The sequence below is a fragment of the Hylobates moloch genome, unplaced genomic scaffold, assembly GCF_009828535.3.
Source record: "Hylobates moloch isolate HMO894 unplaced genomic scaffold, HMol_V3 SCAFFOLD_4, whole genome shotgun sequence".
In the NCBI taxonomy this organism is placed as follows: Eukaryota; Metazoa; Chordata; class Mammalia; order Primates; family Hylobatidae; genus Hylobates; species Hylobates moloch.
In genome coordinates, this window is record NW_026652279.1 from 151,564,025 (window position 1) to 151,708,203 (window position 144,179).

The 144,179-nt window shown below is 36.5% G+C and overlaps 2 protein-coding genes and 1 non-coding gene across 5 annotated transcripts; all 3 read right to left on the reverse strand.

Annotated features, from left to right (window-relative positions):
* Positions 1 to 14,494: 14,494 nt before the first annotated feature.
* Positions 14,495 to 98,617, reverse strand: LOC131383416 (putative uncharacterized protein encoded by LINC00596). Of its 3 annotated transcripts, none has more exons than XM_058438205.1 (7): positions 98,553 to 98,617; positions 95,902 to 95,947; positions 90,204 to 90,301; positions 88,977 to 89,038; positions 87,277 to 87,372; positions 80,726 to 80,861; positions 14,495 to 14,606 (listed from the first exon to the last, which is right to left on the reverse strand). In XM_058438205.1, the coding sequence occupies exons 1-6, from the start codon at positions 98,555 to 98,557 to the stop codon at positions 80,800 to 80,802; spliced, it is 369 nt and encodes a 122-aa protein (XP_058294188.1). In that variant the 5' UTR covers positions 98,558 to 98,617; the 3' UTR covers positions 14,495 to 14,606; positions 80,726 to 80,799. The 3 variants fall into 3 exon arrangements, with proteins under 3 accessions (XP_058294188.1, XP_058294189.1, XP_058294190.1); XM_058438206.1 differs by having other exon boundaries at positions 80,726 to 80,890; XM_058438207.1 differs by lacking the exon at positions 87,277 to 87,372.
* On the reverse strand, positions 72,186 to 72,289 carry LOC116467670 (U6 spliceosomal RNA). Its single transcript, XR_004247878.1, has one exon. It is a non-coding gene; the product is annotated as a U6 spliceosomal RNA (small nuclear RNA).
* Positions 90,406 to 91,111, reverse strand: LOC116466471 (low molecular weight phosphotyrosine protein phosphatase-like). The gene has a single exon (XM_032754947.2). The coding sequence runs from the start codon at positions 91,077 to 91,079 to the stop codon at positions 90,603 to 90,605; it is 477 nt and encodes a 158-aa protein (XP_032610838.1). The 5' UTR covers positions 91,080 to 91,111; the 3' UTR covers positions 90,406 to 90,602.
* Positions 98,618 to 144,179: the final 45,562 nt, after the last annotated feature.

The window sequence follows — 144,179 nt, forward strand, 5'->3', positions numbered from 1 at the left end:
AATGATGATGATAACGAAGAATAATTGAAGTCCTGCATGTTGTGAGGTAGGTAAACTACAGTGGTGGAGCCAAGTCAAGAGTGGAGAAGCTTCTGGGAGGACACGCTCTTTATGAAGGACCAAATCTTCACTTCCCCTACGCAGGAAAGGAGAAAACCTAAGTTCACTAAAACTATAAATATTCTTCCTTATATGTGGATAATTCTGAAATTACCTGACCGTATTAGGGTTTGCCTAAGAACCAGAACCAATAGAATGTGTATAGCTAGATACATGTCTTTATCTATCTATCTATCTATCTATCTATCTATCTATCTATCTATCTATCTATCCATCCATCTGGAAATTTTAAGGAATTGGTATACATTATAATGGAAGCTGGCAATTCCAGATTCTGCAGGGTCGGTGGCAGACTGGAGACCCAGGGAAGAGCTGATTTTGTTGCAGTTCAAGTATGAAGTTAATCTTCCAACAGAATCCTCTTTTCCTAGGAGTATAGTCTTTTTTTCTCTTAAGGCCTTCAACTGATTGGATGAGGCCTACCCACATTATGGAGTGCAATTTGCTTGACTCAAAGTCTACTGATTTCAATATTAATCTCCTCTAACAACCTATTCACAGAAACATCTAGAATAATATTTGACCAAATATCTGGGTGCCACAGCCTAGCCAAGGTGCACATAAAATTATACACCACACTGATATTTTTCCAAAATTTGTGAATTTATGTCTCAGTTTAATAAACTGGCCTTTGATATTGGGCACAAGAGGCGAATGGCCAAGGAAAAGCAAATATGCTTTGCCACACTTTCTTCTAGACTCCTACTGATATATGGAGCAAATCTAATAGATAATAGTGCCAAATGGGGCCAGCAGAAGAGAGGGAGGGAGGGAAAGATAATGCAGGCTGCCCACATGCCAGAGATTAGGAAAACAAGTTTTCTAATTTCCCTATGAGTTATGAGGCAGCAGGAGTCTGTCATCTTCTAGCTAATACTGAAAAAAAGGCCTTTTGCCTCTAACAGTACTCGAAATATATCTAAGATTCCAACTCTCTCCCTGTCTTTAGGATAGTAATAAAGACTAAATAAGTAGTGTCTGGATCTATGGTAGATATCAATGAAATATAAAAAATCTTTGCATGCCCATGTAACCCAGATTTGTGACTTCTAAGAAAATGTTATGAATGCTAATCTCATTCATATCTGGTCTTCAAGAATATAACCTTGGAAGTTGACCTTTGGATTTATAAACATAGTATTCTGTTATGTCTAGAAATGCTGTCCCTACAGTTCGTTCTAAAGCCATCCAAATGTGGCTTATGTGAAACCAATCTCAGGGAGTGTAGTTTTAAGATAATGTACTCAGTCAGTCAGAGAAAATATGACTTACTATATTTTGAAAGAGCTCAAATATTGTATAGTCCAAGGATCGTTTCTCAGTCAGATGTTACATGAATCGTAAGGTATATCTGAGTAATTATCTTCCCATCTTCAAATCTACTTTTTGTGAAACTATCTCTTTTCCTCCAGCGAACCACCCCCAGCCTATATGAGATCATAGGCTACGAATCCTGAGCTAGCAGCTATCCCCAAAAGTTAGCAATTTGGACCATGATTATCTTAGCACAGGTAAGGTCTCTGTTCTTATATTTTCCAGGGCATGGCAGATGGGCTTGGCCATGAAAACCCCTTACCAGAGAACATGAGTCTGTGGCTCCAAAAACAACTACATCACAAGTACAGACACAAAGAGTGTAGCATGAAGTCAGTTGCACAGTCGCAGCCCTGGTATACAGTGGACTCACAGCCTCTTGTTTCTAATAATTTCCCACAACACCCATGTGGTAAACTTTTAGGTGTAACTGGTTATTATAATCTGGAGTGAAGTTTAGAGTTTGAGTAAGAAATGAAGTAGTGAATGAGCAATGGCAGCAGCAGCAAATTCTGTGCTTTCCTCAGCTGATTTCCATTCAAGGGACCTGTTACTTTAGGTAGACCCACTCAGGGGCTGCTTTCCATCATTCATGCCCTGCCACGTAGGCTGACACCAGATACTTTGATATGGTGAAGAAGGACCTATTTAGGTAAATGAAATTCCCAAAGGTTTATGAATGGACTCTAGAAGGGGAGGAGATCTTGTCCCCAAATCTTTCATTTGCATATTCTGCTAGACTTACCTGTCATTAACAGTATTCTATCAATCCTGTTAATGTTGTAAATGTTTAGTGTTCTAAGGTATATATAGGTAAGTTCTGACAATACTGCTGTTCCACAGTAAATATAACTGATTTAAAAGCAGGAGTCAGATAATGGAAACAGATCTGGAGGCAGGGTTTGAGGCCCTGCAAGTACATAAAACAAACAATTAGGTATGTTTCTTGGCCTGATTTTCTAGGGACCAAGTAGGATAAAGTAACCATCGGGGGGGATGTACAGAATATCAAACTTCTTATCATTAAAATATTGACTTACCAGCTACAGTAAGGTGAAGGTTTCTTAGACGTGGAATTCTTAGAACAGCCATATCTGGTCTCTTAAGCAGTTTTATTAATATCACCTATGAGCCATGTATCATTCAGCACATTTATAACACCATATGGCTAAGAACAAGGTCTGGGAACATGGTGCAGTATCAAATACGGACACATCATTTACTAAAAGTTAATTCTACTGTGCTGAGAAAACATATTTAATGGGCAATATCTATGTCCAAAAACAACTACTGAATGACAGGCAAGCTTGATTGGAAAGACATAAAGCAGTACACAAAAGAAAAATTGTAAGGACACAAGCAAGAGACCTACACTGGATGTGGTGTGGCTGTGGAATGCTTGGGGGAAAAAAAACGAACACATAATCAGTTTGAAGCAGTTGCAGTAAGAGGAATGACTCATTTTGAGCAAGGACAGCCTTTGCAAGAAAAGGAGTCATAAACAGAGTTGGCAATGATTATTAACTTCCATTTGTATGCTGCACAACACATTCCAAAACACATCCACATGTTTCATCTTAGTTGAGTTAGAAAACAATCCTGAAAGTTAGAAAAGGCAGGTATTGTTCTCCCTGTTTTGTATGCAAGGAAAGGAATGCAGAGAGGTTAATTGACTGGCCGAGGTCACATTGCTAGTTAGAGAACCAGCAAGGAAGAGAACCTAGGTTTCCAGAATCTCAGTGTAATGTATTTTAACCACCCCCGGTTGCACACGGCAGTTTTGCTGAACAAATAAATTTTTCACTTATGTACAGCTTAGAGAACCCTGGCCTTTTTAGCCAGCCTCTTCCTATTAATAACAATGATGTCAATTTCACCCCTCTCCAGCTATGAAATCATATGACCCCAGAAGTCACTGGGTTCATCCACCACCACACAACGTTCACCAGCCCAAGATCAAATTAACCTTTTTGCATCACTACCAAAATGTTTACTTCCATTCATCTTAAGGCCAAACATACACTTCATAGACATGTATGATGCATAGAATTACTTAGCTTTACTTAGAAAAATGGAATCCTTGCTAAAGAACATATTCCAACTGCTTTACCTTGGCGGAGAGGAGGCATGAGAAGAATATGAGCTAATTACAATGTCTATTATGACCTCAGGCTATAGGCCGTAAAACACCACCTTAAAAATACAAAAGGATGGTTGATGTTTATTTTCCGACCTAACTTATAATTTGCTATATTCCAAATATCTAAATCAAATTCCATTGCAATCAGAGCTAGAATTCCACAGCAATCAATGCCTGCAGTCAGGCTGGAGAAAAACAGTTGCAGTTGGGTGTCTAATCACAACCTGTCAATACCTGCTGTTGAACAGGAGTGGGCTCCACTTTTAATTGTCAAACAATTGATTTTTCCAGGCGATGTGGATGAAGTGGACAAGAAAAGCTCCGGTGTTTTCACCCAGGACCCTCCTGCTTGGAACAACTGAACCCCGAATCAAAATAATTTCACTCCACATCCTAATTATATCAGTTCTCAACATCTCTAGCATCAAAAATATCCCGTTTCTTCCAGTTCAGTATGTCAAGCACAAGAAAATATAATCACAAGTGGGAGTGAAAAGAAACACGATATGAATCGAGAGAGCTGTTTTGCATGAGGCAAAACTGCACTGTAGTTTGCATTTGAATCTATTTCAGCGTTTGAAGATATGCAATTCTTATCCTACAAGGGTATTATCATTGATTGTGTGATTTGTATAAATAAATGAGGCTTAAAAGACAACCGCATGACTTACAGTTCTTTCACTAGTAAGAATATGTGTAATTTGTTCTCCAGTTGGAGACTTAGAATACTGCTGGAAAAACCTAAATTTGTTTAATGTTCTGCCTCTTTCCTCATTGCCTGCCTAATGTTTTTAATCTATTCAATTCAGACCATTTCTGATTGATGGGCACCATCAGAATCTAGCTGCCGATACAGCTTCCCTGCAATCAATAGCAGTGGGACAATTCTTCATATTATATACAAGAATATTCACATAGTTCCTTTGCCATACTTTAGCAAGGCACATTTTCTTTTCCTTTATTAAGCAAAATCAATTCCATACACTTGTGTTTCAAAGTAAATGGCAAGACACTAATATAAGTACTGCAGAGAAAAAAGCAATGCAAGATATGGCCTCTCATTTAAAAAAAAAAAAAGTGAGACTGACAAATTTTGAGCCCTTACCATCTGGGCTATGCCAAGTCTTTTAAATGTAAAGATGGATGTCCAACTCATTCTTGTAAATAAAAGGACTGGGACTTACAGAGATTGAATCACTTGCTAAAGGTCACTCAGAGAATGCATAGCACATCTCTGGTTCCAAAAATTTTCCAGTGTTTTGTACAACACATTACAGAGTCTCCCAAAACAGATCCTATTGTCTCATGGAGAAATGAGACACAGAAGTGATATGTCACACAATTACAATGCAAATGAGATATAGAAGGCCATTTCTTAGTAGTCATAAAGATACTAGTTACTGTGGTAACAATACTCTAGGAGCATAGTGATCCTGGAAATTATTTCAGGTGAAGATATTTAAGAAGGCCTTTGAGGGAGTTAAGAGAATTAAACTACTTCTTAAAGAATGAGAGAATTTGAATGAGATGAGAATAATGAGCTCGGTATTGTGCCATAGGGGAACAGTATGAGCAAAAAACTCAACGGATGTTTAAAGCAATGTGCCCAAGTATTTCAATAGGATGCAGGGCTTGATTTAAAGGCCCTCTTCAGTCTCAAAAATTTAACTAGCTAAAATATGGTAGACACTGGATAGGTACAGTGTAAGTCAGGCTCAGTGGCTTGCCTATTGAAAAATCTCTGCCTTAATGGCTACATGATTACTTGAAATTCTCATGAATATCAGCTTTCTTTCAATTTAATGTTTTAGCTTTACATAGTCACTCTGGCATCTCTTGATGAAAGTCAACATTTTCTTGAAGTTCTTCATACATTAATCCTTATGCTGTCACCAACATGTTTGTTTCCAGATTGTCATGGAGGTAAGACCCCAAATAGTTATTTTTTTTTAGGTATTCTTTTTTTTAATTTAATTTTTTTTATTATTATTATACTTTAAGTTTTAGGATACATGTGCACAACGTGCAGGTTTGTTACATATGTATACATGTGCCATGTTGGTGTGCTGCACCCACTAACTCGTCATTTACATTAGGTATATCTCCTAATGCTATCCCTCCCCCCTCCCCCTACCCCACAACAGGCCCCGGTGTGTGATGTTCCCTTTCATGTGTCCATGTGTTCTTATTGTTCAATTCCCACCTATGAGTGAGAACATGCGATGTCTGGTTTTTTGTCCTTGCAATAGTTTGCTGAGAATGATGGTTTCCAGCTACACCCATGTCCCTACAAAGGACATGAACTTATCATTTTTTATGGCTGCATAGTATTCAATCATGGTGTATATGTGCCACATGTTCTTAATCCAGTCTATGATTGTTGGACATTTGGGTTGGTTCCAAACAATGATATTCACTATTGTGAATAGTGCCGCAATAAACATATGTGTGTATGTGTCTTTATAGCCCAAATAGTTATTTTAATTCTGAGGCTTGTGAAAGGGTCAATAAGCATGAGATATTGCCTATGGAAAATGAATCAGGGGTAGGTGGGCAGTGAAGGGAGAAAAGATGGAGAAGTCCCCTAAAATGATATATACTGATAACACACAAGGTGGTTTTAGTTAGGGCTGGCTGAATGGAAATATTTCACATACTCTATAGCATGAAGGTCAGCAAGTATGGTTGTTACTGATTCCTTGGAGTTCTCCAGATTCATCTTAGTAGTTCCTACATTTGGAAAAAGACTATTACTTGGGAACAAATCTATTCTTCACAATATTAAAAATTAAACAGTATCTTCATGTTGTGTGATAGAAAATTGCTGAAATTATTTACTAAATGCCAATATTTTCCATTGTGTGATATCTCAGACCATCATAAAGTACCCATGTAGTTTTATCTCATGGGAATCTTAACTGTAGACATAATGGATAAATTGTTATGAGAAAGAATGAAACGAGATGCAGAAACAGCTAATAATATATTGTCAAAGTCATTGTTACCTTAATAAAAACACTCCAGCACTCTGTTGCTTTTGCCCCCTAAACCTCTTTTTCTGCATTTGGTGTGAGACATATATATATATATATATAATATGATAAATAACACTGTTTTCTCTTTGGCAGCAACACACCTTGAACATCTTTGCCTTTCACGATCACTTAATTTTTTTTATACAAAATAGTTAGCAAATAGTAGTTACTTCTGGAATCTATACTGTCCTCAAGTAATGCATCTGAGATTCTTGTAATATCTGAAATGATTAGGAATTATTAAGTACCTATCAGTATATATCAGATGCTTGATAACTATTTGTTGAATAAATAAAATACATGGATGATTAAAGAAAGACTAAGGGCACACATTTATATAATCCATATTATATGCTACTTTACATGATTTACAAATTTTACATATTATTTAATATTTATAACAATCTTATTATTAAAGGTAAATTATTATTCCCCTATTACAGATTTTAAAAATTGAGTACTACATTGTTAGTAAATTATCAACCAAATATTTAAATCCAGGCACCCCGACACAAGTCATTTCTATTAACTATTCTGCTGTGAATGAATTAAGTTCAATAAATGAATAATTGGAACTACCTAGTTTCTTAAGATGTCTCTCACTCATTTTTTAATAAAATCTTTAGCTATAATCAATTTTATTGTTATATGTCACATTGTGATTCCTTAATGGAATTTTGATAAAATACACATTTATAATAATTGTTGAAATTTCTCATTGAGTCCTGATATGGTTTGGCTGTTTCCCCACCCAAATCTCATCTTGAGTTGTAATAATCCCGACAGTTCAAGGGCAGGACCAGGTGGAGATAATTGAATGAGTAGTGTGGTTTCCCCATACTGTTCTCATGATAGTGAGTGAGTTCTCAAGAGATCTGATGGTTTTATAAGGGGCTTTCCCCTTCCTTTTGCTCTGTACTTCTCCTTCCTGTTGCCTTGTAAAGAAGGACGTGATTGCTGCCATGACTGTAAGTTTTCTGACGCCTCCCCAGCCCTGCCAAACTGTGAGCCAATTAAACCTCCTTCCTTTATAAATTGCCCCGTCTCAAGTATTTCTTCATAGGAGTGTGAGAATGGACTAATACAAGTATTATATCAGTTTATGAAAACAACACAGTGTATGTGATTTCCTCAGTTTTAGGGATCTTATGATATACTGCCTAGACAATGCAAATTAAAGTCGGCTTGGTGATGTCAATACTAGTAGCACCACAGGGAAGATCAAAACCAGCAATTGGGAGATTACATCATTACAGATGTAATTTCCTCAACATCTTCAAGTGTACCTAACCAAAGATTGATAGCAAATTTAATGAGCAAGCTGTTCTTATGCTGAATGCACATGATGCTATTATATAAAATGGAAACAACTGGAAATGTGTCAGAAATGCACTTTACAACATTAGTTGAAAATGCCATTGATTGATCAGTATCATACTGTGTTTGGCCCCAGCAACTACTTCTGTAGTGTTCAGGACAAATGACATGTAAAATAAAGTTTCAGGTAAAATCCATGTTTAAGAAAAAAAAATCATTTTTTCATAAAGAAAATGTCAGTGTCTTTTTGAAGCAATATGCCAATGAAATGTCTCCTGTCACATAAAGGAAATTAACCCTTTTGGCAAATTACGTTGTCTTATCTTTTGCCAGGCACTCATTTGGTAAACTGCTGCATATATTGTTTTACTCTCTTAGCTATAAATTATATCTGGTTTCTTCTAAATTGCACCTTATTTAATAGACAATTATTGACAAATTATTTCTGCATGACTTGACTGGTGAAATGTAAGGGAGAAATGGAGGTCATTTAATCTTTTAGGGAATGTAGTCCCAGACTGGAAGGAGAATGCAGCATAATGAATAGAAGTTTACTTCTAGTGTGTTCCACATATTCCCCTTTAGCTTTCCTTTTTCACATTGACTAGGTTAATTAATAAGACTCATTGATTAAATAATGGTAGAAAGGGCCATCACAGCAGCCAGAAGCAGAAATCATAAAAATTTGGTTGCAACAAGACCTAGCAAACTCACAGGTTCTTGATTTTGACTTTGCTTAATTCTCTTCCCCACCTTTTGGGAATGAGTGAGGAGAGAGGCACTAATTGACCCAAAAGAGTGTCAATACTACCAGGGCAAAGTATGGCAAAATTTTTCTAAAGCATGAAGAAGAACAACCAACTAATATGGAAAGGTAATTTAAGAAGTTTATCTTGTTATGGTCAGGTAGGAAAATGACCTTGTTACTACTCTGAAGGTTGGTCATTTCAATGACAAAACACAGAAAAAGGAGGATCTGAAGAAGTATTATTAAATGTTTCATATTAAAGGGAAAGCAGATAATTCAAAATTATAAACTCCTATTATTTTTAAACACAGAAGAAAAGTAATACCCCAGAATTTATACTCAAAATCAGTAGTTCCCATTCCCTTCATAACCTTTTCAAGTTTTCATTTAATCATATCAGTTACTGGTTATCTGATAGTAATGGCTATAATTTTTAAAATATGCATATAGAACACTTTCACAATATACGAGCTTTTCTATTATCTTTGCCTCTTGCAATGAAAGATGGGGGCACAATAAATTTAACTTAGTTGCCACTTCCTCTATCATTCCTCATACCCACTATATCAAAATTTTAAATTTTTTTAGTGTTTCAAATGATAATTTTGTAACTGTAAGTGATACATGTTCTCTATTTCTTATTGAGTCTCATTTAGACATTCTCTCTTATTTTCCTTACTAGGTATGAATATTAGCACTTTTCTACCACCCACTCCATTTTTCAATAGTCACAGCTCCCTATACCCTTATCTTATCAGGGTTAGTAATTAGTCCTTTAAAAATAATTAGGCACTTAGCCTTTTGTCCACAGATTATTTCTGAAGGTTAAAAACCAATAAACATTTACATAAATCTGTGTATATAAATATTTCTCATTGCAAAACCCACAGGAAAGCTAAGAAGCATTTCCTCCTTCAATTTACTAGCCTCTATAAGGTCCAAGGTCAGAACAAGAGGGTTGCTCACAGTGGAATGTTCCTAATACCAAGGACAAACAAAATTTTATTTTCTTATGTTTCATTAATTGTTCCCAAGAATAACACATTTTGCCTTGCCTCATTATGTAGACCTGGACTTTCTATTACTCATGTTTTGTTGTCGTTTAGTTTTGTGTTTTTTTTTTCTTGACTTTTCTAATTTTCAACTATTTTATCTTGTGAGAAAAAGAAACATTTATGTATATATATTATAATATATACATCACTAGTATATTCCAGCTTTTTATATAATTACTTGACTGTTCACTAGCCAATGTCTCTTTTAGACATGCATTTTAGAGCCACTGACGTTCAGTCTTACAACTACTTTCAATGCCTGTTCAGAATTGCCCTTTTAGGATTTCATTTTCTTGAGCTCTTCTGTCAGGGTCACTGTTTCTGCAATTCCACAGCCTCCGTTCTCTCTTTATTTACCTCTAGATTGAGTAACTGCTTCTGAAATAGTACATGGAGGAGAGTTGTTTAAAATGCTATCATTTAAGAAAATGCATTTATTTTCATTTATAATTGATGGACAGTTTGTCTCAGAGATGAATACCAGGTTGAACAGCACTTCTCTTAAAAATCTGAGGTTGTTTTATCTTTATCTTCCATGACCCAAAGCTTTTGATAAATATATAGGTCTTAGCCTTGCTTCTTTGGTGCTAACCTGCTTTTTTTTTTTAACAGTCTTGAAGTTTTTAATAATTCTCCTTATTCCTATAACATTGAAAACTCAGGAAGTAAACTTACATGTAGGGCTTTTAAAATTTCTTCTGCATGCCAATTTGTGAATATCTTTGATTTAAATTCTTGTATCATTTATTAAGCTTGGCAAATTTTCTTTTTTTCCTTTAGTGTCTTCCTTGTGTTTTTTCTCTTTTAATTTTTTTCCTAATTAATTGGAGTATAACAACATGGAGAAGTATATAAATCAATAGCTAGAGCGTTCATGAATGGTCTCAAAGTGAACAAGTCTCTGATATCTTGACTATCCAAGTCAAAATAAAAAAGATTACCAAAAAAAAAGGGTAATTCCCTTATGTTGATTCCCAATTCCTATACTTTTTCATCCTACACAATATAACCTTTAACCCAGTTTCTAAAACTATAGACTAGTTTTGCCTGTTTTGTTTTTTAACTTTTGTAAAAGGAGTCATGCAGTATTTATACTTACATGTCTGACTTCTTACACCCAACATTGGTTTTATGAGATTATTATTGAGTGTAGTCATAGTTCTTTTGTTGATTGTTTCATTTATGTTATACTGATAGGTATTAGAATATCTCATTGTCATATTAATTTGCATTTTACTATTATTAATGCTTGATAGCTTTTCATGCTCATTGAATATTTGGATGTCCGCTTTTGGTAAGTCCTTGCTCTGCTTTTTCTATTCTGATATGTAGGATTTTCTTACATATTCTGGATATGGGCCATTTGTAAATTATATAAGTTGAAAATATTTTCTTCTCTGTAGCTTTTTATTCTTTTAATGCTTACAGTTCATAAACAAAATTCTTAATTTTAATATTACCCAACTTATTTTTATCTTCCTTTAATTCAGTGCTTTTGTGTCCCATTTACCTACCCCAAATTCATGAAGATATTTTAAAATATATTCTAAAAGTTTTAACGTTATGCCTTTCATATTTTGGATCTACAATCAACATGAAATTGATCTTTATGTATGATGTGAGATAAAGGTCAAGTTTTATTTCTTTTCATGACAGGATCCAATTCATCCAGAAACTTTTATTGAAAAGAATATCTTCCCCCCAATATTATTTAATATAATTCTTTTTTTTTGACCGAGTCTCGCTCTGTTGCCCAGGCTGGAGTGCAGCGGCGCTATCTCGGCTCACTGCAAGCTCCGCCTCCCAGGTTAACGCCATTCTCCTGCCTCAGCCTCCCGAATAGCTGGGACTACAGGCGCCCACCACCACACTCGGCTAATTTTTTATATTTTTTAGTAGAGACGGGGTTTCACCGTGCTAGCTAGGATGGTCTCTATCTCCTGACCTTGTGATCCACCCGCCTCGGCCTCCCAAAGTGCTGGGATTACAGGTGTGAGCCACCGTGCCTGGCCTATTTAATATAATTCTTACTATAAGTCAAGTGTTCACATATGTGTGGGTCTATTTTGTTCTATTAATCTCTTTAGTATCCTTTGTGCTAATTTTATTTTGTATTAATTCAAGTACTTTTAATTCAAGGACTGTGATACCTTAGAAAAAGAATGCAGAGGGGTGAACCCTACAACTGCCTCAGCTTATTACTTAGAGGCAATTGCTCTATTGAGAGGTGCGGGGAGACAGTACCCTGCCAGAGTCGTGAGATGTAGCTTAGTGGAGGGAGGGCAAGATAGCTAGAGTCTGTAGGGCAGAATACCAGAGAGAAAGTGGTGGTACAGAGAGAGAATTAGAGACTTGTAGAGGGAACCCCTGGAAGTCGTGGTTAAATACTTACCTGTGTGTGCATAAGAAGAAATTGCCTGGGACTACAGAAAGCATGATGTAAACAATTTGTGTCCTATGAGCCAGAGCAGAAAGATCTTACAAACACAGAATATTGGATAGAATCCTAAAAAGGGATATCATCTCAGTAGAGCTAAATTAGCCATATACTAAAGAATTCCATAACACCCACATAACTGAGAATTAAGTTAGAATGCAAAAAGACCCATCTAATTTCAGGTAACTTAATTGAGCAAAATCCAACACCAAGCAATATAAAATTCAGAGTATACAATAGCAAACAAAATTTACCAGGCATGCAAAGAGTAGGAAAAATAGGGCCCATAACTACAGAGAAAAAAATTAATCAATATAAACAAAGCCAGACATGACACAGATGATGGAATTAGTAGCTGTTGTAAAAATACACCATATGTTCAAGAAGATAGAGGAGATAATTAACAGGGTTAGAAAGAAAAAGATACACATTTTATTTTTAGTAGCTTACTGTTGATATATAAAAGCAAAATTAAATTTTATGTATTGATGTTGAATGAAGATATGCAGGTCAGATAACCCTTCAAGAAAGGCCTTGCTTCCCAGCTGCAAAAATTGATTGGCTGATATTTTCTATTTTCGTTCTCTCTGGATATGCCTCAGTATTTGGTCTGAGGTCACACTTTTCAGAATGACCCCTGGATAATGACTAAGCAAGAAGATAGTAACGGAAGTCATTCTTCTTCATATGACCCTAAACAATAGCTAATGCAATATTTTCCTTAAAGAGGAGGGTTCCCTTTGTGGAGAAGATGGAGGAAAACAGCCCATCTTGGTTCAAATGCAAATTGAAACAAATATGATTTGGCTCCATATATCAGAGTAAACTGGAATAAAATGTAGCTGTCATACACGCCCACTCAGGGACAGCCTTGAAAAACAGCACAAATGGAAAATCTTCCCAATGGGCAGAACTTTTCAGCAGAACTTTTTTTACCTGATCTCTCATTTTGTGTGGAAATAGAAGCTACCTAAGGTGAGAATTTACACAAACTAAGAGGGAGAAACCAAAGGCTTTGTCAGGGCCCTGGAAGATTAGAAGATTGGAGATGTAGGCTTGGGTAGAAGAGTCTGGATGGACCTATGGGAGGTAGAACGTAAAGTGAAGATCACTGTATTTCATGCCAATGCCTACCAGATGGCATTTATTCTGAAAGAGGCACTGAATAACAAGTAGACACATTGACTTGGCCCACTGTTATCAGACAGTCTCTGTCTCTGTGTGACCCAGTTGTGAACGGAAGCATCAAGGTGGCTCCCACTCATCAAGTTTGATCTGTCTACTGCTTCTACTAAACATCCAACCTGCCAGGAAGAGGCACAGGCACTGAGCCCTTATTACAGCATCATCCTTTGAATAGGTCAACGGGCCACATGGTGGCAAATCAACACAGTGGACTTCTTTTGACCAAGAATTACTTTTGATTATAAACATTTCTATCATTTTTACATTTTGCTTTTCTCACCCACAAACCCTCAATAAGTGTCACTATTAAAGGGCTTATAGATTGATTCATAGCCGACACATCACATATAATATCGAATCATGCCAAAGAAACCACTTGACAAGAACAGAAACATAAATCGCCCCATGACCAAGGCATTCACTGGTCCTATCCTAAACCACACCCATCAGAAGCTGCTGGCCTGTGGGAATGATGGAGCCATTGATGGCACAGCTGGGGTGCCACCTTGGAGAGAATTCCCTTTGAAGAGATTCACTTTCCGCCAGGAAACAGTACACTTCCCATATCTGCAATTATTATATGGAGTTGTACCCAGTAGATAGACTACATAGGTCTAGGAACTCAGGAGTCAAAGTAGGGAATTCTTCATCTACCATCACTTCTACTTACCTTCTTGGAGAATATGTTTCTTTTTCCCATAACTCTGTACTCTAAAGTGTTAGAGATCCTGATCTCTCAAAGGGAAGCACCTCCACTGGGAGACTCAGCAATTCCCTTAAACTTTATCCTGCACCCGGCTACTCTAAGCTGTTTTGTCTAAGATCAGGGTCCTTCTCAGGCAGCCCACGCCAATGACTCGTTGATATTTATAAAAGCCCATCCTCTAGCCCTAAAACGAGACAAATCTGAAGGTCCATGACAGCTTCAGACTTTTGTCTGGGGCCAGCTGAAGCTTTTGCTGAGTTTGTATTGCAGCTCGAGTTTCTCTGTGTGCCCAAACTTGCTTTCTTTTCTTCCCCTCTCAGATGTCAATGCTAAGCACATTCTCTAATAAACTTCCAGCATGCCTAATCTTGGTCTGTCTACTTCCTGGAAAATTCAGACCATAACTGCTCATCACTACAGTCAATTTCATCCCTCACCTGGTGCAGTGGCTGACATGTGTAATCCCAGCACTTCGGGAGGCTGAGGCAGGAGGATCGCTTGAGTCCAGGAGTTTGAAACTAGCCCGGGCAGCAAAGTGAGGGCCCATCACTACAAAAAAGATTAAAATGAAATAAAAAATTAGCTGGGTGTGGTGGTACACTCCTGTAGTCCCAGTTACTTGGGAGGCTGAGGCAGGAAGATCATTTAAGCCTAAATGGTAGAGGCTACAGTGAGCCATGTTAATACCATTGCACTCCAGCCTGGGAGAGAGCGAGACCCTGTCTCAAAAAAAACTAACAAAACACTTCATCTTTCAAATACTCCCAGACACTTTGTGTTCCAGAAATTTTTCAAGGTCTCTTGTCACTGGAAATTGCCTCCTTTTTTATTTCATGATGTGTTTATTTCCTTTTATGCTCTTTTATAATTTTATTTTAATAATTTTGGAAGAAGAGAGACATGCATAATTCTTGACTCAGATCTTTCAGTTTATAATATTAAGCTTAGTACATACATAATATTTTTATAAGTCAAAAATGCTAAATAACAATTTTATGTGAATTTAAATTTGTCATCAAAATTGTAGCCAAATAATATTGTCAAATCTTTATAAGGATGCAATTTTGCAATATGAAATTACCAATGGCTTTTACGAATGACAGGACTTTTGAGGATATATGATACCAATAACAGAAATGCTATTGTTTATAGTTGTGTTTGAAGTAACACAATTACGTTATCATAAATGGACAATACAAGCAATGTATAACAAAAAGCTTTATGGCACATTGTGTTTGAATTTTTCTGACAAAATATTTTTGAAACTAAAAATACTAAATTTGTGAATCTCCTCAATGTACTATACTGATACAAGGAAATAATATTTACACTTAATTTTGATAATTTTACAATATTTTGTAAGTATTCTAGATACAGAATAGAAACTAAAATTCCCATATTTCTCTATACATATATATATCTTGAAATATATTTCTACAAACTTGAAAATAAAATAAAATTTGATTTACATATAGACAGGTCAGTAGCTCAGAAACTCTCTCCAGAATAGTAAATTACCCTGAAATAATTCCTTTGGCATATTTCTGTTTCCTAGGCAATGAGATCAGCTTCACTACACCATATCTTCTATGCTTTCAAAGACCCAGAACTCTTAAATTTTTCAATAAAGCTCCCCTGTAGGTTCAAAATAGAAGAGATAATGATGATGCTGAAACAATCAGCAATGTATGTGAGATGGAAATTTCTTAACACTCTCAAAAATGTTTTGTAAAGACCACTGGATCTACACATGATCATTTAAAAAACTATAATGATACATGCAAAGTGAAAAATTTTGAAAATAGAAGAAAAATACACATTTACAAAACCCAAGACTTTGAAAATGTATGCTTGAGAACAAAATGGTAATTGTTTTCTTTTGCAAGTAAAACATTTAAGGCAGGATCAGTAGTGAAGCTTTCTTAGGTATACATTTTTGTTTCCTGATCTCACAGGGTTCATTGTACAGATGTGTTAATCTAATCTGTCTTTCTACACTGTGAGTAATTCACAAGAGTTACGCCTCTATCTTGCTTATAGCAAAGGTTTCTTTTAAAATTTGTTAATCACGCAATTTCTGAATTAGTAAATTCTCCCTGTACCAGTCAGAAGCTACACAATGACTCCAAGTACTCCCCACTTCTTAATGTAATCTAGAGTAGAACTGTTGCATAGTACATGTTCAATAAATTCATATGGCTTACATAAGTCAAGATCTGTTTAACATTCTCTTCACCTGTAAAATAGTCAATGTAAAAGCATTTACTTTGCTGCTCATTTACTTTGACTGTATGTACTTCGCTGCTCAAATAAAATATGTGTGGTTATATGGTTTGGCTCTGTAGCCCCATCCAAATCTCATCTTGAATTGTAGCTCCCATAATTCCCATGTGTTGTGGGAGGGACCCAGTGGGAGCTAATTTGAATCATGAGGGCAGTATCACCAATACTTCCCCCAACTCATTACCATTCTGATGGTAGTAAATAAGTCTCACAAGATCTGATGGTTTTATCGGGGGTTTCTGCTTTTGCATCTTCCTCAATTTTCTCTTGCCGATGCCATGTAAGAAGTGCCTTTCACCTCCTGCCATAATTCTGAGGCCTCCCCAGCCGTGTGGACCTGTAAGTCCAATTAAACCTCTCTTTCTTCCCAGTCTCGGGTATGTCTTTATCAGCAGCATGAAAACAAACTAATACATTAAATTAGTACCACTAGAGTGGGGCATTGCTGAAAACATACCCGAAAATGTGAAAGTAACTTTGGAACTGGGTAACAGGCAGAGGTTGGAACAGTTTGGAGGGCTCAAAAGAAGACAGGAAAATGTATGAAAGTTTGGAACTTATTAGAGACTTGTTGAGTGGCTTTGCCCAAAATGCTGATAGTGACATGGACAATAAGGTCCAGGCTGAGGTGGTCTCAGATAGAAATGAGGAAATAGTTGGGAACTGGAGGAAAGGTGACTCCTGTTATGTTTCAGCAAGGAAACTGGTGGCATTTTGCCCCTGCCCTAGAGATTTGTAGAACTTTGAACTTGAGAGAAATGATTTATGGTACCTGGAGGAAGAAGTTTCTAAGCAGCAAAGCACTCAAGGGGTGACTTCTGGTGCTGTTAAAGGCATTCAGTTTTATGAGAGAAGCAGAGCATATAAGTTTCGAAAATTTGCAGCCTGACTGCGATAGAAAAGAAAAACCCAGGGCTGGGCGCTTTGGCTCATGCCTGTAATCCCAGCACTTTGGGAGGCTGAGGCCGGTGGATCACGAGGTCAGGAGATGGAGACCATCCTGGCTAACACGGTGAAACCCTGTCTGTACTAAAAATACAAAAAATTAGCCGGGCGTGGTGGCAGGCGCCTGTAGTCCCAGCTACTTGGAGAGGCTGAGGCAGGAGAATGGCGTGAACCCGGGAGGTGGAGCTTGCAGTGAGCCCAGATCGCGCCATTGCACTCCAGCCTGGGTGACAGAGCGAGACTCTGTCTCAAAAAAAAGAAAAGAAAAGAAAAGCCCATTTTCTGAGGAGAAATTCAAGCCTGCTGCAGAAATTGGCATAAGTAACAAACAGCCTAATGTTAGTCCCCCAGACAATGGGGAAAATGTCTCCAGGGCATGTCAGAGGTCTTTAAGGCAGCCCTTCCCATCATAAGCCCGGAGACCTAGGAGAAAATGGTTTCATGGACCGGGCCTAGGGTCCACGTACTGTGTGTAGCATAGGGACTTGGTGCCCTGGGTCCCAGCCGCTCCAGTTGTGGCTGAAAGGGGCCAACGTAGAGGTCGGGCTGTGGCTTCAGAGGGTGTAAGCTCCAAGCTTTGGCAGATTCGACATGGTGTTGAGCCTGCGGGTGCACAGAAGTCAAGAATTGGGGTTTAGGAACCACTGCCTAAATTTCAGAACATGTATGGAAATGCCTGGATGCCCAGGCAGAAGTTTGCTGCAAGGGTAGGGTGCTCATGGATAACCTTTGCTAGGGCAGTGCTGAAGGGAAATGTGGGGTTGGAGGCCCCACACAGAGACCCTACTGGGGCCCTGCCTAGTGGAGCTGTGAGAAGAGGGCCACCGTTCTCCACACCCCAGAATGGTAGATCCACAGACAGCTTGCACTCTTTACCTGGAACAGCCACAGACACTCAATGCCAGCCTGTGAAAGAAGCCAGAAGGGAGGCTGTACCCTGCAAAGCCACAGGGTGGAGCTGCCCAAGACCATGGGAAACAACCTCTTGCATCAGTGTGACCTGGATGTGAGACCTGGAGTCAAAGGAGATAATTTTGGAGATTTAAAATTTTGGATTTGCATGAGCCCCGTAACCACTTTGTTTTGCCAATTTCTCCCATTTAGAATGGCTGTATTTATCCAATACCTGTGCCCCCGTTGTATCTAGAAAGAAATTAGCTTGCTTTTGATTTTATAGGCTCATAGGTGGAAGGCAATTGCCTTGTCTGAGGTGAGACTTTACACTATGGACTTTTGGGTTAATGCTAAAATGAGGTAATACTTTGGGGTACTGTTGGGAAGGAATGATTGGTTTTGAAATATGAGGACATGAGATTTGGGGGGGCAGGGGTGGGATGATATGGTTTCGCTCTGTGTCCCCACTCAAATCTCATCTTAAATTGTAGTTCCTATAATTTCCACATGTTGTGGGAGGGACCTGGTGTGAGATAATTTGAATCATGGGAGCGGTTCCCACATGTTGTTCTCCTGGTAGTAAGTCTCAAGAGATCTGATGATTTTATCAGGGGTTTCAGCTTTTGCATCTTCCTCATTTTCTCTTGCCACCGCCTTGTAAGAGGTGCCTTTTGCCTCCCACCATGATTCTGGGCCTTCCCCAGCCATGTGGAACTGTAAGTCCAATTAAACCTCTTTTTCTTCCCAGTCTCAGTTATGTCTTTATCAGCAGTGTGAAAGCAGACTAATACATGTTGAATGAATATAAAATGATCAAATAATAGTGCAGTGTTTGCAGATGAATATTTTTGAGCTCCTCCAAAATATATTCCCAGTCGAAAAACTGAAGTGTTCATGACTATGTTTTACCCTATGTATATTACTTTATGTTTTGTCTGTAACAAAATATCAAAACTGTCATATTAAAACTAAGCCCTTTTCCTATTATTTATAACTTAATCATAAATGATAGGTTTGGAATATACAGGTATATGGAATGAACAGATGTATTCCAAACTCAGGCTCTGATTACAATGCCTAAATAATTTATTACAGTATAATGATTATAAATATTATGCCTATTTTATCTAAAGCAATGTTTTAATTGGTAACAAATTTTATTTTACTAATAAATATATTATTTTATCAATGAAATTAAATCTCAAGAATATTTGACTAATGTGTACTCCAATGCAAATTTTCTTATCTAATATGAGTAATTTTTAAGTTACAAAATTACATGTGTAAGAACAAGGAATGTTATAACCAAAAAGGAACCTCCAAAGATTATGTGTTACACCTGCTTTACTTTATTCTGAACACCAAAGTCTTGAAGCAAATATTTACAATTGACCAAGCAACCCAGGAATGTATAAATATGTATAACTCTTGTTATTTAACTTGATACTTAACAAAAATGCAGATGGTCCTTGACTTAACAATTTTTCAACTTCACAATGGTACAAAAACAGTATGCATTCTTCAAAAACTATATTTCAAATACCCATACAACCACTGTTTTTCACTTTCAGCATATTATTCTATAAATTACATGAAATATTAACACTTTGTTATAAAATAGACTGTCTTAGATGATCTTGCTCAACTGTAGGCTAATATATTAATAAGTACTCTGAACACATTTAACATAGGCTAGGCTAAGCTATGATGTTCTATAGCTTAGGTGTATTAAGTGAATTTTTGATTTACAGTATTTTGATTTTCTTGTGGGTTTATTGGGAAGTAGCCCAGTTGCAAGTAAAGAAGCATCTTTAAAATAACATAAGGACCTAATTTTATTCTTCTGCATGTGGATATCTAGTTTTCCTAAAACCATTATTTGAAGAAACAGTCCTTTCCCATTGTGTGTTCTTGGCACCTTTCTCAAAAATCAACTGGGCATAAATGTGTGAATCTATTTCTGGGTTCCCTATTCTGTTCAACTGGTCTATGTGTCTGTTTTATCCCAGTACCATGCTTTTTTAAAATCAATTTATTAAAATATTTTTAATTTGCCCATTTCAACTTTTTTTTTTTTAATTATACTTTAAGTTCTGGGATACATGTACAGAACATGCAGTTTGTTACATAGGTATACAAGTGCCATGGTAGTTTGCTGCACCCATCAATCCATCATCTACATTAGGTATTTCTCCTAATGCTATCCCTCTCCTTGCCCTCTACCCCCAACAGGCCTGGTGCGTGATATTCCCCTCCCTGTGTACATGTGTTATCATTGTTCAACTCCCACTTATGAGTGAGGAAATTTGGTGTTTGGTTTTCTGTTCCTGTGTTAGTTTGCTGAGAATGATGGTTTCCAGCTACATCTATGTCCCTGCAAAGGACATGAACTCATCCTTTTTTATGGCTGCATAGTATTCCATGGTATATATGTGTCACATTTTCTTTATCTAGTCTATCATTGATGGGCATTTGGGTTGGTTCCAAGTCTTTACTATTGTGAACAGTGCTGCGGTAAGCATAGATGTGCATGTGTCTTTATAGCAGAATGATTTATAATCCTTTGGATATATACCTGGTAATGGGATTGCTGGGTCAAATGGTATTTCTAGTTCTAGATCACTGAGGAATTGCCACACCATCTTCCACAAAGGTAGAACTAATTTACACTCCCACAAACAATGTAAAAGCATGTGTATTTCTCCACATCCTCTCCAGCATCTGTTGTTTCCTGACGTCTTAATGATCTCCATTTTAACTGGCATGAGATGGTTTCCAATTGTGGTTTTGATTTGCATTTCTCTAATGACCAGTGATGATGAGCTTTTTATCATATGTTTGTTGCTGCATAAATGTCTTCTATTGAGAAGTGTTTGTTCATATACTTTGCCCACTTTGTGATGGTTTTTTTTTTTTGTAAATTTGTTTAAGTTCTTTTGTAGATTCTGGATATTAGCCCTTTGTCAGATGGATAGATTGCAAAAATTTTCTCCCATTCTGTAGGTTGCCTGTTCACTCTGATGATAGTTTCTTTTGCTGTGCACAAGCTCATTAGTTTAATTAGATCCCATTTGTCAATTTTGGCTTTTGTTACCATTGCTTTTGGTGTTTTAGTCATGAAGTCTTTGTCCATGCCTACGTCCTGAATGGTATTGCCTAGGTTTTTGTCTAGGGTTTCTATAATTTTCAATCTTATGTTTAAATCTCTAATCCGTCTTGAGTTAATTTTTGTATAAGGTGTAAGGAAGGGGTCCAGTTTTAGTTTTCTGCATATGGCTAGCCAGGTTTCCCAACACCATTTATTAAATAAGGAATCCTTTCCCCATTACTTGTTTTTGTCAGGTTTGTCAAACATCAGATGGTTGTAGATGTGTGGTGTCATTTCTGAGGCTTCTGTTCTGATCCATTGGTCTATACATCTGTTTTGGCACCAGTACCATGCTGTTTTTGTTACTGTAGGCTTGAAGTATAGTTTGAAATCAGGTAGCGTGATTGATGTCTCCAGATTTGTTCTTTTTCTTAGGATTGTCTTGGCTATATAGGCTCTTTTTTGATTCTATATGAAATTTAAAGTAGTTTTCTCTACCTCTGTGAAGAAAGTCAATGGTAGCTTGATGGGAATAGCATTGAATCTATAAATTACTTTGGGCAGTATGGCCATTTTCACGATATTGATTCTTCCTATCTATGTGCATGGAATGTTTTTCCATTTGTTTGTGTCCTCTCTTATTTTTTTTAGCAGTGGCTTGTAGTTCTTGAAGAGGTCCTTCACATCCCTTGTAAGTTCTTTGTAGCAATTGTGAATGGGAGTTCACTCATAATTTTGCTCTTTGTTTGTCTATTATTGATGTATAGGAATGCTTGTGATTTTCGCACACTGATTTTGTATCCTGACACTTTGCTGAAGTTTCTTATCAGTTTATAGAGATTTGGGGCTGAGACAATGAGCTTTTTTAAATATACAATCATGTTATCTGGAAACAGACAATTTGACTTCCTCTCTTCCTATGTGAATACCCTTTATTTCTTTCTCTTGCCTGATTGCCCTGGTCAGAACTTCCAATACTATGTTGAATAGGAGTGGTGAGAGATTGAAGCAGTAATTAATAGCCTACCAACCAAAAAAGGCCCAGGACCAGCTGGATGCACAGCCAAATTCCACCAGAGGTACAAAGAGGAGCTGGTACCATTCCCTTTAAAACTATTTCAAACAATAGAAAAAGAGGGACTTCTCCCTAATTCATTTTATGAGGCCAGCATCATCCTGATACCAAAACCTAGCAGATTCACAACAAAAAAAGAAAATTTCAGGCCAATATCCCTGATGAACATCGATGAGAAAATCCTCAGTAAAATACTGGCAAACTGAATCCAGCAGCACATCAAAAAACTTATCCACCACCATCAAGTTGGCTTCATCCTGGGATGCAAGGCTTGTTCAAAATACACAAATCAATAAACATAATCCACCATGTAAACAGAACCAATGACAAAAACCACATAATTATCTCAATAGATCCAGAAAAGGCCTTTGATAAAATTCAACACCCCTTCGTGATAAAAATTCTCAATAAACTAGGTATTGATGAAACATATCTCAAAATGAGAGGTATTTATGACAAACCCACAGGCAATATCATACTGAATGGGCAAAAGCTGGAAGAATTCTCTTTGAAAACCAGCACAAGACAAGATTGCCCTCCCTAACCACTTATTTTCAACATTGTATTGGAAGTTCTGGCCAGGGCAATTAGGCAAGAGAAAGAAATAAAGGGCATTCAAATAGGAAGAGAGGAAGTCAAATTGTCTCTGTTTGCAGATAACATGATTGTATATCTAGAAAAGCCGATTGTCTCAGCCCAAAATCTCCTTAAGCTGATAAGCAAATTCAGTAAACTCTCAAGATACAAAATCCATGTGTAAAAATCACAAGCATTCCTATACACCAATAATAGACAAACAGAGAGCCAAATCATGAGTGAACTCCTATTCACAATTGCTAGAAAGAAAATAAAATACCTAGGAACACAAGTTACAAGGGATGTGAAGGACCTCTTCAAGGAGAACTACAAACCACTGCTTAAGGAAATAAGAGAGGACACAAACAAATGGAAAAACATTCCATGCTCATGGATAGGAAGATTCAATATTGTGAAAATGGCCATACTGCCCAAAGTAATTTATAGATTCAATGCTATTCCCATCAAGCTACCATTGGCTTTCTTCAGAGTTAGAAAAAACTACTTTAAATTTCATATGGAACCAAAAAAAGAGCCTGGATAGGTAAGACAATCCTAAGAAAAAGAACAAAGCTGGAGGCTTCAATCATGGTACCTGATTTCAAACTATACTGCAAGGCTGCAGTAACCAAAACAGCATGGTCCTGGTACCAAAACAGATTTATAGACCAGTGGAACAGAACAGAGGCCTCAGAAATAACACCACACATCTAAAACTATCTGATGTTTGACAAACCTGACAAAAACAGGCAATGGGGAAAGGATTCCCTATTTAATAAATGGTGTTGGGAAACCTGGCAGCCATATGCAGAAAACTGAAACTAGACCCCTTCGTTACACCTTATACAAAAATTAACTAGAGATAAATTAAAGACTTAAACATAAGACCTAAAACCATAAGAACCAGAGAAGAAAACCTAGGCAATACCATTCAGGACATTGACATGGGCAAAGACTTCATGACTGAAACACCGAAAGCAATTTCAACAAAAGCCAAAATTGACAAATGGAATCTAATTTAACTAAAGAGCTTCTGTACCATGCTTTTTTGATTGCCAAATAGTTGTATGAGGTTTTGAGGTCAGGTAGTATGATGCCTTCAGCTCTGTTATTTTTTATTGTCATTGCTTTGGCTATGAAGATCTTTGGTGACTCCATATAAATTTTAGCATATATTTTTTTTCTGTGAAAACAATGTCATTGAAATTTTGGTAGGAATTGTACGGAATCTATAGATAGCATTGGATAGTACGGACATTTTAACAATGTAAGTTCTCCCAATGTGTGAACATAGTGTATCTTTTTATTTATTTGTGTCTTCTCCAATTTCTTTCATCAATGTTTTGTAGTTTTCAGTGTACTGATCTTTCACCTCCTTGGTTAAATTTATTTCTAAGTGTTTTTTGGTGGCTATTATAAATAAAATTGATTTTAAATTTCAGATCAATAGGAGGAATAAATTCATGAGATCTGTTGTACAGCATGGTGACTACAGATAATAACAATGTGTTATATATTTGAAAACCACTAAGAGAATAAATTTTAAATTCTCTTAGAGCCAAAAATCATAAGGATGTAAGGTGATAGATAAGTAAACTAGTTCAATTTAGCCATTTCACAATGTACGCATATTTCAAAACATTATGGTGTACACCATAAATATTTTATTTGTCAAATAATTAAAATGATGTTTTAAAACTAAATGTTTAAATTCTAGTTTTAAAATTTGAAAAATTTGATTTTTTAAAAATATGGAAACCTACATGTTTTAAGGGAAAGTATCTTTAGTAAGCCAGTGCAGTTGAGTACAATGTGTCTTAAAGCATTTCATTCTTGAGCCATGTCTCTGGCAATTTGCTCTCACCAAACAACTAATAATAACTGTACTAGCCTACTTAGGCTGCCATAACAAACTATCACAAATTGAGTGGCTTAAACAATAGATAATTATTTTTTTCACTTCTGGAGGCTAGAAGCCTGAGATCCAGGTGTTGGCAGGTTTTATTTCATCTAAAGCCTCTCCTTGTTTTGCAGATTGTGCCTTCTCACTGTGTCTTCACATGGCCTTTTCTATGTGTATCCACATATCTGCATCCTAAAAACTGTTCTTTACCCTCTTCACTGGAGCCCACATTGCTCTTGTCTCACTCCTCTGGTCTGCCCTGGAATGATCACTTCTGTTTTCCCACATTCTCTAAATTGTTTGGAGAGACTTCATCTTTTTTGCTAGATGCAGGGACGGTGAGGTAGCCCATTCTTCCCCTCGATTGTGCAATGTGGTTTTGCTGCCTGCCTTCCTTCCTTCTTCTTTCCTTTCTTTTTTTTTTTTTCTTTTGAGATGGAGTCTCGCTTGGTTGCCCAGGCTGGAGTGAAATGGCAATCTCGGCTCACTGCAACGGCCTCCCAGGTTCAAACAATTTTCCTGTCTCAACCTCCCCAGTAGCTGGGATTACAGGCACTCCCCACCAGGCCCGCCTAATTTTTTTTATATTTTTAGAAGAGATGGGGTTTCACCATGTTCACCAGGCTGGTCTTGAACTCCTGACCTCAAGTGATCCGCCCGCTTCAGCCTCCCAAAGTGCTGGGATTATAGGTGTGAGCCACCATTTTCTTCATCAGCATCAGTGTTTTCTGCAGCCTGAATTGTCGGGAGCAATTTTAAAGTTCATTCCTGTTTTAGCTTCATTTAAACTAGATCTGGAAACTGGAATCTGCTCTCCCATATAATTGGAGCAAAGCCATTTTCTACCACACCTGTAGCCTCAGTAACTACTTAGCACAGTGACTGTGTGTTAGATGCAATGCGTGATTATACAAGCCCACAGAGTTAGCATGTGAATAGAGTATAATGTGAAATTCCAACCTGAAAAAATAAATCACTTTTTATAATTTCTAGAGCTAAATACTTAAACAATATTTTCTTCAAAATGTTTTTCTTTTCTTTAACAAACTAATCATATTTCTATGTGTCAGGAGGGTGTGAAGGCATTTCTTTTGAAATGCTATTATATCAAATTGAATTTCAGTTATCAAGGGGCTATCTAGCCACAAAATTAATCATGCAAATTACTAGTGTTTACTACCTTAAAATATGGGACTAATCTTGTGCCTAGTAATTCTAGGTTATATAAGAAGGATAATAAAAGTAAATAAAAATGCATTTTTCAATGTTTGGTTTATATTATCATTTACAGTTGTTAATCATTTTATAATGTTAAAAGGCAAAATTATATCAATTCCAGTTTTGCAGATCTTACTGGCTTTTATTTGTGATTCTAGAAGCGAGCAGCAGTCCGGACCAAAAATGGTTCAGAATGCTCCACCCCACCACATGTGCAGGCTATATTTATAGCCAGAGAAAATAGAGCAATGTACAGAAAATGGAAGTGAGGTACAGAGACAGCTTGATTGGTTAAACCTGGGCTTTTGCCTTAATTGAACCTGTTTTGAACAGTTGGCCTCCTGCTGTGGACAGAAGCTCGACTTCTGTGATTGGCTGAGACAGCTATTTGTGACATAGGCAAACTTCTAAGATAGGTTTTCGGTTTTAAGCTAGATTGCAATTCCTCAGGCTGCATTTAGTTTGATTTAAAAATAATGAAATGTAATGAAAAAATAGGTGACAATTTCATATATTTCAACAAATATTCTCTGTGATATGGGAATCTGTAAGTTATTCTATCATAAATTTTATATCACACTACCATTCTAAAATATTATTGTGATGAGTTAGTAACCTGGATCTTCATAACTCCATGAATCTCAAAAGTCAGAAAACATTAACCCCTTATCTTTTTTTTTTTTTTGAGACAAGTCTCCCTTTGTTGCCCAGGCTGGAGAGCAGTGGTCCAATCTCAGCTCACTGCAACCTCCACCTCCCATGTTCAATCAATTCTCCAGCCTCAGCCTCCAGAGTAGCCGGGATTACAGACACGCGTGCCATCAGACCCAGCTAATTTTTGTATTTTTAGTAGAGATGGGGTTTTGCCATGCTGCCCAGGCTGGTTTCAAACTTCTGACCTCAGTGATCCACCCGCCTCAGCTTCCCAAAGTGCTGGGATTACAGGCATGAGCGACTGCTCCCGTCTGTCCCCTTATCTTTATGTTACTTTTAAACATATCTGATAGTCATCACCTGAAAGTGAATAGTGGGGTTCCTTCTCATATGTTTTGGTGTCTCACCTCCTACAAAGTGAGTTCAGGGTTGTTGAAGTTCACTGAAAAACATCGCAAGTTAGCGTGTGATAGTTAATTTTATACGTCAACTTGACTGGGCCATGGTGCCTAGATATGTGGTCAAACATTGTTCTGGATGTTCCTATGAGGATGTTTTTCTGGATTTTTTGTTTGTTTGTTTTCTGAGACGGAGTCTCCCTCTGCTGACCAGGCAGGAGTGCAATGGTGCAATCTTGGCTCACTGCAACCTCTGCCTCCCAGGTCCAACCGATTCTCCTGCCTCAGCCTCCCAAGTAGTTGGGATTACAGGCGTCTGCCACCACACGTGGCTAATTTTTGTATTTTTAGTAGAGACGGGGTTTCACCACATTGGTGAGGCTGGTCTTGAACTCCTGACCTCAGGTGATCCACCTGCCTCAGCCTTCCAAAGTGTTGGGATTACAGATGTGAGCCACTGCGCCCAGCCATGAGGATGTTGTTAGGTGAGATTAACATTTAAATCTGTGGACTTTAATTAAGCATATTGTCCTCTATAATATAGATGGGTCTCATCCAATCAGTTTGAATAGAGCAAAAGACTGACCTCCCCTCAGCAAGAGGGAAAATTCTGCCCATATTTACCATACCTCGTTGCTGATATGTAGCCATAAAAAACTAATACCTGACCATCAGTTAGAAGCTCATCATCGAGCCTGAGTTATTACCTAATTTTTTAAACATTACCTGGCAAAACCTGAATTTATCATGAACTGGAAAATATCTAATCTTTGCTATTCCTAAATTTCAAAAGTTTGAGAAAGATTAGAAATACTCATGAAAATAATAAGAATTCTCTTTGACAATGAAAAGGTTTCTATTGTGTAATCTGATGTGCACCTTTTCCAAATGAGAAATTGAAATCTCTGAGATGAAAAGTGACTTGCTGTGGTCACAATGTGCACATAAAAAATAAATACCAAGGGAGATTGAAAGGCATATTTAAAAGTAAAACTCCTTATTTTAGTCAGTATTTGTCAAAGTCACATTGAATTGTAGCTAGAATGTTAAAAAGAAACAATTAGGAATGTTCAGCAGCTAATTGAAACAAAACAACATATAGAATGAAATATTCAAATGCAGTCATAAAGGAGAATTTAAACTTTAAAAAGCAAATCATTTCTAAATACATGTGGGTCATGATCCTGCCAAAATAGAAAATAGTGATAAAATGTTTGCAGAGCAACGCATATTACAAAGAATAAAGAATAAACACTTTAAAAACATTCTTTTTAACTTAAACTACATTTCAACTATTTTAAAAAGTAATTGTTCTGACTTATAAAATACTCTTGATTCCAATTCACTATAGTTATAAAACAATTTTCTCATATGAACTACATCTTTCAAGTTATGAAATTATTTTAAACTTTCAAAAACACTCATGTACTTAGTTTCTGGACAAGTCATGAACTCAATTAGGAATTGTAAAGATTTACTAAAGACCATTAAATAGGAGCTCTCTAGATCATTGTGAATAATCACCAGACTGCAGCTGTTTTTCAGCATACGTAATAAAATAAATATCCATGAAGTCTAGAGTTGAGTATTCTAGTTTGTAACAACCAACACAACAGTCAATACAAAGCTATGTAAGGAAAAAATAATATCTGTCCTCCCTTTAAAGTTTTTCCCCTATAATACCTCACTCCCAAACTCTATATTAAAGACAGCATAAAGGTAAATAAGCATAGATACACCTCTTTGGGCTCCTCCAAGCATCTCCTAACATTGCCTCTAAATTTATGTCTGGTGTGCTCCAGTTTGGCATATATCCTACCTTTGATTTGCACCTTAATCAATCCTGTATTTGAGGTTCACAGTGTCCTTTGCTTTCTTCAGCTTTAACTCTTGGTCAAAGACAACACAAGATACTTTCTGCTGTTAAAATTTTAGTGTTCATCCTCAAAAATTTTTATATGCAGAAAATGCAGTTAGATCCTACATACCATTTGTAACCATATTTTAAAATTACTAATATGTTATGAATACTTTCTGTGCCAATAGGTTTATTACTACAATAAGTATTAGGAACTGTTCTATGAGCTTTACACATATACCCTAATACAATTCTCACAGCAATACCCTTGCTTCCCACTTCACTGAGAAAACTGAAGCCCTTAGCAGAGAATGCCACCGACTCCACCAACAGAACAGCCCCATCCACCAGCATATCTGTTTCTCATTCTCTTCTTCCCACCTGTTATCAGATATGATTTTAGCCAACTTCTGTGGAAACGCAGCACCTTGACAGGAGCACCAGGAGCCATCATGTGTTACCCACTCAAAAATGCATCACTTTATCAATGCCCTTGTCTCTCTCTCATATATCATATCATATATATACACACACATACACACACATCTATATAATACGTATATCATATATCTTATAAATATGCATATTTACTCTCTACTGGATCATTCTCATTGGATGGGCTGTTATTTGACCCATCTCAAATGAGCTTTGAGCTTTATGCGGACCCCACTTTCCCTGCCTCCTCATTTCTTTGCTTCTCTTTGCAGAAAAACTCTTTAAAAGATTTCTAATCCTGGGCCGGGCGCGGTGGCTCACGCTTGTAATCCCAGCACTTTGGGAGGCCGAGGCGGGCGGATCACGAGGTCAGGAGATCGAGACCACGGTGAAACCCCGTCTCCACTAAAAATACAAAAAATTAGCCAGGCGTGGTGGCGGGCGCCTGTAGTCCCAGCTACTCGGAGGCTGAGGCAGGAGAATGGCGTGAACCCGGTAGGCGGAGCTTGCAGTGAGCGGAGATTGCGCCACTGCACTCCAGCCTGGGCGACAGAGCGAGACTCCGTCTCAAAAAAAAAAAAAAAAAAAAAAAAGATTTCTAAATTTCTAATCCTTATTCTCTCTGATTCATCTCTCAGGCTCTCCTGCCTTATTCTAATTAGGCCAAGAAGCCGCTAAGATTGCTCCCATCAAAATTGCCAGTGACCCCCTATTGCTCACCTAATAGTCCATTTTCAATCCTTATCTCATTTGATACATAATAATTACAGAATTACCCCCAGTTGATTCTCTCTTTCTCTCCCCTCTCTCTTCCTTTCCCCTTCTCTCCATTTTCTTAATTTATCCTGTAAGACACCACAATTTCCTGGTGGTGTTTTTTCTGTCTCAGTGGTTGTTCCTTCACAGTCTTCTTTGCTGGTTCCATAATCTTCTAGCTCTTAATTTTATAATGTTTCAAAAGCCCCGTCCATGTTTTCCTGTCTGATATTTACTCTGTCTTTTGGGGGGATCATACTTATTTTTAGAGTTTTAAATACCATCTATATCTTGTCTTGCAAATTTTTACCTCTAACTTTCCCCTAATGTCTGGATTAAATACAGGATTGCCTACTTCACATTTCCAAATGCCCAGTGAACATCTCAAATTTAGCACATCTGAAACTGATCCTTGCGACATACTCCTTCCCTCCACACCCACTCACCTCTTTTTCGTTCCACATTTCTATTGATGGCGAATACACATTTCCAGCTGCATAGGTCAAAAATCTTAGAATCATCTTTTACTCCTGGTTTTCTCTCTTATCTAAATTCAATATGTCATCAAATCCTATTGTCATTACCTCCAAAACATATCTAGAATTAAAAACGGTCTATCACCATTGTTATGTGCCTGGTTCAAATTAAGTATCCGTTTGTCACTTGAATTGCTGCAATACTATAGTCTCCTTAAAAGTATGCCTGCTTCTGTCCTTGTACTATACAGTTTATTTCCATGCCAGTAGCTAAGTAATTCTTTAAAAACACACATTGGATAATATCTCTCAGAGCCAAAAACCTGTTGAATGTTTCAGTCACAGTAAAAGCTACAGTCCTCTACAAGGCCTCCAATACCCATCATTATCTGACCCACTTACTACTCTGGTGCTTCTCTCCAAGGACTCTCTCTCCACCATGATGCTCCAGGCACATAGGCCACATTTCTTTATCTAGAGACTTCACACATGACCTATCACAGGACTTTTGCTCTGCTATTCCCTCTACCTAGAACGCCTCTCCAAGTGTCTGCCTGACTACATCTCTATTTCAATATCTGCTTATACTTAGCCTTTTCTATGAGGTTTATCTTCACCACTCTTTTTAATACTGCAAGCAAGTCCCTATCCCCACCTTAGCATTCATGATTCCTGTATACTTAATGTCTAAAATAGTAAGTATTTTACTTGATCGTAATTATGCTTCTTCTCTTATGGCATCTCTTGAGAAATAAACTTGACACTTGGTCTATTTTGTGGTCTACTATATTAACTAATATATCCTAAGTGCAACATAAGAAACACAAAATAAATATTTGATGAATGATTGAACATTAACAATGGGCATCTATCTCTCTATATTTTTTAATTTGTGAACCATATGTTCTATTTTCTTGGTATTTTTTTTCATTCTAATATGTATTGCTTTTAAAATGTTCTTGATTTTTAAGGGTATTCTTTTACATATTAAATGTTCTATAATTTATGTTGATATAAGAAATTGTGCAAGATATTTTGTAATAGTTGACCACCTGTTTGTTTTATTTGTTTTTGTTTCTTGTTTTCATTTTTGTTTTTGTTTTTTGTTTTTTTTTGAGATGGAGTCTCGCTCTGTCGCCCAGGCTGGAGTGCAGTGGCACAATCTCGGCTCACTGCAAGCTCTGCCTCCTGTGTTCACGCCATTCTCCTGCCTGAGCCTCCTGAGTAGTTGGGACTACAGGCGCCCGCCACCGCGCAGCTAATTTTTTGTATTTTTAGTAGAGACGGGGTTTCACCGTGGTCTTGATCTCCTGACCTCATGATCCGCCCGCCTCAGCCTCCCAAAGTGCTGGGATTACAAGTTTGAGCTACAGCGCCTGGCCTGACCACCTGTTTTTATATTGTTTGTTAAATAATCCATTCTTTTCTCCTTCTGGAAACCAAGTAAAAAAATATATAAGGAAAAAGCAAAGACTAGCTGAGACTAAAGCTGATAGAGTAAGAAAGTAGGAACTGATAATTAATAGCTGGGCTTAGTAATTTATTACATATGGGCTGCATATATGCACTTGACTCTGTTTCTGAACTTTTGATATTGTTTCTTCATCCTATACAGTTTATTTCTATCCCAGAAGCTTGAGTGATACTCTTATGACATCATGTCATTCCTTTGCTCAAACCGTTGCTCTTATATTTTACTCCCAATAAAAGCCATGTATCTATCTGCCTACTCTTTTGTGAATATCTTATCTCTAAAATATTTAATTTTATAATAAATGTTTAAATTTATAGATCCCATCTCCTTTATGTCTTATTGCTTTTGTATCTATTTTCAAGGATTATTTTCTCAACCTACTTTTAAATTTTAATTAGATCTTCGTCAAATAGATCAATTAAACTTATATGGGGACTGAGAGAAACCTCAAAGAATGAGCTGGCTTCAAAAATGTAGGTTGACAACCCAGGAGGTTAGGCTGGGTGATGGATCCCTCACTCCATCACTTTTCAGAGCATTGGCTATGACCTGAGTCATATCCAGCACACAGCACATGAAAAGTCCACTCATCTGAAAAGGACAAAACAAGAGAAGGGAAGCCTGAACTAATATGGTCACATGACTAATAAAAGAAATCAGATCTTTTGTGCTTAATTATTCCACATTCCTTCTTTTTACAGGGAGCAAGCACTACCTACCTACCTACTCCCACCTTTCTTCATCATGCCTAACTTGGCTTAGTTTTACAGGCACGGGTCAAGGAATAACCTGCTGATCTGCAAATCCTCTCAAGCCAGCTTTCCTGGCATCACAATGACACTCACTGCTCTTCTGCAGCAGTGGTCTGCAAACTTTTTTATAAAGGATCAGATAATAGATATCATAGACTTTACAGACAATATACAGTCTCTGCTGATTCTCCTTCCCCTCTTCCTTCCTCCTTCATCTCCTCTTCCTCCTCTTTGCTCTCCTCTTCCTTCTTCTTCTCTTCTTCATGTTTACTCTTTAAACATGTGAAAACCACTCACAAGCCATACAAAAACAGGCAAGAGGCTGGATTTGGTCCACAGGTCATACTTTTCCAATCCCTGATCTAAAGGCAGATATCTTTCTTTACATTTTTATTAATCAAAATTTTCTTATGTTGTCACCATAAGAATACCAGATGGTACCTTAAACAGATAACATATTTCATCCAACTCTCAAGAAATAGATTATTTCCCCTCCTAAGGCATCTTTAGACTCCCAGGTATGGCAGCCATGGGAATGCACAGGTCAAATCTCACGCTTTGGAGAGCAGAGTTCAGACCCCAGTTGCCACCCCTCTGTATTTGTGCCGAGGCCATGCTTCCCTCAAGCTGCTCTCAGCCAGTGGAGGAACATGGCAGGGATATTCTACAAACTCATTACCACAGGAGACACAACTCCTCTGGGGTTGAGAATTCCCCATATACCTGGCGAATGTTCATAGTCCTGTGCTGCAGTTTGAAACACTTGCTACTCAGTCCTTCGTTCTTGCCCTTCTATTTCACAGATGTCAGACTTGCACTGTAGTCTAGAGACTCTCCCTGTTCCCTCCTTTTATCCTTCACAGGGATTTCCTCCAGATCTAATCCCACCCAGTGTCTACTTCTCAGAGAACCCAAATTAACTCATCAGTTAACCCAAATTAACTCATTCTGCCTCTAAGAAACAGATTTTCTTCATGCTGATTTTCTTCTTCACCAGGTTCAAATGTATTAGTCTGCTATGGCTGCTGTAACAAAGTACCATAAACTGGGTGGCTTCAACCACAGAAACTTTTTATATCACAGTTCTGGAGGGTGAAAGCCCAAGAGTGAGCTGTCTGTAGGATTGGTGCCTTCAGAGGGATATGGGGGAAAACCTGCTCAGCTCCAGTGATTGGCTCTTGCAGATGGGTCTTCTAGCTGCTTTCCTATCATCTTCCCTCTGTACGTGACACTCTCTTCAGGTGGTGTTCTTTTTCTAAGAGCATCAGTCACATTGGATTAGAAGCCCACCTTACTCTACTGTGACCTCAACTGCAATAATCCTATTTCCAAATGAGTACCTTCTGAGGTACTGGCGGTTAGGATTTCAACAAATGAATTTGGTGGCGGGGGCAGGGGTAGAATTCAACCCAAACACCAGACTTGACACCTAACCTCTTCCTCAGGGACTATGTGCACAAAAATAATCCCCATAAAGCAATAGTGAGGATGTGAGGGTGACATGGCTAGAATCATAACATTTATGACAGAGCTAACATTTGACATTGCTTACTTGAACTTCTTATTCTTAAAAGGTATTTCAGCCAATCACTACCAATCACTACTCACTAGATGATCACCCACTTAGTACTCATCTTCCAGGATGTCAATGGTGTATCTTCCCCTCCCTTTTTCCTCTCCTCTCCTATCTTTCCTCTCCCCTTTTCCCTGGGGAAGAGAAACAAATCCCTTCTAATTTTCTGTTTCATATCAGATAACCATTGCCTTAGAGTAAGAAATGGGACTATTGCAATAAACAAGTCTAGTCTCCTCGGATGCAAAATGCACATTGAAATAGTATTTTGCCCTCCTCCTTCAAGCAGCAGACAAGCAATATAAAATGTTATCACGGGAGCTTATGGAGTATACAGCATAAATTTATTGCTTCATAAGACTGATAGCTTGAGAATACAGTGAACCACAAATTGGATATGGCACATTTTATAGTAAGGCAATTTTTCTTAAAAGCATTTTTATCATAAAGTTTTCTCCCCTTTAGAAAAATATTAGCATTGATAGTTGATAATAAATTTCAATGTCAGGTAAAATAAAAATAAATTATTATAATCATTCTCCTATAATTTCTTACACTTTCCTAACTATATTACCCTCCCTTTGAGTGATGGTACCTCCAGTTTTGTACATAGAAGACTATCCAGAACAGCAAAGAATAATTAGTCAGCTGACAAACCACATCTTCAGCAGAGCTGTAGTGCTCTTAGAAGTCAAACTACGTGACTTTCTTACCTCTTTAAAAATTGTTTCCCATCTTGATTTTTTGTGTATTTTTTGTTGTTCTTGCTTTTGCCTTCAAAGACTTCTCTTACATACTTAGTTCAATTATATTTAGTTTTTAAACATTTAAATGTTCAGTTTAAATAAACGTTTTGCTAAATATTTTGGATCTTTTGGTAGGAAAAGTTTTTAGCGTACTGGGAACTTTTCATGAGAAAGATTTTTAGCCTTCCAGATTTTTGTTTAAAAAGCCACCTTCAACTCAAACTGTCCTGTTAGTTTTCACTAGTAATTCTGTGTTGCTGAATCTAATGATAAATTCTGACCGACTCTTCACCTTATTTGCATAATCATAGTACAGGATATACCCAAGCACTTTTTCCTTCTTGAAGCACTTTCTCTATTTTTTCTTCCAGAATACCCTCTCTTGATTTTCTTTTCTTCATCACTGGACATTCCTCCTTAGGTGCTAACTGTACCCTCCTCATTTTCTTCACACTAAAGTGTGAGAAACCTGCAAGTCTCTGTACTCAGTCAGTCCCAGGTCTCTACATTATTTCTCTGGGTGATCTCATACAGTCTTGTGTTCCAAATACTCTCTATGCACTGATGGTCCCTAACTGTGTATTTGTAGACTCAGACTCAACTTTCCCTTGAACTAAAGACTTGCATAACAATTGGCTATTCAAAATTTATGCTTGCACATCTAAAGAGTAGCTCAAATAAAAGTCTAAATTCTTTCCCTTACCTGTTTCCCTTGCTACATTCCCCTCTTAGAAAAGAGCACCTCTATTTCTTTAGATGCTCAGACAAAAATAATAAAAATAATAAAAAATTTTTTTAAAAATATTACCCATCCCTGGCTACTCTCTTCTTCACATATCTCCCATTTAATTTAGATGAAAATAATTGTCACCTGTAACTTCCAAATATATGGAATCCAAGCACTTTACCACTGTGCTTCTACCACCTTAATTCTGGCCATGCATGCCATCCTTCTCATAAATTGTCCCAATCGCATCCTTATGCTCACTTTCACTTATATAATGCTCATTTATTCTCCATAAAACAGCCAGAGTAATCCTATTAACATGGACATAAGAGTGTGTCACATGTATATCCAGAACCCCTAATGTGGTGTTTTATCACCCACAATAAAATTCAAGTTCTTTCCACCGTCTGCAGGGCTCAATGGCATCTCGCCTCTGACCACTCCCACTCCTGCTTTTCCTCTTTCTGTTCCAGCTACATTGCACTCTTGGCTATTCTGTGAACATGCGTAGCACACTTCCAGCTCAGGTAGTTTGTGCCTGCTGTCCTCCCTGCCTGCACATTTAACACTGCAAAGTCATGTGGGAACCTGACCAACAGTTTTCTCCTCAATGAAGCCTGCACTAAACGCTTTATTGAAAATAGATGCCGCCATCACTTTCTATCCCCTAACTGTGCTTTAGTTGCATTAATCAAATTTATCTCCGCCTCATATACTAGGGACGCATGTCTTTATTTTTCATTGCTTTTCCTCAAGATTTTAATTTTGATTTAGACATAGAATACTCCTCTTTTCTTCACTGCTATATCACCAGCTCCGGAACAGAGCCCAGCACAGAATAAATGTTCAAAAACCAAAATGTAATTGAATAGGCATGATCTCTTTAGACAGATTAGGAGATGAAAGTAAGATAGTTTTATGTGTTTCCCAATATAACTGACATAGTAAGTAGAATATCTAGAAATTAAATCCCGGCCAATTTAAAAATAATAACAAAATGTAACAAAACAAAACAAAAAAGATATTTTTCATTGCCCTCTGCCACATTCATAAAATCACAGTTTCTTTGCATGATATTCATGGGTTCACCATCTGACCCCAGTCTGCCTTTTGAGCCTCCTCTCACATATGAATCAGTCTTCTTACAGAAGCCCTGTCTAAACCCACTCCTGTTTTTCTAGCTGTCTCCCTTCAAAGTCTTGCCCTTATTCACCTCTGTGCTTTGCCTCATCCTTCTCCCTTAGCCTGGAGTGACCTCTTTCCCTAACTCTGGCTAATGAAATCTTCCTCTTGCTTTATTTAGGTCAAATGTCACTTACACCATTAAGTCAGCTCCAGTCATCTCAGTAAAAATTAATCTCTTTTCCTCCAGGCACTGCCAAAGCATTTCCTTTTCATTTAACTTTCGTTGGTTTATGTAATGTGCCTCGTATTAACTGTAATAACGTTCCTGCTCATGTCCCTCAAGAGAAACTAAGCTTCTTGAGGACAGTGGTTTCTTTCTAATCACTCTTGCATTTTTTCTTTGATCTTTACAGTGTTTCATATACAGTCAGTATGTAAATAGACAAATAATGCTTTTAACTCTACAGTCATATCCAATTGTCCTAATAAGAAAAACATCCAATTATTTTTCACTTTTAAAGTTATTGGGGTTTGTTTGTTTTGTTTCGTTTTTTAGGCAGATTTTCACTCTATTTCCCAGGCTGTGGTGCAGTGGCAAGATTACTGCTCACTGCAGCTTCAAATTCTTGGGCTCAAGCCATCCTCCCACCTCAGTCTCCCAAGTAGGTAGGACTACAGGTATGTGACACTATGCCCAGCTAATTTATTATTATTAATTATTATTATTATTTTGTAGAAAAAGGGTCTCAATATGCTACCTAGGCTGGTCTTGAACTCCTGACCTCAAGCAATCCTTCTGCCTCAGTCTCCCAAAATGCTGGGATAACAGTTAATATTATTGTTTCGACGCATAAAGTTATAAACTCAGATTTCTCTTTTGACTGGCTGAACTTTACTATAAAGTTTTACTATAAAGATCAGCAATATAATTAATAACACTTATTTACAACATATTTTCAAATAAATCCACATTACTTAAAAATGCAAATAGGGAATGATTATTAAGAGGAATAAAAAATAATGCATAAATAGGAAGACAGAGAAGTAAAATATGTGTGGTTGGGAGGGTAGTTCACATTGTGACATGAAGTGAAACTATGTCCCTTCAGTCCCTTTAATTCTTCGATTCCATCCCACACTAAGTCCAGTAGGTTTTCAGTTTCAATTGTGCAGATTTATTTAATTTTCAGTCCTTAGGAAGTTGCAGTATATGTCAATGGAATAGCAGATATTTTGACATAGTTGTCACTGAAGATACTTTGTGCAGTTGCTGTAAGTAGGGTAAATATGACAAGGACAGAGTTCACACTAAAGAATACTTGCAATGTCATGCTTAGATATTGGTGTGTTTTCCTTATGCACACGAAGAAGATTTTGAGCAGAAAACTAACTAAACCTTATTTGAGGTTTGGGCTTATATTCCTGTATTCAGTCGGAAATATAAACTGCCTAGGGAAGAAATTTGAGTCAAGAAGTTTATTAGCAGAATAGAGAACAAAAGCCTCATTTTTAGCAGCAAAGCAGTAATGGTGGAGGAAAAAAGAAAACACAATAATATTAAAGATTTCAAACTTAGACCACAGATTCCACAAAAATAAGTTAGTAAAGTATTTATCAATTGTGGATTTATTCACATGTATTGAGTGTTTATTAAGTCTTACACATAAGAATGAAATGATATTAACATATAAAATAGAGGTTTTATTAACCTGGTCAAGAAGAAGCAACTATAGTTAAGAAGGAAGAACAGTGGTTAACTACTAAGTGAAGAAGAAAGGGAAGCATATTTCAAGGTAGAGTGCATACAATTTCAGTGGCAGAACAGCACATAGAAAGTTTAAGAAATGCTTGGATAAGTTCAGTGGTGACTTCAGAAGATAATAAGGAGGGCTGGACGAGGAACGATATTGTACACTATGTACAATTTGGACATGCAACCACATTTGCAATATTTTTGTTTTCCTTTCATGAATGCATCAGAAAGTTATAGGGCAAATCTTTTTTCTCACATCCTGGGAATATTTAAAGTTAAAGCTCTTTCTGTCATTTAGTGAAAAAGAACAAATTCATACTCTGATATTAATGAAATGACAAAAAATGATAAGGTTTTTTATTTGTTTGTCCCTGGCTCCACGTCACCCCATCACCACCACCAACAACAACCAATTGGAAAGATAAAGAAGATGAGGACCTGGGAACCCTAAATTGCCTGGAGGAGAGGATGTTACATTATGGGAACTGGGGAAACTTGAAAACATAATAGGAAAAGAATAAAAGCAAACAAACAAAAAACAAAACAAAACAAAAAATAGAGAGGGAATCTAGAAGGAAATAATTGAGTTGAACTCATCAAATATATTTGAGTGCAGTCCTCTTCAAAGGACTCCTATCAGGACAAAATGTGGGGCCACCTGACCTTCCTCCAGGCCATGGGATTTGCATGAGCATCATCACTACTCTTGATGGCCACCCTAGAGCACTTGTACCCAGTATCTCCAGCATGATTCAGAGAGAAAAGTTCCCTATACAGTATAAGATTGGGACTACACTAAACAAGCTTAAAACTCCTCGACTAGAAAAGTGATCATTGACATGACATTCCACTTTTGCTATGAGAAATGAGAAGGAAACAAATAATCATAATATTATATTTGTATTTCAAAAGAAGCTCTCTGGCTGAAAATCCTGAAGTATCTCTTAAGGAAGGAGAGATCACATGCAGCATTTTCAGCCTATTGTAATAGGCACATCTAAATATTTTTAATAGTGAGGTAGCAGTGGAAATGGAAAAATATTTTGGGTGTAAAAAAAGATAATGAGCAGCTAATTTAAAATGAATTACTAATGGATTATTGATCAGACATTAAAGACGGGAAAATAACATTGAGTCAAAGATGCTAAGTAATCTGTCTTGGGGAGTTAGGAGAAAAACTGATGAGCTTGATGTTAGACGAGTTAAGTAGAAAGTTTTCAAGTAATATCTCTGAGTTGATGTCAAATTGGAAATGGCAAATGTAGATCTGAAATGCAGTTAAAAGTTGGAGGCTCCATCATTCTTCACAGAACTAGAAAGAACAATCCTAAAATTCATATGGAACTAAAAAAGAGTCTTCATAGCCAAAGCAAGAGTAAACAAAAAAGAACAAATCTGGAGGCATCACATTACTTGATTTCAAACTATACTGTAAGGCCATAGTCACCAAAACAGCATGGTGCTGGTATAAAAATAGGCACATAAGCCAATGGAACAGAATAGAGAACCCATAAACAAACCCAAATATTTAAAGCCAACTGATCTTTGATAAAGCAAACAAAAACATAAAGTAGGGAAAGAACAGCCTATTCAACAAACAGTGCTGGGATAATTGGCCAGCCACATGTAGGAGAATAAAATTGGATCTTCATCTCTCACCTTATACAAAAACCAAATCAAGATGGATCAAGGACTTAAATATAAGACCTGAAACTATAAAAATTCTAGAACATTGGCAAAACCCTTCTAGACATTGGCTTAGGCAAAGATTTCACGACCAAGAACCCAAAAGCAAATGCAATGAAAACAAAGATAAATAGGTGGGACTTAATTAAACAAAAGAACTTTTGCACAGCAAAAGGAACAGTCAGCCGAGTAAATAGACAACATGCAGAGTGGGAGAAAATCTTCACAATCTATACATCTGACAAAGGACTAATATCCAGAATCTACAAGGTTCTCAAATAAGTAGTGTGTTAGTCAGGGGTCTTTAGAAGGACAGAACTAATGAAATAAAGGGGAATTTGTTAAGTATTAACTAACATGATCACAAGGTGGCACAATAGGCCATCTTCAGGCTGAGGAGCAAGGAGAGTCAGTCTGAGTTCCAAAACCGAAGACCTTGGGAGTCCAATGTTTGAGGGCAGGAAGCATCCAGCACGAGAGAAAGATGTAGGCTAGGGGGCTAAGCCAGTCTCTCTTTTCACATTTTTCTGCCTGCTTTATATTTTAACCATGCTGGAGCTGATTAGATTGTGCCCACCCAGATTAAAGGTGGGTCTGCCTTTCCCAGCCCACTGACTCAAATGTTAATCTCATTTGACAACACCCTTACAGACACACCCAGGATCAATACTTTGTATCCTTCAATCCAATCAAGTTGACACTCAGAATTAACCATAACAAGTAGCAAGAAAAAAAATATATATCAAAAAGTGGGCTATGGGCATGAATAGACAATTCTCAAAAGAATATATACAAGTGGCCAACAAACATATGAAAACGTGCTCAACATCACTAACGATCAGGGAAATGCAAATCAAAACCACAATGCCATACCACCTTCCTCCCACAACCATGCCCATAATAAAAAATTCAAAAAATAATAGACATTGGGGTGGATGTGGTGAAAAGGGAACACTTCTATACAGCTGGTGGGAATGTAAACTACTACAACCACTACAGAAAACAGTGTGAAGATTCCTTAAAGAAGTAAAAGTAGAACAACCATTTGATCCAGCAGTCCCACTACTGGGTATCTGCCCAGAGGAAAAGAATTCATTATACAAAAAAGATACTTGCACAAGCATGTTTATACCAGCACTACTCGCAATTGCAAAAATGTAGAACCACCCAAATGTCCATCAATCAACTAGTGGATAAAGAAACTGTGGTATAGGTATGATGAAATAATACTCAGTCATATAAAGGAACAAATTAATAGCATTGGCAGCATCCTGGATGGGATTCGAGACTATTATTCTAAGTGAAGTAACTCAGGAATGGAAAACCAAACATCATATGTTCTCACTCATAAACAGGAGCTAAGCTATGAGGATACAAAGGCATAAGAATGATAAAATGGACTTCAGGGACTCAGGGGGCAAGGGTGAGAAGGGATGAGGGATAAAAGATTACAAATTGGGTTCAGCGTATATTACTCAGGTGATGGGTGCACCAAAATCTCACAAATCACAACTAAAGAACTTATGCATGTAACCAAATACCACCTGTTTCCCAAAAACTATGGAAATAAAAAGCTTAAATAAATAAACCAAAAAAAAAAAGTTGGAGGTTAGTGATTTCAATCATTTGTAGAGAAACAATAATAAAGAACAAAAAGTATAGTGAGAGCCAGGTGCTGTAATTTACAAATGTTATTCCATTTTGTTCTCAAAATAATACTGCAGGATGAACAATATAAAGATACCAGTTTACAGATGAGAAAAGTAAAGCTTATAAAAGTTAATTTGCCAGGGGTCCAATTTCAGGGTTTGTCTTCCTAAATTACTATCTTTTGCTGCCTCTCTATGATGTTAGGGTGCACTAAGAATGAAAGAGTTTACCCAGAAACAAATAGAATCTCCAGCCCAAGGGAATGAAAAACAAGACAGAGAAGCACATGCAAAAAGCCAGGGACTGAAATACCTTCAAAATCAAATGTGGGGATTTGATAGTTTTGAATGCTAGTTTTATTGAAGTTTGTTAATCTTGCAAAGTGCTTCAAAGGTGTTGAGTCAGAGGAGTAAGGAGAAAAAGTTATTTCGTTCAGTCATTCAGAAAATGAATTTAGCAACAAATCTGAGCCAACTACTCTTCTATTTGCTGGAAATACAATAGTGAACAAGACAGAGAAAAATCACATTCCTAATGAGATAAAATTCTAATAGGAGACAGCCAATAAACAAACTATCGTGTAACTCAAGACCATGAATTGACACTTAGCAGTGGGGAAATCCCTGGGGTTACCTAAGTGAAGCAAATTCTCTGGGTTAGAAGCCAGATGGCCCTCAACTGAAGAATAAAGAGGAGGCAATGCTGGAGTGAAGTAAAGTGAACATGCATAATTGCTGCACCTTGTGTGTTTACAGAAAGGATATAATATACAGGTTGCTGGGGAATGCTGACAGCAGGTACAAAAGCTATACTAAGATATGAGTAGATGCATTAAAGGGAATCCTTAGGTACTGTGATGGCTAACTGTATGTGTTAACATGATTGAGCCACGGGGTACCCAGACATGTGATTAAACATTATTTCTGGATGTGTCTGTAAGAGTGTTTCTGGAAAGATTAACAGTTGAACCGATGGACTAAGTAAAGCAGATGGCCCTACCCAACGTGGGTAGGAAACATCCTATCCCTTGAAAGCCTAAATAGAATACAAATGCGGAGAAAGTTTAAATCCACACTCCCTCTACCTGTTTGGATGCGACATCCATCTTCTTCTGCCCTCGACACTTTTGATTCTCAGGGCTCAGACTACTCCACCTGCCTTCCTGGCTTCCCCCTCTAGCTTGCAGATGGCAGATCATGGGACTTCTCAACCTCCATAATCACAAGAGCCAATATTCTGTGCCAGGTACTCTTCTAAGTTCTGTGGATGTGTGTGTGTATTTTGTTTCTCTGGAGAACCCTGACTAATACAGATATTTATGGTCTCCTGTTGTGCAATTTCCAATTAACAGGGAGGTTAAAGTGAACAGTTGCATTTGTTGTCAAAACAGCATCCCTAGCGTCACCTGAAGGGCTTAGAAAACACAGAGTATTGAGTCCATTCCAAGAGTTTCTGATTTAGGAGGTCTGGGGTGAGACCCAAGAATTTTCATTTCTAATAAGTTCCCGGGTGATTCTGAAGCTGCTGGTTTGTAGATGGCACCTTGAGAACAATTGCCATAAAAGAGTAAATTTTGTAAATAATTGAATAGTCCAGACCTTAGTCACATTCTTGTTCTCTCTCCCAACTAGTTCTTAATCAGAGGAAACAAGATCTTGAGCCAGCTTGAAAAATTCTGTTCTTATTTAATTGTTTAGAAAATTGAACATAAATCTCCAACAGGCTATCTGCTCTATCTGACAAAGTCCCTGTGTCTCATTATAACAGAGGCTCTAGAAGCATAGCAAAATGTCAATTTTACTGCTAAAGAACAAGTTCTTAAAAAGTGCATTTCACAAAGTATAGGAAAACAGTCAACTAAAAAAACTTTTCTCACAGCACGACCTCCCTTTAAGTAATCTAATCATAAAGAAGATCTTGTATTTCTGCAAAAAGTTGCATTATGACTAATATTAACTTAAGATGAGAGATTTTACCATTTGCTTCCTTGTAGAAGTTATTGACTTTGTATATTTTTAATAAATGTCTCCATTGCACTCACAAACTATGCTTGCAAGAGAAGCTACCATCTAGCTGGTCTCTCAATGTCCTTGTCTATTTGTGAACACTTCCTTCACCTCTATACCATTTTGTACACATTTCTATTTACCTATTGCGTGTAACTGTGGCTAGATTCTTCTGTTTTTCAAAAGGCAGCTTAATAAATGCCGTTTCATTGGGAAAGCTCTGACTCCCTTTGGGCTAGGTCCAGATTCTTTTGTTATAAAAATGCACACTGGACACTGATTTGTTTTAAACATTGAAATAAGATATTTTTTGTATCTGTATGTATGGACGTCTGTTTATGTATGCATAGACAAACACATAAATTCAAGGTATGCAAATGAGTATATCTTCAGAAAGTTACCATGCTTGTGTACCAGCAAACACTTAGACCTAAAATCAGAATATATCCTGATTCTATTTTGCCAGGCATCATCTCCATCAGCCATCTTGTGCCCCATTTAAGATTTGGACGAGAAGTCTCAGTGTCCAGTTCCATGTACCTGCAGATAAGCTCTGCAATGTACTTTAGACCCAGATTTCTTCTGCCTGCAATCTACCTTCTGCCCTTCACTAGAAGGCACATCTCGGCTTTTCCTAGTGAGCCCCTTTCTTGAATTATGGTAGGCATCCGCAGAGATTCTAGAGCCCAGGTTGAGGCTGCATGAACATGAGCTCTGAAGTTAACAAGACAATGACATTAAGCTCTTGTATTTGAGAGATCTGGGGATTAAAATATTCATGAGAGTTTTGTGAGAGTTATATGTTACAGACTATGTAAAGTGCCCAGCACAAAACTGGCACTATTTAAATATTAATCTTCTCCATTTCTGCTACTTTATTTTCCTGTCTGAGGAGTGTTCTCTGTTCTTCCACAATTCTCCCAAGTATTTCTGTTCTTTTTCTATAATTCTCCATTATTTTATAGAGGTGGAAAATATTTTCTTAAGAGGGTTGACACTCAAATGCCTCTTATTCATTAACCATCCTTTATCACCTGTCTCTAGCACCATCCCACCCCTTGCCAAATCACACATAGAAGTTGATGATGAATTTATTTCTAAATATTTTGAGTTTCACTGAAAAGTATAATATGGTGTTTGTGAGAGAATGAGTGTATAGACACTGATCTCTTCTTCTTTGAAATTTTTTGATCCAGAATTTATTTATATATACATATATTTACAGACAGCGTCTCACTCTGCCATCCAGGCTGGAGTGCAGTGTCATGATCATAGCTCACTACAGCCTCAAACTCCTAGACTCAAGGGATCCTCTCACCTCACCCTTCTGAGTAGCTGGGACTACAGGCACATGTCACCACACCAGACAATTTGTTTTATTTTTTGTAGAGATGGGTTCTCACTGTGTTGCCCAGGCTGGTTTTAAACTGCTAGGCTCAAGTGATCAACTTGCCTTGGCCTCACAAAGTGCTGGGATCACAAGCATGAGCCAACACGCTTGGTCCAGAATTTCTAATTCATCACATAAATGAACAATTTTATTGGTTACCTAGATGTTATGTTGTTTTATGCAACAAATTTTGAGCAGAAAATTGGATCATATTAATAATAATAGTAAGAATAGACATCTCTGTAGTTCCTAAAATGCCAACCCCTTCACGTACTCTAAAGTATGCTTATGATTTCTCATACCAGCAGCCAACGTGCCATAATGAAAGAGCATGCTTGGTCAGTATTATTATTTTATTGTGGTCTTTCTCCATGTGGTAAGGTGTCCTGAGAAGGCTCTAAACACACTGAAACATGTTGTCTTACGTGTCTCTCTGGGTCTAACTGATAACAATAGGTATTTATGATTTCCATTTAACAAATGTTTATCAAAGGCCAGGAAACACTGCTGAAAACGACTAACTTGATCCTGCTGTTATGGCATTTTAATCTTGGATTAATTATTACGTACCCAAACTTCATTTTACTCAACACTCATATTCATTTAGTAAACAAGCCAAGAGGTGCCAACTTTATGGTAAGCACCCTGGTACTGTTTATAAATGCAAAGTTAACAAGACAGACCAATTAGACAGACCAATTATTGATATGTACAATTTTGGCAAATGAATGCAACTGTTTTAGTTTGTACTTGAATTTTATTGTAGCTGCTGCCTAGCCACATGCTTGTGAATGGCAGAGCACTACTTAAAAATAGCTATTCTTAAAATCAATGACTCATTGCCCTGTGCTAGACATTTAATTTTCTCTTTTCTTGGGAAAAGCTGTTTCTCAGGAGTATTCCCCAGCCACCCTTCATTCAAAACCTTGGAAAAGACACTGCACTAACTCTATGATATCCCTGAAAGTCATGTGAGCAAGATCACATTTGTGTATAAAGCCCCCCAGAAAACAAATAATATGCAGAAATATGGACAAGAATTATTTTTGACCATCTAGTTAATATATCTACTATTCTGTGTCAATATGAGCCAAGCATGATTGGTCAATTTATATTTATTATTTCAAATTTTCATAACCTTGCTGCAAGGTATATATAATTACCTCAGAGATGTTAAGTGATGTGTCCCGTGGAGATTGCTCACACTCTTAAAAGTAGGATTTGCATGTAGGTACTTGTCATTCTTCTATGCTGTGCTGCTTTTGTGTGTATGATGGTGTATTAAGTTTCAGAGCTTATGAGAAGAAACACTAATGGAATCAGGAAGAATGCAGTCATTTATTTAAATATTCTACAAATTGATAAAAGTTCATGTTTTTAAAATGATTTTGAATACAACAGAGTCTTTCCATTTTAAATTGCTTTTTGGTATTGCAAATATTTAAGCAGTGCTTAAACAGTCTCTAACTGAAACCAAATGATGTTATTATAATTGCTGTAGGAATGGAGCAAAATGCTTCAGCTCCTCCCAGGAGAACATCATATTTGTCTCTTCCATACTCTCTTTGGAGGAATAGATTGATTTAAGCAAATACATTACAGGAGTAAAGACCTTTTTAAAGATTGCCTCCTAATCTCTACTCCACTCCATTCTAGCTCTATTATATCATGTCTCTCTGAGTATAAACATACACTTTCAGTACAAGTTACTATTCGGTCCACAATTTTCAGAAAATTGTGGTTGATAAATATATTCACACAGGCATATTGCTATGTATGTCAAGAGTACGGTTATTCAAGGTAAGTGATTTTGATGCATTTGAGTCTCTGTACCTGAATGTTGTACATTTGCGAACATTGTCATCTGAATGATTTTGCTACAGTAAAACACCATTATACTGTAGGTCTTCCTGTCCCCTGCTGTGTGTTCCATCTGTTCAGCCTTTTGTTATTGTTTTTGTTTTAAATGACACCAATAGCCTTTAACTTCTTTTATTGAAATTTTGAATGAAGAGATTAAATATATACACACACTAAGAACATTTACATTACCCTGACCTTCTAGTTCATCACGATATAAAGTAGGTATTATGGGGTATTGCTATCTTATCTAATTTTCAAAGTCAAAAGTAATATCTCATAGGATATTTGGTGCATTAAATAATAGGAAGAGCCACCAATATAGTAACTCACTAATAGTAAGTTTTTATAAACCTGTGGGACACCAAAGGCTAGAAAATTGAAAATCAGAAGAAAACTCCACTAAATGCTGCAGTTGACTTGCTCCTCTGATTTCTGCTAAATTCTTTAGATCCTGCCAAGGGTCTAAGGGAAAAAAATGCTTCAGTAAAATACTTGCATAATTTATTCCACATCCATTTCATAGATTTTTACTTGGTGTGTATTATACGGCAGAAATGATGCTGTGGAAAGAATGATGAAAATAAAGTCAAGGTTGCTAGTTACATGGAATTCATAGCTGGTAAGGGTATGCCCATATTCAACAGATAATTTCATAAATTTTTATTTCATTACAATTGATCTCATGAACATGAAGAAAAAGTAAATTACAGTAAGAGATTATAATGGAGAATATCCCAAAATAGCCTTGGGAGTCAGGGATAGATTTCCAGAATGGCAGGACTTAATCTCAGACCTGCAAGGTACATAGAAACTTTCAAGGTTGAAAGGGATAGGGAAAGCCTTTTGACAAAATGGTATGTATGGCTATGTTCTCAGGAGAGAAGGTGAATGCTCATTTAAGCAAAGAAATGGAGACCAAAATGGCAACAATTAGATTTGTAAGAGTTGATTAAGATAAAGTTTATGAGCTAGGCAGTGATGAATGCTATGGCCTTTTTTAGCCAGCTGAAAGACTTTGAATCCCATCTTAAAACCAATGGGAACTGAAAACATATTAAGGGGAGAACCAGCATAATTACATTGGCAGGGTTTTTCTTTCCTGAAGATTGTTCTACCGTCTCTACGAGCAGTAGGTTAGAACAACATCAGAGAAGATGTTTGGAGACAAACTTAGAGGCCACTGTACTCATATGTACAGCATTGTCGTTGGCTTGGCCTGGGGTGATTACAGTGGAAAGGGAGAGGAGACAGAATTGATAAATAATCACATATAGAAAGAGTGAGATTCTGTGATTGATTAGATATAGGAAGGAATCAATTATGGAGGACAACTCTTGAGTAATGAGGCTATCAATGGAGAAAGGATGGTTGAGGAGGGAAAGGGGAAAAATAGTATGACCAAGTTTTCAAATTTGACGGATTGTGTGTGAGATGCTTAAGTATTGCACAAGTGCAGATGCTGGATAGGCAGTAAGATATATGTGCATGGAACTTGGTAATGTGGCCCCAGCTGGAGTTATAAATTTGGAGCTTGTAAACATATATATGACTTTATTCCATGGGATATTATGAGACTTTCTACAAGAATGGTATAGTTTGAGAATCAAAAAGTGTATAGGACAAAACCCTGGGGAACTTTTGTATTTAAAGTTTCAACAGAAATGGAGAATCCAGGAAGGGTAACCAACAAGGATAAGAGGGGTATAAAAAAACAATGAAGTTACAGTTACCCAGAGAGTAAACTGTTTCATGGTAGAGGAGGCAGTCAACAGAATCCAGTTCTTTCCTCATCATGATTGAAGATATTGATGACTGAAGCAAAAGAAGTCACATTGATCTTATTGATTCAGGAATAAGTTGAGTTGTGGAGTATATGGAAGGAGAAAAGGTGGAGAATCATAGCTAAAAGGAGAACGTGGACTGTGGAAGGAATTATTTTATGAAAAGTACTAAATTATGTTTAAATGATAACTAGAAGGATGCACCAAAGTGGGAAAATTTGAAGATACAAGGAAGCACAGGGCACATTTGATAGCATATACAGTTCTTGAGAAGGGAGCAAAGAAGAGATGAAATTGCATATGGATGAATAGAAAAGTACTTTGGGACTGAGTATGTTTTCTGAAAAAGACACTTCCTCTGGGTAAATAGGAGGGGAAGTTGCTAAAAATAGATATACTGATGATGACAGATTTAGATATTTACCATTTCAGAGTTTTCTAATAATGTATTTTTCTCAATACAAACATAATCATTTTTGGTGTGATTGGACCATAAGTAATACGGGCGGTGGTGATGGGAAAGATGATGCTTATAATATAGGAATATGGAGTGCAAATTAACGAAATTTATGCGAGGAAAGAATACTGATAAAATTTATGTTTCAGAACATAAATTTTATGTTAACTCTGGCTGTGACAGAGGAAATGGATTACAGATGGTAAATCTGGAAGTAAAGCAAACTGAAAAAATGGTTTTTCATAGGGCTTTTGCTGATGTCCTTATTTTTGCTCACCCTTCCCCACCAACTGCCCTCTCCCCAAACACATACACACACATACACACCACAGAGCCATCTGCCACCCCTTCTCATTTGCCAAGAAGTATGCCTGCTTTGGCTAGGATAAAGCATTGTTTCATTGTCTGAGTGATAGTCATGTTAATAATGGTTTTCCTAATGTCTCTTCTTGCTACCATGAAGGCAGACCATGCTGGTTGGCTGGACCCTTAAGACATATTTTCTTCATTCAACAATTTTTTTTTTGTTTTTTTGTTTGTTTGTTTATGAGACAGAACCTCACTCTTATTGCCCAGGCTCTGGAGAGCAGTGGCACGATCTCAGCTCACTGCAACCTCCACCTCCGAGGTTCAAGCAATTCTCCTGCCTCAGCCTCCTGAGTAGCTAGGATCACAGGTATGCGCCACCATGCCCAGCTAATTTTTTTTTTTTTTTTTTTAGTAGAGATGGAGATGGGGTTACACCATGTTGGCCGGGCTCGTTTTTAATTCCTGACCTTAAGTGATCCACCCACCTTGGCCTCCCAAAGCACTGGTATTACAAGCATGAGCCACCATGCTCAGCACATTCAACAATATTTTATTAGATGCCCTATTTGTTCTGTACCAGACACAGATTAACCATGGGCACAAAGTGGTAGCCAAAAATGAAAAGATTATGTAAACCATTCCGCCTTCAAGAAGTAGACATGGTCCTACCTCAAAACACATGGAATACCATTCCTAATCATTTAAATTATTCCTTTTGAATTTCATTCCATGTACATGAGGTTACAAACGTATAGTAGAAAATCTATGACTTTTTAGGAGTGCAAGAAATGGAGTATCATACATATATTTATATTATGGGTGAGCATGAGCCCCTCCACATCCTTGGCTTTAAAGCACCAAAAGTAAAACTTCAGAATTATCCCATTTATTTTGGACTTTGGTGAAGTAGAGTATAGAATACCTATTCCCAACACCAATACCCAAAAAATGTCTAGCCATGCAGCTCTATTTTTATATATCCATGCTAACCTATTTTTCTTTCTTTCCTTGTTTCTTCTTTTTTTTTTTTTTTTTTTTGGCTGCTAAATGGATGTTGCTAAGCAGTTTACATTGCTGTACTGGATAATTATATCAAAACTGTTGCATTTCTTGCAGATTCTCATTTTATTTTATACAAATTCTGTCTACTTACTCAAAGAAACCTGCCAAAAGCATTAAACTTGTTTTTTCAGAAGCTAATTTTTGTCTTCTGGATTGTGTCATTTTTATCAAAATGTGTTACAGGACACTTATTATAGAAGCTAAAAAGTGTATAAATTACTGTCTGTGTATGGAAAAGCCAACTTATATCTGTTAAAGCAAATGAATAGAAAGTATAATCCAGGATGTACTGATGGATTTTGATTAAGCTTGATTTTTCATCTAGCCTCACAGATACCAATAACATACAAACCCACACAGAAATCCACAATGAGAAAGAGACTCCATCCACAATGTTTTTTCCAGGACCAGTTGATAGAGAATCTCTTGTTTGCCACAATGGCCAGGTTGTAGAGCCTTTTTTGTGCCTTGCTTCTGTTATTTTTCCAGGGAAAATTCACTCTGTAACATGAGAACAGCAGTGTATCTTCTCTAGAAAGATGTTAAGAGTGCCCCTTGGAACATTGACAGCATATGCAAAGTAGTTGTGAAATTCCATTTCATGACGAAGAAAATATGTCTCATATTGTTTTTCTTCTGGTAATGTCTTCTACAATAAGGTGTATTAGGAAATCATAGCTGCTTTTTAAATAAGGCAATTATTGTACAATTTTTGCTACAAATCTCAGAACTAATTTTGGATATGCTGGAACTATTTGGTAATTTATTTTGAGAGATTATTAGATTTAACTTTAGGGCTATAAATTATGACAATTAATTTTGGCATATAAATTTATTATTTCATTGTTCCAAATCAGACTATCTTGGTTTAAATACTGGGTCTGACACTCACTAAGTTATTGACCTTGGGAATATCATATAAACTCTCTCTGTTTCCTATAAGTGAGGCTTATGCTAGTAACCAACTTACCTATCAATCAAGGCATTAATTTATGCATTAATAAAGCTAATATATGTCAAAAACTTAGGTCAAGGCCAGTCACATGATAAGCACATGTATCTATCATCCTTATTGTCATCATCGTATCTATGAGCTGCCTTAATCAAAGCAAACCTTATTTTTGTTATGTAGTTGTTATTATCTTAGAAAATTTATAAGGGTGAACATGGTATTTGGGTTCTGAAATTTTACTCTATTTTCTTCTTAAATAAGATGAAAACTCCAACCAGTATAAATCCTTTTTGAATAGAAGTTTAACTAAATTGAATTCTTCCTTCACTGAAAGTAAGTTCAACTGATGTAATTCAGTTTTGAATGTCCTAATGTATTTATCTTGCTTACGCATGACATACATCAGATTCGGTCAAAGTAACACAATAGTTTTATTCTTTGGCAAGACTCTAAGTATACACATACTGAACAAGGGAAGTGCATTTAAAACCTAGAGGCAGAATTCAGCGCTAAATAGTAATTGAAAAAGATATGTTGCTTGGAAACTGCAGGGATCTCTGCTTTGTTTCAAGTGAAGGGTAATACAAATCATGCTTTAAAATAGTAGAACCTTTTTAAAATTTCAACAATGCAATTGATGACAGTTTTAATAAGCTCTGACACATAACTTAAAATAGTGCATTTCCATCATATAGATGGTTCTACACAAACACTGATAGATTTATATTGAGGTTTGTTTGGTTACACACCTTATTAAGCTTCAGGTTATGGGTGCATAAACTGGACCCAGATTAAGGGTAATGAAATATTCCTTCTAAGAATAATCACCCTTTCAGAAAAAAAAAAAAAAAAACAGCATCTAATCAGCAGTGTCATGCACCATTAAGTTTCTGTGCATGGGACTTGCTGTTTAATAGCTGTTTGGTGACATTTGCAGTTGGATGCAGTTATTAAACAATGTAAGATGCTAATTTGTTACTTGGCAAAGGGAGTGGATCCTTTCACTCCCACTGAATTTCAAAATGTAGTGACCCTAAAAGTCAATGAAAATAAAGAGATCCACACATACAGCACAAAAATCACTATGCAGTGGCAATGACTACTCACATTTTGTTTGGCTGCTTGAGGTATGAAAGTCAAATCCTTGCAGACAAGTCCCCTGAATTGTGTAGCACTCACTCAGTAATTTCTCCCTCCTGAAGCCTCATTATATCCAAACCTTCTCCTACAGCTCTAGAAGTTATTCCATATTGGAGAATAATTGATCTGCTCATAGAGCAGTTTATGAGATCCTGCTATTTATAAAATCTATTTCTTATCTGACTCAAAACTTACTCTGATGACTTCTTGGCAAATTATAACCCTTTTATAAGCTCATAGTCAAAAGTTAGTTTCTAGCTCATTTTTAAAAGACCATTTTATATCAAATATAATTATAATTAGTTTAATAGAAGGGAACACATTTAAGTCCTATTGTGTGCCAGCACACTACTTACTTTATTTTTGCTTTTTAAAGTTCACAATAAACTGGTAAACTAGGCATCAATAAAATTCATTTCATTTTAATAAATTGTCAACCACTAAAACCACAAATATATCCAGAAGTCAGAGTCACTTTTGAATAGATGTGGTTAACAAGAGACTTTGATACTGTTTCCCTTTAATGCAAAAATAGAGTTATAAGTACATGTATAAGCTAATGAAAAGTTTTAATTTTGGAATGAAATTGGTGTGAGTGAGCTTAAATAAAGGTGATAATACTGCAAATGTTATAATAATTTACAATTGTAAGGACAGTAATCTTTAAAGAACTATCCAAAAAGAATTTTTGATACATACACTATATAAAAAATAATGTTTAAATTATCTTTCCAATTTTTCCCATTAGAAAACATTCCTGATATTCCTTTTAATGTATTGTAATTTTCAATATTTTGACACATGACTGTAATTAAGAGTATAACAATAAATATTTATGTAGTGATTTCTAGCAAATAAAATGTTTTCTTATATTTTATTTTATTTAACTTTAGCAATTGAATATAGGATAGGCTAGTATAGACAAGGTTATCCTCAGGTAACTAATACCACACAAACCTTACTGACTCAGATGAACAAAGGCTTATTTCTCCCGCAAATTAGAAAATCTTGGGGGAGATAGGGAAGCTCTGTTAATTGTAGTCCCTCAGAGGTCAGTCTCAGGAAGCAAATAACATCTCAGTTTTTGACATGTCAGAGGGAAAAGAGAAGTGAGAGAAGGGTGTCTCGCACCCACTATTAAACATTGCGGATTATCCATAACATTCATCACTTCTGCTGACAAATCATTGGTCAGAATTGGTTCAACCATAAGGTGACTAGGAAGAACTATTTTTGTTCCTAGAAGGAGGAAAAACCAGAAAGAAGGGCTGACTTATTCTTATCACTATCACTGATAGATTCGTTCTTAGTATTATCTTGCAGAAAAAGAGAGGCTTAGAAAATGTAAGTAGCTTGTTTAAGATCACCTAGTGATCAACGAAGTTGTAGAACCAAGTCTCAAATGTATACTTGTAGACTCGCTGACCACTCAACTCACCCTATGCATGCAAGTTATGCCCCACTCCACTGATCTCGCTGTCCTCCCCCTCACAAAAAACAAAAAAAATTTCCAGCCTCTTTACCTTTGCACATTCCACTCACTTCTAAAATGGCCTTTCTTCCTTTCTCTCACCAAAACTTCAAGATCAATTTCACCGGCTTGGTGAAACCTGCCTATGTCTTCTAGGCAGTGTTAGTCTGTCTAATATCTGGCCTTGAATAGTATAGGAAACTCTGCTTATCCCTGAGAAGGACTCACGGGATTGTTCTCTTATTTGTCTGTTTACAGTCCTGCCTCCACCTCTGGTGATGAGCACAACTAGAACAAGGATTCTGCATTATTCAGCTTTATGTTTTTAGTACTTATTAATTGCTCGAGTGCACAGTGGTTGCTCAGTAAACATTTTTAGAATGTTCTTTGATATTCAATATTTAATATGCAATGGTAAATAAATTTTATAACTTTTTTGGACAAATACATTCAATACATCCATTTTGTAGGCATATTCAATAAAAGTATTAAGCATCTTCTATGCATGAAAAGGAAGAAAAAGCTCATTCCCTTGAGAGCATATCCTTAATCAGATCCTTGATAAAATTCAAGTCATTAAAGTCATGAAAAGCAGAGGAAAAATATATAGTATCCACATCGCCAGCAGAAACCCCACACCTTAGAGAACACTGCATCTTCTCAAAGGAGGGGGCACTTCAGGGGAAGCTGAAAGTGAAGGGAACTAATTTAAAACGACTGCTGAGATGGAAGCATTTTGAGCACAAAGAGAAGCACATGTGAAGGCAGGAGGTATGGGAAAATGGAGCATTTTCTGGGAACTACAAGTAGTTGAGTATTCTTGGAGTATCAGATGTGAATGTGTGGAGTGCGGACGTGAGTAGAAGGAGAAAAAAAAAACAGATAAGGCTGAGCAAATTAGTCAGGGAAAGTCCATGAGGACCTACCATGCCATCTAAGGCAGTTTAGAATTTCTCCTGCTGTGATGAAGAAACTGAAGCTCCTAGAGTTTATGTGACTTGTTCAAGGTCACAGAGTTGGCTAGTGAGGGGAGTAGATGCAACCTTGCCTACAGCTTGATTTTTAACAAGTGTTTATTTCTTCTGAATATGTTGTAGTCAGATATTAATTAACATTAAATCCTGAAATTCCAATGAGATATAGCTAAGTTTGCTTTCGTTTTCAAGATGAGGCTGATTAACAAAATTGACAAGTCAAGGCCACAGTAGAGACCTTTGAATTAAGGATTATCACTAGGTAGATTCCACTTCTCGGTTTATTTTTCTATCTTTTACCTCTCATAGTGAATTATATGTTTGCATCTGTGAATCAAGACCTCAATATTCCACCTAAATCTGATGTTTAAAATTTATTTAATTTTCAGACTTAAAATTACATGTCAGATTCATTATCCAACTAAGAATCTGCAAATGATGAAATAAACACCTGATAAACATACTGAAAAATAAAATATAGACATGCAATATAGGAGGAGGAAATACATCTCCTTAGATCTATGTATTACCTGACATGGAAGAAAAATGTGATGTAGTAGCCTTATAATTAAATAACAATAAAGAATAATGTGAACAGCAACTTTGTCAAGTGAAAAACATTTTTTTAGTGACGTGGTACCCTTCCCACTTGAATGCCTGTGTGCATACGGCAAATGCAAATCAATCTCTATTTTTAAAAGGAGGCATATTTCTTGAAAATATTTTCAAATAATCTATGCAAAAATAAACTAACCCTAAGGGCAAATTGCTTAAATGAAATTACTGTAATGCTATCTGGAAGTGGTTGATGTTCAGAGAATTTACAGTACTCCTATCTACTGTATTATCAGGATGATCTGCTTGCCTTTGAAAGCTTTTGAAATTGTTTTCCTTTCTTTAGTGAGATAATTGTAATGGGATTTTTTCCCCTTCTAGGATGAGAATTCACTTTAGAAATCTCCTTCCCCTTCAGTGATAAACAGTAGCTGTTTTGATCAAAATAATATGAATAATAAACCACAGCAGGAATCCTCCTCCTTTTTAAGATAAACTACTGCCTTCTTTTGTTATTCAGACTAGCAGCTTCTCATTAGAGAAGGATGCTCATAAACTTTGAGTTAATCTTGAAGGAGATAAAACTTCTTGGTTGACTTTTTGGCAAGGTCTTCTTACCAATTAGTATTTTTCTCTTATCAGCGAGGACTGTTAAAGATTGTGTTTTTGTTCCCTCTTCCATTTTTTTTTGGTTTACTGAGAACAACATGTTTACAACATCATTATATCAGCTGAGATATAATTATTTTCAATATTTTATTTATCTCTGCTTTATTCAATGAGTTTCAAAATGCCTAATCATGTTACATGGTTTATAAAGTAGTTGATATGTTAGTTGAGTAGTAAATGTATATAATTTATAAATAGATGGTTTTACTTATACGAGTAGTGGACTCTTTTGTTGTTGTTAACGCATTTGTTTGTGGTCAAAATTTGAAGCCCTCTGTTCTATACAACTCTAGTTCTAGAAATTAACTTTTAATATTAAAATATTTCTAGGCTTGTTTATCTCTTCCCTAATAATATTATGGATTAAGAATACTAATGATATCATAATTCACAAATGAAGTATCATCTGTTCATCCTCAGTTTCCTCTTTGCTTTGGATTTGATGCTATTCACCATTTTATTTTTTTAAAGACTACTATTGAAAGTTTGCTGCCTGAACATCAGTCTTTGTTTTATCTGATTAGCCTTTTCAAAGGAGGCAATCAGATATTCATCTATCTCAGTAAGCAAAGGGATGACTTTGAATAGAGTGGGAGGCAGGTTTGCCCTAAGCAGTTCCCAGCATGGCTTTTCCCTTCAGCTTAGTGATTTTGGTACCCCAAGATTTATTTTCCTTTCACAATTGTGTTAGGGAGGCAGAGGCTGGTGGATCACCTGAGGTCAGCTGTTCAAGACCAGCCTGGCCAACATGGTGAAACCCCATCTCTACTAATAAAAATAATTTTAAAAAAAATTAGCTGGGCATGGTGGCACGTGCCTGTAGTCCCAGTTACTCAGGAAGCTGAGGCAGGAGAATCACTGGAACCTGGGAGGCAGAGGTTGCAGTGAGCCAGCCAAGATCGTGCCACTGTACTCCAGCCTAGGCAACAAAGTGAGACTCCATCTCAAAAAAAAAAAAAGAAAGAAAGAAAGAAAAAAGGTAAAAAATGTGAAAGGAAAATAAATCTTGGGGCTCCCAAATCACTAAGCTAAAGGGAAATGTCAAGCTGGGAACTGCTTAGGGCAAACCTGCCTCCCATTCTATTCAGTCATCCCTCTGCTCATCAGATAGATGAATATCTGATTGCCTTCTTTGAAAAGACTAATCAGATACCCAAAAGAATGCAACCTTTTGTCTCTCACCTATCTGTGACCTGGAAGCCCCTCCCTACTTTGAGTTGTCCTGCCTTTCTGGATGGAACCAATGTATATCTTACATATATTGATTGATGACTAATATCTCCCGAAAATGTATAAAACTAAGCTGTGCCCTGACCACCTTGGGCACATGTCATCAGGATCTCCTGAGGCTGTGTCATGGGTGTGCATCCTCAATCTTGGCAAAATAAACTTTCTAAATTAACCAAGGCCGGTTTCAGATAATTGGGGTTCACACAATCAAGGCTTTTAATGATGTCTTAAACATATTTTTTAGTCTTATTTCTACTTTTCTGCACAATAGGACTCAAATTAATACCTACATCAATGTATATCAAGGGCCTCAAAATGTAAGGATGAAGGTGACTATGCAGTTAATGATTGAACATTTAGTTTGAAAATACTACTTTAATTATTGGATGAAAGGTGGCATTAGTCTATTATAAGAAACAGCATTTGCAAATTTTAAAAATAGATAATAATGTATGTTACCAAGTTAACCACCTACTCCATCATCAATAACTGCTTTTTAATTTTAGAGCTGAGCAGCAGAAATTAGAATGTCTCAAAATGTCGTATCTACCATTCCTGAAGAGCAGTGTTCACAATGCTTCATACTTCCTGTCTTAGGAAAGACATTTTCTTGCTTTATTCTCTTTAATTATGAAAGGATACTTATGAACTGCATTCTACCATACAGATGAGAGAATTAAAGATTATAACAACTGCAAAGGATATGTTTAAAATTATTCTTAAAAAGATGGGAAGAAAAATGTTCAAATATTTTAGCTATTTGCTCTCCAGTCTTCCTAAGTGATAATAAATCCAGGGTTTATTTCAATAATGATACTAAACATACGCTCCTGACACAAATTATTTTTACCATAAATTATGCCAGTTACTACATACTCAGAATGTTTTGTGAGCTATTTGGGAACTAATAAAGTAATTCATCTAAAGCACACAATTCTCATGGTGTTTTCAATAAACTTTCCATTTTTGATGGGATTCACTATCATTTAGGACATGTTTATACCCCATTCTTCTAGAAATTTCTTCAGTCAGTTGTTCTAATCATTAAGGTAGACTTGTTTCACATGAAACCCCAAATTTAAATTCCCTAAGCCCATTGGGTACTTGGGCAATATTAGTTTTAAAACACATTCTCTCTGCTGTAATTTTGTTTCTATCTATGATATGTTTAGTTGATTTGTTCTTTCACAAAATTCCAGAGATTCTTCTCCATTGTACTGATCTCCTCCTTCCCCATCTCAAGCCAGTACATTTTTTCATTAACTTTATTTGTATGTCAATCAAGCTGTAATTTCTAAAACATAACATACATAAATGAGCCAAAGTTATTCCGTTTTCTGGAAATAATGTTTTAATTAAGATTCAGGCATATGAAACTTCATTCTTCACAACTGTGGTAGTAATGGATTTGCCTGAGAACTGGTTACCATTGTACCATTGTAACCCGCTTATAGAAAACTAAGCCATAAAGCAATGCATTTCTGCAGTTTGGGATTTCAATTCAGGAGCACTACCTAACCCCCAGGTTTTCAGCATGATTACATTTATGTATATTTAAAGTACAAAAGAATCAACATGCTGGAAAGTAATTGCTCTGTTGCCATAGGGAAAGAGATTACAAAAATTGTGAGTTTAAGGGAGAAACTGCCTGTGTAGTAATCCCTTTTATTATCTACTCTAAGCCATAAATGATTCTATCCCAAGCCTAATAAATAATTATGTCATGAACTGTAGGGTCAGAGGACTTTAACAACACTGTTAAAAAGTCCAACTATCAGAAACTTTCCATATTTCTAAGGCCATATTTTGTCTTTTTAAAGTATCTATTTGACAGCCCAGAATGCAGGGCAGACGCTAATGCACACAGCAGAGGAGAATAATTACCAAAACCATTCATTTACTAGGTGATCTTTAAGGCCTCTTCTAACTTTAAAATTCTATGCCTAGGTCTAAATTAGAGAGTCATTTTCATTTGAATTGACAAAGCTAATCATACATTTTAATTAAGATATTTTCCTTTCATTAAATGATTGTGTGTCAGATTAGGGAATTATGTTAATAGGGAACCAAATTTTGTCTGGAAAGCCAGGGTCATGCAGCAGGCAGAACTTAGACAAATGACTAAGGTCTCTTGTAAAACAAGTTTGCCAGCAGAGCCTGAGCTAAAGTGTTTGGCAACTGGGCAAGGGAATAGATAAATATATGGAAATGACTAACGGGAACAAGAATTAGTGGAGGTAAACATGGAGTCAACAGGTAAAGCCAACTTAGGTTTGGGGAAGAGGCGATTGTGAGTCTAATGATACTTCTCTAATGGGTCACCCAGATTTTCCCCCATCAATTCCATTTCCAAACCAAACTAGCTTATGCTTTATTTTTTCCAGGACTGTGAAAGTCCTAAAAAATCCACCAGCCATCTCAGTCATTTTTCATAATTACATACAGACACAGTCTAAATAAAATGGACGAATTATAAATACATAATGAAAACTGGTTTAGGGGTTAGCATAGGTTAAGGTGGGTTAGAATCCCCTGTGAAGTGACTAGGTAGATGCTAATTATTTTATAAACTGGGTGTCTTCTTTCTTGTTATTTTCTACTTTCAGGACCTCACCCTCCACACTGGGGCTGAGACAGAGTCCCAACATTCAGGCATTTGGCAAGACAATAAAGGAAAATAATCAGCTGCAATGAGAAAATAATGAATTTGATTTAATGACCTCTCTGTAATAAATAAGGTAAGGAAGATGTCAGGCCTCTGAGCCCAAGCTAAGCCATCATATCCCCTGTGGCCTGCACGTACACATCCAGATGGCCAGTTCCTGCCTTAACTGATGACGTTCCACCACAAAAGAAATGAAAATGACCTGGTCCTGCCTTAACTGATGACATTGACTTGTGAAATTCCTTCTCCTGGCTCATCCTGGCTCAAAAGCTCCCCTACTGAGCACCTTGTGACCCCCACTCTGCCCACCAGAGAACAACCCCCCTTTGACTGTAATTTTCCTTTACCTACCCAAATCCTATAAAACGGCATCACCCTATCTCCCTTCACTCTCTTTTCAGACTCAGCCCACCTGCACCCAGGTGATTAAAAGCTTTATTGTTCACACAAAGCCTGTTTGGTGGTCTCTACACGGACACACATGAAATTTGGTGCCATGACTGGGATCCGGGGACATCCCTTGGGAGATCAATCCCCTGTCCTCCTGCTCTTTGCTCCATGAGAAAGATCCACCTACGACCTCAGGTCCTCAGACCAACCAGCCCAAGAAACATCTCACCAATTTCAAATCCAGTAAGTGGCCCCTTTTTACTCTCTTCTCCAACCTCCCTCACTATCCCTCAACCTCTGTCTCTTTTCAATCTTGGCACCACACTTCAATCTCTCCCTTCTTTTAATTTCAATTCCTTTCATTTTCTGGTACAGACAAGGAGACACGTTTTATCCATGGACCCAAAACTCCGGCGCCGGTCACGGACTAGGGAAGGCAGCCTTCCCTTGGTGTTTAATCATTGCAGGAACGCCTCTCTGACTATTCACCCAGGTTTCAGAGGTGTCAGACCACACAGGGACGCCTGCCTTGGTCCTTCACCCTTAGCAGCAAGTCCCACTTTTCTAGAGGAGGGGCAAGTACCCCAACCTCATATCTCTGCACCCCAATCCCTTATTTCTGTGCCCCAATCTCTTATATCTCTGTGCCCCAATCCCTTATTTCTGTGCCCCAACCTCTTATCTCTGTGCCCCAATCCATTATTTCCATGCCCCAACCTCTTATCTCTGCACCCGATCCCTTATTTCTGCACCCTGACCTCTTATCTCTGCACCCCAACCGCTTATATCCATGCCCCAACCCCTTTCTCACTTTTCTGGAAGGTAAGAACCCCCAAACCCCTTCCCTCTGTGTCTCTACTCTCTCTTTTCTCTAGGCTTGCTTCCTTCACTATGGGCAACCTTCCACCCTCCATTCCTCCTCCTTCTCCCTTAGCCTGTGTTCTCAAAAACTTAAAACCTCTTCAACTTACACCTGACCTAAAACCTAAATGCCTTATTTTTTTCTGCAATGCTGCTTGACCCCAATACAAACTCGACAGTAGTTCCAAATAGCCAGAAAATGGCACGTTCAATTTTTCCATTCTGCAAGATCTAAATAATTCTTGTTGTAAAATGGGCAAACAGTCTGAGGTGCCTGATGTCTAGGCATTCTTTTACACATCGGTCCCTTCCTAGTCTCTCTGTGCCCAGTGCAACTCGTCCCAAATCCTCCGTCTTCCCCCCCCCCCCCCCCCGCCTGTCCCCTCAGTCCCAACCCCAGACCCATCTGACCTCTCCCCTCCTCCCCAGGCTGCTCCTCGCCAGGCCGAGCTAGGTCCCAATTCTTCCTCAGCCTCCGCTCCTCCACCCTATAATCTTTTTATCACCTCCACTCCTCACACCTGGTCCCGCTTACAGTTTCATTCCATGACTAGCCCTCCCCCACCTGCCCAGCAATTTACTCTTAAAAAGATGGCTGGAGCTAAAAGCATAGTCAAGGTTAATGCTCCTTTTTCTTTATCCCAAATCAGATAGTGTTTAGGCTCTTTTTCATCAAACATAAAAACCTAGCCCAGTTCATGACTCATTTGGCAGCCACCCTGAGACACTTTACAGCCCTAGACCCTAAAAGGTCAAAAGGCCATCTTATTCTCAAAATACATTTTATTACCCAATCTGCTCCCGACATTAAATAAAACTCCAAAAATTAAATTCTGGCCCTCAAACCCCACAACAGGATTTAATTAACTTTGCCTTCAAGGTGTACAATAATAGAAAAAAGTTGCAATTCCTTGCCTCCACTGTGAGACAAACCCCAGCCACATCTCCAGCACACAAGAACTTCCAAACGCCTGAACTGCAGCGGCCAGGCGTTCCTCCAGAACCTCCTCCCCCAGGAGCTTGCTACAAGTGCCAGAAATCTGGCCACCAGGCCAAGGAATGCCTGCAGCCCAGGATTCCTCCTAAGCCGTGTCCCATCTGTGCGGGACCCCATTGGAAATCGGACTGTTCAACTCACCTAGTAGCCATTCCCAAAGCCCCTGGAACTCCGGCCCAAGGCTCTCTGACTGACTCCTTCTCGGCTTAGCGGCTGAAGACTGACGCTGCCCGATCGCCTCGGAAGCCCCATAGACCATCACGGACGCCGAGCTTCGGGTAACTCTCACAGTAGAAGGTAAGTCCGTCCCCTTAGTCAATACGGAGGCTGCCCACTCCACATTACCTTCTTTTCAAGGGCCTGTTTCCCTTGCCTCCATAACTGTTGCGGGTATTGACGGCCAGGCTTCTAAGCCCCTGAAAACTCCCCCACTCTGGTGCCAAATTGGACAACACTCTTTTATGCACTCTTTTTTAGTTATCCCCACCTGCCCAGTTCCCTTACTAGGCCGAGATATTTTAACCAAATTAACTGCTTCCCTGACTATTCCTGGACTACAGCCACATCTCATTGCCACCCTTCTCCCCAACCCAAAGCCTCCTTCACGTCTTCCTCTCGTATCTCCCCACCTTAACCCACAAGTATGGGACATCTCTACTCCTTCCCTGGCAACCCATCACATGCCCATTACCATCCCATTAAAACCTAATCACCCTTACCCCACTCAACTCCAATATCCCATTCCACAGCACGCTTTAAAAGGATTAAAGCCTGTTGTCACTCGTCTGCTACAGCATGGGCTTCTAAAACCTATAACTCTCCTTACAATTCCCCCATTTTACCTGTCCAAAAACCGGACAAGTCTTACAGATTAGTTCAGGATCTGCGCCTTATCAACCAAATTGTTTTCCTATCCATCCTGTGGTGCCCAACTCGTACACTCTTTTGTCCTCAATACCTTCCTCCACAACTCACTATTCCATTCTCGATCTTAAAGATGCTTTTTTCACTATTCCCTGTACCCCTCGTCCCAGCCTCTCTTTGCTTCACTTGGACTGACCCTGACACCCATTAGGCTCAGCAAATTACCTGGGCTGTACTGCTGCAAGGCTTCACAGACAGCTCCCATTACTTCAGTCAAGCCCAAATTTCATCCTCATCTGTTACCTATCTCAGCATAATTCTCATAAAAACACACGTGCTTTCCCTGCTGATCATGTCCAATTAAGCTCCCAAACCTCAATCCCTTACAAAACAACAACTCCTTTCCTTCCTAGGCATGGTTAGTGCAGTCAGAATTCTTACACAAGAGCCAGGACCGCACCCTGTAGCCTTTCTGTCCAAACAACTTGACCTTACTGTTTTAGCCTAGCCCTCATGTCTGCGTGCAGTGGCTGCCACTGCTTTAACACTTTTAGAGGCCCTAAAAATCACAAACTATGCTCAACTCACTCTCTACAGCTCTCATAATTTCCAAAATCTATTTTCTTACTCACACCTGATGCATATACTTTCTGCTCCCCGGCTCCTTCAGCTATACTCACTCTTTGTTAAGTCTCCACAATTACCATTGTTCCTGGCCCGGACTTCAATCTGGCCTCCCACATTATTCCAGATACCACACCTGACCCACATAACTGCATCTCTCTGATCCACCTGACGTTCACCCCATTTCCCCACATTTCCTTCTTCCCTGTTTCTCACCCTGATCACACTTAGTTTAAGTAAATAAATAATCTTTGCTGACAGGACTATGCTGAATCTCCTTAGGCACTCTAGTTAGATGTCCTAGGTCCTCCCAATTCTTAGACCTTTAATACATGTTTTTCTCCTTCTCTTATTCTGTTTAGTTTTTCAATTCATACAAAACTGTATCCAGGCCATCACCAATAATTCTAAATGACAAATGTTTCTTCTAACAGTCCCACAATATCATCCCTTACCACAAAATCCTCCTTCAGCTTAACCTCTCCCACTCTAGGTTCCCATGCTGCCCCAATCCCGCTCAAAGCAGCCCTGAGAAACATTGCCCATTATCTCTCCCTACCATCCCCCAAAATTTTCACCATCCCAACACTTTACCACTATTTCATTTTATTTTTTTTATTCATATAAGAAGACAGGAATGTCAGGCCTCTGAGCCCAAGCTAAGCCATCATATCCCCTGTGGCCTGCAGGTACACATCCAGATGGCCAGTTCCTGCCTTAACTGATGACATTGTCTTATGAAATTCCTTCTCCTGGCTCAAAAGCTCCCCTACTGAGCACCTTGTGACCCCCACTCTGCCCACCAGAGAACAACCCCCCTTTGACTGTAATTTTCCTTTACGTACCCAAATCCTGTAGAATGGCCCCATCCTTATCTGCCTTCGCTGACTCTTTTCGGACTCAGCCCACCTGCACCCAGGTGATTAAAAGCTTTATTGTTCACACAAAGCCTGTTTGGTGGTCTCTACACGGACGCGCATAAAAGAAGAAATACCAACCCTCTCAAATCTCATCTCTAACGGAAAATGCTTCCATGACCATTCCTTGCTAAGATGGCCTCTTTTATCTCTGCATCCCTGTTTGCTTCACTTTAGAGCACATACAGCCTCACAGCAGCTCTTAAATTGTTTCATTGCATGATTTGACTATTTCATGAAATATTTTAGAAATGTATGACCATTTCCACCACCAAGACCACTACCTCCTTGAGGAAGTTGCCCATGAATTGTAAGATATTCACAATAGGATAACAAAGGATCTAACCAGGGGAGGGTTGTGTCCATTACATTCAATGTTATATCATCATACAATGCACCTGATAAGTACTTGTTGAATAAAAGGGCAAAGAGTGGAGGACAGTACTCTTTCTGAATAAACCAAATGAATACATATTTCCATTATTAAGAAGCAAAGGAAAGTAGGTTTAGGGAAAAAACAGAAATCTTATTTTAAAAATATTAAATATGTGGTAGTTGCATAATGGTTAGGTGTTGATAAACATATCACTCCTCACTAATGTGTAATGTGTATTTCTTCCTTTAGGTGATTAGTTTCCTGAGGAAAGGAACCGTGATTTGTATGTTTGTTACCACATAACCAGTATTAGGACAATACCAGAAACACACGAGGTATTTGATAAATCTTGACTACAGTAAAAACTGAGTTAATTTAGTAAATTAATATTATATGTACCCCTCTGTTTATTAGTATTCCAAAATAATGCTTCATATGGTTAATAGATATAGGAACATACAACACTTTCTTTGTTTCAGTTACCATTAAAATATACTAAAGCACTTTAATGTATTAGATAATCAAATCCTTGAAACAACTCTAGGAAATACTTACTATCGTTACCCATATCCTATATGTGAAGACAAAGAGGCAGTGGGCAGGTTAAGTAAATTGCCCAAGGTCACCAGGCTTGAGCGATTCTTGGGTTGATATTGGGGCTGGTATCTGAATCTAAGCACTCACTCTCTATAGGCTATGCTGTTACCCATTGTCTTACTCTTCTCTGTTGCCTCCATAATGAAAATAATGCGTTTGCATGTATTTTGGCTAGCCCATAAGCAAAACAATTGGCAAACGAAAAAAGAATTGAAGAGAAATTATGCCCATGTATATTCTGGAAAAAGGGAAAATGAGAGATAAAGAACTGAAATGGTAAAATCAAAATGCATACAGAAACCTATTAGAAGTTGACACTGGGAAGAGGGGAACAAAAATGTTTCTATTTTAAATAGCTCATGCTGGCAGCAATATAAATGTTCATTTTAAGGACATGGTGCTGCTGAGGAAACAACTTTAATTAGCAGGATATTTCCATTCCCCGGGAGAGAGCTTGAGGAAGTAAAGAATGAAATAAAAGGATGAGGCTGAGTGAGTAGCTTCAAAAGAAATTTAAAAACTAGAATTGGAGTGGCACAGTGATGGAAAAGACTTGGAGAATGATAACACATGAGGCGTAAGTGTAAATCTCAGGCTTCTGGCTTTGATGGCAAAGTGGATGCAGGGCCCACGATCACAAAGCTGTAGGAAAATCCAGATCACATACTGTTTTGTGTGATGATGAGTTGACTTTGGGATGTTTTTAAGGTAAGATACCTATCTGTATCTCCAGCCTCTTTTCTGGAGCAGCATATATTTGCCTTCCTGTCACTGCCACTGGTTTATGTCTCATGCCTCTCAATCTTAACACATGCAAAATTGGCTTCCTGAGCTCTCTCCAAACCTGCTCCTCTTCCAGTGCTCCCAGATTTAGTAAATGGCACCATCACCCACTTAGTTACCCAACCAGAATGTTGAGACTTTCTTAACTTCATCCTCTCCCTCATTTCACATCCACCCAATCACTAAGTCCTTCTGAATCTTCATTCTTAATACAATGGAATACATTCATTCTTTTCAATCCCCAATTCTAAAGCCTTACTATTTCTCCTAGATTTAGTGCTATTGCTAGATGAGTAACTGAAAGAAAGGTGAGGAGGTGGAACTTGCTTTTCCCCTGTGTTAAAAAAAATCCTTGCTTATCCCCACTTTACAAATCAAATCTTTACTTACACTTAGAGCCCAGCTAAAAATTGCTCCCACTGGGACACCCTTTCTAACTTCAAAATTAGAGCAATCATGGCCAGGCACGGTGGCTCACACCTGTAATCCAGCACTTTGGGAGGCAAAGGCAGGCAGATCAACTGAGGTCGGGAGTTCGAGACCAGCCTGACCAACATGGAGAAACGCCATCTCTACTAAAAATACAAAATTAGCTGAGCGTGGTGGTGCATGCCTGTAATCCCAGCTACTCAGGAGGCTGTGGCAAGAGAATTCCTTGAACCCAGGAGGCAGAGGTTGCAGTGAGCTGAGATCGTGCCATTGCACTCCAGCCTGGGCAACAAGAGAAAAACTCTATCTCAAATAACAACAACAACAACAACAACAACAAACTAGAGATTGCTGCTCAATCACTTGACACCTTCTTTTAACATTTAGCATCTGTATAATTTGTTCATTGTCAATTGTAAATATCATTAAAATGTGATCTGTCTCTGTCTTCTGCAACTCTGTTTTCCAAGTGCCTGGCAAGAGTTCAATAATTCATTCAGTGAATGAATGAAGAGAGGTTAGCAAGATAACAACACCAAAAATACCCATCGGCTTTCATAACATAAAAATCATTGATGATTTTTGCAAGTCCGAGTTCACTGTGGCGGCTATATCAGGATGTATTAAGAGTAAATAAAAGAAAAATAAATGCAATAGTTCAAATTTATTTCCAGGACTTGCTTCTGACATTAGTTGAGTTAAAAGAGGAAACTGTCAAGATTGGTTAAAATGAAAGTACTCTTTGCTCATTGACAGGCACTGACTTAAATAATTGAGAGCTGGCATGCTTGCAACCTTGTTATCAATAGTATTGACAAGAAGTACTGCAGTAACACTTTACTAAATGTCTTTGAAAATGTCAAATATGTATCACAGATTTTTTTATTCTCAACTGTAGCAAAATAATAATTTTATAGAATTATTACTTATAATTCACTTGAGAATTCTGAATTGATTTCCTATAGTCCAGAAAGCACAATGAAATCCTAAGGGTCAAACACAGAGATAGAATAGCCATATTCAAGGGCAAAGGTGGCAGGGCTTTCAACCCCAAGACAACACGAAACAATCTTGACAGTCTCTCAGGTAGCCAATGCAGCAGAGAAGCTTCTAGAGGTTGAATTTGACCTGCTTTCTGCCCTAAAGCCTCATATTCAACTCAGCCCCCAGACTTCCCAGAGCTAATCTTATCACAGGACTCAAGAGAATAGCAAAAAGGTATAATTGATCTTTCTTTTCAGTTAAAATTCTTCCAAGGACAAAGAAAAGAGGCCTAAAAAGTAGCTCCTACAATAAATATTGTTTTCCTTAATTTTTTTAAAAGTTTCTTTGTAGATCTTGTTCTTTCCCAAGTGAATTTTAACGCACAACCATTGCCCTTATACTCCGACAAAATAGTGTTGAATATAGATTAGTACAAGCCACTCAGAAATTTAAAATCTAAACAGAAGAGGGTGATTGAAAAAAATAAAATGTGAACTCATTTTGAATTTTTGTCCCTCTGGGGACCTGGACTAGATAGGTACTCCCTTATAATAAGTGGATCTTGTCATATGGGTGCCCTTTTACTCTATTAAAAATATTTTTGAATTCTAGATTGAAATAATATATTAAAGCATTTCAATTTTATTCAATATTCACTATCATGAAGAAAGAATTAAAATGCAACAGATTGCTAAGTATATTGGAATAAGTATAATAGCTTCACCCACTAAAGAGTCAATGGGGCTAAGATTTCTGCATAATGAATATCTTTAACAATTAAGCTGGTGAAAAAGAAATGAATTAAGTGTTATCATTTAATAATACATAAATGTCACAATGAGGTTTCTAGTTACTGTTTCTAACCATTGTAATCTAGGGAGTGGGGGAGGAGAGGCCCTTGAAGTGAATTTAAACTGGGTACTGTTCTGATGACTAGGGCGGTCAATATTCAAGTTTGTCTTTTTGTGTTACCAATTATCTTTATAATTTGTCTCATTAAGATGTTTTTATTTTAACACATGACCACAAATTACTACTTATTTTTCCTGAGTATATATTTATGGAGACTGACATCCTAGATTATTTAGAGGATTCAGCCATAAAAAATTGGGTTAGTTTGGTGGAAATTATGAGGATAATTCTGCTAACTGTAAGAATTCTCAATCTAAGAAACAGGCGCTAGCTACATGATTCTATTTGAGTATCTATTGCATCAAATAATTCTGGAGCCCAATTTGCTGACTTGTGGATAAAAGGAGATCTTAGAAAAATTATTTAGAAAATTTTTGTTGGAATAAAGAAACTTTCTCCCCTATATGGTTTTAAAAGTTACTCTCTGTGTTCTTTAGATCTGGGACAGCACAGTTCTGTTAAAGAAGATACACCCATCCAAGGGAAAAATTTTATTTTGAACATAAATGTAAAATAGACATGAAAGTCATCCAGAACCAATAAGACTGTGCAGTCTTCTCCCTCTCAAGGTGTATCTGTTTGTGACTTTACACCTTTCTCTACCACCACCCCCCTGCTTAAAATTAATTCCTTTTCTGATTAATTTTGACTTTAAACATGTTCCATTGAGTACATTTTTATCCTAAGTCTTCTTTGTGACCATTCATCTGATATTTTTATATAATTAACTTATTCTTTCAGCTTTTGGGTTTAATTAGTTTAAATTTCCTAAGAGTAATGTTTTTGTTTCTTATTTCAAAAACACCTGGCCTGGCTCTGGATTCATTGCCGCTGAGTCAAGCACTTGTTCTGGATTCTTCAGTATTAACCAAAAGGATGCAGGGCAATATATAATGAAAAATACAGCCACCAAGAGAATTATGCATGAGAAAGTTAGAACTATTTATGGTAGGAATATGAGTAAACATATCTGTCATAAGAAGAACACATGGACTTATCAGATACTATCAATTAAGAAGTTAAATTGCTAACATTTTTATTTGAATGAAACAAATGACAATAGTGAAGGAAAAACACAAAATAATTTTGAATGAATGAACAGTTTCTATTATAATAGGGCTTTTTAAAAACTAAAATCAACTTAAACACTGAAAAAATTGCATTAAAAATGGAATATTTTTACTTGTGAAATTTTGAAGTATAAATGGAGTAAGTCCATTTCCCTCATTATAAAGTAACGTTAATTTTACTATTGTGTTTTCAATACTTAATAATCATGGATGCTAAGATTATTTTGGATGCAGATCAAATTAGGCACAAGCATTTAAATTTTTTTTTAATTTCTCACATGATACTTAAGAAATATACAGTCATGTAGTGCTTAACAATAGGAATGAAGTCCAAGAAATTTGATTTTAGATATTTCATTTTTGTGTGAACATCATAGAGTTTGCTTACGCAAACCTTAATGGGATATCCTACTACGCACCTAGGCTATGTGGTATAGTCTATTGTTCCTAGGACACAAACCTGTATATATAGGCTATACCAAACATATATATGGGCTTTTTCTAAACATAGAAAAAGTATAATCTTATGGGACCACCTATATATATATATATATATATATATATATATATATATGCTCTGTCATTGATTGAAAAGTCATTATGCTATGCACGTCTATAATCCATATGTAGTTGTGACTTTTCTATAACAGAGCATATTGTCAACCAAAACTGTACTAATTCTAGAATGCCTTTCTTTCAACGTATCTTTTAATTGCAGATCACTCCAATATGAATTTCAATTTGCATTTTGTTCTCATAAAGTTACTGCTTTATTTCTTGCTATGATGCTCAATTTTGAAATAAAATGTACACCTGTTAAACTGATGCATTTCTACCCTTCATTTGTTTATTCTATTTTAATTTTATGTGATAGTTCTCCATTTGATGAGAACAAATAACAATTGCTTTTTCCTAAATCAAGTTGCATATGCATTCAATTTGTCAGGTCTGAATTTAGACATATCGTTTCACATACTGTCTTCTATTACTCTAATTACTATGCTGCACATATTTTTCCAAACTGGCATTTCAATATGCTTTACTTTTTTAAAAAGTGATATTCCTAAAATTACCATTTTCCTTCTCACTCTTTCCTTTCACCTTAACACTTTTCAGTAATGTTTTCTCAAAAAGGAACTTTCAAGCTCAAATAACTATAAAGGTAGGAAAGATGTTTTTAATTAATCATAAAGTGGTACTTAAAAGTTTGCATCTCTAAATGTGAACATACAGAGACAGAAAAAAATGAATTTAGAAACTAAAAAATTTTAAGAAGAAAGTAAATTGTTCTTATCAAAACATCTTTTAAATTATTTTACACTAGTTTATTATAATTTAATTTAAAAATGTATGGTACTTCTGCAATATTAATATGCCTTTTCTTATCTCTAAGTTATCTTTTAATTCTCTCTGGATATTTCAAGTAAAGTACAAATAAATTGGTGGATTATAAATAATATCTCAATATTTCATTTAATGATATCATTTTAAAATATAATTTTATTCATTCCCAAATTCACTGGATGAGAATAAAGTAGAATATTGTAGAGGGTAGTATTAAGGAAGTAAAATAGACTACTTTCACAAATAAGATCTGTAATTTGAAATTTAAAAATTACTTTAATATATGAAAATTCTAACTTTAAAAATTGCTAACCTACTTCCAGTAAAGGTAGTTATCCACCATTGAAAGTCTTGCAGAATCCCTTTCAAATTTATAATTCAGCAATTATTTCCAAGAGCATGTTTCAAAAAATGCATACAGAATGCTTCCTGAAGTTGTATGTCATCCTTTGCAAGAATCCTTATAATCTTCTCTGAGTCATTCCAATTTTAGCGTTATGTGCCACCAAAGCAAACATGATTTTAAGATTTTTTTTTTTGGTCTTATTAGTCTCAATGATCATTAGCCAAATTTTTAAATATTTAAAAATTTTCTTATAAATTGATAATGTATAAGTATATATATTTATGGGGTATAATGTGATGCTATGCTTTATAAATATGTGAAATAATTAAATCAAACTAATTAGCATACCCATGTCAAATGCTTACTATTTTTGTGTTCAGAACATTTGAAATTTATTATTTTAGCTATTTTTAAATGGACAATACACTGTAATTAACTATATTCACCATGCTATGAAATTGATCTGAAGAAAAAAACCCTCATTCTTCCTTTCTAAGCTTTTGTACCCTTTGATCATCATCTCCTTATTTTTCCACCTCTAGCTTCTGTAATTTATACTTTACTCTCTGCTTTTACGAGTTCAATTGTTTTAGATTCCACATATAAGTGAGAACATGTGGTATTTATTTTTCTGTACCTGGATTATTTCACTTAGCATAATGTTCTCCAATTCCATCTATGTTGCAAATGATAACATTTCCTTTTTTTTTTTAAGGCTGAAGAGTATTCTATTATGTATATATACCACATTTTCTTTACCTACTTATCTGTTGATGGATGCTGAGTTTGGCTATTGTGAATATTGCTGCAAAGAACATGGGAGTGCAGACATCTCTTCAACAAACTAATTTCAAATCTCTTATGTAAATATCCAGAAGTGGGATTGCTAAGTCACATGGTAGTTCTATTTTAAGTTTCTTGAGGAACCTCTGTATAGTTTTCCATATGGCTGTACTAATTAATATTCTCATCAACAATATACAAGTGTACCTTGTTCTCCACGTATTCCAACACTAGTTAAGTTTCCTCTTTTTGATAAGAACCATTCTGACAGGTTTGAGGTGATATTATGGTTTTAACTTGGATTTTCCTAATGATTATCTGTAATGATTAGTAATGTTGAGCATTTGTCATACATCCGTTGGCCATTTGTACATCTTTTAAAAAAAAGTCTATTCGGGTCCCTTGCCCATTTTTTAAATCAAGTTATTTATTTTCTTGCTATTGAGTTGCTTGAGTTCCTTATATGTTTTGGATACAGACCCTTTATCAGATGTGGGGCTTATAAATATTTTCTCTCAATCCACAGGTTGTCTCTGCACACTGTTCATTCATTCCTTTGCTGTGCAGAAGTTTTTAGTTTGATGTAATCCCATTTGTCTTTTTGTTTTGTTGCCTGTGCTTTTGGGGTCAAATCCAAAAAAATCATTGCTCAGGCCAACGTCATATAGTTTTGCTAAAATGTCATGTGTGTTTTCTTCTAGAAGTTTTACAGTTTCTGCTCTTACATGTAAGTCTTTATTAAATTTTGAGCAGATTTTTGTGTATAGTGTGAGATAAGGGTCCAATTTCATTCTTCTAAATGTAGATATCCAATTATTCCAGCAACACTTTTTGAAGAGACTGTCCTGTTCTTATTATATGTTGTTGGCTCCTTTGTCAAAAATCATTTCTGGGCTCTCTATTCTGTTGGTTTATGTGTCTATTTTTATTAAAGTACCATGCAGTTTTAATTACATTAGTTTTGTAGTACACAGACATACCTTGGAGATATTGCAGGTTTGGATCCAGATCACGGCAGTAAAGCAAATATCACAATAGGAAATCCAAATGAATTTCTTGGTTTCTGAGTGCCTATAAAAGTTATATTTAAACTATAATCTCTTAAGCTTGCAACAGCATTATGTCTTTAAAAAAGTACAATATAAAAAATACTTCATTGCTAAAAAATGCAGACACAGACTTGAAGTGAGCACGTTGTTGGAAAAATGGTGTTGATAGACTTGATCAATGCAATGTTGCCACAAACCTTCAATTTGTAAAAAATGCAATATCTGCAAAGTGCAATAAAGTGAAGTATAAAAAACAAACAAGTTATGTCTGTAGTTCAAAATCAGATAGTGTGACACCTTTAGCTTTGTTCTTTTTGTTCATGACTACCTTGGCTATTCATGGATTTTGTGGTTCTATACATATTTTAGGATTCCTTTTTCCATTTCTATGAAGAAAAATGAAATTTAGGGATTGCATTGACATTATGCTCTATGGACTGCTTTGAGTAGTATGGACATTTTCACAATATCAATTCTCCTGGTACATGAACACAGGTTATTTTTTCTTTTATTTATGCTCTTTTCAATTTATTCTATTAATTTTTATAGGTTTAAATTTACTTGTTTTTTACCTCCTTGGTTAAATTGATTCCTAAATATTTAATTTTTTGTAATTATTGCATGTGGAATTTTTTGAATTGTTCATTATTAGAGTATAGAAACACGACTGATTACGGAGTGTTAATTTGCATCTTGTAACTTCATTGCTTTCATTTATTAGTTCTAACAGGGTTTTTTTGTGAAGTCTAGGATTTTCTATATACATGACAATGTTGACAGTAAACAGCAACAATGTCACTTCTTTTTTTTTCCTAGTTGAATGCTTTTTATTTATTTCTTTTGCTAATGACTCTGGCAAGAACTTTCACTACTACATTGAAGAGAAGCAATAAGTATCCTTTTTGAATTAAGAAAAGGAAAATAAGTACCTGTTTCTTAATTCAGAACTTAGAGAAAAGGATTTTAATTTTTCACCAATCAGTATAATATTAGCTATGGGCTTTTCATATATGGTATTTATTGTGTTGAAGTATATTCCTTTTCTAGCTAATTTGATGAGAGTTTTTATTATAAAAGGATGCTGAATTTTGTCAAATGCTTTTTCTGTATCTAATGAAACTATCATATGGCTTTTGTTCTTCATTCCGTTAATATGATGTATCATATTTATTGATTTTTGTAGGTTGAATGATTTTTGCATCCCAGGGATAAATCAGACTTGATTATGGTGCATAAATCCTTTTAAAATGTTGTTGGATTCGCTTTGTTAGTACTTTGTTGAGGTTCATCAAGGCTGTTGGCCCGTAATTTTCTTTTCTTGTAGTATCCTTTTCTGGCTCTGATATCCAAGTGATGTTGGCTTCCTAAAAATTGTGTAGAATTATTCCCTCCTCTTCTATTTTTTGGAATAGTTTGAGGAGAATTGGTATTAATGTTTCCTTAAATGTTTGGTAGAATTCAGCAGTGAAACCGTAAGGTCCTGGGCTTTTCTTTAATTGGAAACTGTTTATTCAATTTCCCCATTCATTACTGGTCTCTTCAAATGTTCTCTTTCTTCATGATTCAGTCTTGGTAGGTTGTCCCTGTTTAGGAATTCACCCATTTCTTCTAGGTTATCTAATTTAGTGACATGTAATTATTCATAGTAATGTTTTATTCTCCTTTGTATTTCTATGGTATCAATTGTAATGTCTACTCTTTCATTTCTAATTTTCTTTTCTTCTCCCTTTTTTCCCTAATCTAGCCAATGGTTTGTCAACTTCATCTTTTGAAAAATTCATTTCAGTTTCATTGATCTTTTCACTTTTTTTCTTGTCTCTATTTTACCTATTTATGATCTGATCTTTGTAACTTCCTTCTGCTAACTTTGGGCTTAGTTTGTTCTTTTTCTAGTTCCTCAAGGGGTAACTGTAAGTTGCTTGAGATTTTTATTCCCTTTTGACGTAGGTTATTTACTGCTAAAAACTTCCCTCTCAGACCCACTTTTGCGGTGTCCCATAAGTTTGGGTATAATGTATTTTTATTTTCATTTGTCTTAAAACATATGTAAATTTCCCTTTTAATTTCTTCATTGACCCATTTATTGTTCAAGAGTATTTTGTCTAATTTCCATGTATTTGTGATGTTTTGAAAATTCCTTCTGTTATTGATTTCCAGTTTTCTACTGTTGTGGTCAGAAAAAATACTTGATACAATTTCAGCCTTTTAAAATTTGCTAATAGTTGTTTTGTGCTCTAACATATAATCTGTCCTGGAGAATGTTTCGTGTATCTTGGAGAAGACTGTGTATTCTGTTGCTATTGAATGAAATGTTCTGTATATGTCCATTATCACTTGACGAAAAGTGTTCAAGTCCAATGTTTTCTTATTAGTTTTCTGTCTTGATGATCTATCCATTATTAAAAGTGGAGTGTTGAAGTTCCCTACTATGATTATATTGAAATCTATTTCTCCCTTCAGATCCTTTAAAATTTATTTCATATATTTAGCTTCCCCAATGTTGAGTGCATATATATTTACTGCTTTATCATTATATAGTGTTCTTTCTCTCTCTCTCTTTTTTTTTTTTTTTGAGACCGAATCTCGCTCTGTTGCCCAGGCTGGAGCGCAGTGGCGCGATCTCAGCTCACTGCAAGCTCCGCCTCCTGGGTTCACACCATTCTCCTGCCTCAACCTCCTAAGTAGCTGGGACTACAGGCACCTGCCACCATGCCCGGCTAATTTTTTTGTATTTTTAGTAGAGAAGGGGTTTCACCGTGTTAGCCAGGATAGTCTTGATCTCCTGACCTCAGGATCCACCCGCCTCGGCCTCCCAAAGTGCTGGGATTATAGGCGTGAGCCACCGTGCCTGGCCTATAGTGTTCTTGTCTCTTTTTACAATTTTTGACTTAATGTCTATTTTGTCCGATATAAGTATAGCTACTTCTGCCCTCTTTTGGTTTACATTTGCATGGAGTATCTTTTCCATCCCTTTGCTTTCAGTCTCTGTGTGTCCTTAAAAGTGAGATGAGTCTCTTGTAGTCAGCATATAGCTGAGTCTTGTTGTTCATTTAGTACATCTTTTTATTGGACAATTTTATAATGGGATATATATATAGTTTCATAGACAATAATACTATCATTTATATACATATTGACATGATAATTATTTATATTGATATTTACATGAGAAATATTTGTTGTTTAAGCCATCCAATCTACAGAATTTTGTTATGGCAGCCAGAATTGATGAAGAAAGTTTTTGATACTGACAAATAGGTTGCTGCTATAACCAATACAAAAAAATGTGGAAGCAGCTTTAAAGGTGATTCTGGTCAGGACTCACAAAGAAAAAAAGCAGGGCTATAGAGAATGATTCCATCTTCTTAAATAATACATAAATAGTTATGTATAGTCTGTTGGAAGAAATGTAGGCACTAAAGGGTATTCTGATGAAGCCTCATGTAGAAATGGGAAACATTTTATCAGACAATAGAGAAAAGGCAATTTTTATTATAAATAAAGGAAGGCTGTCAAACTACTTAGATCCTACAGGACAGGGCTATAAAGCTATTTATCTGTAAACTTGTGATATTCTTCAGGGAAGAATGGCCCTCATGATGATTCATGAATTAGCAAGGCCACCATCTCAGTTGCAATGTGCTGGACAGCCTCCAATCAGAACCATAGGAATGGGGCCATGTGGAGTTGACTGTGTATGTCTCCTGCCTGGCATATAATTATTATTTATATTAATGTTGGTATTCTATACCAATATTATATTTTCCTGGCTACAGTGTTCACAATCTGTTTTCTTCACATTTTTATATAGACAATTAGTCTGTTCTCACACTGCTAACAAAGACATATTCAGCACAGGGTAATTTATAAAGAAAAGAGGTTTAACAGATGCACAGCTCCACATGGCTAGGGAGGCCTCACAATCATGGTGGTAGGCAAAGGAGAAGCAAAGGCACATCTTACATGGCAGCAGGCAAGAGGCACATCTTACATGGCAGCAGACAAGAGAGCACGTGCAGGGAACTCCCATTTATAAAACTATCACATCTCATGAGACTTATACATTACCACCAGACCAATATGGGGGAAACAGCCCCCATGATTCAATTATCTCCACCTGACCTCACCCTTGATATGTGGGGATTATTACAATTCAAGGTCAGATTTGGGTGGGGACACAGTCAAACTGTACCAACCATTGACTACAGAATTAATAATTAAGGCTTACCTTATAAATATTAACTATTATAAAGCACTTTATATTATTATCAGTAGAGACAGGTAATCTAGTTGAACAAAAATTTGGCACAATGAAACCATCTTCTTTTTAGTCCTATCCTTAGCATTAATTATCTATGTGATCTTTGGTTGGGCTCTGTGATCTCTGCCTTAGGTTTTTCATGAGGATAATAATACTTAATCTATATGCTTCCTAGGAGTGTTGTGAACAAAATAACCCTGGTAACGTAATTTGGAAATGTGGCAAATAATAAAATATAGCATACATTATTGCTGGCATAATTTTAATAGTTAAATAAATTTGATTATTTGAATAATAATAGACAAACTTAAATACAGCTGCTTCTCTGCTGGATATGCAATTATCTGTTGCGAGCATCTGAGAGTGTTTTTGCCCTTTTGGTACTTTGAAATTTATTTCATATCTTAAAAATATTTAGAGCAGAAACTATTTTTAAAATTATTATTCATTATTTAAGAATTTAAGTTCTGAAGGTAATGTTTTAACTTTAGCCTCAGGAAAACCTATTTATAATTGTTTGTCTTGACCTGCTAATGTCATTTAAGGTACAAAGAATGAGCTGTGAGATTGATTTTACATTAATCATAAGAACATTACCTTGACATTTAAAGAGAAAGAAACCATTTTATGGGATTTCAGAGGAGCACTTAAAATATTGAAATGTCTCCTTGATAAAAAACAAAATGTTCTTCTTTTGTCTTTTGAAAATGCCCACATACCTCTCCATAGAGACATATGTTAACATATCCTACACAAATTGGGTTAAAGTAGCCCATAATTCTGCATATTATCATTGGATTTTGCTGTGAACTCAAGCCGTTATTTATCTTGAGGGATAGACAAGTAGGAAGTAATTTTCAAAATGGTCTGCTTTGAGAATGAGGAAATTAAGCTGCTTTAAGGAAAAATATACATGAATCAACCTTTTTAAAGGGCAGTTAATTTACTTTAATGGGATTATAAATTTTTGGGGTGATTGACAGATATATTTATCATCCTCACACAGTGGTTCCTACGGTGTGAGCCATAACGGAGTTCAATGGGAGGTAGATATTGCGATGAAGGCAGGTATCAGAAACGGTCTGAAAATCCATATGCATGATTATGTACTGAAGAGTTCATTTTTCAAGTTTGTGCTGATATGTATGTATATATGTCACTTTAAATATGTATGAATTTGTATTCTATAAAGTATATATGAAATATAAATTCATTTGGTATTTGTCATTATCAGTTTTCTTAATCTGTGGCTACTAAAATCACTAACAGCAGGTGATGGCCTACTTTTTTTAAGTTTAATGACTGTCAAAAACTAATGCTGATCTTAACAACTAAGAGGATACAATACTTGAGAAAGGAGTTGTCGATATCAGTTTTGTAAACAAAGATGAAATTATCATTCTTGAAACACATTAGGAAGATTATTCCCTTCAGTCTCCAAATCAGTGTTTTATATATTTAGTTTTAAAAGGAATAATCATTTACATATTCACTATGTTCACAGATACATAAAAAATGTAAACTAAATGTAAATACATCTATACACAAATGGGAAAATATTTTAAAATATTTAAAATACCAATATCAATAATGTTTCGGATGGGAAACTGTGTTCTTTTCGAGTTTCCTTTTAGAGTTTCCAATGATTTATATTAAAAATAGTTGCTCTTATAACTAAAAAGAAAAATTTTAAGTAAGCCAAAGCACTCTACACAGCAAAAGCTGAATCTTTGTTTTCCCCATTTTGATTATTTTATCTTTCTTTAGATAGCTATAAGGACTTATACTAATACGATCCAAGCTAAGACTAGAAAATATTCAAATATTTATTTATTGAAGAATATTTATTGAGAAACAAATATCTGAAGCTATTGTTCTGGAGTATTTGGGATTAATTCAAGAATGCAATAATTGTGGTTCATTTACTTGCAGAATTTAAAGCCTAAAAGGATTATGGAAATTACAATCACAACAAACAATACAATCAGAAAGATAAAATCTAAAACTAAAGGAAAATAATGAGCTATAATAAATATGACAGGGTTGGGCGCGGTGGCTCACGCTTGTAATCCCAGCACTTTGGGAGGCCGAGGCAGGCGGATCACGAGGTCAGGAGATCGAGACCATGGTGAAACCCTGTCTCTACTAAAAATACAAAAAAAAAATTAGCCGGGCGTGGTGGCGGGCGCCTGTAGTCCCAGCTACTCGGAGAGGCTGAGGCAGGAGAATGGCGTGAACCCAGGAGGCGGAGCTTGCAGTGAGCCGAGATTGCGCCACTGCACTCCAGTCTGGGTGACAGAGCAAGACTCCGTCTCAAAAAAATAAATAAATAAATAAATATGACAGATACTTGATACTCCCCATGTATAAAGAGTTCATAAACGTTGATAACAAAATCACAGAAATTTCAGTCTCAAAAATGGCCAGATTCAGGAATAGACAAAAATGTAAGTAATGAATGTGAAAAAATACGCCGATATTTAACTTTATGTGACTACAATGAAGCACAAACCTTTCTCTGTGTGTGTCTTTCTCATCTTCTTTCTCTCTGTCTGTCTTTTTCTTGGCCTCTTTTTCTCTCGTTGGTCAAGATAAGGTTGACAAGGCTGTGCTGGTTCCCTCACACAAGCTTTCCAGAATGCAATTTTCTAATTTTTAAAGTATATTAAAATGTTCACTATAATATAAGAAAATAATTTTTCTAATGGCCAAGTAAAATTAGTCAGAAATTCAAACCAATGTATTCAAGTCAAGACATTAATAATTATTTACACATATATAACACAGGTAATATTATTTTTAAAATTAGTATACTCTTTTCCTATACAGTTTCATATACTAATCTTCTCCACGTTTTCCTGAAGCATTTATCTGTAGGGATGAGGAGGGTACAGGGGAGGAGGCTTTGAAGGACAGGGCATAAGGATTGTTAGAACAGAGTTTATTATTTAACTTCTGGTATCCAAAACAGAATTTTTGAAGGTGCAGCAGAAAAATCTTTGCATGCCAGGCTTTGTGAAGGAAAATATAGTTTTCTAAATTCCTTAGGACATATCAAAAGTCAAACCTCATGGGAACAAAGGGACATTTTGCCACAGACCAGAGAAGAGCTCTCTTCTGCTCATGACTTAGCCATGAGGCAACAGGAGACAAATTACAAGGTCCAGAAGTGATGCTGGTCACACCTTGTGGCCCCATACAGACCTCAAGGAACCCAGAATCTCCCCTGTGCCCTGTGAGGTCACACAGAATTGCCAGCAGCTGAAGTCTAGAAGGAGGAAGAAGACACAAATGTCTGGTATGTGGTTTCCAACGACATGTACCAGAGCTTTACCCCAAACTGCCAAGAGACCTTGTCATTCTTTAGTAATCATGAATCACATCCTAGACCAATTCTGTTATTTCACTAAAGAAACTAGGGAGGACCCAAAAGAGACCATGCAGATTCGAAGAATTATTTCCCAATTCAGTGAAAAACAGTAAGCCCTGATTACAAATTCTTAGGCCATTGGAAGGCCTGGAAATTGACACTGATCAGTAACATTTATATTTGTTTCCAGGGAGTGATACCACATTCAACAAGATTTTCTATCACTATTTTAGGCCACTCCTATTATTGGTTTGGGGATAATTCTTGATTGTACTTAGACCTTTTAGGGATTAGATCTTCCACTAGAGAATTATCTTTTTATTTAAGGCAATATTGTGCAGGTTTCCTTTTTACCTTTTTTGCCTTTTGTAAGCTGTACCAACCAATATTTTGTTTTACAGTAAAGCGCAGGCAACCTCACCATGCTCTTTATTTTATGTCATTGTTAACATTCAAGTATGAGATACTTGAATACTTATTTTGGATGCATTTTTTCCCTATAACAGCAAGACATGATTCAGACACTTTACATTGTCCTCTCCAACAAAGATGTTAGTAATACTTAATTTGGAATTTAAATACCAGGATTTTAGTGTATGATGCTAGAAGACTCTTCAATCATGAATGTGTATATTGCTGTTAGATAATAATGTTCAAATCTGCATTTGATTTCACAATTATATTACTCAAGCAAAACATATGCTTTCACATAAGTATGTTGTATCCTAAAAACACATGAACTCATTCAAGTTCACCCAAAATTGCAGTATCGTAATAAATTGACCAAAATGTTAAAATTTCATAAAGGAATAATGATGGAAAAGTCTATTTTAACTTCTGATATGCCAACACTACTTTAAAGAGTATTTCTTATGCTAGTAAGTACTATACTTATCATCATGGTGCACAGGCTCTCTATTTTTATAAAAATCTTTGTGCCTGTTAATGTCTTGGTTATTTGATAATATTTATATATAAAGAAACAAACACTGGCAAAATATAAAATTTGATACCACTAATTATTGTTAGGGTTACTAGATGTAAGTTTTCATCTATTCATAAGGTAAACCAAAGATGTGTCTTTAAATGACAAATTTGCCCCATTTCAGGGAAGAGATAGACAGCAGAGTCTGTCCTAGCATAGATTAATATCTGATGATTACAGAGCCCTTAGACTTCTGCCTTGAGGGAGGGACCTCATCTCCTCAAATTCACGCTTTGATTAAAAGGAAGATAAATGAAAACTATGTTCTTTTTTCTTTCCTGCCCATTTCTAAACAGACACACACCTAAATTCCATTTATTTCTCTTATGTAAGTTCTCAGACCTATCATGCCCACAACATATTGCCATCTTTCTTTCAGTCTGTGCAGTAGCTCAGACCCCGTATAAAGAATGTACGAGATTGTTCGTTTCAAAATTAATTAGAAAAGATGAGACTCAAAAACTTTCATTGAAGAATAAGCCAGAAAGAACTTGGATAAGAGAGCAGCCTCAGGGGGTCTTAATTAAGAAAGTTGGGATGGGTAAGAAACAGCTTGCTCTGTTTTTACATATGAAAAAGTTCTGGATTAGGAAGAGCCTAGTGACTTTGAATCAGAATACACTGGGTTTTATTCCAGTGCTGACACTGAGAGGTGTGTCATCTCTGGCATGACTTGTAACCTCTCATTAATAGAGACATCTGACTCACAAGTTTTCAGGATTCCCGCAGACGATTAGCTTAATAGGATTTTTTGAAATAGGATGTAGTACATTAGTGTGAGTCATCATTAAGTTAGAAAAGTTATGGCTCAATATTCATAGTAGATGGCTTATTTGCTTAGGTAATACTTTGGAGATAACTTGAAATTGCCTATTATTACATTTTATTTTTGATAAATATATTCCTGTATGTGTTCCTCTCCTCTGAGTTCATAGGAAATGATTGATTGTACAAGTCAATTCACTTAACATTGCTGACTGCTTACTGTATGTCAGGCATTTTGCTAAAAAAAAAAAGAATAAATAATTTTTCTATGTAATGCAATAACTCTAATTTTTTTCTCTATTTTATACATAGGAAATTGTGGCTTGGAGGAGTGAATCTCAGGGTACTATTTTTATATATGAAAGTGGTGTGTTTTCCCCTCATATATTTCCTGTTGCTCAGTAACTCTTTTTCCCTATTCATCCACAGTTAGTATATTTTATGCCCAATGTCTCAGGGATTTAAGACACCACAGAATTTTGTAATTTCTGATAAAAAAAAATTCTATTTACTTCTCAAACTGTAGTCTAACTATCAACTGTACTAAATATTATGTTGAACTCTTAGAACATAAAGTTTTACAAATATCTTACATTATTTTAATCCTCTGAAAAACACTGGAAGCTATATGCTGTAATTATACATATTCTATAGATACCTTCCCCGTGACGTTTTATAAAAATCTTACAAAGGCATGAAATCAATATCTCGCTCAGGTCACTTGGATATTAAGAAATAGAGTAAGGTTTTAAACCTTTCTAACCAGCCTCACAACAAATGACACTGGAGACTAGAGGGAGTCTTCTCCTCTATAATCAAGCCTTTTAAATGAACTCAACTAAGGGTTAAAGATGAAAAAACTCTGCATACTTGGAGATCCAGTGGTAAACTTGTGCACTTGTAATGTGGTTAGGCCCTGGAGAAATTGCAAGAGCCCAGAGTTCCCTAAGCGTGCTATCAAGCGGAGTAGAAAAAATGTTAATTTGGTACTTCTAGGCAGATGGCCAAAATTTAACTTGTTGACATCATCCATTTGCTCCAGTATTTCAAGTAAAAAATAGTATGATTTTTGCTGATCCAAAGGAAAATGTAGAGCTGGTATAACATGCCACAATTCTGCTAAGTTTCTGAGCTCCGGGAGAGAACAGGATCTGCCAAAACTTCATAGTACCTCTAAGGTGGGGAGAGGCAAAGGTGGGAATGGTAGAACAAATAAGAGGTGTGGGAGGGGCAGAACCAATCTGAGATTCCCGCAGCAGTGACCTGAATGTACAGGAATCAGAAGACAAAACAGAACAACTCCAAAGACAGAGTTTCTTTTTGTTGTTTTGTTTTGTTTGTTTGTTTTGAGACAGGGACTCACTCTGTAGCCCCTACTGGAGTGTAGGGGCGTGATCTCAGCTCACCACAACCTCTGCCTCCCAGGCTCAAGTGATTCTCCTGCCTCAGCCTCCCTAGTAGCTGGGGTTACAAGCACAAGCCACCACACCCAGCTAATTTTTGTATTTTTAGTAGAAATGCGGTTTCACTATGTTGGCCAGGTTGATCTTGAACTCCTGACCTCAAATGATTCACCCGCATCAGCCTCCCAAAGTGCTGAGATTATAGGCACGAGCCACCATGCCTGGCCAGACAGGGTTTTCATGATGCTATTGAGGCTTAGTTTCAGGGCTCCTAACTTGTCTAAATTCCTCCAAGGACATGAGATGTATTGAAATTAGCCCATTATTTTCCAACATCCTATAACTGAAGAATATGTGGTAAAAATATAATGCACGTGTTTAAAGTGCACATCAAGTTGAGTGAATCTTGGCAAATGTGTATCCTCCTATAATCACCAATCCAATCCTGTGAAGCTATAGATCATGCCCATCACCACAGGTAGTTCCATGGTGACCTCTTCTAGTACATCCTACACTCAGAGGCAGATACCTTTCCTATTGGTTCTTGTTTTTTTCTAGATGATTGTTTTGACTATCCTACATGTATGCATTTCCATATAAATTTTAGTATCACCTTGATAATTTCTTCAAAAAACTTTTGCCTGGCAGGAATGAAACTCTACATTTTGTCTCCTTAGTAGTCAGTGCCTGCCGATATTTCTACTCGGCTCTGTCAGCCTTCAAGCTCTTGTTTTTTTCTGAGAAACTTGAAAGCCTTGCTCCACGTATGGACAGTTCGAAAAACAGCCAAGAGTCCGAGAAGAGTTTGTGTGCAGATTTTTGACTCCCTCATTTGTAACTCCCTCTTCCCTATTTTTTTTTTTTCTCAATTTCTAGTTGCTGTTGACCTTGAACTCTGGCCTCTGGCTTCTTATTCCATTATGACTCCACGATTTGCTTGAGCTCTATTTTATGGGCACTGTCTAGAAGGAAAAAAGCTGGGTAGATCTAGGTTTCATACAATCTCTGTTTCTTTTCTTTTCTTTTCTTTTCTTTTCTTTTCTTTTCTTTTCTTTCTTTCTTTCTTTTCTTTCTTTCTTCTTTCTTCTTTCTTTCTTTCTCTCTCTCTTTCTTGCTTTCTTGCTTGTTTCATTCTTCTTTTTTTCTTGGAGAGAAAAAGGGTCTCACTCTGTTGCCCAGGCTGGCCTCAAACTTCTGGCCTCAAGCCATCTTCCCACCTCAGCCTCCTGAGGGACTGGTCCCCCACTGCACTCAGTCTTTTTCTTCTTTCAAGCATCACATACCCTTTGGTTTCTGCCTGGTTTGGGTCACGCTCCTGTGTCTTCAACCAGTTACTTTCTTAAAAAAAAATAATTTGTCTGGAAAGCATAATTGTCTATGGAAGAAGCTTTAATTTTCTATATGATATCCTAACATTTCCAGAAGCTAGACCTGTCATCTACTTTTTACAAATTCACAGAAATATTTTAGCTGCAATCTGTTAAGAACACTGTCTTTTTCCACACTGACTTCCATTCTATCACACCTCTACTTGAGCAGGGTGGTATTAGAATGGTTGCAGGCATTTTAGGGGCCTGGCAAAGAGAGTGAAATTGGCAATACATATAGTTTGAATTCACTGGCATATATTTAGGTGGTTCTTAAGTATACTATATTCTTGCTAGCCTGTGAGTGAAGAACTTTCAGGAATAATTTTACTACCCACTTCACTTTCTTAGCTGGTATAATAACCTGAGTGTATAGTGCCAGAGATTACCTAGCTATGGAAGTATATGGGTAGTGGAAATAAGATTTGAAATGTGCAGAATCATCAGATATTCCATGAGATATCATCTCTGTCAGAAGATTTTCTCTTCCAGTTGTACTTGATGGTGCAGTATATATACTTATTGATGTCATACATAAAGATACATCTATAAGAATCATACATACGGAATTTACCAGAACCCCGTTATTTGTAGTTGACAAACCTTTAGAACTCTAATGAACGGTGAATTTTTCTTCATGTGAAATCATATTTTGTGATCACAATTATCAATAAAAAATATCAAAATTCAAGAAGGAAACACAAGTTACCTATTTCTTCTGCAGTAATTATATTTTTAAAATACTTGTTTTAAAAAGATAATGGGTTCCATTAAAACTGAGTCAAAATTGTAAACAACAAGAAGTTTAACAGAGTGAGTTGTTATTTCTCTGGAATTTATGGTATTCAAGCTGATGTTGATCAGCTTTTTGACAGTTATAAAATGTAATGATATATTTCTGCATTCTAAATATATATTTTCCTCTATATCTAATTTTATGTTCATAATTCTGTCTTACTTTAATTAAACCCTCCACTGAATGTACAATAATCAGTAGTTACAAAACCTGGATTCACTCCTGGATGACATATATTTCAGTTTGTCTGCATATGCAGTTGATATGACAGCTGGAGATCCTCTTTCCCCCAAGCCTCTTACCTTGATACCACACAGATCTTCAGTCCTCAGAAATAACCATAAAAAACCTGCATTGCCAGGCACAGTGACTCATACCTGTAATCCCAGCACATTGGGAGGCAAAGGCAGGAGAACTGATTGCTTGAGGCCAGGAGTACGAGACCAGCTTGGACAACATACAGCAACCCATCTCTACAACAGAAAAAAAAAATTAGCTGGGCATAGTTGCATGTGTCTATAGTCCCAGCTGCTAGGGAGACAGAGATGGGAGGATCCTTTGAACCCAGGAGTTCCAGACTACAGTGAGCTATGATCAGACCACTACCCTGCAATGTGGGTGACAGAGCAAGACTCTGTCTCAAGAAAAAAACAAACAAAAAACCCTGCATTAACAGAGTTTGGTTTTTAACATCCCGTGGAATATTTATCATAAAAGAAATTAAATTTAATTATAAAAACATAAACGTATACTTGCTTTTGAGCCTGAGATAAGTACTCATTATGGAGGCTTAACATCCACAAAACTAGTCAAGAGTGGAGCCGAGTTTCACATTTAAGTCTTTGAGTTTCACAGAGTCTTTGATATGGGAATAATGAAAATATAGATGTTGTGCCAACTACATTTGCCATCTATGTGTATTCCTGAAGTCCTTTTGAATATAACAATATATACATGTTTGAATTCATAGTCTAGTGAGAGAAGATACTTTTGAGAAATGAAATTATAGCCTTTATTTTTTGTTTTATATAGCAAATATTTATATGATATACAAGCTACCTTTATGAGTTTTTTAGAAATGTTAGTAATATAATCTTTGTAACAATTTGATGAGATAGTTATTGTTTTATTTTCTTTTGCAGTGTCAGGAACTATGAAGCATTGGAGATTTTACCTTGCTTTCTAGTTAGCCTGCCCAGTTTCATAGATGCTGACAGAAAACACAAATGTGAAGGGTCAGAGACAGAAAACTTCATTACTAATGGTGTGGCAGCTGCAAGAACTTCAGGTTCACCTCAGTTTCACTTGCTGGCCCCAACCCAAGTCCCATGAGGGAGATGGTTAGGCAGGGGCCAGGCAAACGCTGTACACTGTGGGTTTGGATAAAAAATAAGCAGCACCAAGCTCAGTAAAAGCTGTCTTACTAGGTTGGTGCAAAAGTTATTGCAGTTTTTGCCATCAAAAGTAATGGCAAAAACCACAATGACTTTTGTGACTGCAATCAAACCTGCCCAAAGGTTTGGGAGGGAGGGAGTCATTAATCTATATTGTTCTAATCAGGAAACAAATCTGCCTTATGACCCACAGGGAGACCCTGTCGCTATTTTGCAAGACTGCTTTCTAAATATCCTTGAAAAGTTGCCAAGACAAAATCTGTCACTAGATGTGTGGGGGTGCCATGAAGAATTGTCCCTTAACATACAGATGAGGAAACAGAAGTTAAGTAAGTTTTCCATGATGCGACGCCTCCATTAGTAAGTGGCAGAATTGGGATTACAAACCTGGAAAGGCAGGCTCCAGAGCTCATGTTCTTAACCACTGCTTCTCCTTCTTTGTAGTACCTCTCCAAGTGTGAGCAGGTGCATCACTGAAGGCCAAATTGATTAATAAACTTGACTTTCTGTTAGGTGTCAGGTACTAAAGTGCTTTTCTGGGGAGGGGGTTAGAGTAAAGGGTTCCCAAGGGAGATATTCTAAGCCTCCTTGTAAATCAGTAGGAATCTGTCGCCTAAATACATCTAGGAGATTTTCTCTTTTATTTCTCAAAATCCTAACAGAGGGAGCTGCATCAGACTTACCTTCTTCTCTACCTAGGAGCATAGTCTTCGTGAAACGATTTTTCACAAAAATAGTGTTGGTTCTGCAAATAACACAAAGCAACAGACTCATAAAATCTTGTACTAAAAGGGGTCACTGGCTGTCCTTATAAATTAACAAGTAAACAACCTAAGGCCTAAAGCAGTTGAATGAAATGCTCACAGCCATACATTTGGTAAGGAACAAAATCAGCATAAGAGAACTTCTGCTTTTTAACTTTAGTTCTGTGTGCTTTCCACCATACAGTGAAAATGAGCCACAGAGTTCTACATCTTATGCTGTTTTCTATCCCCGAACTGTTTGAAAAACTGTATCACAAGTCTTGTTAAGCATTAAGGAGCAACCCAAGAAAAAAATTAGAACTGGATAGATTTTTTTTTAATCTAAGGACCAAGAGTATAAAAGCCCAGATCTAATTAATGGATTTTTAAATATCTCTAAGTTTTAACTATACTCAAATTACTCACCAAGACAAGAAACATTTTCTGGATCTAGTAAAGCAATTACAGAAACAAATACCTTCTCTTTAGTAAAAGGAAGAAGTCCCAGGAAGAAGTCCTATTTATATATATTCCCCTTGAGGCTTTTTTTTTTTTCCTCTGGAAATGAGTTTTAAGGAGAAATGAAATTTTAGGACTGGATGACTCAATTATGTAAATGCACTAATTATATATGGAACAGATCCTATTTCATATGTTTTCTTTTTTCTTCTTCTCTTTCTAACTAGAAGTATTTTTAGATACATGTGTTGTCCAGGGTTCCAAGGGGGTGAATGTTCTACATATGTGCAACATTTAGAAATACAGTTCCATTAACTGTGTCCTCTATAGCTCTTCTATGTATGGTTATTTCATAATAGGTAATATAATTTTAGTATCAGTGAGATGCATTACTGAAAGTTTCCACAGACCTTCCACCTAATTTGAAAACACTACACTATTATAGCCTCGTAAGTAGATTATTAGGTTTAAGTTTATGCTAGAGGAAGTTTAAAAGCTGATATTCTTCCTCTACAGGATCATGACCATTACTGTTCTTTAAAAACCAAATGTGCTGGCTGGGCGCTGTGGCTCATGCCTGTAATCCCAGCACTTTGGGAGACCAAGGCGGGTAGATCACCTGAGGTTGGGAGTTCGAGATTAGCCCGACGAACATGGAGAAACCCTGTCTCTACTACAAATAAATTAGCCGGGCATGGTGGCACATACCTGTAATCCCAGATACTCAGGAGGCTGAGGCGGGAGAATCGCTTGAACCTGGGAGGCAGAGGTTGCATTGAGCCAAGATCGCACCATTGCACTCCAGCCTGGGCAACAAGAGTGAAACTCCGTCTCAAAACAAAAACAAAAAACCAAATGTGCTGCACTGTTGGTAATTAATACCACTGTTTGAGGTATTTTTTTTTTTTTTTGTCTGAATCAAAGATTTTTATTGGTTCTTCTGCCAAACACAACTGATTTCCATCTACAATTACTTTTTAAGGTAAAAGTCAACTGAACAAAGAGCTGGGACTTTGGGCTCTGGAACGTGGTTACACACTGACTTAGAAATGCAGGACCTCAGGGTGGGGTCTAGTCAAGCTGGCCGCAGCAGGGCACGAACCTGCCTCAGTGGGCCTTCTCCAAGAACGCTCTGCAGCACCTGACACACTGCTGGTACACCGTCTCAAAGTCAGAGTCATTCCCAAAATAGGGATCTTCAATAATAAGTTGTTTTTGTGGGTCATAGCTCCCAAGTAGTTCAATTTTAGCTTTGCAGGTTTTAACTTGATTACTTTTTCTATTCAAATCTCTCAGATTGCTTTCATCCATACATAGTATATAATCAAATGTGGCAAAATCTTCTTTGGTAATCTGCTGGGCAACGTGGCTCATGGGAATGCCGTGCCTCTTCATGCAGCTCTGCCCTCGGTAGTCAGGGGGGTTCCCTATCTCATACCCGGAAGTCGCCGCGCTGTCTACCCTCCAATTCTCTGAGATGTTTTGATCGGTTACAAGTTTCCTGAAAACTGCTTCTGCAATGGGTGATCGACAAATGTTACCCAGACACACAAACAGCACGGATTTCGTAGCCTGTTCCGCCATCTTCCCGCGCGCAAAGGCGCCGAGAGACCGCGACGTTCCGCCCGCTGACGCGGCGCAGGCGCACTGCCCGAGGTATCGTTTTTTAAATCAGGATACACTTGTGTATATATAACTATATCATCTAGATATTGATATATATCATAAATCTATATCCTGTCTAAAATATATCATATCTCTACCTCATATGTATGATATAGATATATGTCATATACATATGATAAGGCAGAACAGTAATGCCACTATATGGTTATTTTTGAAATACATAGTTTATATTTTAAAAGAATAGAAATATTCTTCTGAAAGAACATTTGAAAGAACCCCTGGAACTCATTTCAAACATTATTGTAAAGTAGATGAAATCGGTTTTCAAGGATCTCTGTCTCAGTTCCTCCCTGCTCTTTATTCAACGGGCCCATGCTCTTCCATTCACATTTTTCATTTCCTAAATTGAAACCTCCTCTAAGTTTCCTAATTGAATATGTTATAGCCAACTCATATTTCAAGAATATGCATCACAGGAAGTTATTTTGAAGGAGGGATAAAAAGCTATAAAAAACTTTAAATTGAAAGGATTAAGGTCCAATATTTGCCTGTCCTGCAGGCCAAAATGTCCACCCCTTCATGTTCTGCGAGAAGACTAGATAATGTTGGAAATTAAAAGTTTTCACTTCAAGCTCTGATATAGTGTCAAATGACTTGGTTGGTTGTGGTCAACTTGGCACCATTGATAGACTTTTCAAAATCTAACTGCTTTTCTTAGAATTCCTCCCTTGTACTACTAATGGTAATTTGCTGATAAAAGGAGCCCATGAGCGATTTGCAAATGGAAGTGAAACAGATGCCAGGATGTTCAGTGTCAGGGCAGAGGGACGTGGCATGCTGCCAGGGACTTCTGGCCATGGGGTTTGCAGCCTTCTCCAAGCTGTATCATTTCCTTCCTCCACTGCATGATGTCCTGCTATTGGACTAAGCATGCTGTTACAGCATCTGATTCTGGCTGAAGTCTTCCTGGTTATTTAGAATTTCAGCTCCGTCCACACTGGTGGAGAGCCTAATTCTACACTAAACTCCTTATTTCCATAATAGTTGTAGTGGTTTTGCTTTTCTAGTCAAATCCAGCCTGCAACAGCTTTCAGAGAAAAATTATAACATTCTTTGCATTAAAAAAATACTGGTTTCATATTTCTAGGCGATAATAATGACTGAGACACATTCTGTAGAAAATATAAGTAATTTTCAAAAATATGTTTAGCTTTCCACATGATTTTGATTTGTAATAAGGAACAAAACTAAAAACTCTTATTTAGATGTTTCATTTTCTTTCCCATAAACATATAAAAATGAGAGTATAAATATGTTAAAAGACAGAAAATACTATAAGCTTTCTTTTTTATGCAATGTATACAGATATTTTTCGATTTCAAATTTTTATTAGTTCTATAAAACCTTCACATAAAAATGTTTTATTTTCTTACATAATTTCTAGATATTTTTAATATAATTACATGGAATTTACAGAATATATTTATACTTAGTTTCTAGATTTTTTTCTAATGTATTCCTATGTATATCATATATATGTAAAAAATACCGGATATATCAATATCGTCTATTTCTTATTAAGCCAAAGCCAACAAAAATGTTATTACCTCACTAAGTGCTTTCAAACAAGAATTCTAATTTTACATAACATGTCCTCTTTTCATTTTGCTGGAAGGAAATGATACATAAAGAATTATTAAGTTGTTGATTAAGACTGTCATCACTGGTTAAGTTGAAGTGTGAGTAAGAGAAAATGAAGCAAACTTTACTTCATAAAATACTAATTTAAAAGATTTCTTACACAGATTTTCTTAAGTATTTTATGCTTACCACCTTTTATGTTGTATTATGGTGTATATGAAGACAAGACAAATTAAGAACTGCATTTTGGAAATTGTGCCCTTTCCAAAGAAACGGTGCCATTTGCAAAGACCATTTCATAATACATTTATCGGAAACCACCAGGTATCAAGGATTTTCCTATTGTGGCAAACTGTGGGTCAAACTGATGCTTCAAAAAGGGCAGTCAGTGTTGTATTAAAGCTGGCCTTCTTTTGTTGCAATAAAGAATCTTGAAGCATTGTTAAATAAATAAATCCCACGTGCTGCTATTGACCACGAAGCAAACTAAATAGAGTTCTCCTGATGGGAGAGCACATTATCAAAGTTCAGTACATTAAATTCAGAGCATTCCCCTTGTGCTAAGGATCTAAGGGCACAAACACGAAACTATTCTTTGCGTTAAGTATCTAAGGCATCCTCACAAAACAATAGTTTACCCAATAGACATTTTGCTGAAAGATGAATGTTTGCATGTCAAAATCAATATATTGTTTAATATACCCATTTTCTAAAACCTAAGATAAAGAATACATAACATTTTGTCAAAAATTTTAATTCTACTTTTAATATTTAAAATGTTAGTCAAATTATAAAAATCTTGACAATATGTCATGAAAAATTAAGTTATCTATGCTGCCAGGTACTGACTCTGCTATCTACTCTCTACTAAGCCTTTTATACTTGCACATCCAAGTAGAAGCTGATTTACAATTGGCTCATGATTTAGTAATATTTATCTCTAATTTTTTATAGAAGAACATAATTCAAGTGAAAGTTTTTTCAGTAGCATGTTTTCTTGTTCATTGTTTGTTTTCTTTTTTGTTTCTGTTTTATAAAACCAGGTGCTTCTCTCAGTTATGCCTTTGTGAGCTCTCAAAAGCATTGTCTTCAACTACTAAAAACATTTGGTGTTTCAGCACTATCATTTTCAACAAACTTGATTTAGTCTTTATCTTCCATATACTTAAAACTGTAAGGAGTTGTTTTAGAACAAGTTTACTCTTGTTTTTTTAAAAAAACATATTTTACACTTAATGTCTTTTTGAGAAATCTGTTGTTATGAAGTTTGATTTGCAAAAACAAAATATGTTGTTGGCACCTCGTATACTTTAACACTTTTTTTTTTATACTTTCTATGTTCTTCTTTAGACTGCATGGAAAATGATTTACCATACATACTAGGAGATTTTTAAGATCTTTCTCTTCAAAAAACTTTGGATCCAGTTATTGTTTTAATTTCATTTCTTCCTCAAATAGGTGAAGAATTTTTAGTAGGACTTTCCTTGAAACACTCCTTGTCTACTTAAGATCATTATAGTTTTAAAGTTATTTTTAAAGTGTTAGGAATTAGAATATAATACATAAGCACTCTAATTATTCATATTTTGCTTAATTTTTATAAATAATTTTTCATATAAAAATATGTTCAGAATCAATTTAGCAGACATTATATTTTAATTACTTATAATAACTAGCAATCTATTATTCTAATTATTAGAATATTCTAAAGTTTTTAATAGCTATTTTATTACAGATAATTATGAACAGAACCATAATTAAATATTATATTATTTTATTCAAAATAGTTGTTATTACTTTAACAGACTAATAGAATTTCAAAACATAAAGCACATAAAGTGAATTTTTTACTACAGGGTACATCTATAATTCTTACTTTAAAAAAGTGAATATTTTGTATTCAGGCCTTGTTTTTATTACTGACATTTTACTGATGAGATATGATGGTAGCCTGTGTGCTAACATGATCATTGATCACATAGCAGCTCAGGAATGTCAGAAATGACAATGAAGATGACATTTCCCTACTTTGTCTTCAAAAGGCTAGGGCTGAAATAGAAGCTAAATGGCAGATTTCAGGTGATTACCATGGCCAGCGGCAAACATGGCACATTTTATTATCCATATACACCTTCCACAAAGGATCATAAGTGCTAGCTTTCTGTGTGTAACGTGTTAGTCTATATGCAGGAGTTACAGTAATAAACAAAACAGAGAAAAACACATCCTTCATTCTGCATCTGGGGAAGAAGAGGCAAACAATAAGAAGTAAAGAATTAAATACCTAACATGGTGAGATAAGTGTGAAGAAAAGTCAGGTGGGCTGAGAGACTAGAGTGAGAGGTGCTCTTTTAGAAATCATGGTCAGGAAGGTCTCTGAGGAAATTATCACAGAGAAGATGCGGACTTAGTCATATTGGTCTCTCCCGTATCACAATTATAACTTTGCTAAAGAATCTCTGCCTCTATTTTTGAAGGAGACCCTGAGGGCCCCCAAAAAGATTTTATTTACCTACCCTCTAAATACAATGAAAGTCTGTCTGGCTATTTCACAAAATGTAGGCAGATTCAGGTGTTCATGGCTTAGGCACTATGTTATATATATTGTGCTTTATATAATCCATTTAAATAAGCATCAAGCTATCGACTTTTTATGTTAGAATTTCTCTGCTTAGGCAACTTTATTAATCTAACAAAGCAAATTATAAGCTGTCCATTTAAACAAGAATTATTATGATGTGACCATTTTAGCTTTTAAGGAAACTAAATTACTATGAAGCAATGGGTAATGAATGCTGCATTTCCTTTCAGCCCTTAATGAGCCTGTGCAATGTTAGGTAAAAACTGGAATAGCAATGCATTTCATTCGCTATGAGAGAAAGAGGACTTCCACATCTTCAAAACCATGAGAAAGGCTTTTCTTGCTTATTTCCCACAACCATTTCATCATAAAATTTTCTCCTAACTTGATCATCTCTCACTACCTCCATATCCAATCCATCAATAAATCCAGTCATCTTATTCCTAAACACATTCCAAATCATTCCAGTTACCCATTACAGAAATTACTTGCATTTCAGCCACCACCATTTTCTTCCTGAACTACTACATTATATTGAGTAGAGGGAGGCTCACTTACCTTTCTGGGACTTGGACTAAAATCTGAGGTTGCAAACGGGAACAGCCTGGAACAAGTAATTACATGTAAGACCAGTGTGCACCATGCTGTCATTGTTTCTCTCTTATTCCCATGCATTTCCTTTATCTTATGGTCACATACATAGCCAAGGCCAGATTTAGTGTAGTCAGGTGAGTTGAGGGAAGAATCTGCCTAGGGCTTGGAGAAAACACCCACAGGGAAGAAAGACAATTGGTTTCAAAGGCTTGGTGAGTTCTGCAGCAGGAGCAGTAGCAGTTCCCAAACAGGTGAATGAGTGCAGTTACCAGGACAGTTTTGTGGAGCACATAAGCATTGTTCAATAACATGCTGACATTTTTTTAGAAGGGAAACCTAATAGAACAAACTTCAGACTTCACATGGTTTAAAAAGTGGAAACTCTGAAAGTGTTTATAATTTAAATAAAATGTGTATTTCTGTAGTCAAAAGGCTAGTGAAATTTGGGGACTGATTTATTAAGCAATATTCTAAATTTAATGTTACTGTAAAGAGCAATCTGGGAATATTTACTTCTTTCCAGCTATTGAAAGAAATAGGCCACAATGAGAAATATATTTAAATGGGAGACCAAAGGAATTAGAGTATTCTATCAGTGCCTCTTTCATCTTCACCCACGAGTCTATTTCCTCAACAATTCTATCCCAGATGATATGTCACCAGGCTCATTTTCCAGTCCTCTCGATTAAGCCAAGATATAACTCAGTGAGGCACATGGATTGAATTCTTTTATATTATTTGAGAGGAATAGCTTCAATTGGTCTCTCAGAGACCTATCAGCTAAATGAAGTGTCTTAGTGTCCTTGCCATGGGGCAACTAAGGTTTAAACATAATTATAGAAGTTAGGCTTCAGATGTATACAAAATCCTAAAGAATTGGAATAATTTTGCTCTCAAGTATTTGAAAAATTTCATTTGATTGTATGTGATTCGTGGTTAAATTCTCTCCAGAATATTACTGCTCATTTTTAAAAAGTCTATTTTAGCATTCAACAGGAGCGCTCAATTAGGGAGGAAAATAATAAACAATAGTTACCTCAGCTATAGATTTTAAACCAAAGATGATGAATCACACAGTTTTAAAGACTGTAAAGTTTAATTTCAGTTGGTGATTAAGTATTACTCTTCAGGCAATTATATTATGCCAGTGATACACCATTTTAAATCCCTAAAACAGAAATATCCTCTTTAGCTTGATAAAACAGAATACATCTGTATTTCTATAAATGAGTTTTTTAAGAAAGGATATATGAAAGTAATAAGGATATTACCATTTGTATTAGACAGGCAAAGGTGTGATAAATTACTTTGTTTTCTAAACACATGATAGTTTCTCTTCCTATAAACATAAAAATGGATAACCAGGCTAAACGGATAAATTAAATTAAAACCAAGTGTTAAATTAATTTAAAACTTAAATTTTGTGTTTTGAGTTCCATAACCTCTATGCTTAGATTACTTTTGAAGTTCAGGTATATATTACAGACTTTTAAATAGGAAAGATATGATAAATTACCCTGAGATTGTATGTGCTTATAATGGCATTATTTCTATCTTGTTGACAAGTCTGTGCTCACCTTTCATAAAAGCAGAGAATGACTGTATGCATTTATCACAACTCTATAAAGTATAGAACAGTTTCTACTTTGTTTCAATTAAGGGGGAAATAACAGATATATAAGTTTAGTAGGAAAAAAAAGCCCTCTATGTGTCCATGAATTCTAAGTTAGGGTGTCTGATTTTTATAGGAAAACAATAATAATAATAATAATAATAATAATAATAATAAAACAGCTTAACAGTAACAAAGATTCTCAGAGTTTTTTTTTTAAGATTGTTGCTTAGTAAAAGAATTATAGCTGGAACAGCTGCAGGAAAATCTGGCACAAAGATAGGGCTCTGGTTAAGATATGCTCTATTGCTTTCTAAAACAGAAGGAATCACAGTGGCATAAATGTTCAAAAGATGAGAGGGTAAAGCAACTATATAATAGTCAATAACATAAAATGTCAATTCTTACTCAACCCTATTCAAACAACCATGCATGATTTCTCCTGAAATTACTACCAGGCTTGATGTTTTGTTCATTAGATTCCTATCACCACCTCTACATGATGTTAAACCAGGGGTGAATAATAGTTGCCCTGCAGCATCATAAAGCGCAACCCCATGCTAACAATCTCTCTGTAACTACAGAGTGAGAACACTGATTAGCTGTGGAGTGTTACTATGAGGGAAACTTAACTGGCAAACAATTTCTCTTCCATTTTCCCAAGTGATTAGAAGAAATAAAAAGTGATGCAGTTTTCACAGGGATTTTGTTGTTTAAAACATACATGAAACTTAGTGTGGCCTTAAAGTTTATGGAAATATTTAAATGCTCTTCTGGGAAGCAAATAGAAGAAAGTCTTTAAAAGGAATGCCAAGATTTATTTTGACCTTTAGCTGAAAGCTATTTCCCCAAAGTAATACTTTTGGAATGGAAAAGAAAATAATAATGATACTCAAAAGAGTTTTAGTTTCTGCTCTGTTCAACTCTACCATATCAGTTATCTATTGCATGTAGGAAAAATTACCACCAAATTTAGAGGTTTAAAACAGCAAACTTTTATAACCTCATCGTGTTTGTGTGAGAGCTATACGGCCACACTTAGCTGGCTCTGAGTTCCTCATGAGGTTTTAGTTCAGCTGTTAGGCAGGACTGCAGGCATCTCCAGGCTAGTGTGCAGCTGAATAATACCTCCTTCCAAGCTCAGGCACATGAACAATGCTAGGCCCTGGTTTCTCACGACACAGAATTCTCTATAGGCTGCCTGAGTGACCTCACAATGTGGCAGCTGGTGATGAGAGACAGAGCTCCAGGAAACACCCTTCACAGCAGCCACAGTCTGTTTGGAACCTGTGCTTAGAAATGACATCCCATCATTTCTTCCATACTTCATTTTTCAGAAGTAAGTCTAGACCACATTCAACAGGAAACAATTACATAAAGGAAAGAATATCTGGAGGCCAAGATCATTGGAGGCCATCTTTGAGACTTCTTACAACGTCTATGTTTCTTTGTTTACTTCTTTTGACTTAAGAAGAATCAAGTGCGGCCAGGGGCAGTGGCACAGGCCTGTAATCCCAGCACTTTGGGAGGCTGAGGCAGGTGGATCACCTGAGGTCAGGAGTTCAAGACCAGCCTGACCAACATGAAGAAACCTCATCTCTACTAAAAATACAATATTAGCCAGGCGTGGTGGTACATGACTATAATCCCAGCTACTTGGGAGGCTGAGGCAGGAAAATCATGTGAAACTGGGAGGTGGATGTTGCAGTGAACCGAGTTCACGCCATTGCAGCCCAGCCTGGGCAGCAAGAGCAAAACTCCATCTCGAAAAATTAAAAAAAAATAAATTATTCTTCTATCTAATGACAGGCGAATAAACATCTTTCTAAAACTAACACATCATGAATATAATATTCTTGTATTTAAGGGCACATGGAATAAAATGTTAAAGCAATCTTTAAAAACTCTCATTTTACTACTGTATAGAAAATATCCAAGTTATACTTCTTCCTTGCAGATATAAATAATAACTCTTTCAAGGAAATAATACATGTTCACATACAAATAACTCATACAGGTTTTATCCGAAGCTTAGAAGGTAACTGAAGTGTATTTTAACTACACTGTTGCTGCTTCTAGGCTAGATTCTGTGATAACACTGTGGCAGTTGCTTCCCTGTATACAACTATTGTCAGCATTGTGGTGAAAATTTAAAATAATATGCATGACTAGGAAAAGGCAATAAGCCTCTATAAAAAGGTAAATGTAAATTACAAAGATGTGTTGTTCTGGAAATAGTTGTGGAGAGACCTCTTACCTGCCACTTCCTACCTCTGACTGCCAGCAAGTTGCAGAGCATTAAGTTAGTGCCCTCATTTCTAAAAAGAATGGCTTAGACTAGTAATTTTTAACTTTCTTTTCCCTTCTAAAGCGCTGTAATTTTGCAGCAAAATATACCCAAGGTAAGAGAAAAGGTAATGAAGAAAATAATATTATTTCATATGTAAGCATTTTCCGAATTTTAATTTTTAAACCTTAATAATTTTAACACTATAGCTATTAGTTTAGGGAAAGTGTTTGCAATGCATACCACGAATGTTAAGTAGTATCACTTTTACTGCATTTCAGTTTTTTGAAAGTAGTAAATATTAAAAAATAATTCTCCGTACATACAAGAAGATGTATATTATCACTTTTATTATCAAATTTCTTTACTGTTTTGTTATTTTTTAAAATTTTATTACATATCATTGTAGTAGTCCATTCTCATGCTAATAAATACATACCTGAGACTGGGTAATTTATAAAGAAGTTTAAATGACTCACAGTTTAGCATGGGAAGGCCTCAGGAAACTTAAAATTATGACAGAAGGGGAAGCAAACATGCCTTCTTCACATGGTGGCAGGAAAGACAAGAATGAGAGAAGTGCAGAGCAAAGGGGGGAAAACTGGGGGGAACCCATTATGGAACCATCAGATCTCATGAGAACTCACTATCAAGAGAACAGCATGGAGGAACCACCTCCAGGATTCGATTACCTCCCACCAGTTTCCTCTCATGATATGTGGGGATTATGGGAATTACAATTCAAGATGAGATTTGGGTGGGGACACAGCCAAACCGTAACAGTCATGTATTATTATCAAAATAAATATAAATTACTATTAAAATCAGATTTTTATTAAAGGCATATCATATTTTACCTGATTTTCAAATTTATAACATTTGCTGTATTTATATAGAAGCCATATTTTCTTGCTCCAGTTTTAAAATATTATGGTAATATTTATTGTTTAACCTAATAAACTGCTTGTCTACAATAACAATGAAATTACTAGCATTCAATAATTATGTTACTTGCAATAGGAGAATGTCATTAAACAGGAACCCACATTCAATGTCTGACTTACCAAAGGAAATATATAATCAGAAAAACAGCTGCCCATTCTTGAGAAACCAACATAACATTTAAAATTGATCACTGATTGTTGGTTATATTTTTATCCAATATCATACTGTTACTATATGGTAGAGAATAAGAAATTAAATAGGATTTAATGTTAAATTATCGATGCTGAATAATGCCTATTAAAAAGTATTAGAATGAGACATAATTTTTCATCAGCTCTTTATTAGCACACTTATTCCATTAAATATTATTACTTCTAATTATTTTATTTCAAATTAAATCTCCCTCTCATCATCAAAAAAAATCAGCTGAAAGTCCTATATGTGTTATTTTTCAGCATCACCATTAAATAAATCAGCAAATATATTTAAGTGATACTGCTATATTTGAAATCAACTGTCAGGATTATTAAACTAACTTGTATTACATGGTTTAACAGAAATGTGTTCTAATAAATTGTAATGCAATAATAGAAATCAACTATAAAATATTAAAGTACATCTTCTATATTACAAATCAATAATAAAATATCTCAAAAAATTAGTAGATACCCTTAACATGAGATTGGAGATGACAGGAGATGGCAGAGAAAAAAATTAGTTAACTAGAGATAGATCAAAAAACGTATTAAATCTGAAGCTCAAGCTAAAAATAGATCAAAAGAAATTGATAAATCTAAAGAACACGAGAAAAATTGAAAAAAGCCATGAAATATGAACAACATTAATCATTTTACGTATGTGTGCTTTGAATTTTAAAAGTAGAGGAGACAGCCAGGCACAGTGGCTCACGCCTGTAATCCCAGCACTTTGGAGGCCGAGACAGGAGGATCACCTGAGGTCAGGAGTTCAAGACCAGCCTGGCCAATATGGCAAAACCCCCTTTCTCTACTAAAAATACAAAGATTTGCTGGGCATGGTGGCGGGCGCCTGTAACCAGCTACTCAGGAGGCTGAGGTGGGAGAATTGCTTGAATCCAGGAGGCAGAGGCTGCAGTGAGCCAAGATCGTGCCACTGCACTCCAGCCTGGGTGACAGAGCAAAACTCCGTCTCAAAAAAAAAAAGTTCTTGATTTCGAAACTTGCCACCTATCATCTGTCCCAAGTGTCAGGACTTCTTGCATTTATTTACCAGTTCAAGTTACCCAGAACTAGTTTCTGCTTTTCTGGAACAAAAGATAGAAAACTTGAACAGGTAGACATAGAATATGTTAATGATACATTTGGGTATCTTTACGCATTGCTCTCCATGTTCACCAGGGTCTCCTCTACAGGGATATAGACTGCCTCTCCATTCAGACAAGAGTTATGTTTACATATTTTCCAAAGCAAATAGGTCCAACTACGATTGCCAATTCAGATTATTTGCATTATAAGCCATCAGCTGAGGAGAAAACCGTAATCCTGTACTACTCAGCTCAAACTTACTAGTGTTTATTTGAGAGATGTGAGGTTTGCTAAGCATCAAAAGATATGCAGACTCTTCATTCTTTCTTTAAATTTTATTTTATTGAATACGGACAAATTATAATTGCATATACTGGCGGGGCACAAAGTGATGCCATGATACCTATACACACAACGTGGAATGATTGAATCAAGCCAGTTAATGTAGTCATCGTCTCAAATATTTATCATTTATTCCTCCTGTTTAACTGGAATGTTGGACACTCAGCACTGTACTCCCCACTCCTCCCACTCCCTAGCCTCTTGTAGTCATCATTCTACTTCATCTTCTATAAGTTTGATTGTTTTAGATTCCACAAACAAGTGAGAACATGCACTATTTGTTTCCTGTGCCTGGCTTATTTCACTTAGCATAATTGGACTCTTTTAGGTATTAAATCCTTCGATCAACAGTTTAGGATCATATAATAGCCTATCTCCATCCACCACAACTACTACCATCCCAATATACACAAACAATATGACTAAAATATATTGAAAGGGGAGGATAGCACATGGATTGACACTGGATAGGAAGGTAGAGGCCACTATTATAGTTCAGATTTTATTCTAAGAACAAAGAGAAATTATTGAGTGGTTTTAAGCCAGGAAGTAAAATGTTTTGTACTATATGTCAAAAAAATAACTTGGGCTTCTGAATAAAGAATAAGTTTTTCAGGGGACTAATAGTAAAGATGGAAAGATTATTTATAAAGATTTTGCAATAGTCCATCAAAAATGATTTTAGCTTGGATAGAGGCAGGGAATGAGAAGTGACAAACAGTAAAGACAGAAGAATCAGAATGAAGTCAAAATATATCTTGCTTTTGTTTTGTTTTGTTTTGTTGTCTTGAGACAGGGTCTCACTCTGTTGCCTAGGCTGGAGTGCAGTGGTGTGAACATGGCTCACTGCAGCCTCAAACTCTTGGACTTGAGCAAGCCACCCACCTCAGCTTTCTGAGTAGCTAGCACTGCATATGCATGCCATCATGCCCAGCTAATTTTTGAAAATATTTTGTAGAAAAAGGGTCTCACTACATCGCCCAGGCTGGAAGGTATCTTATATCTACAAACAATAGGACTCTGTGGTAGATTAGTTGTGGGTAATAAAAGAAAGTGAGGGGCCTGGCATCATGACTCATACCTGTAATCCCAGCACTTTGGGAGGCCAAGGTAGGCAGATCATCTGATATCAGGAGTTCGAGACCAGCCTGGACAACATGATGAAACCCCGTCTTTACTAAAAATACAAAATATTAGCTGGGTGTGGTGGTGCATGCTTGTAATCGCAGCTACTAGGGAGGCTGAGGCAGGAGAATCACTTGAACCCAGGAGGCAGAAGTTGCAGTGAGCCAAGATTGTGCCACTGCACTCCAGCCTGGGAGACAGAGTGAGGCTCTGTCTCCAAAAACACACACACACACACACACACACACACACAAAGAAAGTGAAGAATAAAAAGTAATTTTTCAAACACGTATAGAATAAATTGCATTTCTCCACTCTGTCTTTTCAATTCAATTCCATTAAACTCATTAATACATTTAATAAATAATTCAAGCTAGCATTGATGCAATGCATAATAAATTACATAGCATTCCTGCATGCATTGTTATCTTGCTCCTCAGTAATGGTTCTTTAAGGTAAGTTTTAATATCATCACATTGCAGATATGAAGCAAAGGCTCAGAAAAGTTCAGTGAGTGCCCACAAGCACACAATTATTAAATTACTTATTATGACAGCCACCCAAGTTTACGGCTTCTCAATACTACAGATCTTCCACTGATCACACTGCCTCCGAAGTCAAACTTGGAAATGCTTGATTTTGAAACATAAGGAACAGTAAGAACTATATATATCATGGTGCATTAGGTTAGCTCTTCATATGTAACCTTGTCATGAGCATCATAATTATCCATATCCTAAAAAAAAGCTCAGATTTCTATTTTAAAAAAGAAATTCATGTTTCCAGAGTATTGCCATCATCTACATTTTCCTAAGCAGATGCAAATTTGGAGCACCAATAGGAAAATGAATTCGAGCACCATTTGCTTGAAATAAGTTTTATTTTTAACCTAAAATGTAATGAATGACTCCAAAAATGCAAATGCAAAAATATATACTTGTGTAGTGTTGGGATGTATTTGTAGAGTCTATTGTGGAATCATGGAATTCTATGTAGAATGGACCTTAAGTCACATTTCATATTATAAACATGCTTAGTATAAATGAACAAGTGTTGATAAATCTACAGTAGATAAAGGGATGATCAGAATAAGAAAAAAAAGGAGAGAATGACCAAAAGCAAGAGAAAGAAAAATGGATAGACACATGAGTCCCTGTGTTTTGTTATACTGTGCACTGTCAGATAAAATGTTTTATAGGTTTTGGCTAATTCATTGAAAAATGCTCCCCATTTGGTGATGAAAGAATAAAATTAGAAATATAACTTAATTTCAGAGATCTCAGAATTTTCAGCCAGAATCACCAACTAGTTTAGGATGGTCTTTCACCTCTGCTGCTTTGCATTTCATGCAAAGAAATGTGTAAGAAACATAACCTCACCATTTTATTTCTTTGGGATTGAGACATACTGCATATACACACCTACCAATTATTTTACGTCAGTTTTAAAGAAGGACCTGAGCTGAATGGAGTAATGAAAGGAATATGGTCCCATGTTTGTGACAAGATCAAATGCCTCTTAATGAGAATAGACAAGAAGTAAATACAAGACATGTCTTGAATAGACTTGATCAATATCTTGACAAAAATCGCACAAGAGAATAGTGTTTTGCTGCAGCAATTTTAATTATGTTTATTATTCCAGGGCAAGATGGCCGAATAAGAACAGCTCAAGTCTGCAGCTCCCAGTGAGACCTATGCAGAATACGAGTAATTTCTGCATTTCCAACTGAGGTACCCGGCTCATCTCATTGGGACTGGTTAGACAGTGGCTGCAGCCCACAGAGGACGAGCAGAAGCAGGGTGGGGTGTCACCTCACTGGGAAATGCAAGGGGAGGAGGAATTCCCTCCCTTAGCCAAGGGAAGCTGTCAGGGACTGTGCCTTGAGGGAGGATGCTATCCAGCCCAGATATTATGCTTTTCCAGTGGTCTTCACATCCCACAGACCAGGAGATTGGCCCTGAGTTTCAAGCACAAAACTGGGTGGCCGTTTGGGCAGACACCAAGCTAGCTGCAGGAGATTTTTTTTCATACCCCAGTGGCACCTGGAACACCAACAAGACAGAACCGTTTACTCCCCTGAAAAAGGGGCTGAAGCCAGGAAGCCAAGTGGTGTTGCTCAGTGGACCTCACCCCCACAGAGCCCAGCAAGCTGAGATCCACTAGCTTGAAATTCTCACTGCCAGCACAGCAGTCTGAAGTCAACCTGGGACACTGGAGCTTGGTGTGGGGAGAGGTGTCTGCCATAACTGAGGCTTCAGTGGGTGGTTTTCCCCTCACAGTATAAACAAAGCAGCCAGGAAGTTTGGACTGGGCAGAGCCCACCACAGCACTGGCAAAGCCGCTGTAGCCAGATTACCTCTCTAGATTCCTCCTCTCTGGGCAGGGCATCTATGAAAGAAAAGCCGCAGCCCCAGTCAGGGGCTTATAGATAAAACTCCCATCTCCCTGAGACAGAGCAACTAGGGGAAGGGGCAGCTGTGGGGGCAGCTTCAGCAGACTTAAACGTTCCTGCCTGCTGACTCTGAAGAGAGGAGCAGATCCCTCGGCACAGTGCTTAAGCTCTGCAAAGGGACACATGGCTTCCTCTAGTGGGTCCCTGACCCCCAGGCCCCCTAATGGGGAGAAACCTAATACAGGGGACCTCCAGCTGGCATCTGGGGAGTGCTCCCTTGGGATGAAGCCTTCAGAGGAAGGAGCAGGCAGCAATCTTTGCTGTTCTGAAGCCTCCACTGGTGATACCCAGGAAAACAGGGTCTGGAGACGACCCCCAATAAACTCCAGTAGACCTGCAGAAGAGGGGCCTGACTGTTAGAAGGAAAACTAACAAACAGAAAGCAATAACATCGACATCAACAAAAAGGATGACCACGCAAAAACTCCATCTGAAGGTCACCAACAGCAAAGATCAAAGGTAGATAAATCCACAAAGAAGAGGAAAAACCAACACAAAAAGGCTGAAAATTCCAAAAACCAGAATACTCTTCTCTTCCAAAGGATCGCAACTCCTTGCCAGCAAGGGAACAAAACTGAAAGGAAAATGAGTTTGACAAATTGACACCAGCAGGCTTCACAAGATGGGTAATAACAAACTCCTCCAAGCTAAAGGAGCATATTCTAACCCAATACAAGGAAGCTAAGAACTTTGATAAAAGGTTAGACGAATTGCTAACCAAAATAACCAGTTTAGAGAAGAACATAAATGACCAGATGGGCTGAAAAACACAGCACAAGAACTTCGTGAAGCATACACAAGTATCAATAGCTGAATCAATGAAGCAGAAGAAAAGATATCTTAGATTGAAGATCAACTTAATGAAATAAACCGTGAAGACAAGATTGGAGAAAAAAGAATGAAAAGAAATGAACAAACCCTCCAAGAAATATGGAACTATGTGAAAAGACCAAACCTACATTTGATTGGTGTACCTGAAAGTGATGAGGAGAATAGAATCAAGTTGGAAAATACACTTCAGGATATTATCCAGGAGAACTTCCCCAACCTAGCAAGACAAGCCAATATTCAAATTCCAGAAATAAAAAGAACACCACAAAGATACTCCTGGAGAAAAGTAACCCCAAGACACATAATTATCAATTCACCAAGGTTGAAATGAAGGAAAAAATGTTACGGGCAGCCAGAGAGAAAGGTCGGGTTACCCACAAAGGGAAGCCCATCAGACTAACAGTGGATCTCTTTACTGAAACCCTAAAAGCCAGAACAGAGTGTAGCCCAATACTCAGCATTCTTAAAGACAATAATTTTCAACCCAGAATTCCATATCAGGCCACACTAATCTTCATAAGGGAAGAAGAAATAAAACCTTTACAGACAAGCAAATGCTGAGGCATTTTGTTACCACCAGGACTACCTTACAAGAGCTCCTGAAGGAAGCACTAAATTGGGAAAGAAAAACCTGGTACGAGCCACCATAAAAACAAACCAAAATGTAAAGATCATAGACACTATGAAAAAGCTGCACCAAATAATGGGCAAAATAACCAGCTAGCATCATAATGACAGGATCAAATTTACACATCACAATATTAACCTTAAATGTAAATGGGCTAAATGCCCCAATTAAAAGACACAGACTGACAAATTGGATAAAGAGTCAAAACCCATCAGTGTGCTGTATTCAGGAGACCCATCTCACTTGCAAAGACATACATAGGCTCAAAACAAAGGGATAGAGGAAAATTTACCAAGCAAATGGAAAGCAAAATAAAGCAGGTGTTGGAATCCTAGTCTGTGATAAAACAGACTTTAAACCAACAAAGATCAAAATAGACATGAAGGGCATTGCATAATGGTAAAGGGATCAATGCAACAAGAAGAGCTAACTCTCCAAAATATATATCCCCCCAAAATGGGAGCACCCAGATACATAAAGCAAGTTCTTAGAGACCAAAAAGAGACTGAGGCTCCCACACAATAATAGTAGGAGACTTTAACAAACCACTCTCTATATTAGACAGATCAATGAAGCAGAAAATTAATAAGGATATTCAGGACTTCAACTCAGCTCTGTACCAAGCAGACCTAATAGACATTTACAGAACTCTCCACCCAAAATCAACAGAATATACATTCTTCAAAGCACCACATCTCACTTATTCTAAAATTGACCACGTAATTGGAAGTAAAACACTCCTCAGCACATGCAAAAGAACAGAAAACATAACAAGCAGTCTGTCAGACCACAGTGCAATCAAATTAGAACTCAGGATTAAGGAACTCACTCAAAACCACACAACTACATCGAAGCTGAACAACCTGCTCCTGAATGACTACTTGGTAAATAATAAAATTAAGGCAGAAATAAATGAGTTCTTTGAAACCAATGAGGACAAAGATGCAATGTACCAGAATCTCTGTGACACAGCTAAAGCAAACTTAAGAGGGAAATTTTGAGCACTAAATACCCACATCAGAAAGCTAGAAAGAGCTCAAATCAATACCCTAACATCACAATTAAAAGAACTAGAGAAGCAAGAGCAAAAAAATTCAAAAGCTAGCAGAAGACAAGCAGTAACTAAGATCAAAGCAGAATGGAAGGAGATAGAGACACAAAAAGCCCTTCAAAAAATCAATGAATCGAGGAGGTGGTTTTTTGAAAAGACAAACAAAATAGATAGACCGCTAGCCAGACTGATTAAGAAGAAAAGAGAGAAGAATCAAACAGACACAATAAAAAATGATAAAGGGGAGATCACCACTGATCCCATACAAATGCAAACTACCATCAGAGAATACTATAAACACCTCTACACAAATAAACTAGAAAATCTTGAAGAAATACATAAATTCCTAGACACATACACCCTCCCAAGACTAAACCAGGAAGAAGTTGAATCCCTGATTAGACCAATAACAAGTTCTGAAATTGAGGGAGTAATTAATAGTCTATCAACCAAAAAAGCCCAGGACCAGACAGATTCACAGCTGAATTCTACCAGAGGTACAAAGCAAAGTTGGTACAATATTTTCTGAAACTGTTCAAAAAAAAAAAAATAGAAAAAGAGGGACTCCTCCCTAACTCATTTTATGAGGCCATCATCATCCTGATACCAACACCTGGCAGAGACACAACAACAACAAAAAACTTCAGGCCAATATCCCTGATGAACATCGATGAGAAAATCCTCAACAAAGTACTTGCAAACTGAATCCAGCAGCACATCAAAAAGCTTATCCATCATGATAAAGATCAGCTTCATCCCTGGGATATAAGGCTGATTCAACAAATGCAAATCAATAAACATAATCCGTCACATAAAGAGAACCAATGACAAAAAGCACATGATTATCTCAATAGATGCAGAAAAGGCCTTTGATAAAATTCAACACCCCTTCATGCTAAAAATACTCAATAAACTAGGTATTGATGGAATGTATCTCAACATAATAAGAGAAATTTATGACAAACCCACAGACAATATCATACTGAATGGGCAAAAGCTGGAAGCTTTGAAAAACAGCACAAGACAAGGATGCCCTCTCTCACCACTCTTATTCAACATAGTATTAGAAGTTCTGGCCAGGGCTATCAGGCAAGAGAAGGGTATTCAAACAGGAAGAGAGGAGGTCAAATTATCTCTTGCATATGACATGATTGTGTATTTAGAAAACCCTATCGTCTCAGCCCAAAAACTCCTTAAGCTTAAGTCTCAGGAGACAAAATCAATGTGCAAAAATCACAAGCATTCCTATACACCAATAACAGACAAACAGAGAGCCAAATCATGAGCCAATTCCCATTCACAATTACTACAAAGAGAATAAAATACCTAGGAATACAACTTACAAGGGATGTGAAGGACTTCTTTAAGGAGAACTACAAACCACTGCTCAAGGAAATAAGAGAGGAAACAAACAAATGGAAAAACATTCCATGCTCATGAATACAAATAATTAATAATGTGAAAATGGCCATACTGCCCAAAGTAATTTATAGATTCAATGTTATTCCCATCTAGCTACCATTGAATTTCTTCACTGAATTAGAAAAATCAACTTCAAATTTCATATGGAAACAAAAAAGAGCCCATATAGCCAAGACAATCCTAAGCAAAAAGAACAAAGCTGGCGGCATCATGCTACCTGACTTCATACTACACGACAAGGCTACAGTAACCAAAACAGCTTGGAAATGGTACCAAAACAGATATATAGACCACTGGAACAGATCAGAGGCCTCAGAAATAACACCGCACATCTAAAACCATCTATTCTTTGACAAACCTTACAAAAACAAGCAATGGGGAAAGAATTCCCTATTTAATAAATGATGTTGAGAGAACCAGCTAGGCATATACAGAAAACTGAAACTGGACCCCTTCCTTACACCACATACAAAAATTAACTCAAGATGGATCAAAGACTTAAACGTAAGACCTAAAAACCATAAAAACCCTAGAAGAAAACCCAGGCGATACCATTCAGGACATAGGCATGGGCAAAGTCCTCATGACTGAAATACCAAAAGTAATGGCAACAAAAGCCAAAATTGACAAATAAGATCTAATTAAACTAAAGAGCTTCTGCACAGCAAAAGAAACTATCATCGGAGTGAACAGGCAACATACAGAATGGGAGACAATTTTTGCAATCTATCCATCGGACAAAGGGCTAATATCCAGAATCTATGAGGAACTTAAACACATTTACAATAAAAAAAAAAAAAAACACAACCACATCAGAAAGTGGGCAAAGGATATGAACAGACACTTTTCAAAAGAAGACATTTATGCGACCAACAAACATATGAAAAAAAGCTCATCATCACTGGTCATTAGATAAATGCAAACCAAAACCACAATGAGATAGCATCTCACGCCAGTTAGAGTGGCAATCACTAAAAAGTCAGGAAAAAACAGATGCTGCAGGGCATGTGGAGAAATAGGAACACTTTTACACTGCTGGTGGAAATGTAAATTAGTTCAACCATTGTGGAAGACAGTGTGGTGATTTCTCAAGGATCTAGAACTGGAAATACCATTTGACCCAGCAATCTCATTACTGGGTCTATACCTGAAGTATTATAAGTCATTCTACTATAAAGACACATGCACACATATGTTTATTGCAGCACTATTCACAATAACAAAGACTTGGAACCAACCCAAATGCTTATCAGTGTTAAACTGGATGAAGAAAATGTGGCACATATACAACATGAAATAATACTATGCAGCCATAAAAAAAGAATGAGTTCATGTCCTTTGCAGGGACATGGATGAAGCTGGAAACCATCATTCTCAACAAACTAACACAAGAACAGAAAACCAAATACCACATGTTCTTATTCTTAAGTGAGAGTTGAACAGTAAGAACACATGGACACAGGGAGAGGAACATCACACACCAGGGCCTGTCACGGGATGGGGGAAATGGGGAGAGATAACATTAGGAGAAATACCCAATGTAGATGACTCGGGTTTATGGGTGCAGCAAACCACTTTGGCACATGTATACCTATGTAACAAACCTGCACATTCTGCACATACTCAAAGTATTAAATAAAAAGATATGCTAATAAAGCAACTATTTAAAATTTAAAAAATGTATATTGATGAATGTGCTCCTGGTTTTTTTTTTTCTTTTTTTTCTAAATTATAATCTGTGAACTGGTTAGTGAATCAGGGCATTACATTTGTAGTCAGGATCATTCACCTGCCTCACTTGACCACTGGAGTGGTGCATAGACATCCCTTTCTCAGAGCTGTCATCTAAATTGATGGACTGTTCTTCTAGTACTTCAGTTGTCTTTGGCAAGAAAACTAACCATTATGCGCAATGATTCTCTGTATAGTATTTTAATGGCAAAATTTATGTCTGCTTTTCTCACTTTATAAAACTGAGTCTCTAGTCATTTTAATATTTTGATAGATTTCTTCTGCTCTGAACAAACTTGTTTTAAAGTGAATTTTGGAAGGCAATGGTAAATAAAAAATGCAGACCCTCTGCGTTTGAATGCCTTAAATATCTGTTTAGTGATTTGTTTCCTGCTTTTACATATGTATTTCCTTATTTTTATTGCCCTGGTAAGGACTGAATTCTTACAAGAGCTAAACGTAGGATAAAAGCTTGTTTCATTCTTTTCCTAATATTAACCAAACTAAAATTCTCCATGTTCTTATAAGCTATGAATCAAAACCCAAAACAAGCTCCCTGTCAAAACTAAACAGTGTATTTTTATGTATGGTTGCCAAATAGTTGCTAAATCCATGAGTTTCTAAACCACTCTCCCTGGTTCGCTATCGTTTTAAAGGGAAAAACAAGTACATGTGTTGTTTCCTTGAATATATTTGAAAATACATTAATGCTTGAGGGAGAGTATTTTTTATATGTTGACATTTATTTCTTCTTTTGCAATTGTGTATTTATAACTTGTCTTCTCTTATTTTTATTGTCTCACTAATCTTTCCCCTTAGCAGATCCTTTATACTTTGCTAGAAATATTTGGCTTTTTCAGAAAGGTACCTTTTATATCACTATGGAAGTAAATTGGCCTCAGTTGTCCTCTTAGCACATCAGCTTTTGGGGAATAAATTGGAGCCTTAGAAGTGTTTCTCAACATGAATCTGATGCTTTAAAGAAATCTCTAGAAAATATACTATTTGGAAACAATCAATCATGCTTAAATATTTGTAATTAAAAAAATCTTTCTAGACATTTTATTTCATTTCACATAAAAACTGGATTTTTATATCCCTGCAGTTAATCAGATTTTTTACCATATTCTAAATTAAATCTTTTTTTGATATTATGCATGTAATTATACTTCTGTATTCCTGAATATTCGAAAATAGTTGTAGTTTCCTCTGAGATAAGCATGGCATTGATTTACCTGAGAAACATATTACATATTACCCATTTTTGCCAAAATTTAAATGCCTTACAGTTGTGGAGAATCCTTTATGAATACACAAAGGTCATATAGGTAATAACATCAGTTGACATTTTAGTTTTGCTCAGTATTATGTTATAATTACAGTCTTTCTAGATTTGTGGATGTTTAGCTAACCTGTCTTCTTTAGAGTAATTTTTCTGCAAGCTTTTGTAAATCTCTTTGTAGGTAGTAACCTCACTTCTAGATTTTCTTCTTACCAGGAAATATTTCATCTCCCATAAATCATATCTGGAAAAATGGAAAATAAATAGTCATATTGATTGGTGATTGTGAGTTTTCTACTAAATTTTATTAAATATCTAATCAATCATCTTTTTTAATGTAATCATTCTAACATGTTACACACACCATGAGAATGAGAATGTGTTTAATTCGTTTTGGCTAGGAGAGTCTCTTTTCATGTCCTCCTAGGATGCATGGAATTAAACATCTTTTAGACAAATTTCTCTCATTATGCTACTGTTTAATATTCTTATCCTTGGTTTTATGTGGGTTACAGTTCCTCTTCACCTAGAGAATAAATAATACTGAATTCTCAGTCACTGAAAACAACCTGCAACCTATATCCAAACCATCTTTTCATCCTGATTTTGTTTTTTAGTTTCTCTTTATATATTTCATCATTCCTTACACAGAGTTAGCAAAATAAATTAGTTTAATAAATGAATTAATGAATCCTTTCAGGAATGAATAAATAACGCTCACACTTTCTCAGGTCAATATCAACATTCTAGAAAAATGAGTTCATCTGACATTTTCTAAAGAAGTCTTCCTTTTCCACTTCCCTGCATCCCACAATCCCTACCTCTACATGATAGAATTCCAGTTATTTTCCAGGTACAGCTCAAATGCCTTTCCTGATGTATCTTAAAAGCAATATCCCCATTTCCTGAATTCCATAGACCCTGCATTTCCCTAAGAGGTGGCATTACAACTATAGTAAAACTAGTTAGTGATTATCTAGTGCTTACTAGTTTCCATACATAGTTCTTTATTCATTGTTTTCAATCTCATGTAACCCTTACAAATTAAAAAAGAGAGAGAAAGATATAAAGCTGAGGAAACTGGGGCAGAGAGTATTCATGGGGAGTTGAATTTGGATTGGAACCCAAAAAGCTTGATCCACATCCTATGCTATCACATTACGCTAAACGTAAAGACATAGTATTATGATTAATTCTCTATATAAAATTTATTTCTATGTTTTATATATATACACATATATGTGTGTATGTGTGTGTGTGTATATATACATATATATATATATATATATATATATATATATATATATATATACTCACAAAGGATCTTTAAAAAAAATTGAACCACATGTATGATTTGAACTTGACCTGTGTGCTTCTTATGTATGGCCCATCAATACTGTTCCAAACCAAGTAACTATCTCTTGGTTTTTCCAACATTTATCATGTTATTCAAGCCCAAAATACATCTAATTGTATGATGCCATTAGACGAATCTTGCTTTCTGTTTCTGAATAATTATCGTTTTCTTCCTGACCTTTAATCTTTCTGAAATGTATAACTCTTCTATCTGCAACTAACTTTAGATAAGTACATTCATAAGAAGCTAATTTGTAGGGTGAATGTGTTATAAACAAGTTGAAATAACAAATAGAAAGTTTAATTATACTACAACAGTATTTTAAAAATTATATTGCATATTTTATCTCACTATTTTCAAAACTCTATTTCAAGAAGCTAATACATATAGATAAACAGACAAATAGGCCTCTTACACTTGGAGAATTCCTGGTTTCCTCATCTAGGTTTCTATAGCTCATATTTCAATCACCCCACTTACCAAATTTTATTACACTATTTTTCATTTCCTGTGTATGTCTTTCTCCAGCCTGTTGGTTTCTTGAGGACAGCAGCTCTTTTAAATACAGATATTGACCTAGCATGGCATTTTCTTTTATTTTATTGGGTATATAACAGATGTATATATTTATGGGGCACATGAGAATTTTTATACAGGCATACAATGTGTAATAATCTTATCAGGGTAAATGGGGTTTCTATCACCTCTCTTACCATTTCTTTGTATTACAAAATTCCAGTTATACTCTTAGTTATTTTAAAATATACAATAAATTACTGTTGACTGTAGGCACCCTGTTGTGCTATCGAATACTAGATCTTACTTATTCTTACTATATTTTTGTACTCATTAACCATTCTCACTCCTTCCACCCACAGTACCTGCCCACATGACTCTGGTAACCATCCTTCTACTCTCCATCTCCATAGCACGACGTTTGCCAATGATCTAACCTAATAAAGCCTTCTCCCCTATATCACTCTTTTCCCCCAAATTACTCTGCTGTATTCTCTTAATAGACCAAAATTACCTTTTAATTTTTTTTGTCTCTTAAAATTTTCTATATCCAATCTATCACCTCCTCCTTCTAACCTTCCATAAGAGAAGGCACTTGGCTTTCTCCACATTGAATTTCCTGGACAGAGAAGTGGACCTGGCCCTCAGCAGTTGCTCAATATATACTTGTTTAATGAATAACTACTGGATTCTCAATAATTCATTTTGGAATTTATGAGTGATGATTATAAAACTACAATATTTGGTTATAATATCAAGTAAACTTTAAAATCGCATTCATGAAAGGTCAAATTGGGATTTGTTTTTGCATCTTACATTTAACCAGATTTAGTTCTCTTCATATAGAAAGCTTCACAGAAATACTTGTTTAAATATTAAATTGGATAAATAAGTTTTTAAAAATCGAATTGTCCTTGGTATTCACTAATATGGGTAAATTTACATTTTCATCAATAAGAATTTGATTAGAAATGCTCCTAATATTAATAATTTAGTATCTTATCTCAATTGTTTTGTAATAAATGTTGTAGCTACTATATCACTTATTTCCTCATTTGAACGGCATTTTCTGTAATAGTGGGGTTTCGTTTGTTTTATTTTCACAATTTTAGATCACAGACCACTTTGAGAGTCTGATGAAAGGGATGACATTTCTCTTCAGAAAAAATAAATATGTAATGATATACAGAAAATTTTATGTACAATTTCAGGTAGTCTCTGAGCTGCAGTAATACCAGTGTTGCCAAACTGATAGTTTGTGTGGTTTTGATGGAGGATCAAGAAATAAAACATGCATATACCTGTAGCACAGCAAGAAATAGTTCTATTGTAATACGATGGACCCTAGGGCAAAAACACACTCTAGAAAAAAATAAAATAAAATTAGACCAAGTCTCTGGGCTTCTCTAATCACCTACATCTCCCTCTGAGACCACTAAGACTACCAAGACCTCCAAACTTTAGGTGTGCCGTGAGGAGGAACAGGGGAAGTATAGGAAGGGGTAGGATTTACCACCTGTATATTTTTTTCATTGCTTATTTCCTGGTTGGGTAGTCAAACTAAGTGAAAGTAACTGCAGGTGGATTCAAGAATTCCTTGTTGTCCTAAGCCTGGATCAACCCTGTGAGCCTGGTTTAACTTCTTTGGCATACCCTAAGAATCTGTCTCATTGATTTTGTGATTTAATCTGAGAGTGACTGGAGACAGCGTTAGGGATAAAACCTTCTGGAACAGGAATTGCCTGTAAGAATTTTTGGCATTTGATGACCTGTAAGTGTTTAAGGAAATAAACATGAAAGGTTAAACTGTGGTTTGGGTTTTAGTTTCTTGTCACTCTTTATTACTCTGGAGGCTGAATGCTTCCATAGAAATGGTCTATAAAAGTGAATTTCATGTTTGAAGTAAATACATTTTAATTTAAAAGGACTCTTGTGAGCAACAGCACCAGGGATAATTCTCTTAGGTCATTCCCAGCCCTTGCTTGGACTCTGCCTGCAGCAGTACTGATGATAAGGAAGTGCAAACTAATAGGAGGAAGTTCAAGAAGATGAGAGACATATAGGAAACCAATATTCCAGCCTAGTAAGGACAAGAGCCTCTGATGAACAATCTTATAGGGAAATACTGTACCAATTCCTGGACATTATCAATGGGAATTAAAGAATGGTAGATTGTCAAGAAAAATCTTGTATGCAATGAGTTTTAGGGATACTCATGATCTATTCTTGGCATTGGGGATACATGTTTCCATTGCTGCTGATTAAGAAACTCATTTCACCACCATGGATGTTCAGAATGTGACCTCATAACTGGAATTTCACCTCTTATCTTACCTTTAGGCAGAGGAAGTAATTGAGTGGTTGATGGACTTTTAAAAGAGCAATTACACAAAGGCGTTCTGATCTTTACCCCTTGATATTCTTCGCATCCAAAACAGTAGCTCAATTAACAATTGGCAAAAACTGAAAGAGGACTCTAATTTTGATGGGACTTAATGACAGATACTAATATGAAGGAATGAAAATGAGGGGTTTCGAACAACATTCTTCTAACTGCCATTAATTCTACCTTCTTATTCCAATGGTTGCTACTATGGACATTATAAAGTTGTACCACTCTGCCCCACCTAAGAGAATGGTAGATTCAAGAGCAACAGCAAACAGTCTCCTTAACTGCAAAGCCATCTATTTCTACGATGCCTCATGTAAAGCTTTTCCTTCCTGGCTTTAACAACAAGACATTGTACCAGGGAGAAATGCGGACAAATTAATGTAGACTAACAGGAGAAGGCAGTGGTATAAAAAGAACAAAAACTTTCTAAGTGGTACAATAGCTCAATTGGTCTTTTTCTATAGTGTCTAGATAAAAATAAATCTTGTGAGGTCCCAGGTTGCTATTTCTGGCACGAGACCATATATCGTACCAGAAAGGTGGCCAGAGGGGATTGCAAAAGTCAGGGGGAAGCATAGTTAACAAAAAGGGTGAGAACCACATCAGTTACATTCATGGACAAGCTTATCACAAGAGGTGTGCATTAGTTAGTTTTTACACTGCTATGAAGATACTACCTGAGACAGGGTAATTTATAAAGGAAAGAAGTTTAATTGACTCACAGTCCCACATGGCTATGGAGGTCTCAGGAAGCTTAAAATCATGGCAGAAGGTGAAAGAGAAGCAAGCACCTTTTTTGCAAGGTGGCCGGAGAAAGAGCACAGGGGAAACTGCCACTTTTAAAATCATCAGATCTCATGAGAACTCACTTACTATCACTAGAACAGCATGGGGGAAACTGCCTCCATGATCCAATCATCCCCCACCTGGTCCCTCTCTCAACACATAGAAATCGCAATTGAGATGAAATTTGGATGGGGACACAGAGCCAAACCATATCATTCCACCCACAGCGCCCCCCCGCCCCAGATCTCATGTCCTTTTCACATTTCAAAACCAATCATGCCTTCCCAACAGCTTCCCAAAATTTTAATTCATTTCATCATTAACCCAAAAGTCCAAGTCTAAAGTCTCATCTGAGACAAGGTGAGTCCCTTCCACTTATGAGCCTGTAAATTCAAAAGCAGTTCAGTTACTTCCAAGATACAATGCGGGTACAGGAATTGGGTAAATGTCCCCATTCCAAATGGGAGACATTGGCCAAAACAAAGGGGCTATAGGCCCCATGGAAGTCCAAAACTCAGCCAGGCAGTCATTAAATCTTAAAGCTCCAAAATCTCCTTTGATTCCATAGCTAACATTCAGGGCACATTGATGCAAGGGGTAGGCTTCCACAGCTGTGGGCAGCTCCATCCCTGTGGCTCTGCAGGGTATAGCTCCTAAGGCTGTTTTCATGGGCTGTGTTGAGTGCCTGCAGATTTTTCCAGGCACATGGTGCATGCTGTCAGTGGATCTACCTTTCTGGGGTCTGGGGGATGGTGGCCCTCATCTCACAGCACTACTAGTCAGTGTCCTAGTGGGGACTCTGTGTGGGGGCTCCAACCCCACATTTCCCCTCTGCCCTGCCCTAACAGAGGTTCTCCATGAGGGCTCCACCCCGAAGTAGACTCTTGCCTTGAAATCCAGGAATTTTTATACATCCTCTAAAATCTAGGCAGAAGTTCCTAAAGGTCAACTCTTGTCTTCTGTACATCTGCAGGCCCAACAGTACATGGAATTTGCCAAGGCTTGGGGCTTGCACCCTTTGAAGCAATGGCCCAATCTGTACCTTGGCCTGTTTTAGCCATGGCTGGAGCTGGAGAAACTGGGATGCAGGGCATCAAGTCCGGAGGCTGCACAGAGCAGCAGGGCCCTGGGCCTGACCCAGGAAACAATTTTTCCCCTCCTAGTCCTCTGGGCCTGTGCTAAAAAGATACTACCTGAGACTGGGTAATTTATAAAGGAAAGGCATTTAATTGATCACAGTTCTGCATGGCTGAGGAGGCCTCAGGAAACTTACAATCATAATGGAAGGCAAAGGAAAAGCAAACACCTTTTTCACAAGATGGCAGGAGAAAGAGTGCAGGGGAAAGTGACACTTTTAAAACCATCTGATCTTGTGAGCACTCCCTCACTATCAGGAGAACAGCATGGGGGAACTTCCCCATGATCTAATCACCTTCCACCAGGTCCCTCCCTCGACATGTGGGGATTACAATTTGAGATGAGATTTGGGTGGGGATGCAGAGCCAAACTGTATCAATGTGTGTAGTCCTACTAATATCCATCATATATTACACATATTGTAAGATGCTGTCAGGATATGGATTAAGAGTTACACAGGTCAGATCAGCCTGGTTTTCATCACCATCCCAGGATTCATGACAACTTTAAATGCATCTACGGTGTTGAACCCCAACAAGTGAATCTTGACAAAATTCTCAAGAAATTGCTCAAAGAGATTATGTCAAATAACCACAACTCCGTACACTGAAGAATGTGGGATGAATCCACTCATATTTCCTTTACTACTTAAAAGTGGATTTCATTGTACCTAAGAGAAAAACCAAAATAACTACTAAATCATCTGGTAATTTAACAAGATAGAGGATTATTTCTCTAACATAAAATCCATAGCTTTTCTGGTCCAGGAATGATACAATGTCCACTCTACAAAATCATCAGGAAACCTATGTCTCCTTCCAGCTCTCTGCTCTGCTATCCAAAAGGCAATAGCCCTCATCTTCATGGTCCAAGACCATGACCAGTAACAACGGCTGGAGAATTCTCTTAGTTTGCTTGGGCTACCATACAAAGTACCATAGACCGACTGGTTTAAATAACAGAAATTTATGTTTTCACTGTTATAGAGACCAAAATTCTGAGATTAGGGTGTCAGTATGGTCAGGTTCTGATGAGAGCTCCATTCCTAACTTGTAGAAGGCTGCCTTCTAAATGCATGGTGAAGTCGGGGGATGCGAAGAGAGCAAGCTCTCTTGCATCTCCTCTTACAAGAGCCTAACAGCATCATTAGAGCCCTACACTTAGGAGTTCCTCTAGACCTAATTACCTCTTAAAGGCCTCCTGTCTAAGTATCATAAAATTGAGGGTTAGGGCTTCAGCATATTAATTTGTGGGGTTGGGAGTGGGTGAGGCACAATTCAGTCTCTAGCAAGAATGCAATTTCTGATTTGGGTGAATGCACTCATAAAGAAAAAAAATATACAGAATAAAATTTTAGGGGACATCCTACAATCTCAGCAGCTAAAAAATGAACTACACTGATTCTGGAAGTACTGGCTTCCACACACAAGATGGCTAAAATGCTAACAGTTAAAACTATGCCCTTCCAACAAGTCTTTGATCTGATGTAAGTGGTCCCCAACACAATGATCAGGAAACTGTTGCCAATGACCAGATATGGCATATTGTTTACTTTTGTAAATGAAGTTTTAATGGAACATAGTCATGCTCATTTGTTTTCTTATTGCCTGTGGCTTCTTGTGTACTACAGCATCAGTGTTGAATAGTGCAACTGAGATACTTTGGCCCATAAAGCCAAAATTTGTCTAGCCCTTTAAAGAAATATTTTTCTACTACCCTAAAGTATACTTTGCAGGTTTGTGAATCTCAGGAGGTGGCACAGAATGAGATTTGTGTGTGTATTTATTGTACAGTGTGGTCAAAATTTTTATCAAGTTCTCAAATTATATGTGACCTGCTGATCACTGAAAAAGTTTGTAAAACCCCTATAAACCTTGAAGGAATACCAGATAAGAGATTCACTTACTTGTAAGAACACGCTGATATAGCCAGAAAAAGACAACTGGCATGTGAACAAACCAAGGAACTGTTTGGTGTCATGTAGATTAGTGCCATAAAAGTAATCTGTTACCAAAAAAAATTGAGTTAGAATGTCATGAGAGAACTTGGACTTCATAGAGCCGTTTGACGCCTTTGAAAATTTGTCTGCAAATATTGACATTTTACATTATTAACTAAAGCTGCAAGAAAACTCACTAGCAACCCTACTTCTGAAAGTATTTTCAATTGCTTTTGGATCACTTTACCATTTCAAACATTCATGGAAAAAATATGATATAAAAATACCTTTTTGTGGCTACACTTATTTTAAATAATTTGCAACTAAGGCTGTTCTCTAGACCCCATTCTTTTTCTTTTGTTTTTAGTGACATAAAGCTTTATTCACCGGACTTTCTGCCTGAATTTAAACAGCTTCATTTTTCTATAAAGGCAAGATTCATATGGCTGTTTCTTCTTTAACAAGTGGCTTAAACTATTGAAATGAGAGATGCCAATATTGCCATTTGTTAGAAAATATGGTCTGTCCTGATTATTTCAAAAAAACAATTGGCTGTGCTCTAGAAAGGCATGTAGTGTGATAACATTAAAGTTCTAGAAAGCAAGGTAAGGCAAGATCAGGTTTACTTTTTTTTAATTCATACGCCTTCTTAAATTTATTTTAAGCTGACATGAAGGGAGCTATTAATAGGTCAAAAAGATTAGGCCTTTGCCTGCTAAACATCTAAGGATCATTAACATAAAACTTACATTAAAATTTATCATTTCTGTGGTATGGTAGGCCAATCTTTCACTTTTATACAACAATCTCTTAACACCTTGAATTTGCATAACTTACAAAACTGTTTTTAAAAGTGATTTCCCATCTATTAATTCACAGCCACCCCATGAGCATGGCAATTATGCTTGCTTTTTATGGATTACATTTTTGACGTCCAGAGAAGTTTGGTCTGATAGAAAAGTGACTTGATGAACCAAAACTTCTAGTACTGCACTCTTTTCCTAAACGACGCTCTTAGAAAATGCCTGTATGTATGTATACAGATAACAAAATAATGGTCACAAACTAAACAAATATATGCATTTGCCATCCTTAGGAAACAGAAAATACATTTATTCATTATAGATTCAGCCTTATAAACAAAGAAAAAGTTCAACTTACTGAAAGAGTTACTTACTGAATTCCAAGTTTCTTAACATTAACTCATCCCAGTTGTTAAACCAGCATAAGTAATATATGATATCTGGGTCATTATGATTGAACAGATATATGAAGATTTTAAGTTCAAAATAGTTATTTCTTCTAGTTTCTATTTACTCTTAGTGAGCATCTCATTTTATTTTGTGTCTTCACTCTTCCAAGTATAACCATTGTTGATGGAAAGAATGAAAGTCACCAAAAATAAATGTGACGGTGATAGAACCACTAGGATGAATATGTAAATCAGATCTATGTAAACAGAGGCTTTCCTTTAAGTAGCTGAGCTATGGAGACCTTGTTTACTTTTTATTTAATTCCTCTTTCCAATTAAATTTAGTAATTATATAAAATAGCATTTCTATGCACGTTAGGAGAATAAGGTCAATTATATAATTAAGAACCACTGAGGATTACAGAACCTTGACATTGCTTTTGGTAACTTTAACAATTTGGAATCAGTCTGAATTCAAATCAACAATCTTATAAATAAGTCAGCTCTGTTCCATTTTCTCTTAGCATTTTTGTCATTATAATCTTTGTTTGTTCCTACTAAGCCAATAACCAAAAATAATTCAGCTATTCGGTTTTCTGAGTAATTCAAAGATGTGTCAACTAATTAGGCTATTTGAAAATACAGTTGTAATTAAAACAATATGTACCAAGAGGGTAATGTCGTGATGTTTATGGGTTTTAGGACACCTGTGAAGTCACTGGAAATCAGCAGCACAATGGGATTCTGCATAATAAAAATGTTAGAATTTACAAAATGTCATCAAATGCTCGTGGCCCACTTCTATAAAAAACATGAATAATTCACAATACTATATATGGAATTACATTTTGCTGCCCCAATTCCATTTAAATAAATGTGTTTATGAGTCACCAATTTCATTTTCCTCTACTTCTAAGTGGTGACCTTTCACTTATGAGCTGAAAAGCAATCAACTCTGGGTATAGAATAAGAGAAAAGAAAATAAATTTAAATATTCATAGTAAACATTTATGGTGGTGTGTGCATTAATGATTCTAAACACATTTTTGTTTAGAGAAAAAAGATGTATAAAATCCATTCACCCCACAAATATTTATTGAGAAGTTACCACATGCCTATTCAAGCATGTTATGTGGTTTCAATGAAAATTAGACAATACAATATGGGACAAAATATAGAAAATAAAATAATATCCAAGGCACTTTAACTTCTCATATTTTTAAAGCATGCATTTATACAGAGAATGATAACTGAAAATATGTCATGATTCTTCCAAATTTCTACTTACCATTTATTTATGTATTCCACACAGTTATCAGCAAATATTTATTAGAATGATTTGACAAGATATATACTCAAAACAGGGTTAAATGTAAAAACAATTTTAAAACTCAAAATATAACTTATCACTGATTGTTATCTATTGTGTCTTTGTCCCCATATTTTATTTTCTTTGAAAAACTATCTCAAATTCCCCCCAACTCCCTCTCTATCCCATTTTATTCTAGGGCTCATATCAAAAGCAACTCTATATAATGTTCTGCAACTTTGCTGATACATCCATCATAGAACTGATTTCTGTATACCATGCATATTTACATGGCTGTTGTATGCTCTATAATATCAGGATAAGCTTTTATTCCCTTGATCCCTACATTGCTTGAGCAATATTTTGTACATGATGGATATTCAATTAACGTATGTGAAGTCCCATGTACAAAAATCTGTGATGACTATCCATTGTCTACTACATTTGACTTATCTAAGCAAACCAAGCCTTCAACAGCCTGGCCCCAGGCAATCTTTCAAGCTTCATCACAATCACTCCACTTCACACTTTCTAAAATCCACGGACAGTATCAATTGTCTTACACTTTCTCACTTCGCTTCTCTCAAGCTGTTTTAATCTGTCTTGAGTATCTGCTTTCCTATTTAATTGCCTGGCCAAATCCATTCATACCTCAAGGCCCAATCAGTTGTCACCTGTTTTCTAAAGCACTTATTGAAAGATGCCCATGACCTAAAGTACCTCTCCTCTCAACATTTATAAGATACTCTGTTGAATCGGTGTGAAGACACAGCCTCACATTGTTAGTTAGATTCTGTCCTTTTCTCACTAGTTGTGACTCTTGGATATATTTTATAATATTGAAGACTTAGAGTTTCTTCATTTGCAAGTCATCTTTATAGGACAGGGTTATGGTGAAAGTTCAATAGTATAAGATTATGAAGTGCCAATTTCAGTATTGACAGCAAGTAATCAAGTATGCAATCAGTTTTAGGTCCCATTTCACCAAAAGTGAGGCCTTTAGAGCTGATACAACTGTCACCTCTTCTTTTCATCATGTAAACATGGTTGAGAGCCAGTTTGGGGGTCAGAATACCTGGGGGCAGATCACAGCTCTGCCCTTGAAAACTCAGGCAATTTATTTAACTTCTCTATGCCTTAAACTTTTGATAAGTTTATTGTGAAGATTAAGTTAACATTTATAAAACCTCTGGAAAAGCCCCTAATGTATAGTAATTGTGAAATACTAGCTATTGTTGTTCTTATTAATTACTTAAACATAATATCACCTTATTAACTATTCTGTATTAATCAACACTTTTTATATGCAATTTTACAAAACAGTAACTCAAAAATAACTTAGTGGAATGAAAAAAAGGGAAGAGGGATTCCTGGGCTTGGGAAAGACAGTGGGGGTGATCACAGGGTGGAAGGGCCTCTGCTAGTTCTACTCGGATTCAATACCACCATGATACAATGTGCACCTTTTCAATATACTTGCTTCTTTTTTGTTCATTTTCTTTTTTCATCCAGTGTTACGTCTTGCCTTTATTTCACCAATTGTGGACAAACCTCCAAATGTCGGGAAACATATTTAAGGCAGCTATACTTTATTGCAGCCCAAGAGAAAAAAATTAAAGTTCTTTCTCTCAGGGTCCATATACCAACACCAAAGAAGAGCTCATACTTTCACTTTTCAGATCGATCTCCGTTTGCTGAGGAATGAAATAATCTGATTGTCCAGGTCCGATCATGGTACTGAGTTCTGTTATTTTCAGTCCTTCCAGAATGATGTAATATTAGGGATGAGTACTTTCAACAAAAAAAAGGAAAAAGCGATTCTGTTTAGGCAGAAACAATAGGTGTCTACTACATCTGCTTTCTAGAACAGAGAACAACTTGGAATGGAGAGAGCAAAGCCACCCTCATGATAAAGGTGGTATGATCCTTTTTATTCTCACTACCCTTCATGCAGGGCAGTTTCTCCATGCTGAGCCAAAATGGTCATTGATCAACAGATATTGGTATAGGTTCAAATAAAGAAATTTCTGAGAGCATACTGTGATGGGTGTTATGCCAAGGAGGAGCCACTTGGCAACAGAATTGATGGTGGTATTAAAATAGGACAAGGAAACATGTAAGGAAACTCATTGAAGGCTTCCAAATTTGATCACTTGCCAGTTGTGTTTGCCTCATTCTGGTGAAACACAAATATATACATGCAGCTCCACATTGTTTTAGTATTTCTGATAAATTTGATCATAATCACATTTGTTCTGTCTAGAAGAAAATTCACCTGGGTAATATTCCCCAAAAGTGGAGAATATTGAAAGAGGAACACCCTAGCCAGTGTTAAAACATGCCACACAAAGAAGGAGGATATCCAACAGATATTGCATCAATATAAAGGAAATAATGCCCCAAAAATGTTTTAACAGCACTGTGGGCATTTTTTTTTAAATGTAGTAGATCACATATCATTATATTTCTTAAAACAGGCACTCAATAAATGTGTTTTGTAAGGAGAATTTATTTAATTTGGCTCTCAATATAGACAGAGCAATTGAAAAATAGAATCTGATAATAAAATGAGTGGCAGGTATATCTGTAGAAATTCTGCTACATTTCACTAGTGTGAAATGTAATTTATTCTGCTGGAAGCATATCACATTAAACCAAAGGAAGTCTGGTATAACCTAGGTTGTAATTCCCTGTGAACACTTATTTGCTGCAGTAATTATCTCCGATTAGGAAAGCAACAATAAAAGTCTGCATGTTCTTATCAAGGATTCCTGTCGATAGTTCTCCCATTGGGAATGGCCATGATGGTGTTCAAATTATAACTGTTACTATGGACAGTGTAGGTATGTTTTATTCTAGAAAACACCAGAGTTAAAAGACTATAATATACAGGAATTGTCCTAATTCTATCAACCTATTCCCAGGGATCTCATAACAAGGAACTAGTACAGGTGCCAAAGATTGTTGCTGGTTGAGTAGTGGTTTTGGCTGCTGAACCTGGGCAGTTGTAGCCATCTGTTCCTCAAAATTGTTTTTAGAAAGATATATAAAAACAATTAGCAAGTTGGAATTCTACAGGCTAAGCCAAGAAAATGCAATTCTGTTGAATTGGGTGCAAAATAATTTTCATTTCAGATAAAAGAGAAAATAGAATGGAATTTGTCAGAAGCTATTGTAGGTCAGAAATATTTGACCTACAATTGTAGGCAGAAAAAATTTGAAAGAGAGAGGTAGTGTTCTTAAAACTATGTAGGTAGTGAAAATACTTTGATACTAGTACCAAAAAAATACTTTGATACCTGTACCAAAAAAAATAGAACACAGAACAATAAAAAAGAACAAGGCTGAAGATGTAAATACGGCAGTTTCTGTAGTATTCACATTATGTTCCCCAGAACACATTGCAATGAAAAGTCTTTATAAGAAGGTTCAGTAATGTCACTTGTGAGTCATACTTCATACTGAATAGGGAGACAAAATCAATGAAACAAGCTAATAAAATTCAGCCCATTTACAAACAAAGTATGACGTGTAATCCAATGTAAATCTGTGGGACAGAACGTACCTGGCGGCTGGTACTAACTTTTATGTCATACAACACTTTGGATAATGAACTACAAACTGAATGCTGAAGGAAAACCTTGAGGATACAATAATAAGCATCTTAAAATAAAAGAGAAAAAGAGAGTATGAGAGAGAGACTAGCTACCCAACAGATACGTAGATAATACAGAAGGTACTGTGAGGCAAAGGTGCATAAATCAAAGCCCAGTGGACAGTAAACCCTAATGTACCAAGAATCAGTGGCCTTGTACCTATATGGTGTGGATGGACAGTTGGCTTATCAGGTTTCTCAGACACTGTAGTGTATGTAAAAATGTCACCACTGTAACCTTTTTTGAAATCAGTTAACAAATTGTATTTAGGGTATTTCTTTTTCTTTTTTCTTTTTTTTTTTTTTTTGAGACAGAGTCTCGCTCTTTCACCCAGGCTGGAGTGCAGTGGCATGATCTCGGCTCACTGCAGGCTCCGCCCCCGGGGTTCACGCCATTCTCCTGCCTCAGCCTCCCGCGTAGCTGGGACTACAGGCGCCCGCCACGTCGCCTGGCTGATTTTTTGTATTTTTAGTAGAGACAGGATTTCACCGTGTTAGCCAGGATGGTCTAGATCTCCTGACCTCGTGATCCGCCCGCCTCTGCCTCCCAAAGTGCTGGGATTACAGGTATTTCTTACTGTGAAAGATCTACTTCCTTAAAAGCAAAGCAAAGGAAAAAGAAAAAAAGTATGTAAAGTCAGTTTCTCTAATGCCCAAAGAGTTATTTGGTTGGGTCCAATATTAGCAATAAACTGTAGAAGTATAGAAGTGGATTTCTTCTTATATGTTTATATGGTTAATTCTATTGAATATAATAGATATAGCTAAAATACTTTTTAAATAAATTGTATCGTTTTCTCTCATACTTCTCAGGAGCATTTCAAGATATTAACAAGTAGCTTCTTTTTTTCCTTTTTTTTTTAACATTAAGATGACTGAATATGTTTTGCCATTAATTGTGGCTGATGGACACAGTTTATCAAACCAACTCTTGCTATTTAAATAAAGGAACTATTTTGTATAAAGGAACTTCCTATATAAAGGAACTAAAAATTTCTCAAGATCCTGTCACAACATTTATAAATATCTGCCTATTCTGCATCTATGCCCTCATATCATGTTTTAAAAGAATATGCCAAACTGAAAACAAATTGAATTGTATATAGGTCCACATTATAATTAAATTTTGAAAATTATACTTAAATCCTAAATAGATTATCAGTGTGTTAACAGATAAAATCTGTTGGATGGTATATAACAATGATGACCCTAAAACATTTATCTTACATGTTTCTGCCACTTAGGACCATATTTAGAATAATTAATCCTTAAATTCATGCAATCATCTTGCTTCTGGATAAAGTCACCACTTATAGAGACTAAACCAAATTAGATAATGAAACAAATTTTTTTCACATAAAAGTTTTTAGCTTTCTGTTTCTCTGGACACGTATCTGTGTTTTCAAATCAAGATGAAGAAAAAAGCATAAATTGTTACAGAATATATTCAACATTAAATATTTTAAGACTATATTAATGAGAATCTAAGGTTTCCTTGTCAATTCCCTATTTGGGGTAAATATATTTTTAGATAGCACCTTTATTTCTTCATTTCTACTAATCTTGTTCCCATATTTTAGCCTGAGTATATTGCAACAATCTTAGAAAACAAGATTTATTTCCTCAGTTGAGAGCTGACTACCCAAGAAGATTTAAGAAATATTTAAAATTTCATGGCTGTAGTGACATATATATTAAGAAGAATTGTTGCTTTGTCCTAAATGTATATGAAATTTATTGTATTAGTCTGTTTTCATGCTGCTGATAAAGACATACCTGAGACTCGATAATTTATACAAGAAAAGGGGTTCATTGAACTTACAGTTCCAGTGGCTGGGGAGGCCTCACAATCATGGCAGAAGTCAAGAAGGGGCAAGTCATATCTTACATGGATGGCAGCACGCAAAAAGAGAGCTTGTGCAGGGAAACTCCCGTGTTTATATTAATTTATGTTATTTATTTATTTATTTATTTATTTGTATTTGAGACAGAGTTTTGGTCTTGTTGCCCAGTCTGGAGTGTAATGGCATGATCTTGGCTCACTGCAACCTCTGCTGCTGCCAGATTCAAGCAATTCTCCTGCCTCAGCCTCCCAAGTGGCTTGGATTATAGGCATGTGCCACCACGCCTGGCCAATTTTTGTATTTTTAGTAAAGACAGGGTTTCACCATGTTGGTCAGGCTGGTCTCGAACTCCTGACCTCAGGTGATCCACCCACCTCGGCCTCCCAAAGTCCTGGGATTGCAGGCGTGAGCCACCACACCTGGCCGGAAACTCCCGTTTTTAAAATTATCAGATCTCATGAGACCCATTCACTATCATAAGAACACCATGAGAAAAACCCGCCCCCATGATTCATCTCCCACTGGGTCCCTCTCAGAACAAGTGAGAATTATGGGAGCTACAAATCAGTCGTTATATCAGTATCAAATCATATCATTATATCATTATATAAGTATCAAACCATTAAATCAAACCATATCAGTCATTATGTCATTTGTAAAACAAAATAAGAGCTACTAAACAGAAATTGCTAAGTTATTACACTTTCAATTTCCTTACTACTGTTAGAGACTGTTAATCATTTAATTATATCAAAAATACTCTTTTCTTAGCAAGACTATTCCATTATCTCTGGTTTCCTTCCTTATGCTGATGTACTTGAGATAATATGACAACTTACATTTTATAAAACAAAACAATCTTGATGCTAAAATTAGACTTGAGTATATGAAGTAGCAGAGACACATAAAATCGTTATACTGCCTCCAGTTTCAAAACTCTCAAAGTTGTCTACTCTCCTCCATTTTCAAACCCATTACCCTAGACTAAGCCAGCTCAAGATGAAATGTATAAAATGTACTTAGAAAAGTTATTTCCATAACACTTATAATAAAATCTAAACTATTGCCTATGGTTTACAAGAGAACACTACCTGTTTTTGGTTCTGTCTACTGCGGACTGCATTTCTGATCATTTTTACCTCTCCTAGTATGTTCCAGCCACAGATGCCTTCCTTCTGCTCATCAAACACCCTACTTTTTCCAATCCAGAATCTTTGTACTAGCTCTTCTTTCTTCTTGAAATGTCCTTTACCCCTAATCTGTGCCGCCCTCTTGTCATCTTTCCAATCTCAGCTTCAAAGTCATATTCTCAGAGGGCATTTTGCCAATATCTCTCATCTAATGCTGCCATTTGCCAAATCATTCTCTATTATATAACTCTTTGTTATTTCTTACTATTATTTAACAGTCTCTAAAATTATAACAGTGTTAATTTATTTCTTTGTTAAATTTTCCAGACCTCCCCACCCCCAAGATAAAAAAGGTTTCATCTGTCTTGTTCACTATTGCATTCCTCATTGCTAGTACAGTGCATGGCATATATTTTTTTAATTTTTAATTTTTGTGGGTACATTGTAGGTGTGTATATTTATGAGGTCCATGAGATGTTTTGGTACAGGCATGCAGTGCATAATAATCATACCGTGGAGAATGGGAGTATTCATCCCCAGAAGCATTTATCCTTTGTGTTACAAACAATCCAATTATACTTTCAGTTATTTTAAAATGTACAAAATATTATTGACTAATAGTTACCTTGTTGTGCTATCCAATACTAGGTATTATTAATTTTTTTATAACTATATTTTTGTGCCAATTAATTATCCCACCTTCCCCCCATGCCCTCAACACCTTTACCAGCCTCTGGTAACCAGCCTTCTACTCTCTAGCTCCATGATGTGCAACGGTTTTGATTTTTACATCCCATGAATAAGTGAGAATATGCGATGTTTGTCTTTCTGTGCCTGGCTTATTTCACTTAACATAATGACTTCCATTCCCATCTATGTTGTTGCAAATGACAAGATCTCATTCATTTGATCACTGAGTCGTACTTTGTGTGTATATGTACAACATTTTTTTTATCCATTCATCTGCTGATAGACACATAGGTTGCTTCCAAATCTTGGCTATCCTGACCTGTGCTGCAACAAACATGGGAGTTCAGCTATCTCTTCAATATATACTCAGTAAATATTTGTTGAATGAATCATTTAACGTAGTAAATAAAACTGGAATTCAGGTGAGGTTCAATGGAAACTGTACAAATAGTATGTGAATTTTGAAAAACCAGATAAAGAACACTGAAAAGAAGGGAAATGAGGATTTCAGGGGCAGGATTGCAGTCTCGCAACTTTTTATGAAAATGCATAAAGAGAATAATATAAAAGATCAATATGTTGGGAGACAATTCTTTATAGGCTGTTTGCATTTTTGCCGTTCTTGTGGCAGCTTGTTTCTCCTAGACTACCTTTTCTAAGATATTTGCATAGGCATTGTCTTGAAAGATAGAGATAGTGTCTCTATTTGGAACCAAGAGCAGATTTGTTTGCTCTTTAGGATAATACAGATAATGTCTCCCTGCAAGGAAAGGGCTGGGCAGGTTTGCTAGAAGTTCCCTTTATAAGAATGGACACCTCCTAACCTTGGAATTCCTCATCTCTGGCACAAATTTGTATATGCAACGTCCACCTGGGCCTCCACATTGACTCTATGGGCTTGCAGGGGAAAGAGAATGAGGCAAACCTGAGCTCATGCTGCCTTCAGGGCCATGAGTAATAAAGTTCAGTATCTCTGACACAGGAATCTTGTGTCTCCTGCCAGTATATATAAAACTGTGGCCATCTCACCTGTTCATTTGCAAACTGAGTGAATTTTCAGAATTTTCACAGTTCTTAACACAAGGATGAACTAAGCTGATGTCCCCCCCAAAAATTAAAAGTGACCATATAGTTATAAATCGAATGGAAATTACCATTAGTAATGCCACTGATTGAATGGTTTTTAAAACATAACCCTGGGTTACACATTCCCTGTGTACTAAATCCAGTCAGCAACAATGACCCCAGCTTCTCCTATGGTCTGTTCTAATCTGAGTTTCAGAGGCTCTATTGATCTTCACATTCATACTGGAATTCTTTCTTAGCAGGCCAAAGCTCAAACTAGGATCCTTTCTTCCCCAGATTCTCCCACCAACTCTACCTTTTACAATTTGCTTTTAAAAATCCAAAAAAGAATTGTTATGAGTTAAATGTGTCAAATTTAGTAAAACTTTAAGCACTACGTCTAGAGCATTGCACACACACACACACACACACATATATCTATGGCTTGTTAAATTTAAAATGAAGAATGTAAAATTTTTTAAAGAAAAGACAGAATTTGGAAAGAATGAAAATTCTGCAATTATTAAGTTTTCTGAAGAAAATATTTGAAGTCTGCTGGTGTTTGCTCAAGAAACATTTGTTAAATATCTACAAATTATATACCTATGTCACACCATGCATTTGCTCTGCATAGAAATCTGAAGATTACCTAATTCTTAAACTGTTCTTGCTGTCATGTAACAAATAGTTATTTACAGCCTTTCTGAGCTGAGTAGTGTTCTAGGTACTGGCCACTGGGCAATGTACAAAACAAATGCAAATGTCTGCTCTCCAGCAGTTTAAATTCTAGTGAAGTGATGGAATATAGGGCAGGGGAGAGGACAGTAAGGGTCCCAGATAATAAACAAATACATGAAAAACATGTAGTTTGCAAGAGGATGATAAGTGGTAGGGAACACTGGAAAGATAGTGCGATTTTATAATGAATAGTCAGGAAAGTGTCAATGAGGTTCACTGTCTAATGAAGGAAACAGAATTTTTTTTTTTTTTTTTCCGAAACAGACTTCTAAATGAATAAGTGCAATAAGTTTTCAAAAGTGCAGGATGACATCCCAGTTACCTTGTATTAGCTTGCTAGGGCTGTGATATAGTTTGGGTATTTGTCCCTGCCCAGATCTCATGTTGAATTGTAAGCTCCAGTGCTGGAGATGGAGCTTAGTGGGAAGTGTTTGGACCATGGAGGCGGATCCCTCATGGCTTGGTGCTGTCTTCCTGATAGTTAGTTCTCATGAGATTTGGCAATTTAAAAGTGTGTGGCACCTTTCCCCTCACTCTTCTCCCCTTCTTCTACTTTCCACATGTGATGTGCCTGTTCCCCCTTTGCCTTCTGCCATGAATGAAAGCTCTCTGAGGCTTCGGCAGAAGCTGAGCAGATGCTAGCGCCAAGCTTCCTGTAAAGCCTGCAGAACGTGAACCAATTAAACCTCTTTTCTTTATAAATTATGCACTTCCAGGTACTTCTTTACAGCAATGCAAAAGCGACCTAACACAGACTTCCATAACAAAATATCATAGATGGGATGACTTAAACAACAGGAATTTCTTTTCTTACAATTTCGGAAACTAGAAGTCCAAGATCAAGGTGCTGGCAGGGTTGATTTCTTCTAAGGCCTCGCTCCTTGGCTTGCCTATGGCTGCCTTTTCTTCGTGTCCTCACATGGTCTTTCCTTTGTGCTAATGCATCCCTGGTAGCTCTCTGTGTATTTAACTTTATTAATCTGATAAGGGCTGGTCAGATTACACTAGGCCCATACTAAAGGCCTCCTTTTCACTTAACCATCTCTTTAAAGGCTCTGTTTCCAAATATAATCACAGTCCGAGGTACTAGAGGTAAGAACCTCAACATGTGACTTATGGGCGGGGTTGGGGGGAGAGCACAGTCCATAACATCTCTCTTAAAATTTGAGAGAGATAGCTGGGAATTAAAACCCTGATTTTATCTTCTTGCAGCACTACTCTCTGAAGCACAGTGAATTATGTATCATAATTCCATGCTATGCTAAATTGCAGATAGTATCTGGTTTTCAGAACTGTTTATTGTGAACCCCTGAAGTTGCAGCTGCCCCAGCAGGGATGTGGCTTGACATATATTCCCAGCGAGGTTTGCTAACAAACATAATACATGCTTGGTTAAGGGAAGGAGAGGTAGTTTCCCTCCCAGTCCCTGCCCAACAGAGCACACCCAGTGCATGGAGTGGTCTGGCAGCTGGCCTGAGGTAGTCCAAGACCTCCCAATAGGACTGTTTGGCTATGAATGACAATGCTGCCCGCTTTCAGCCTTTCAAATCTAATTATGATGACTGATGGGACCCCATTAAGTCTTGTGGGTCTTTTTGTTGACTCTGATTTCCAAAACAATTAATATTAAATTAGAGGCCAGGTAGAATGTGAAGAGGGAAAAGCAAGTCATAGCAAAGAGTTTCAACAAACTCTTTTTGCATGCATTTCGTATATGTTCAGCAGGCACAAAACTATCGTCTTTTCAAAGATGACAGAGGCAGTGACATTAACAAAGCATGAAAGTATTAAACTACAATGAGCAGATCGGGAACTGCAAGGGTTTTAGTGTAGATAAAACATAGTCAGGGGCACAAATCAAGAGATTAAGGAGGAAAATAGGTGTTGAGACCATTGAAGGTTCTTTCAGGCTTACTAAGAATTTGTTCCCTACTTGGTAGTCATAGAATGTCAATTTAATTGAAATGCTTTACACTAAAGAATTTGATGATTAAATGCGTGTTTTTAAAAATGAATTCCAGTGGCCAAATGACAGACGACTTTAAGTGCTTACTTCTTTGCTACCCAGAGATCTCTCAAGATCCCATTAAACCAAAGTACTAAAACTCAAAATATTTGTTTCATTGTGCCCTTTAGAAATGTGACACTTACAAAAGATTCAGTGCAGAAAACAAGAGAATAAACATGAAACATTAGTTCAAATGAGGTGTGCTTATCACATGAGGGCACTGGGCCTTAAACCTTGGTGTGCCTCCAATCTAGGGTAAATGAAGAGAGATTTTTCCATGGGTGTATCCAGAGATGTATGCATGTTAAAGCACAACAAAATTTGGGATTAATCAATTGTTCATCAGTAGGAGAATGGATAAATATTTGTGAAATGTTCATACACTTGAATCAGAGGTATAGAAATGTACAGAGAAGAGCTAAAAACACAGCATGGAATAAAAAATTAAGTTGCAAGAACAAGTTGCCTTTGTCTGACAGCATTTATATAACTTTGTAAAAACATAATGAAACACATTACTTATAGAAACAATTTCAGTACAAACATGGTCTAATGGAACACTCATCAAATTCATCACATTGGTTCACTCAGAGTGGGAAGGTAGGGAAATGAACTTTGAGATAGGAAAAAAAGGGATCCTATTTTATTTCTAAACTCTTGCAAAAATGACAAAATATAAACATAGTTAATCCTTGGTCATGAGTATGCACTTCTGTAAATCTCTGTACTTTTCTAAAATTGTTTGCACTTTTTCAAATCATCTTTTAAAGAGACTTTTTTTCCTCACCTGTAATCCCTTATAATTATATTATACTTTATACTTTGCCCTGCACTTAATATATTTATTGCCTCATAACCTCCTTCTGATTTAGATGGGAAAAAGTAAAGGTCTTTACTCTTAACTAAGTCTCAAAAAGGTGAAGTGCCTTACCCCAACGTTTCCTTATAATTATTAAAAAATGAGATGAAAGTTCAATCCCAGCATTTCTGACACTCAGGTAAGTGCTTCTCATTCTCTTGCACAGGCCCTGTCAGCACTGTGAGAACTTCTACGGAACTCATCAGAATTGGCAAAAAAAACACTTAAATTTCAGTGCGGCCCTTCTTTTTTCCCATCTCTACAATTTGTTTTGTTCTAAGTATAATTGAGGGCCCGGGGCTCATGAATTTAGGTGATGTTTTATGATGCAGTAGATGAGGGTGAAAGCAGTGATTGGTAAAGCCAGCTCTGCCACATTCTAGCATCCTGGACATTGACAAGCTACTTATATATGCTCTGCCTCAGTTTTCTTGTAGATAACATTACAAAATGATAGTACCTTGGCTTAAGATTATTGAGAATGAACTAGATAATCCATAAAGTGCTTAGCATAGGTCCTATTAGAACTATCAGTATTACAATTGTGGGATAATAGATGAGAACTCTAGTGTATAAATACACCAGGATAATAAGGAGAAAGTCTTGAGCTTAATCTCTGGGTAAGCTAGTTTATGCTGTCTGTTAAAAGCTACCCACGTAAGATGGAGCAAAACACACATTCAGTAGATAGATTAGCAGAAACCCATATGCTGGTGCAACACAAAGCATACATGTAAGTGAATGTAAACTTCATTTTGTATACATTTAAGAAAAAAATGACACTATGAAAAGAGGGAAGAAGAGGAGAGACAAAGGAAGTCACTCCACCTCTAAACAAAAGACAAAAGAAAAGAAATCTCATTAAGTATATTGACCAGTTGATTTTTGTAAATGTTACTAATCTATCCTGTAGCATATATCATAGAATGTGTCCTAAAGATACATAAAGTCATATAAGATGCAAACTCACCTTCATGCATAAATGTGGTACCTGAAAAATCTGTGGCCATTGAAAAGAAAACAGGTTTTGCACCTTTTTAAATGTTTTAGGGAGTATTAAGTAAAAGGAAATAAGTATAAATAGCTCATTGCAGAACTCATCCCAAATTCCCTCATTAGAATTAGCAATGAAAATCCAAACTTGCAAAAAAAAAAAAAAATCAATGACATATTTTCACAGGCGAAATCAATAGTATTTTTTTTTAAAGGGGCTTCACACATTGTTTTTTAGTGCCGTTGTAGAAACAGTGTCGCTTTTATCTCACTCTGATCTTCAAAAGCAGGTGACCTTGTTTGGGTTTCAATAAAAAAATCTCTCATGAATTTACATGGCCATGTTAGCTGCATAGTGTTGATTGCAAAGATATAAAACCAAATAATGCCATAAAACAGCCCTTCAGGCACATTGCTTTTTTAGACTATTTGCATAAAGATGGACTGCACGTTGTTATGTTCATGTAGTTAAACTCTCAAATTCAAAGAAAAGAATAAAGTCCTACTTAGGTTTCCAAGGCCCCAAAAATCATAACCTGTATAATAATCTCACAAAGCAAATTCAGGGAAGGAAGCAAAAATAAAGCATATCAAACTTGCTGAAAATTAGCATTTTGTTTGTTGTGTATGTATGCAACATTAAAACAAACACTTGTCACCTAAAATATCCCTTTTATGTAAGAAATATAGCAATAAATGTTTATTGACACACTGTGTTTGGGAAGAGTAAGCAAAAGTACTATGATTTCTTAACTAGTTTTCTTCTAAGTCATGAAAATAAAAGGTTAGTAATCAGGTAATAATAAATGTTCTTAGCTTCCTTAGGAAAAGAAAAATATTACCATTCATGTGACTTTGAGATTTCTTCTGATATCTAATCGTCATTTTTTAATTCTTGTCATGTAAGTTCATATAATTGATGCTTCTTTGAAAGATTTGTGTGTTTTAAATATGAATCATTGATGAGCTGGTATTTTAATTACATTTATGCAATTAGTTTAATGTGTAATTCTAGTCCAAATTTTAGGATGGCTGAAATACAGATGCATCTGGATAATTCACTGCATTTCACCATCAGTATTACAAAACAATAACCACACAAATCATTTTGGTTTTCTTCATTCCAAAAATTTTTGAAATAAGGGCTGTTTTGCTTCCTACTCCTGGAGAATACACCGAATTGATTTCTTTTACTCTGTAGCAACTGCAAAGAAAAGACATAAGAGATACGCTGCTTCTTACAACTTCTTGTATAACCAAGGGCTAATTTGCTTCTCTGGGATGGTTGTGTCTTTTTAAAAAAATAAGGAACTTGGTCTGTGGTAACAGTGTTCAGTCTTTGATGTTCAATGGCACTAAAGTCCCTTCAGAGATACTTTGAAGATGGGTCACTCTGGGAACAAAGGAAAAGCCGAGTCAAGTTGGTGGTACCCTGGAACCCCTGCCCACTTGAGCCAGAAGGGTTATACTTGTAGTTCTTTTTCAAAAATGCATTTTATATCATTAGAATAAGCGATCCACCAGTAAAAATTTCTATTACCACTTTTCTTCATAATTGCTAAGCTCTTTTTAGCGGTAAGAATCTGCGAATTATTTTTTATAGTTGATGAATTTGTAAGTGAAGCACTAACAGCAATAAAAAGCTAACACATATAATACTTCTAAATGCAAGGAACTCTTCCAGGGGTTATAAAGAAGTTAATTCATTTAAGACTGACAGAAACCCTTTCAAAGACAGTTATATGAAGATATCCCTATCTAATATATCTGAAACCTTTCATGATATTCATTATCCATTAATATACAAAAGCTCATACAAATCTATTAGAAACCTACCAAGGCCATTTGAAAGACTAACAAACTCACTCAAACTACATGAGCTTATTAATACGCAAATTTAAATTTAAACATATTAATTTACCAAATTAGCAAATATCAGAATGAGATAGTGTCCCATTTCAAAGACAAGTGGATAAAAATAGTTTCCAGTTTCTGGTGAGAGTAGAAAGCAGTAAGTTTCTAGAAAGTAATTTGTCAATAAACATCAAGAACTTCAAAAATGTTATATATTATAATACTTCCAGGAATTTCTGCAAAGGAGATAATCAGATTTATAACTATGTAAATGCATGGTTGTTTATTACAATGTGAAAGGTAATCCCAAACTAATTTGAAAACAAATCTAAATAGGGAAATTGAAAGATAAAACGTGCCTCATTTATTTTATAAAATAGTAAATTAAAATTAAGTTTGCTTCTATGTTTTTAGGTTTTTTAGAATAAAATATAAGTGTCATGAAAATGAGGAGGTATTTTGTATTTAGTAAGAAGGCCTCAGCTACATATAAGTGTACATCCATATACATACATGTGAAACAAAAATAAGTATGTGACTCCAAATTTACTGTTAACCACCTGTCAGCTGGGAGCCCACTGGAGATAAGATTAAATTTGGATTGAACACCCAATGTCGTGTCCTACTCGAACTTACTATCCATCTCCACACAGCTTCTTTTTCAAATTTTGTACACTTCCTTCTCTCACCCTTTTTGTGTACCTCTGCTCCAAATATGCTGACACGATTTCACCTGCATCAAGTTAAAAATGAAGCTCAACAGTTTCCTTCCCTCAAAAAACTTGCTTATAACATTCTTTGAGTGTATTACCTTCACTAACATTTTGAAAGACCGGGGTGGAGTCATTTCATATTGTGCATAGATTTTACCCTTTCCCCTTCTATATTCCTTACCTCTTCCAAAACCCCTTCCAAAACCCCCTTTCTGAAATAACCCTTCACATGTATGTTGCTTCTGTTGGCTTGAGACCTCTGGAGGTTTCCATTTGACCTTAAGGGAGTTTGTTAAGAAATTTTGGGGAACAAATATAATAGTTTAGGATAGGAAACTTGACAGGTTTCCCAAAGAATATGCATTTCTTCACCTAGTTTATTATTAATAGTAATAAACATTTTTCTTTAAATAGTAAATACAGCCTATTTTAAAGAAAAAATGTAACATTGCTTCCTCCTATTGAAACTACTTCTGATTTCGGTGCTGCAAGCCATCTCTCCCATTTGCCTAGATTTATGTTACCTAAAAATGACATCTCTATCCTGGGGCTGCATGAACAGTTCTGGATCTCTGGGTGTATGAGAGAACGAATTCTTACCCTCTATCCACCAACATTGCAATTTGAGTTCAAATTACTGAGCTCTCTTTGCTATACCCCACATCCAGTCACTGTCTCTTTCTTTCTCTCCCTTTAACTAAGATCCAGAATGAATGATAGCATTTGTGTAGCTACGATGATAAATTTAAACTAGCAGAAAAGAAGAGCACCTTCATCCTTCTATCATTTGTCTTCCTCACTTCAATATTTAGATCCCTTTAGCATACAGCTATGATGACCTCACAATGGAATCTGCTGCTCCCTGTTCTCTCTGCCATTGTCTTCTATCCCTCTGTTTTTCTCTCTCTTCCTGTAAAAGCACAACACCTACCTAAAATGCTATAATGTGTGCACATGCATGCACACACATGCGCACGTGCGTGCACACACACACACACCCCTCTACATACAAACACTGCCTCTAGCATTTTGAAGGCTTTGGGTGGCCTAGCCAGGTAGCACATTATTCTAGGGTGTCAGTCTCTGTAGCCAGGTGAACATAGCTGGTTCTCCATCCAAAGAGTTATTGCACCAAGATGTCAACATTTGATAAATAACAGAGATGGATTATTTTCCTTAACACTTTTATTCTTGGATTCATACTTTACTCTTAGAATCTAATCACCTATGCCTACTTCGGTTGCCAGATAATGGGCACATGACAATAGTCCAGTCAGGATCTTCCCCTTCTGTTTTCTGGAGTGAACTTAATTTTTAACATCATCACTTTTCCTAGCCTAACCAATTTGAGAAATTTTTTTTTTTAAACACAGGTGGACCAAATCATATACTATGTGTACGGGTTACTAGTCCTAAACTATAAAAGATTAAGTAAAGCAGTAGGGATAGAGAACCTCTGGTCCGGGTATAAAAGCCCTGCATACAGTCTCACCATAAGAGCGCCAGCTTCTTCACTCTATATTTAGGCTGCAATTTGCAGAAGAGACACCAGACCACCAGAGATAGCACATTAATGACTAGAAGAAAGGATCTGAATCTCATTTTATTTAAAAGAAGAGGTAGTTGGAATGTTCTAGTTGACTTCAGCAAAACTAGAAGGAAAAGGTAAGACCTAAATGATATTTTGGGAAGGAAAGTATCCATACACCATGAACTAGAACTATTCTTACAAGAGTCATATTCAGTCAAATCAACCTCAACAATGATATGACTGAAAAGGAGAGAAAGATCCCCCATTCTGTCACTTATCCCTTCCCCTTTCTATTCTTAGTAAGGGTGAAAAGAAATGTTAGGAAAATTTAAAAAGCAGCTATATTCATATAGTGATGAACCGTGTCTCGTGTTCTGATACTTATAGCTTTCATTCCCTTTTCACATCTCCAGATTCTCACTACGAATCCCTACCCTAAGCCCCTCTGAAAAGTCTCACTCTATACTCACTCTCTAGTACTCCCCCTTTTAGAACCTGGTTCTCTTTCTAAGGAATTAATGCCTCAAGGTTGTCCCCATTCCCATTATCTATCTAAGAGGTAGGAGGAAAGGGAACTCGACCTAGTTCCCTGTGGAATACGAATGTTGAGTGTTTAAAGTTAACGTTTTGAGGCAGTATCATCCTATATCAGATGCTGAGGTCATCCAATGTTTTTAGTGTAGTACATCCACCACGTGTCATCTATGTAAAGTAAGTGTGATGCAGATAGAAAGATAACATGACCATTAGGAGACATGCTTATTTCCCTGAGTTTGAAATAATAGATTTATAAATAAACACACCCATTTGGATGCTGGATTGTCTGATTTTTAAAATGGATGAATATGAAGAAAAAATGCTTGATAATGCAGGGTTTCTGGCAAATTTTATCACAATAGATAATAGTGTTTAGGCTAGACTATCTCTGTTTAGAGTAATTCTGTCAATACAAACCTGAACACCTCTAATCGTTAGTCTTTCTACAATTGCAACTAATGTTTTCTCATTTGACTTTACAAATACAGTTGATGCCAACTGCCAGTGTTTCTGAGGATTTATTTATCCAGAAAGGAAGTACTTTGATTCATAAAACCAATTTATATTTTAATTACTATCTTGGCAGGACACTTGGTTAAATTGCCAGCACTACAGCAAATAATATCAATAATTTAAATTACTGAAAAAAATGGGAAGTCAGGAATTTCTCAAATCACCAATTATTTACTGGTTGTTTCAATTTTATTAAAATCATTAATAAAAAGTTCAAGTGCCATCAGAGCAGGCAAAAAAATATTATTTTCTTAAATAGTCTGGCATTCATCAGTGCCAACATTGTAGAGTAGAATTCAGTCTAAAAATAAAACAACTCCAGAGCATTTATGCTTGCTCTAGAGTAAGCAATGGAATAAGCAAGTGGAATTGGTGCAGGTAACAGGTTTGGGTTTTGACATAACCATTAACTAATTCACACACTGTTTGATCTTCCATTAGGTATCAGGCACTATGTGATGCAAAGGGAGTACACAAATATATTTATGACATAGTCATTTCTCTTGAGAAGCAAATGGCCAGTTTCAGGAGAAATATTCAATATAAGGTAATTATAATACTATGTGACAAGTTCAATAAATGAAATGTGACAAAAGGATAGTGAGGCCATCCAGGAATCTTGAGACCATGCCTGAATTGTGAGAATCTAGGAATGGTCAGAAAGGAAAACATTAGCCTTGAAGAATTCGTAGGAATAAGAGAAAGAGGAGCACATCACAAAAATAAATGAAAGCATAATCAAAGGAAAAAGGGTAAGGCATGGCATGAATTATTGCTAAGCCCTCACACCATGGGTACTCTTCAACAATAGAGGGTTATTAGGAATCCTAGGAAGATGTCAAAAGTTCTCTGTGGACCTATTATCAATCCACCGACTTTGTTTTTCTTTTGAGATTATTAAATGGCTGTCAAGTATCTCTGAATAACAAAAGAGGAGGAAACAGGTTCAAAAGAGTAGATTCATAGCCCATGGCCTTAATACAACTCTTAGGATGTTTTCTCCAGTGACTTGGAAGAGGACATGAAGCTGACTAATTTGCTAGAAGGATATCCAAATTATCTCTAACACACAAACTTTGCATTAGTATCTTCAGCAAGAAAAGTTTTGAAGGATAAATTAAATGCTTTTAAACAAGATCCATTCAAGATAAATATCTGGTAAGTAGGAAAAGTACTTTTAGCCACGTCATCATCATAATCAAAATGAGAAAAGAAAAGAAAGAGGAAGAGGAGAGGAGGAAAAGGAATAAGAAATATTTAAGTTTTACAATTTATAGTGTATATTTTTATATCTCATATTATTATAGAAAATTCAGTAGGTGGACTTTTCAAATATAATCCCAAGATAGAATTGATGAGGAAATATAACTTCAGAGATGTTAAATAATTTGTCCAAGGTCATACAGATTTTTTAAAGTGTCAGAAATAAGGCATCTATGAAAATCTCAACCTAATTATCTTTGATTTTCAAAGCTGCTTCTTCACAAACATTTGTTCCTTCAGCTGCAGCAAACATGAGACAAATGATGTCAAATGTTTATGTCATAGAGAAATGGCTCCACACACAAATCTTTCCATTTTTGTTTTCTCTAATATAGATAATGTACACAAACCCTAAGAACACAAAAACAAAATCTTGACTTAAATAAACCTGTATGGTTAGAAATGGACTCTCCAGTGCCCACCATTCTATATGTGTCCCGCTGCAATGCAGCCGGGTCCTGGGAACGGGGTAGGGTTAAGAGATAGAATATAGGTCCAGCAGGCCTGGGTTTGAACTTAAGCAAGTAAATTAAACACTCCATTTTCTCATCTGCAAGTGGGAATATGTATAAGACTATTCTTTTTTTTTAATGCTTTTTTTTTAATTTAAAAAAAATTTTTTTTTATTATTATTATACTTTAGGTTTTAGGGTACATGTGCACAATGTGCAGGTTTCTTACATATGTATCCATGTGCCATGTTGATTTCCTGCACCCATTAACTCGTCATTTAGCATTAGGTATATCTCCTAATGCTATCCCTCCCCCCTCCCCCAACCCCACAACAGTCCCCGGAGTGTGATGTTCCCCTTCCTGTGTCCATGAGTTCTCATTGTTCAATTCCCACCTATGAGTGAGAACATGCGGTGTTTGGTTTTTTGTCCTTGTGACAGTTTACTGAGAATGATGTTTTCCAGTTTCATCCATGTCCCTACAAAGGACATGAACTCATCATTTTTTATGGCTGCATAGTATTCCATGGTGTATATGTGCCACATTTTCTTAATCCAGTCTATCGTTGTTGGACATTTGGGTTGGTTCCAACTCTTTGCTATTGTGAATAGTGCCGCAATAAACATACGTGTGCATGTGTCTTTATAGCAGCATGATTTAATGCCTTTTTAAAATTATACTTTAGGTTTTAGGGTACATGTGCACAACATGCATGTTAGTTACATATGTCTACATGTGCCATGTTTGTGTGCTGCACCCATTAACTCGCCATTT

What these genes read in the sequence shown, in the direction of transcription:
- LOC131383416 (XM_058438205.1), bottom strand. An exon ending in TTAGTCCAAGTCCCAGAAAG is followed by an intron (nt 90,302 to 95,901) that starts GTAAGTGAGCCT and finishes CTTGTTGCCCAG; the next exon opens with GCTGGAGTGCAATGGTGCGA. An exon ending in CCAATGTGCTGGGATTACAG is followed by an intron (nt 80,862 to 87,276) that starts GTATGAGTCACT and finishes TTTAAAAATTAG; the next exon opens with AAAATTGCATTCTGGAAAGC.
- LOC116466471 (XM_032754947.2), bottom strand. Translation starts at nt 91,079, where the DNA reads ATGGCGGAACAGGCTACGAAATCCGTGCTGTTTGTGTGTCTGGGTAAC.